General features: G+C 42.2%; 2 protein-coding genes and 2 pseudogenes across 3 annotated transcripts; 1 reads left to right on the forward strand and 3 right to left on the reverse strand.

Moving 5' to 3' along the window:
* Positions 1 to 18,661: 18,661 nt before the first annotated feature.
* On the reverse strand, positions 18,662 to 86,050 carry MRPS6 (mitochondrial ribosomal protein S6). 2 transcript variants are annotated; one of them, XM_043593668.1, is made up of 3 exons: positions 85,757 to 86,050; positions 34,537 to 34,676; positions 18,662 to 19,278 (listed from the first exon to the last, which is right to left on the reverse strand). In XM_043593668.1, the coding sequence occupies exons 1-3, from the start codon at positions 86,033 to 86,035 to the stop codon at positions 19,089 to 19,091; spliced, it is 609 nt and encodes a 202-aa protein (XP_043449603.1). In that variant the 5' UTR covers positions 86,036 to 86,050; the 3' UTR covers positions 18,662 to 19,088. The 2 variants fall into 2 exon arrangements, with proteins under 2 accessions (XP_043449603.1, XP_043449604.1); XM_043593669.1 differs by lacking the exon at positions 85,757 to 86,050 and adding an exon at positions 85,306 to 85,404.
* SLC5A3 (solute carrier family 5 member 3) lies at positions 55,591 to 85,412 on the reverse strand. Its single transcript, XM_043593666.1, is given in 3 exon segments — positions 55,591 to 62,234; positions 62,236 to 62,644; positions 85,306 to 85,412. Coding segments are annotated over 2 exon segments (2,157 nt in total). The 5' UTR covers positions 62,308 to 62,644; positions 85,306 to 85,412; the 3' UTR covers positions 55,591 to 60,149.
* A 9,829-nt stretch (positions 86,051 to 95,879) lies between the features above and the next one.
* On the reverse strand, positions 95,880 to 97,112 carry LOC122492256 (annotated as a pseudogene).
* Positions 97,113 to 100,689: 3,577 nt separating this feature from the next.
* LOC122492257 lies at positions 100,690 to 103,141 on the forward strand (annotated as a pseudogene).
* The last annotated feature ends 18,755 nt before the right edge of the window (positions 103,142 to 121,896 follow it).

Here is a 121,896-nt window from a genome sequence, read left to right on the forward strand (position 1 = left end):
TAATTCTCTGTCTAACTTTTTGAGGATGAACTGCCACACTGTTTTCCACAGCAGATGCACCATTTTACCTTCCCCCAAGCAGTGTATGAGGGTTCTGGTTTCTCCTTATCAGTAGGATGCTTTTTAAAGCAACTGATGGGCCACTGGACAACAGAAAATTGAGATATTCAGCACCCTCACGTCTTTCCTGGAGACCGTCACAAATTGGTAAAAACCTGCTTCCCTTTCATTTGTACAAATTGAGACAGAAGCAATAGGGTTTGATCAGTCTTTCTTCCCATTTGTGGGGATTTCAGTCATGGCAAACATCCTCCTCTCTGATTCCATTTTCTCTCCTAGAAACAAAGAGGCAGAAGCGTCTCATTAAAGTGCCTACTTGGTCCAACATGATAGAAAACAAGGTTAGAACACATACTGAAAAATGGTAAAAAATGTGGATTCAAACCAAAGAATTTAGAACACGTAAAAAAAAAAACAAAACCCTGCATGTGAAATACAACCATACCTTTTGTAAGCATATTCGAACAATTAAGGAACCTCCTTGGTGCCAAAGAGAGAGATTTTCCTTGTCCTTTTTCCTGGCCTAAGAAGGCAAAGACGAGAGTGATAGAGAAATGAGCCAAGGAGCCAAGGTGGCTGTAAACCGAAGGCTGTCCCAAATTACCTAGTTAAGTGATGTTTTCAAGTGGTTTCGATAGAAAGACCGAAGAACAAAATAAACAGCGTGCTCCAACTTCTCATCAGAAGCCCACACCATCGTGCTCTGCAGCATATTGCATTCATGGAATCACCAACCATGGACGAAATGGACTTGGGATGTGATGCATGGGGTTGGCCATACTTTGAATCTTATGCCCACATAGGTTGAATTGAAAGGGTTCATTCGGAGAGTTCTTTCGAGTGTAAAATGTAATTCTGTTGGTCACAGGCAAAAAAAAAATCACCGTGGTACAGAATGACTAATAGGATGCTACATCCTCTTTTCCACAATCGACTACAAAAGGTGGGTGGGAGGGGGGGAAACCAACGGAATATTCTTTTATGCATTGCTTCCCCTGTGCAATTCAAAGAACAAGGCAGTAGAGTAATAAAACTAAATCTGCCATAATGGAAAAAAACAATTCCACTACAAATAAGCTTTATTACTCCATCTGAGAAAGGAAACAGGGAGCTAGATTGTGTGTGACTCTTCCCTTTCAAAATCAAACCACAATCAAAAGCAAACAGGTTCAAAAACACGACAGAGAGAAAACTGGAATTTGCAGCTGAAAGACCCATGGAGTGGAACAGCCCCACACAATGAGTGCACAGAAGTGTGGTGTTGGTTTTGTTTGGGAGATGGCTACGTGGGGCTCTGACCTCATGAGTGGGGGCCCCAACACTCCCTAGTTTGGACCAGCACCCAGGGGTCAGCAGCGTGAGGTGGCATTTGAACCTCGAACCGGAGCAGAATAGCAGCCCCAGGGGAGGAGGTAGGGAGTAAGTTTAACAATCTGCAGACTGCTAGGAGCGCCTACAGTGGCTCAGTTGGTTGAGCGTCCGACTCTTGATTTCGACTCAGGTCATGATCTCACAGGTGGGGAGTTTGAGCCCCACATCGGGGTCAGCACTCGCAATGTGGAGCCTGCTTGGGATTCTCTCTCTCCCTCTGTGTGCTCCCCCGCCCCCCGCCCTGACCCTGGTGCTCTAATCCTCTCTCTCAAAAAAAATTAAATAAACTTAAAAAAAAGATGGAAGAGAATTTCTTATTTTTTACCTCGAGGACAAGAATATATCCAGAAGGAATAACCAGTAGGGTCTATTATACATTGTTCTTTTCCTTTTTATATTTTCTTCCCAGGATCCTGGCATCTTAAAAGCGTCATCACTTTTTTTAGTAGTCCTGAGTAAAGTGGCAAATTATGCCCAACAGAGAGTAGGGAGCTGAGCCAATATACAACACTGAGGCTTCTTTCGTGTACAGTCTAAACAGCTCATGAGTTCGAGCCCAGCATCAGGCTCTGTGCTGATAGCTCAGAGCCTGGAGCCTGCTTCGGATTCTGTGTCTTTCTCTCTCTGTCCCTCCCCCACTCGCACTCTGTCTCTCTCTCAAAAATCAATAAACATTAAAAAAATTTTCTTTTAAAAAAGAATCTGCAGACCGCTAACCAAGAGTGACATATAGCCCTGCAGGTCCAAAGGCTTCCAGGCTGTGTGTAGCTTTCTGTGGCGCGGGAAGATAGCCTCAGCTTTCCCCATCTGTGGACCCTCATGAGACAGAGGAGGCTGTTTTCTGAGAAAGGCTTGGAATGAGATGTCAACACCATAGAGGCTGGCATCTGAGGCTTACCTGTGTCTCTGTGTCTTGGGGCAGGACAGGCAGCAACCTCATATAGATGCCCATATGTCACCCAAATAATTTTAATGATTGGGTCTCTCATGGCCAACTTCTCCACTCGTGCCTCTCATCCCAGGAATGGTCTCAAATGTCGACTCCTTTGCTCATCAGACATCATCAGGCAAGGTAGCCCTGTTGCCACCACTAGTCTGTCACCACGAGGGAGGGGTTCAACATCCCCACACGTGGCTCCTTTGGTTCTCGGAAGCTGCTCTCTGCCTTAACTCCTGTACACCAGTGAGCTTTAGCCACCTTCTCCCACGATGGTGCCATAGCCTTGACTTCCCCCAAATCACTCTGCCTCTGAAATTTTGCTCTTCAATGTGACATGTACACCCATCAGGATCCTAATCGTTCTATCACTCAGAATCCCTTCCTTTCCATTCTGGTAGCGTGGGCTTCACCCACAACCAACCCCAAAGGAAAACAAAGCAAACAACCAACCAAAAAACAAAAAAAAACCAACACCTCTGTTAGGTTTGAAAAAAATCCAATCACCTCTTGCTCATCAAGGGGCTAGCTTAATCATCAATTATTACATGAGAAGTAATGAATCTTCTTTCAAAGAATGATCATATAAACATCTATACAGATGAGAATCAATGTCATGCTCTTTAAAGCTATTGTCCTAATGTGACCTCATCTCCTTCCTGTCAAAGTATAATTTTCAAAAAGTTCAACTCATGACTTGCATACAAATATAAAATGAACATGTGTCCATAACATATTTAACTAACGAGCAAACCAGTAGGACAGGAATGATGGTTCAAAGAGCATTTGCAGAATCTACTGGCCTTAATTATTTTTAAAAAATTCTTTTATTTTTTGAGAGACAGAGCATGAGCAGGGGAGGGGCAGAGAGAGAGAGGGCAGAGGATCCAAGGCAAGCTCTGTGCTGACAGCAGTGAGCCCAATGTGGGTATCGAACTCACAAACTGTGACATCATGACCTGAGTGAAAGTCAGACGCTCAAACAACTGAGCCCCTCAGGTGTCCCAGAATCTACTAGCCTTTATACACAAAAGAGACTGTTAGAATCACTGCTTTGTTAGGTACAAAACTGGTTAATGCTCTACATGGTAATAAAACCATAACCTTTGTGGTTATTTTTTCTAAGCAACAGAAATCGACAAGTTAACATGTAACTTTACTGTGTCTGGACTTATCAACCAGTAAATAGTAAAGTCAAACACAGGTATATTCTCCTCGAGAATTAAATAATCCCTAGGTTAGCCTGTCAAACAGTGCCTCAGTCTGACATTGAGAGGACATGGCCCTTTGCCTTACGTCTAAAGTTTGGATCGCTTTTCTTAACAATCCCTAAAGAGAGAAAATTCTAAACGAGTTCTCTCAAAATCTCTATACTTATTCCCTCATGAACTTGAGAAAAGAAAGAAAAAAGAAAACCATAAGGGCATCGCTCACACTCCATTGCGCTCTTGATGACCAAAGAATGATTGTCACCTGGTAGAATTTCAGACAGCATGACTCAGCGGTAGGAATGGTATTTTGGCAGCCAGCCTTCCCATCACACAGATGGCCACCACCTCTCCCAAGACCAGTCCTGGCCAAGAATACAGACACTTCAAGTTCCATGATAGGTCATTCAGGAATGGGTTAGGTGAGTTTATACCTTCATCGAGACATCATAGGATTGGAACTTCAAGGAACCTTCTGGAAAGTCTCCCTGGATCTTCTAGGACAGATGGTGTTTCTTATATTCAGTCCTCCCAGGACTGAGCAAGCCCACTATCAGCCCATGCCAGGCTCTCATCAGCCTCCCTGGCAAGGATCTCTTCTTCAACCTCTCTTAATCAACTTAAGGCCATTTCTTCTTCTTCTATCCTCTGCGCAAATGGTTTGCAATTGATCAGTGTTTTCATCTAAAACCTCTTTCCTTAAGACAATTTTTAAACCATAATTTCTTTTAGGCTAAATAATCCGAAAGGCTATTTTCTTAATTCTATTATTAGTTGTGCTTGGCTGAGCCCTCATGGGTCTCTCCTAAGGCCAGGGAGAGCATTAACAAAGCCCCCAGGGATGATGACTTCACAAGCCAGGTCTGCTGTCTTCCGCACCACATGAGCTTTCTCCAAACAAAAGCCTGGCTTCCCTCACACACGTTTGCTATGATAATCCGTTAGGTCGTTTTGCTTGCTCTGTCCTCTCTTCCTTCCCGCCCCTCTTTTTCTCTTTTTCTTTTCTTGTCTTTTCTTTTCTTTCTTTCCTTCTTTCCCTCTTTCTTTCCTCCCTTCCTCCCTCCTTTCAATCTTTCCTTCCTTCTTTCTTTTCTTTTTTCTTCCTTTTTTCCAGTATAATGCTTTAGCTTTTAGGCTTTTTTTTTTTTAATTTTTATAACAGAAATACCATTAACATACGGTGTTATATTAGTTTCAGGTGTGCTCGGTCTCTTCGTTGTTATTAGAAATATTTGTACTATGTTCTTCACCACACGGTCATTGTTTAAAAAAATAAGCAACTATAGTCAACAAAAAAAGGAAAAATGATCCATCATCGCACTTCTCAGAGACAACTACTGCTCATATGTTGGTGCCTAACATTTTGGGGTTTTTTCCTGATATATACATTTTTAAGAAGCTATCAGACTGTATTGCAGTGTTCTTCAACTTTTTTTTTTTTTTTTGCCCAGTTACGATGTGGGGGTCCCACACTGCCTCCCTGCTCAGTGCTGCCTCTCACCCTCCGGCTGCTGGGTCACCGCCTTAGACTGTCACCATTGCTACAGCCGAATTCAACACAAAAGCAGCTCCTGGTCTCAGAAGCAGCCCAAGCAGCAGGTCAGATCAGTTAAGGAGACAAAATAAAATGAATCTATCAACGCTGATTCATTTAACCAGAGAGAAAGCAGCCCCATAGGTGGGAGAACACACTGGCAAGTCAGAAAGGCGAAGTGGAGATATTTACTCGAGCCCAAACCTCTCCTTTGTTCTGTCTTCTGCGTCTACTCAGGTTTACTCCAGGGACCTTTCCGGGCCTCCACAGTGGGTCTATCAGGCCTACAGAAAGGCCCTAAGGTGAGCACCAGCTAACATCACTGCAGCTGCAGGAGTGGTTTTCGTCCTCATCAAGCTTGCTTGGTGTCTACCCGGTCGGTCCCTTGCGATGCCCCTCATGCTTAGATGGTTCTCTTCCAAATTGGTGCCAACCTAATGACATTTCTGTGTTCAAGATTATGCCAACATCCAATCACTGATTTTCTAGTATATTTTATGAACTCCCATTGACACGACTAATCTGACTCATCTATATGTATTTTACTGTCTTTGTAGTTCTTGTTTTGATGCAAATCTGTTTATTTCCATATTAAGTTTATGTATCTAAAATGCCATTAGGCGCTGTTTAAATTTCATTTTACTCCCAATGATAGGTCATATTTTCTCATGCTATTGAGAAAATAAAAATCAATAAAAATCAATTTTTTATTGATTTTTAATGTAACATAGTAAATCCATACTCAATTTATTTCAATAGTCAACTATAGAACATTTCGGTAATTTTCAGCTTTTTGGTTTTATTAAAGAATAATTTGGTGAACATCCTGGTACCTTAGCTCTGTGTGCCATCGTGATTCAAGGTAAATGCCTACAAGTGGAACTTCTGGGCCATGGGATGCAGGCCTTTTTTTTTTTTTTTTTTTTTTTTTTTTTTTTTAATGGCTTTTGCTACCTCCTGGCAACTCAGCCTTGGTAGTTTGTCTTTTACACCTACAGGTATTTTTGCTGTACTTTCCCTTACTAATCTTCACCCAGTTTTTGACCAATCAATTCTCCACCTAGGATGTATGGCAGGGCTACTGGAGCCGGCTCTCTTAGAACCAGAGGTTTCACAGCCCAGGACACTTTAATTTCAGATACACCATTTCATCTTGGAAAATTCCTCTTCGTTCATCCAGCTGCAATGCGTCAGGCACCATTATAGGCAAAATAAAGTGCAGTGGTAAAAAATATAGCAGGGTAAGGAAGTGACAAAGCAGGGGTGTGGGCCTCACATACAATAAATGTTAGATGTGTGTCTGTTAAACACGAAGTTTCAAGGAAGCGTTCAGGTAGAGGGCACTGCCCGAACCAAAGGTGTGGGGAGCCACTGTCAGGGGAGGGGCTGGGGCGGGAGAGAAGATGGGAGGTAATTGGGTGACCAGATTGAGCCAGGTTCCATAGGCCATTAGGACTTTGGCCTTTACTCTGGGCAGAACAGGAGCCTTCACAGAGTTTCAGCAGAGGACTGATGTGCTCAAGCTGCTGGGCCAGACCAGAAGATGCCAAAAGCAAAGCAGGGAGCCTTGTGAAGAGACAGAGTGGGTTGCATAGTGTCCCCAAAACGCATGTCCCCCTAGGACCTCAGAATGTGACGTTGTTTGGAAACAGAGTCTTTGCAGATGTAATTAGTTAAGGATCTTGAGGTGAGGTGAAATCACCCTGGACTTAACATGGACTCTAAATTGAAACCCGATAATCTAAGGAGAGGAGAGGGGAGGGGAGGGGAGGGGAGGGGAGGGGAGGGGAGAGGAGAGGAGAGGAGAGGAGAGGAGAGGAAAGGAGAGGAGAGGAGAGAGAGAGAGACACGGAGAAGCCATGTGAAGGCAGAAGCAGAGATTGCAAAGGAAATGTCAGGACCTCCCTTCCCACCCTCACCCCCCCCCCCCCCAAAGCTGGAAGAGACAAGGATCTTGCTCGAGAGCCTTGGGAAGGAACACAGCCTCGCTGACACCTGTTTTAAGTCCCCGAGTTGGTGGTACTTTATTATGAGAGCCCGAGGAAACTAACCCAGGAGGTTCTTGTGGTCTAGATGATGTGGCTTGAACCCTGGTGGTGGCAGTGCAGGAGGTGAGCATCAGTTGGATTCCAGGTACATTTTGAAGGTGAGAAAACAGGACCTGCTGAGGGGACAGGATGGGGGGTGTGAAGGGAAGTGAGTGAGGAGTCCAGGATGATTCTAAGATTTTGGGCTCCAGACAGTAGAAGGCGAGAAAGACTCAGAAGATTGTGCTTGGGCGGGGGGAGGGGTGAGAAGGAGGAGCTCAGTGTTGATGTGTGAAGTCTGAGGGGTACCCATCAGGCTTTCAGGGAAGATGGCGTCTAGGCCACTGGAGATACCTGGTGGTGCCCAGGACAGAAATCCACGCTAGAGACAAAAACGAGGGGTCTTAAGTTGTATGTATATGCAAAACCAGAAGAGTGGATGTGAGAGTAGACAAGAGGAGGGGCAGTCTGGAGTGCCCCAACACTAGGAGGCAGGGAAGTGAAAAGGAAGCAGCCCAGGAGCCCACAATAGACACTGGCAGGAAGAGCAGAGCCGTGATGCCCTAGAAACTGAGTGAAGGTGGCATTTTCAGCAACTGCGGCTGGGCTGGCAGGAGAGTGACATGAGAACCAAGCAGGCAGTGGGCTTGGGGACTTTGACCCAAGTGATGTGAGCCTGACAGGAGCTAGCCAAGGAGGCGAGGAGAAAAGTACCTCAACACAATAGGTGCTCTTCTTTCATTTCTTTCATGAATGTGGGCAGTACCCTCCAGGAGGGAAGGTGGGATGCGGCTACAGACACAAGGAGTACAGTAGGTGTGGTCTGAGCATTTGTGGAACTTTTCTGATTGCCTTAATTTTTTCAGCAAAATAGGGAGCAGATCATCCATCAGCTGAGAGGGAAATGGGGGCAAAAAGGTACTAGAAGATGGAGGGGAAGGGAAGGAAGGAAAGATTTGCCTGGGAAGGATGGGAGTCAAGGGACTGGGGAAGCACCGCTGTGCCAGCAAGCACCCAAGGCCCACACGTGGTCTCTTGAAGAGACCAGTCAGCAGAAACGTGTTCTCCTGGAGAAACACATGCAGGACAATGAAATTGGACCCCTACCTCACACCATTCACAAAAATTAACTTGAAATGGATCAAAGACTTAAACACAAAACCTGATACCATCAAACTCCTTGAAAAAAATATAGGGAAGAAACATCAATATTGATCTTGGCAATAAATTTTGGGGACATGATGCCCAAAGCGCAAACAACAAAAGAAAAAAAAATCAACAAATGGACTACATCAAATTCAAAAGCTTTGGCACAGAAAAAGAAACAATTAAAAAAAAAAGACAATCACAGGATAGGAGACAATTTTTGCAAACCATTTATCAGATAAGGGGTCAATATCCAGAATATATAAAGAACTCAGTCAACTCAGTAACACAAAAAATAAACAACTTGATTAAAAAATGGGCAGAAGAACTAAATAGACATTTCTCCAAAGACATTAAAATGGCCAAGAGGTACAAGAAAAGATGCTCAACATTGCTAACCAGCAGAGAAATGCAAATCAAAACCACAATGAGCGCTCAACTCACACCTGTTAGAATGGTTATCATCAAGAAGACAAGAGACAACAGGTGCTGCTGAGGATATGGTGAAAAGGAAATCCTTATACATCTTCCATCTTTATTGATGGAAACTGGCCCAACCACTAAGGAAAACTACACGGACGTTTCTCAAAAAAATAAAAACAGATCTACCATACAATCCAGCAATTCCAAGGGCAATCCCAATTTCAGTTGGGGCAACAAGAGGAAGGAACCATTTTAGAAGAGATTGAGGGGATTGGAGAGGTGGCTGATGCCTGTGAGTTCCAGAGGCACAGGAAACAGGTTTCAGGATTAGAGAGGGAGATGGGTCAAAAGATGGACTGACTGAGAAAAATGGGGATTGGGTTGCCAAGGGTGAGGGATGACCTGGATGGAAATGTTGGCCTTCTCGTGGTGACTCTCATAAACAAGAATAAAGGGCATCGCTATATTGGTCCAGAAGTTCTCAAGGGAGACAGCAGAGCCAGACTCTATGTGTGTGTGCATGTGCGTGTGTGTGTGTGCGTGCACACGCACACATTGAGAGGATGTCGAGTGGGGTGGGGAGGCAAAAATGAAAGGGGGCGTTGCCAGAAACACATGGAATCTGGGGCCCCCTCTTCACTCCTGCCAGTGGCAGGGCAAGACCAAGGTGGTGGTCTTAGACCCTCTTGAACTACACTTGTATAGAAAGCTTTGCTAATTCTGTTTTCTTAGGTCAGAAAAATGACAACTCAGGAAGGAAATTAGCAGAGAATATAAAAAGACAACTAACAGAAAAACACCAAAATGACCATTACCACAAAAATAAGCTCATGCCTATTAATAATAGAGAAAATGTACGTTTAAAAAAGAGACAGCTCTTGACGCTCATTAGACTGGCGAAGTCTGGGGACTTTTTTTTTTTTCTTTTTAATATACGCCCATGTATTGGGAGGTGTCTGAAAACAGGAACTCTCAAAACTTGCCATTGGGTGTGTAAGTTGGCCTGATGACTTTGAGAGAAATTTGTCAATAACTAGTAAAAGCGAAAATGAAAATGCCTGATGAGCCAGCAATTCGGTGTCTAGTGAAATACACACATGCTCCAGGAGTCATCCCCAGGAAGTGAACGGCAGCATTGCTTGAAACACTGTAAACTTGGACGTGCCCATTAAGACGTGGCCAAAGTGTGATGCAGTCACACACAGAACCCTTTAGGACAGTGGAGATCAATGAACGAACTAGATCTACAAAACAGATCTCAAAATGATAGTGTTGAATGAAAAAAAAAAAAGCACATTGCTGAAGCCTCCACCACGAATCCATTTAGCTCATTCAAAATCCACAAAGCAGTGGGGTGCCTGGGTGGCTCAGTTGGTTAAGTGCTGGAGTCTTAGGATCATGAGTTCAAGTCCCATGTTGGCCTCTGCGCTGGGGGTGAAGGACACTTAAAAAAAAAAAACAATCCACAAAGCAGTATTATAAATTGTAACCCAATGTATATGGAGTGGGACATACATATAAATAAGATAAATAATGCGCACTGACTTTGACGTGATGGTAACCTCCTGGAAGAACAGGCGAGATAAAAAAAGGACTTCAACTAGGTCTAACATTTTATGTCTTTAAAAGACCTGAAATAGGGGTGCCTGGGTGGCGCGGTCGGTTAAGCGTCCGACTTCAGCCAGGTCACGATCTCGTGGCCCGTGGGTTCGAGCCCCGAGTCAGGCTCTGGGCTGATGGCTCAGAGCCTGGAGCCTGTTTCCGATTCTCTGTCTCCCTCTCTCTCTGCCCCTCCCCCGTTCATGCTCTGTCTCTCTCTGTCCCAAAAATAAAAAAACGTTGAAAAAAAAAATTAAAAGACCTGAAATACAGCAAAAATACAGTATCAGTCTAATCTAAGTGGTAAGTGCCTCAAGTTTGTTACGGTATCTTCTGTGTACTTTTATGTATGTTTGAATTTTTTTTTAAAGGAGAATGTTTCTAGTTTATCAATACACATACGAGTTTGAAGAAAGAAAGCAGAGTACGAACAGTACTGTAGGTGAGGGCAGTCTTTGTAATGCCATCACATTTGACCAGAATAGAGATTTAACCCAACCATTTCATTATGATGAGGAGGGATGAGAGTAATGACCAGACAGAAATTTCCTCAATATTTGACTGAATCACATTAAATATCTTATGCCATATTTAGATGCTGTATTTAGATCTGGTAAGAAGTATATGGAAGAGGAATAAGCTTCCAAAGCATTGTTTATAACTATTAACTATAAAATCAACGCCTTTAAAATTCCTTGTGATTTTGCCTTGTGACCAAAGTTTTGCTCTTGTTTTCAAGGTCATTAAAATGCATTTGACTTGGAGGATGCTACGAAAAGCGTCGCAATACCCTGGGAGCCTTGCAGGGGGTGGGGGTGGGGGGTTGCTACACTACTTATCTAATTACCCCTTTCCAGGGCCTTAATTAAAGCCCACAGAATCTGCCTGCTTCTATGGCTAGGATTTACATGGAGCACCGTGTCCAGGCTCTTCTCTTCCGGTCTGGCTCTTTCTGGCCACGTCACCAAACGCTTCTGCCAAGGTACGTCTTAAGAGAAGGGGCCTGGCTTGTGTAGACAGAGAGCTAGCTCTCTAGTGGACGGTACTCTAGATAACGAAAGTAAGTGTGGATGAGAGGAGGCAGGACGGCAGAAGACAACCAGACGTGCAATCTTAAGAACAACGGTGGGAATAAAAATCACCCTAACGCAGACAAAAATCAGAGAATTATAGAAATCTGTCAAAGAAGTCCTCAGCAGAAAAACAAATTACACACACCAGAGTCAAGGAGGAGCTGATTCTTGTTATTTGAGACAGTATGTCCTATAAAGTTGGGGCTGCAAATACTCGTTTGGAGAATACTAACCCAATGCTCCTAGGAGAGGTTCCTGTGAGCCTCTGACTGTGTTTATGTCAACCTGTCAATATACAGTCTTGGTGATATATGTTTCTTTTTAAAGACACCTTATTTAATTTATACTGATTCATTAACATTGAACGAGGCCAACAACCCAGTAACTCGTGCCTCGGGGAAGCCAATCTAACACATGTATTTTCTCTGTAAGGCACAGCACAGCCTTCTCTGCTTAGGAACACCGGACGGCACTTCAGCACTATGCTTGGGGCCATTTTAAACAGTAAGATCACCAACAAAAAGCACACTGATGCAAACAACACTGATGCAAACTGAATAGATCACAACAAAGACACTTGTTCACAGTAGGAGAGCTGAAACAAGGCAGAAGGTCACTTTGTACAACCTCATCTGGAAAAGGACTCGACAGGAGGCTCAAATTTTTGCCTCCCCATCTGTGAATGACTGTGAAAATACTGTATTGATTTGGGGGAGGGGGTACAAATAAACGTTTGCAAGTAGGCAAATTGACAAATACAGATTCTTCAAATAATGAGAACTGACAGTTAACAGGGTTTGACATCTATAAAAAAAAAAAAGCAGTATCTAGTCCTCCACAAAGAGGTACTCACATTTTGGGATTCATTTGGACAACGAACTTTATAGTCAAGTCATTAGCTCAATAGGAGCTTTATGGAAACAATGGTCTCCTACTGACTTGGAATGGCGAGATCAGGTCCGTTTTGCATATTCCTTACTTCTGGCATTGTCCACCGAACAATGCATCCTTGTCTTTTCCACTCACGATGGAAGCATCTCAGGCAAACCTTCTCTGGGAAATGGGATGAAATCCCATTTCCTTCCCCAGAGGACGCACAGCTTAGCTTGCTCTGGGGGAAAAGATGCAGATACAACACACAGACACCAATTCCACAGTACCAGACAACACTTGCAGCAACCCAAATGTTCTCGAACATTGTGGAGACTCCATCTGGTTTCAGGAATCTTTTGTTAATTGCCCCACCGGGCTTGGGGGATCTGGGACTGCGCAGGGTCATCTAGGTCTTGCTGCTGTCACTACAGACTTAGGGGTTGATTTTTAGGGTCGTGGTGTGCCGCTCCAAAAACAAGACTTTGCCACCGCCCAGAAACTTCTTGGCCACCACACTGTTTTCCTCCTGTGGAATAAGAGTGCCTTGTGCCTGTGTTTGGTTTTAAGTCCATGTGCCTTAAAGCTGTGTTCTCAAAGCAAAAAGTATGTTGGCAATTTGAGCCCAGCAAATGCTCGTGCTGGCCTCTGGGGCTCCCTTTGCTGTTTTCTTGTGGTCGGGTACAGAGCCTATTCTGTTTCGAGTAATAGCCCCACAGAACCCACTGGCAAGGCATGAAAACAACAGCTATGCTTATCAGAAGATGAAGAGAAGTGGGCAAAGAAGCCCCCGAGAAATTATTTTAAGCCCTCCCCCTCTCCCTACCAGGTTCCCGAATCACTAATGGAATAACCCTTCAGCAAACCAGGCAGTGGGACCTGATCCAGGGCCTTGCAGACTTGGAAGGCTCTTTAAGACCGGCTGGTTCACTGGCCACACTTTTTCAAAGACTCTGAAGCCTGAGGCTGAGGGAAGACAAGAAAGTGTGTGAGATCCTGTGGCTGGAGGGTGGCAACGCAGGGCCATTGAGGAGGTCTCTGACCCAAAGTTCTATGCTCCTAACACTTTTTTCAAGGTGACCAAGAATCCCACAAATTGCTCTGGGATCTTCCCACCGTCAACACGATCCTGGCCTGCCAGGAGACAGGGCAGGTCCTGGCAGGTGGCATTCCAGGTCAAGCTCAGGTGCAGTCATCTATCACCGAGCCCTCTGAACAACAAATGGCAACAGCCCAGACCACAAAAGGAGAGGATGCTGTATACTCTCACAGTGCTCCCACACACAACATTTCAGGGCACACCCAGTTCAGCTGGGGGTCACTGGGCAAGCACACGGTCCAGTGCACTGTCCACCTGCTGGTGGACATCTGACAACCTCGCCCCAACCCCCTTCGTACTTCTCCATGATGAGTTTATATAATAGTTTCTTTCTTACAAATATGTGGGTAGGGTAGAGCATTGGTCAATTAGGACGCACATTTTATAGGAAATTAGTATGCATACTGCGCGTTCCTGGCTCTTCAAAATGATCCTTTCAGTTCAAGAAAACTTCAATCACGAAATGCCTTCTCACCAGCAGTCAGGGACTTGGACCCTCCCTGAATTCCCAACCTGTCGTGTGCCAGACCATACCTGCCTGGCCCCCAGGTGTACTGAAAACACTATAGTTTTGCCACCTCCCATCTGCTACCCCCCCCCCCCCCCATGCTCCACACTAGTCCCTATGCCTGCTGAAACACGATCTCTGCTGGAAACCGCACCCTCCTCCCCAGCTCCAAGTGCTAATGAATCCAGTTCTGTGTTTTCCATTGCACTTAGTTTAAATCTTAATTACCATTTTTATTATGGCCTGTTTTCAGATAGCGGAGTATTTCCACCTCCCCTGTCTATGACTTTGAGGTCAGGGTCATTGCCCACTCATCTTTGTATCCTGCCCAGGGCACCACCTGCCATGTGTGCGATTCATACACATACCCCTGGAGTATGGAGGGGAAAAAAAGAAAAGAAAAGAAAAGAAAAACTACGGGAAATTACAGAGAAAAAAAATGTGCAGAAAGGAGGCCTGGTCTCCAGGGCATGCTAACGTTTTTATTCTGTCATTCTCATGACTTCTCTTCGAAGACCTGAGATAAAAACACTCCCAAGAAGTCCCAGATCCACCCTCTCCCCTCTTAAAATGATAAAGCCTGGGTCCTTGGTCTAGGTGTGGGGTAGGAAGGGACCAGGGCATCAAATCCTGGAACCAGCCCCCCGGAGCATGGCTGATTCAGCAAGGATTGCTGGTGTCCACCTCCAGAAGGATGCAGTGAGCCAAAATTGGACTTTCAAATCCCAATCCAAATCCTCCCGTTGCCGCCTTGGACGAGTCACTTATTTTCTCTGAGCTTTGGGTGCCCCATCTGTAGAATGTTAAGGGAGCATAAAAGATTACTGTTAACATGAGCACTTGCTGAAAGTGTCCCTCAGATGTGCTGTCATGCATCCCCTGGCTGTGTGGGGTAGACCATGACTCTTCTGGACTCGACTACAAGGAGGGAAGCACAGCTCATGCTTTCAATCCTCCTAATCCTTCAAACAAATATTTCATCTCAATCAAGAAAAATGTTACCTTTCAGCAAAAATCTAAGGGGCTCACCTGTGCTTAACGGTCCTTCCTTGACATTCCATAGCACAGGACCTAGTCATCCGACTCAAGATGCCTGCTGAATACCTCCATCACTTACAAACGTCTCCAGGAAGCAGTTTCTGAGACACATCTGAAACTAGCTTCTTGGGCCCACAGCCTCCATCGCACTCTCTACCTGTCTCCTGAGCCCAACCCATGTGAAAAAGTACTTCCAGAAGCTTGTTCCTGTCCAAAGTGAACCACAAGTATAGTCAAGGTAACAAAACTGAGGAAGATGCATCATTTCAAGAAGTGAGCCCAAAGGGAACGCTCTGGAATCACTGCTTCAACCTTCAGCCCTGGCCTCCTGTGCTTCTGAGGCTCAGTGCATTTTGGCAGACTCCAGTCCTCCAAATTTATCCCTGTGGGTCCCCCAGATCTGATGGGATTCTTTGTCAGGGACCTCTCTTCCCCTCCACAGGGGCCGCTCTGCTCTCTAGCTCAGGGTCCCAGGGCGGCTGCATGCACAGGGCTGGCTCACCCCCCAGACCTCAGCCTGTCACTTCTGCAGCCCTCCCCATGCTGGGCGCCACACTCACTTTCCTGCCTTCTCTGCTAGGAGCCCATGAGGACAGGGGCTGTCTTTTGACTGCTTTACTTCCAGAACCCTGCTCCTAATCACCCCCTGAAGGAGCACACCACCGCCAACCTAGGCAGGAGGACCAGACACTCTTGGCTCTGATGGCAAACACGCAGCCTGGAAAGGACCCCCACACAGGCCCTGCTCAGACACCAGGTATTTTGCAAGGGGACAAGGGCCCCTTAGTGGCTGACGGTCTAGCTATGAATCAGCAGCTCAGAGAGGAGAGACTGTGCCTTCATTCTGGAGCTTCCAAGGAGGGCAAGTGGCACACTGCATGGCTGCCCTACTTAGCCAGCCTCCTTCCTCTCTCTAAACTGTGCTACAGGATTCTGAACACTGGCATGACCTGGAATGCTCAAGAACGTCAATCAACTTCCCAGGGACTAGCAAGCGCAGGAAAACAATGTGCCAGCACCACTCTCAGGCCATGAGGACCACTACTACTCATCTGAGCAGTCATCATTCGCCCCAGACATCCAGGTGCCTAGTTTAACCGGAGAGAATAAAGACAAGTTCGCTGTGACTGAAGGGAAAAGACTGGATGGCCTCAGGGTCCCCAGTTCAAGATTCCAGCTGTCAGTTGGTAGTTGTAGGGTCAAGGTCAAATCGCTCTGAGCCTGTTTCCTCATCCAAACACCAGGGATGACAATGCTTCCTTGTAACGCTGCCGAAAGGACTAAGATGAGGTTCTAGAGAAGACGTGTGTGGCCCCAAATATGGCACGCAGTGTGCACATACTGAACTTTAGGAGAAGCGAAAAGGCGTCAGACGGCACCTGAGCGAAAGTACACACACTTGCAAGCCATTCGGAAGAAGAGTTAGTGCTCTCACGCGCCCTGGCTGAAAGCCCAAACTTTCAGGAAATTCCTAATGAAACAGGAAGTAGCATATTTTCCCAGATAACCTCCACTTTATCCCTTTTATTTCCAGGCTACAGTTTTTAATGACCCTCTTTGCCGAACTACTGCTCTTCAAAGAGACTTATTTTACAGTGGGGAAGTTGAAGCTCGGTGCTGTCTGAGCTCTTAAGGAAAAGGGTGAAATCTCGCCATCTGCAACAACCTGGATGGGCCTAGAGGGTATTATGCTAAGTGAAGTAACTCACACAGGGAAAGACCATCACTGAACGATTTCACTTCTTTGCGGACTCCAAAGAATAAAACAAACAAAACAGAAACAGACTCATAAATACAGAGCGCTGCTGGTTGCCAGAAGGGAGGAAGGGTGGGAGGGGGGTGGGCAAAATAGGGGAAGGGGATGAAGAAGTACAGCCTTCCAGTTATACAATCAGTCATGGGGATGTCATTTACAGCATGGGGAATACAGTCAACAATACAGTAATAACTCCATATGGTGACAGAGTAACCAGGCCTCTCTGAGCAATCATTTTGTACATCTGTAATGTATAAAAATACCAAAACACTACGTTGGCTACCTGAAACTAATATAATACTGTAGTGGGTCAATTATACATCAACTGAAGACAAAGAAAGAATTAAGCAAAGGGACAAGGCAGAGACGGGCAGCGTTACAGAGGGAGGAAGCCCGGGCTTAGTTAGCAGCTGGGCTCCTCCTGATTCTTGGGGACACCGGGCTTGCACATCTGTGTCTCCGTCTCGTGATTTAAAAGAGGCAGAGGCCTAATCTCTGGGCCCCTTCCTGCTTTAACATGATCTGACTGTACAAGCTACAACGACCAGAGATTGTACTCAGGAGCTGGCGCTCCCCCCAACAATTAACGCACAGAAGCTCTGTCACTACGGACACCCTGTGCAGGGCACCCCTTTGGGAAGGTGGACAGGCTGGTTAATTTCTCCCGGTTCACGGGATCTGAGGAGACCGAGGAGGAGACGCCAGTGACCGTTCCGGGAAGAAGCCGCCTCCTCACCCGCCACAGAAGCCACCCGGCTGCCAGAGACACCGGGTCCTCCGCTTGCTAGGCCTCGGACAGAGCCCGCAGATGGACTTTCCTTAAAGGAGAATTTGTTTCTTGCTAAAGGCTGGTGGCACTTACTGATTCTAAGACTGCAGTGTGACTTAAGGCTCACAGAACAGATGATCTGGAACTGACCAGGGATGAAATTTTAGTTTCTAGATGGGTTTTCTGGCGGGCTGAGGGAATCAGAGTTGGAGGCAAACGAGCATGCCAGCTGCGTTCTCTTCTGTTAGCTCCTGATGCTCTTCAAACTCGCCTCGGTGCGACGCCACCAGCTGCAAAGCCAGGCTGCCCGAGGCCGGCTTCCGCTCCCCAAAGCTCGGCGAGGCAGAGCACACCCCGTCTCTGGGCAGGCGTCATAGCAACGTTGCCTGCCACGTAAAATACAGAACACCCAGGTAAATCTGAATTTCAAACAAACGGCACATCGCTTTTTGCTCTAAGTATGTTCCATGCAACATTGGGGCATGCTTACGAGGAAAAAAAGATTCGTTGTTTATCTGCAATTCCAATTTAACTGGACACCCTGCATTTCTATTTGCTAAATATGGTAACCTTAATTGCACTCAGTTCAAGCAAAGACCGGTTGGTTCTTAGTCTCAAAAGCGTAACAACATCCTACAACCAGCCTCTCCCCTGCCAAAACAAAAAAACGCTCAATACAAAACTTGTCTTTTTATTTCAAGATGTGGTTTTAAAAAGCAGGTCCGTTAAGTATCAAATAAAAAACAGAAAAAAAGAGATGTAGCTCCTTGGAAGTCTCCCTAAGTTAAGAGCTCAGAGTGCCACTGGCCACAGGCACTGGTGCCAGCCAGCTCTTTGGGCAACCCCACCGGCTTCCAACTGGTCAGGGTAGGGGGAGAGGAGAGGAGGCAGGTGTGGGCGGGGGCGGGGGCGGGGGGAGGGTAGAAGAATGAGAGGAAGCAGCGCGAGAGCTCAAGCCACAGCACTTCACGTCCCCCTACAGACAGCAACACCCACCTATGGTCAAGTTAACTGTGAGATAAAAGAAAAAGTCACTGATTTTATAGAATGCCCGGTAGTGGAGGGACACACACATCCCTGCCCCACCCTCGCCCCTGACTTCTCCCAGTCTCTGCCCTTGGGCTGGTAACCAGGTTACCCTCCCACGCACCGCGGGCATTCCGGGCTTCTGGGCGGACGGCGCTCAGGGCCTCCGGCGGTTCACTGTGCTGGGGCAGGTGAAGAGACAAAAGACCTCCCCGAGTTTTTCTGAAATTATGTTTATTATTCTGGTCAAAAGTTACTCATATAAATGCAGTGGTCTTAAATTTTTATTTTGCATGGCTGACTAGCCTGAATAACGAGCTTGCAGTCTGAGGCAGTTTTCAGAAGCTTTGCTCTTCAAAATGGTGTTAGCGTTGTTGTAGGGCAAAGTCCTCACCAACAAAAAAATCACACGAATGAAATGAAGTCAAGAACAACGTGCTGGTACCACAGATTACAGAGTGGCTCTAAGCCGAGCCCTTCCCCAACCTCTTAGGGCAAGGGAGATCAAGAGCTAAAAAATACCTTCGAAAAATCAAATGGCACCTGTAACACACTCTTATAGAAGGGTCAAGTCTGTAAATTATTAATCCATGGTACTCAAAAGTGATAGAATTAAATATAAAGCTATAATCTGGTAAATCTTCTCACTTCCTCTTCTTCGTGGAATATAGTTTTTCTTCAAGTGGGACTGGGACAATCCCTTCACAAGCTTTTACTTCCTGGGTCAGAGGGTGTTTTACAACATTCGGTCTAATCACATCAATGTCTCGAGACAAATGTTCCATTATGCTTTCCACAGCGGTTGTTGGTGCATAAAAATCCACCAAGAAATACCTGCAATAAAATAAAAATGTGTGAATTCCTGCATTCTGAAATATAACACTTCCACTATTTTGGACAATGTTTTCTACTCCTGCCCAGATAAAGATCAACTACACAAAAACACATACACACCTTTGTCAAAATAGAAAGTACCAGCTGACCAGCTAAACAGAAGTGTTTGCCCACCCCCCACCCTTCCTATGGCTCTTCTCATTAACACTCTCAGGAAAATCCGAATCCAAACTCTGTGGTAGCAAAAAGTGCCGTGACTTTACATAGAGAGGGAAATAGAGACAATATGGTAAAATGATGGGTTTAAGAACAGAATTTACTATTTAACAAGGCTGGATTTTGCAAACTATTTTTGAGAAAACATCTTATTAGGGAAGGCCTTATAGTTTTCCAAAGGGTTACACAAGTAACTCAGTGCACCAGGGAGAGTGCAGACCACCAGCCACACTTCACAAATAAGGAAAAACATTCTGAAAGGCCTGGGACTTGTCTAAGACTACCCTCCATGTTCAAGAGCTGACAAAGACCAGAAAGAAAATTCTGTGAATCCTGAGTAAGAGAAAGAATTTAACGTTCCTCCACTCACAGCAGAATAACGCAGAAGGGCATCTCCTACAGCTCACTGGCTTCACCACATCAACGACTGGATCGGCTCAACTGGTTGATGTCACAAAAGCAGCAGCAGCCCTTCCTTCTCCCTGCCCACGCCCTCCGCTCAGTTCTAAAAGTTTAAGCCTCCCTTGTACCGTTTGGTTTGAACCACAGTGCTGCAAAAGGCCAGTTTTCAGTGCAGTCATTCAGAATTCTGCAGTGTTCCATCTGGCTAAGGCGACCTTTGACATCACTTACTTTGTTCCAGCCCACTCTCCTCCCCAAACATATTCCCATCCTAGGTCTTCATTCTCACTGTTCCTTCTGCCAGAAATGTTCTTCGCTCGAGTTCCCCATAGCTCACCCCTCACCTCAGTCATGTCTCTGTCCAAATGTCACCTTGTAGAGAGGACCTCTTTGATCACTTCTCCTAATGCAACATCCTCCTTGCTCCACGTACCAAGCCTCATTACTCTCTCTTACTCTCTATTTTTTCCCACAGAGCTTATCACCACCAATACAGCATATAGTTGTTTACTGTCTATCTCACTCCACCAAAACGTAGTTGCCGTAAGAAGGACTTTGTTAATCTCTCCCCAGCACCCTGAACAGAGACTAACACACAACAGGTCCACAGTAAATATCTGACAGCGGTAGTGTCATGTTAGCATGAAAGGTGGATTTCTCACGGAAAGCAGGAGAGACCAAACTGAAAATGGACAAATTCAACAAGGAAGGAAGTTACAGGAAAAAGGATGACGTTTTGTGTCATTCCATACAAAGAGGGTTCAAACTCACAAAACAACTTGCCAGGTGATCGTTCACCCTTAGCCAAGCCTAGTGGGAAAGTTTTTCAAGTAAATAATTATTCAAAGTGGAATGGAAGAAAAACATATACTATGCAAAAACACTAATCAAAAGAAAGCTCCAGTGGGTACAATAATATTAAAGTAGATCTCAGAGCAAAGAAAATGACGAGGGATAGAAAAAGATAGTATGTAACAATCAGTTCACCAAGAAGACACAGCAATCCTAAATGTGTATGTATCAAACAACAGAATTTCCTCATACAGGACGAAAACTAACAGAACTGACAAGAGAAATCCACAACTATAGTTGGTGACTTTTAATATTCCTCTCAGTAATCAATAAAACTAGTATACAGAAAACCAGCAAGGATATACAAAAATGAGCACCACTATCAACCAACTAGGTCTGATCTTTATAGACCCTCCAAACAAAAAGAGCAGAATACACATTGTTCTCAACTGCTAACAGCACATTTACCAAGGTCAACCATATTCTGGGCCATAAAACAAGTCTCAATAAATCTAAAGGGACTTGAATCACACAGAAAAAACTCGGGAAACTCTCCAAATACTTGAAAACTAAACATACATCTAAATAGCCTACAGGTCAAATAAGAAGTCAAAAGGAAATGTGAATTGAATGAAGATGAAAGCAACATATCAGAATGCCACTAAAGCAGGAAATTTATAGCACTAAACACTTATGCAAGAAAAGAGGAAAAGCCTCAAAATTTCTACCTTAAAAAAAAACAGAAAAAGAAGAGCAAATTAAGCACAAACTAAGACAAAAAAAAAAAAAAAAGAGAAGAGAAGAGAAGAGAGAAGAAAAGAAAATGAAGGAAGGAAGGAAGGAAGGAAGGAAGGAAGGAAGGAAGGAAGAAAAAATAAAGATCAGAGCAGAAATCTCTGAAGCAGAAAACAGAAAAACAAGAAAACATCAACAAAACCAAATAAATACTAGTTCACCGAGATCAGTAAAATTGATACATCTCTAGTCAGACTGATCAGTAGAAAAAATAAAGAGACAAATTACTAATATTCAGGAATGGGAGAGGTGAAATGATAACAGGATGTGACAGACTATTATTATAAACAAATTTTGCAATAAATTTGACAACTTAGATGAAATTCCTTGAAAAAATACAAACTACCAAAACTCACTCCAAAAGAAATAGATAACCTGGATAGTCCTATATCTATTAAAGAAATTAAATTTGTAGTTATAAGCGTTTCCACAAAGAAAACCAAAGACCCACATGGTTTCACCAATGAATTCCACCAAACGTCTGAGGGGGAAATTTTGTGCCAGTTTTGGCACAAAACTGGTCCAGAAAATAAGAAAACACTTCTCAATGTGTTCTATGAAGCCAGCATTACCCTTATGGCAAAACAAGGCAAAGACATTACAAGAAAAGAAAAAACTGATCAATATCTCTCATGAACATAAATGAAAAAAAATTTTAGCAAACTGACTACTAAAATATATGAAAAGAATAATATATCATGATCAGGCAGAGTTTATCACAGAAAGCAAGACTGGTTTAACATTTTAAATCAATGTAAATCCTATTAGCAAACTAAAAAAGAAAAATCACATGATCATTCCATATTATTGCAAAAAAAAAAAGCGGCAGCATTTAACAAAATTTCATATCCATTTCTTTTTAAAAAATTTTTTTTCAACGTTTATTCATTTCTGCGACAGAGAGAGACAGAGCATGAACGGGGGAGGGGCAGAGAGAGAGGGAGACACAGAATCAGAAACAGGCTCCAGGCTCTGAGCCATCAGCCCAGAGCCCGACGCGGGGCTCGAACTCCCGGACCGCGAGATCGTGACCTGGCTGAAGTCGGACGCCCAACCGACTGCACCACCCAGGCGCCCCATATCCATTTCTGATAAACCCTCCGCAAAGTAAGACTACAAAGGAACTTCTTCAACCTTACAAAAGGCATCTCTGCAAAACCTAGAACTAACTAACATCATATCAACTGGTGAAAGTCTGAATCTTTTTTCCTGAGACTGGGAATAAACAAGGGTGTCTGTTCTCACCATTTCTATTCAATATTTTACTAGAGACTCTTGCCAGTGCAACAAGGCAAGAAAAAAAAGAAAAGGTATCCAGATTGATAAGTAGTAAACTTGTCTATATTTACACATGAAATGACTGTGTATACAAGAGAATCTAAAGAAATTTATAAAAAAGATACTAGAATATGTGAGTTTAGCAAGGTTGCAAGATACAAGATCAGTATACAAAAGTCAACTAAATTTCTATGTATTAGCAACAAATAATAACACCTTGAAATGAAATATGAAGTACTTAAGGATAAATCTGACAAAAGGTATGCAAGACCTCTACACCAAAAACCATAAAACATTACTGAAAGAAATTAAAGAAAACCCACCTAAATGGAGGTTTATGTAGATGTCAATTCTCTAAAACTGATGAATAAATTCAAAAGGATCCCAATCAAAATCCCTAAAAGACACTTTTATTAGATATTGATGAACTGATTTTAAGGTACACAGAGAAATTCAAAGGATCTAGAACAGCCAAAACAACTCTGATAAAGAATAAAGTTGAAGAACTAACACTGATTTCAAGACTCATTATAAAACTATGGTAATCAAGGCACTATGGTATTTGTATAAAGATACACAAACAGATCAGTAGAACAGAGTCCAGAAACAGATCCATATACGCACAGCTGATTTTTGACCAAAGGCAATTCAGTAAAGTGTCTTTTCAACAAATGGTGGCCAACAATTCTATATATGTATGCAAAAAAGGAACTTCGATCCATACTTGTATCATATACAAAAATTAACTCAAATGGGACACGGATCTGAAATATAAAACACAAAACTATAAAACTGGAAGAAAACACAAGAGAAAACCTCTGTGGCCTTGAGTTAAGCAAAGATTCTTTAGACATGACACTAAAAGCAAAATCCATAAAGAAAAATGTGATAAACTAGACTTCATCAAAATAAAAAATTGCTCTTTCAAAGATACTGCTAATAAAAAAGACAAGTGACAGGCTGGGATTTGCAAATCCCATGTCTGATAAAGGACTTGCTTCTAGAATATAAAGAACTCTCAAAATTTAATTAAAAAAATTTTTTTTAATGGGGCATAAAATGTGAATGGCCTTTTCACCAAAGATATATTCTGGCAAAAAAGCACATGAGAAAGATGCTTAATAGGACTAGTCATTAGAGAAATGCAAATTAAAGCCACAAAGAGATACCTACTATATAAGCTAAAATTAAGAAGACTGAACAATACCAAGTGTTGGTGAGGAAAGACAGGAACTGGCATTCTCACACACTGCTGGTGGGATTGCAAAATGATACAACTTTTTTGACATTTTCTTAAAAGTTAAACATACACACTTGGCATTATGATCAAGCCATTCTACTCCCAGGTATTTATCCAAGAAAATTAAAACATTAGTCCTTACAACAATTTGTACAGGAGTGCTCACAGCAGCAACACTTACAATCCCAAACTGGAAACAGAAAATATCCAACAACATGTAAACCAATAAACAAACTATGGTATACGATGGACTAGTACTCAGCTATAAAAAGGAATAAGCTATTGATACACACTATTGATGAATCTCAGAATAATTTGGCTGATTGAAAGAAACTATGGTTAAAAAAAAAGGCGGGGGGGGGGTACATGCTGTCTGATCGTATCTAAGTAAGATTCTAGAAAATAGAAACTAATCTATAGTGAAAGAAAGCAGACCAATGGTTGTCATAGATGGGAAACAAGTGGAGGGAAGGATCACAAGATGCAGGAGGGAACTTCTGGGGTGACCAGTCTGCTTATTGTCTTGCTTGTAGTGATTTCATGGGTATATATACATATGTCAAACATATATTGTGGGTACATATACATATGATACATATGTGAATACATTATGTAATATGTATTAATAAAAGCATGTAGTTTACTGTGTTGTCAATTATATCTCTGTAAGGCTGTTGACTTAATCATGGTACATAGAAAGCTGAAAGGGCAGGACTTGGTGAATGATTTGATATGGGTGGCAGCGATGAGGGAGCAATTACAGATAATGAAGCCGCCCAGAATTTCTCAAGAAATGAAACAGGAGCGCCTGGGTGGCTCAGTAAGTCGAGCATCTGATTTTGGCTCAGGTCATGATCTCACGTTCATGGTTTTGAGGCCCCCCACCCCCCACCCCATTGGGCTCTGTGCTGACAGCTCACATCCTGGAACCTGCTTTGGATTCTGTGTCTCCCTCTCTCTCTGCCCTTCCCTTGCTTGCGCTCTGTCTCTCAAAACATAAAATAAAACGTTAAAAAAAAATCAAAAAAGAAAAAAAAAAAAGAAATGAAATAAAAATGGTGTAAAGTCCTCTATCATCAGGCAAACTTCTAGGAAGTGACTTTTACCTCTGCTCACTGATGATATTACCATTTGTACTTACCATGAAAATCACACACCAACCTGGCCAAATTCTCCAAGGTGTAATTCCACTGGTTTATTTCTGCACCACATGGAAGGCACGAGGTTTGCAAATCATGAAACTTAAGAACTGCTCATTTGTTCGATATTTAATTATTGATTACTTACCTTGAGTAAGGCTCTAATATAGAACCTAAAAAGTTACTGTGATCAGTCATAAATTACCTTCTCTTTGCCAATCCCCAGCCCTTTATCCAACTCCCCCAAGCCCCAGTAACTATGGTGGCCGGGTGGGCAGGGCAGGGAACTCTCTCACTCAACACTGCCCCAGCATTTCTTTCTTCCTATTTCATTCATTTGTTCTTTCATTCTGTATTCATCAAAATGTCCCTCCAAACTACCACAGACAACTTAGGACCTCACCCTCTGTTTGCCAACATTCCCACCATACTTAATTCTACAGTTCCTTCCTCTTCCCTTGCTTTTCATCTAGTTTCCCTAGACTAGTCTTCCTCTTTTGCTTTATTACACTTAAAGCCCCGTGCTGAAAGCCTGACGCAGTGTGCTGGTGAAATGCCACATATCACACATAGGGTAATATGGAAGAACGTGCTAAAGCAAGGGCTGGACATGCTCTGGGCACTCAATAACCCAGGCAATCACTACTGGCAGCCCTTGAAGTATTCCAAGTGCCCACTACCTCCAGAAGGTCCACAGACATCTCCTGCTCTAGAGTCAAGCCTGGCTTTCTTTACAGTCCAGTATTCGAGTTATTCAAATACCGCATCTGGGCTTCAGCAACCAATGTTTTCTTCCATTTTCCATTCAAGTGTACCAGAGGCATTTTTGTGGGCTAGCCTCAGTGTCTACTAAACATGTTTCTAAAAGAAAGCGGGTGTACAGTTGCCAACGACCAACTCAACTGCCCACAGCTCAACTCTCGTGCAGTCTTCCTGAACAACATTCTCCATACACTCGCACTCACCAAATAATCCTAAGACATCCAAAGCTTCTGGATACCATTTTGTGATAAGGATAAAAATACCCAAGGATAGAAGGAAGCTAGATGCCAGATATTATCAGAAACCTCCTATTCCAGAAATTAAAAGGAAAGGGTCTTACATAGAACTTTATAATTTTCAAAGTGCTTTCACATCTTTCAGATAGCTTCTGAGTAAGAGGATAAGCAGGAAGTAGAAGCTCCACCTCACGTGGCCCATTCAGAAAACGCAAGAGGAAGTTCCTCTGGGTGTTATTCTGGTCCAGGAGCCCTCTCTTAGCAACACTACTGCTTTAGCAGTTTTCAGAGTGGGCCTCCTAGAGATGGCCTCCTTTGAGTTTCAGAATGATTAAGTCACTAGTTCAAGGTCACTCAGCTACTGAGTGGCCACAGCCAGGTTTCTAACAGAGCAGATCTTTTGACTCCAGGATACAAGAAGCCACACACTGCTCTGGGACCAGTGGGTTACAGAATCACAGAACGTAAGTGCTGGAGGGGACCATGAAGACAATGCAGTTCAACCCCTTCATGTCACTTATGAGGGAACTGGGGAACTGATCTGCTCCAGGTCACAGGGTAAAAAGCAAGTTCCAGACTTCAGGTCCCATAGTTCCTCACTCTATCAACCACCTCTCTTGGTTCCTGCAGCCAGAATTCTGGAGGTTTCTCAAGGATAAGGAGAAGTGCTAGAAAAGCCTGGAAGTCCTAAGACTGGGCTGCAACTTGGCTTCTGGAAGATCGCTGTTACTATAAAAACGCTTACAGCCTTTACCTTTTACCTACTCTGCCTTCCCCCTACCAGTCCTGACACTCCTCTAGCAACCAAACCTAAACAAGAGAACTGGCCAAAATGCAAATGCGTTTGTGCCCACCACCACAGCTGTGACAGTCATTTCATGCTCATCACCCTGCTGGTCTGTGCCTAGGGTTCGTGTGGGCAAAGACTGCTTCTACTCCCATGCTCCTTATTACACTGTGGAAATTTCCACAAAAATGAAACACCACCAAAACGGAAAAGAGGGGAAGTGGCTCAGAGAGGGGCAGATGTTACTGTGTTCACCAGTCCTGGGTGAAAGCTGAACCTCCCTACCTCCCCTGCTCCCTCCTAGGGCATTAAGTGGTCTCACCCCACCATGAGGGAACCAGGCATAAGTCCAGGACAAACTCAATCTCCATCTACCTCAGTGGCCCAAGCCCACGGGTCAATGGTCCGTTATGGCTTCCCCACACAGAAAAGACTATGACCAATTCCTGGTTGTTGCCAGTATATATTCTTTGTTCATGTGAGTGGACAAACTGAACTGGTCAGTGAACATCTGCTGTGGGCACACCTCAGAGGGAGGCTAAAAAGGAGGAACATAATGGCCTGGACCACCCAGAACATGTAGTCCAGGCAGGGAGAGAGGTCACAGGGCTACTGGGCTGGCAGAAACCTGGGCTCCCACTATTTACACCGGTCTGCCAGTTCTGGAGGAGACTGTGGCGATGATGAGGTGGTCGTGGACATCCGCCTCCTGGCGGCTGGGCTTTTCTTACTACAGAAGGATGACCCGAGGAATGACAGGGGCAGGAGAGAGTACCAAGCGCAGCCCTGCATTTCCAGTTTTGCACACAAACAAAGTGAAGCCTAGAAACAGCCTACTTAGAATAGGGGGTTGGGCAGCTCCTGATGCCTGCAAGGATCCCTTTCCTGTGACCACACAGGTCCGTAACAGAACTGAAAAAGTGGGAGTTAGGCTAAAAAAAAAAAAATGACCTTGAACTCCCCTGATACCCACTCCTTACATCCCAAAGGCTACCCGGGAGAAACCATTCTGAAACCCAGATAAGTTGCTGTTCAAGGCAAGGGAGCCAAAAGAGGAATGTCTCAGTGTCTCCAGAGGAATCCGAGAGGCCCTGCCCTCCCCTGCAGCCTGGCCCTCGGGGAGGGGAGGATCAAGAGGATTCAGTCACCACAATTAAATACCAATTTTTCCTTCTTCCCCTAACCAAGCAAGCCAGAACCAAAATACAAGACCAAAGTCACGACACATGTGGACTCTCTCTTACCGCCATCCTCACGATTTGAGCTTGAAAAGAGCAGAGAAGTAGGACTACAACTGCCACTGCCTAGACATCCCCCAAAGCTGGCATTCCAAGAAGGAAAAATAGTTCTTCAGTTAGCCCTCCATTCCCCAAACAATGTTTAAGTCAGCGAATGGACAGATCATTTTGGAGAACCCAGCTTAGTGATCTAAAGTCTAATTACATTATACACTCCCAGCACCTTCAACCCTGTGCTGCTCGGTGGCACCGGCGAGCTGGTTCTGCGCACCAGGCGGCCAGGGCTGATGGAAGCATCGCCACTGCCTGAAACACGAAGCCCAGCAGTGTTTACACTTAAGTGGGGGTTTTCCCACGTGTGGTTCTAATGAATCACTTCACCTACAAGGCAGAAATCAGCTTTACTCAGGCATCTCTCTTTCCTACAGAAAAGCACTGACCTTCTAGGCAGCACCAACTCTGCAGAAGCACAAGTGAAGTGGTGACTGACACCAGGCGAGGAGAGAAAGGACAGAAAGAGGTTCAATACACAAATGCAATTCTCACTGCAGGTTCCAGTGTTCAAAAGCTGGAGGGAACTATTTCATGGCTAGAACCTGCCCCCATATTCAAGGTGGTAATTCACCTTCCTCGGTATTTCTTAAGACACTCTCAACACTACAAATCCCTCCACTACTGTGACTGAAAACCCCAGGGATCTGAGAAGATGCAGAGAAATGGGTTCCCCAGGACAGACTGAGCCCGATAATGGAAAACGATGCCACTAGGAACACTCCAACCACAGCAGCGTCTTCATGGGGCGCGGAGGGGAGGCAGCAGCGGCATCTCTTCTCACTATCCTTTCCCCCCTCCTCTCTGGGGTCCTACCCCTTGTCTCCCTCAGTCACCTTGTGCCCAAGCTGTCACCAGCCCCCTCCCTGCCCCAGGTTGTTGAGGGAAGATAGGCTTCTTCTGGCAACGCTCCTACGTTTAAAGGTCGTATTTGTTTTTTATTTCACTTTTGTTTTAACCCTGTTATTTACAAGTTTACCGTAAAAGCACAAGCTTGAATTTGAGTTATGTTCTTTGTCTCTGTTTCTCTCAGACACAGTCACACACTCACAGCCTCCCCTTCCCCCTGGCAGACAAGTGGAAATTTCCACCGAAGCGCTGAGTGGCTCACGGTGGGTGGGGGGTGGAGAAGGGGGATGGGAGGGATTTGAAACCATGGAGCATCTTCGAGCCTTTTTGAGAATAGGAAACAGATCATCTGAATGCCAGTTTCTAGACTGTATCAGCTAAACCTTGCTGGCTTCAGGCTTCGCTGAGACAGTGAATTCTTCACCTTAAAACCAAGGAACACTCTGCGTGGAAAAGCCCTATTTCCTTTTATAGCTGTTGGGTCTCATACATTTTTAAAACCACTAAACCTACAGCAGAATCCTTACAAATCTTGGGGCGCTGCCACTAAAAAAGAAACCTCCAAGGCCACAGCAGCCCTGCCTTGAAACCCAGTTGTGGAGCACCTTCACACAAGAATGGGGTCAGGATGCTGGCCTGGACTTAATGCTGGCAGGAAAGCACGAGAACATGGAAATGTTAGCTAACAGGAAAACTACAGAGAAGAATCAATCTCCTCTAGAGAGGGTGCCAGCTCTCTTGGAGTAAGCTGCAGACACATTTGGGGAGCGAGTCAGTAAAATTCCACTGATTCACCATAGTGCCGGTTATTTTTATCATTCTGCTTACCCGTAAATAGAAGGGCATCTTATATGTAGGCCAGCAGACCTTATAAGCACTTATTCACATTTTAATGCAAATGAGAATGGAGAAAGAAGGGAAGAAACAGGCAAGAAAAATCTCCTTCACTACTTCAGAGTGTCTTTACACACGCCTTCTGGAATAAGTCCTATCTCAACGCAGTAAAATCAGACCTGGTAGAAATGGTCAGAGCCAACCGGGGGCACCCTCTTAAAAACAAGCACACTGAAATATGGACCACAGTCTCTTCTACAGTTCTCTCTCCTCCACCAGAAAGCCTGCTCCGTCTCCGTCCAGCCCCATCTAGTGGAAAGAGAGCCTTCAACTAGTATGTGCAGTCCTGGAGTCTGACACTGGAGTGGTTCTGGCCGAGAGTGACAGACACCAGGACTCAGAAAATGCCTGTCCTTTTTAGCAAGGGTCTAAAGGAACATCTACTCCCACCGCTCCCCTCTGCATATGTGACATCGTCCCCATTTAGACTCTGAGGAATGCAGTTAAGAATCTTTTACAACACCCACCTTCCCTTTCTGAGTTGATGAAGGTACCAAGGTGAACATCTGAAGGTACAAAGCAGAGAAAATCTAGCAGCCCCCGGGAGACCAAAGCAAATCCAGAGCTGAGAATAAATCTCAAGACTTGTAAGACCTGCCACCCCCCATGCCTTCCACAACTCTGAGTCCTGCTCCAATTGTTTCTAGACACTGCCTGGACACAACAGGTGGTGAGGCCAGAAGCCTCTATCTATCTGGAAAGCTGGTCCAGAAGACCCAAACTTCCCAACCACCCCAACCTGGCCCAAAGAGCAACAGAGCATCTGGCTAGCTCCTTCCTTGTCTAAGTCACGTCACCTGGGGGACAACTTAACTAGTAGGTGGAATCCATACATCCATACGTCTGTACATCTGTACTTTCTTTCTGGCATACACTGGTATAATAATGAACACCAGGCACTGTCTCCTTCTCTGGGGAGACTCCCCAGATAACCCTGAGGCAGCGGTATCTCCCCTACCTACGCACTCTTCTACCCACACATCCTTCTTTTGGGCCGAGGTGGCACGTGTGTAGCAGTGGTATACAGCAGTCTGTAGCCAGTGCCTAGGTCAGCAATATGCTGGCAAGTCCCGAACTAGACTGACAACTCTTTGTGACCAGGAACCACAACAACCACAAGAACCATCCTAAGACCTAGGAATACCACCAGCACATATATTTCCTCCCATAAAATGCAAAAGCAACAAACACAAAATACCAACAGCACCACAATGTGATGTGGATTCTTGGAGGGCATCTAGGCTCACTCATTAGCCTGCTAAAAAACTAGCTCTCACATACCAACCTCAGGATTCAAATCAGTGCCTCACCAAAAATTGATATGTGCCATGGCCTCCAGGGTTGTTCAAAGAGTTAAAAGCTTTTGAATGCTAGGGGCGCCTGGATGGTTCAGTCAGTGAAGCATCCTACTCTTGATTTCAGCTCAGGTCATGATCTCACAGTTCATGGGTTCGAGCCCCTCTTCCGGCTCTGTGCTGACGGCTCGGAGCCTGCTTGGGATTCTCTGTCTCCCCCTCTCTCTGCCCCTCCCCCACTCATGCCTGCTTTCTCTCTCAACAATAAATAAAGTTAAAAAAAAACAAAAACAAAAACTGGGGCACCTGGGTGGCTCAGTCAGTCGAGCATCCGACTTTGGCTCAGGTTATGATCTCATGGTTCGTGAATGCAGACCCCGCGTCAGGCTCTGTGCTGACGGCACAGAGCCTGGAGCCTGCTTCAGATTCTGTGTCTCCCTCTCTGTCTGTCCTTTCCCCCTGCTCATGCTCTGTCTCTCTCTCAAAAATAAACATTAAAGGGGCGCCTGGGTGGCGCAGTCGGTTAAGCGTCCGACTTCAGCCAGGTCACGATCTCGCGGTCCGGGAGTTCGAGCCCCGCGTCGGGCTCTGGGCTGATGGCTCAGAGCCTGGAGCCTGTTTCCGATTCTGTGTCTCCCTCTCTCTCTGCCCCTCGTCCGTTCATGCTCTGTCTCTCTCTGTCCCAAAAATAAAATTAAAAAAAAAAACAAAAAACGTTGAAAAAAAAATAAACATTAAAAAAAATGTTTTAAAAAAACATTATTAAAAAAAAAAACTTTTGAATGCTGAATTCGTAACAAACAAGTCCACTGTTTCTTCTTAATCACCTCAAAAAAGTGAGCCTTCCCAGCACCTGGTACCTAATCCTGACACATAATCCACTAAATACATGTTTGTAACACTTTATGTGGCTACGTGCAGTGCACACACAGAACTTAGCAGATGAACGAAATGCCTGGTACAAACATCACTAGGGGTGGTGACCCTAGGGGAGGACCGGCTGAAGTCAACAGGACATCAGACCACCCTCAAGCTCCACGCTGCCCACATCTGACACACCACTCGATTTAAATCTTTATCCAGGTAACTCCAAAATATATTAGCCCCTCATCTCCTCTCTTACCAAAAATCACTGTGAAGGGTATTAATGAGTGTTACAAAATAAAAGATAATGGTCAAATAAAGGTGACAAATGAAGGGATCTAACTGAAGGGCCTCTCACCATCAGTACACTGATGTATGCTACACAGCTCTAGAAGGGATCAGACCACATCTAAATGCTCTCTCTCTCTCGCTCTCTCTCTCTCTCTCTCTCTCACACACACACACACACACACACAATTTTTTGGTGGAGCATATCTAGTATTTCAGAGACCACACTTTGGGAAACATCACCTTAAACAAACACATACCAGACATTGATTAATCCCAGAAAAACAAGCTTAAAACATGAACCTCCCCAACTGGGAGGTTCTGTGTCTACATAGAGCACACACATACATTACACTTTAAGAATGCTGCTCCTCCTTCGCTGAGGAGTCTGGAAGTACAAGAACCAAAAATAAAACTGCTAAATGTAAATGAACCAAGAGATGCCACAGAGTCCTTGGTGGGGCACGTGCACCTCGTCAGGAATCCGGAACATAGGGCTAGACATCGTCAGCAGTTCTGGCTTAGTTCCAGGGAAGTTCTTCCAGGGTCTGAACTTATTCCGTCCACAAAAGAGGAACAGCAGCACCCAACCCCAGCACGGCACACAGAAGGCGGATCTCAAAGTGTGGTCCTCGGACAGAGGCGTCAGCGCCACCCAAGTACTTGCGAGAAGTGCAAAATCTACAATGCTGGTCACACCAACCCTCAACAAAGTCAAATCCGCTACTTGGGAAAGGGGCAGAAGAAAACAATCCTAGCGTCCATCCCCGAGAGCACCTGAATGAGGGAACGGGCTTCTGTCCCCGCTCAGTGCCTTCCATCAGAGAACCTGACTAGTCATTCTTAGCTCAATTTTATATGTTCCTCTCTAAGCAAAAGGCAAAATGATTCACGGCCTTGCTGTTAAAATGAAGCCCCTTTGTGGTTAAAAAAAAATGTTACATACACAATCTCCATCCCTCACTGTTATGATTGTGGGAGAGGAAAATCGCCACTGTGCATTTCATGTTGCCTAGCAACACCTCAGGCGCTCTTCAGAGGTGTTCTCGAGAAGCCGAACACTAGCACAAAACAAGGTGAAGCGATCCAAAGATGAAATCCGCAGGACGTGCTACACCCTGGCAGCAGGTTTAAAGGTGGCAGGAAAGCCTCAGCGTGCAGCGTGACTGCACGCAGGCCTCTCCCGTGCACGGCGCTTGCGCGGGCCCACCAGCTCTACGTGGATAACACTCCGTGCTGTCCACAGAGACATCCAGAGATGGCATCACTCGATCCCCACGACAACGTGGATGGGAGAACGACCACCTGAGTTCAAGTATCCAAGGAAGCAAGAACCAGAGAAGCTAAAGACTCGCTCAAGGCCACACGGCTGGCAAGTATCAGAGGGAGAATCAAGTCTTCAACTCCCGCACTTTTCCACGACAATGAAAACCGATTCCCATCTTCTCTATCACTACTTTTGGGAAACTCAACAATATGAGAAAATTAATTCCTCATCCGCACCAGAAATCACAAGTGTAAAAATAACACCATCAGGGCTCAGAGAGGCTTCGAACCAACTCACCAAGCAAACTGGTATCAAAGAATTTCTACAAGGATAGTTATTACTACAGAGTCAGACCTTTGACATGTTTGAGGAAGCTGCTATGAGAAAAAATTTCGTAACAGAAAATTGTGATTATTGTCTGGAGTACATAAACAACCATTTCTCTATTGTGGGTTAGGCACTGGTCAGAAGGAGTACCCTTCTGCTTCTTACCCGCAAGCCACATATTTACAAAGGATGCACTGAGTGTGTGCCCAGCACATTGCTCACTGAGGTGTTTTAAAGGCAAAACTTAAGAAATGTTAACAGAAAACCGTGCTTAGGTTGACAAGAAAAGTTTCCCATAATCAAAAGCTTATATACCTGTTGCTCCCAGCATGACTTGCTTTTGTACTCTGATTATGGTTTATTACGGGCCAGCTTTACCCCAGCCCCATTTGACACACAACATGGCTGGAGTGTGGACCCGCACACCACCTGGCACAAAGGCGATCTACGGAGAAATTATAATAATTTCTAAGATGAACTAACCAGTATTCTTTACAGCCTATCAAAGACATTTTTCAAGATGCATGTAGACACTTACCCTCCTCTACTGTGCCGCTGACTGTGGGCAGAAATCTTATAAGGCAGTGCTCGGTCACCCAGATTTTCCAAGCTCCTCACTACCGCCCCTCTGTCCATCAGGGCTTCTATTGTACGTTTCAAAGCAGCAGCGGTCTCTGGCTGTTTTTTTGTTTTCATTTTTAAAGAAAAGAAAAAAAACATATCAGAATCAATAGAAGAAGTAGAATGATAAAGTCTGGTCAGTTCCAATCATAACAGCTCTACTGGCAGGGAAAAAAGCAACAGAAATTGTCTTGCTAACATAAAATTTAAAGAGAGAGACATTTAGTGTAAGGATAGGAGATAGCTCACAGATAACGAAGGAAAAGCTGAAGAACCAGGCCTCGGAGAGTTCGGGAACCAGAGCAGCTCCAGGGATCTGGGAGGCAGGAACTAATAAATGGCTTCTTCAGAGCACCTTGGCCAGGATGAATCCACGCCAATCATGATCAGTCCTCGTATCCCATGACTGAAAATCTAAATTCCAGGGGAAGAGCGTCCCATCCTCTTGGCAGGACACTCTGATTGGCCGTCCCACCAGAACCATAGCCAGGGGGAAAAGGGTCGTCCCCAAAGAAAAACAGGCAGATTATAACCAAAAGGGGGGAAAAGGATGATTAAGAGCCAATCTCTGCTCTCGTGGAGCTTACAATCTAATAAAGGGATTAACACAAAAAACCCAGGTAAGAAGACACGAGGGCAGAACACAGGACGTGACACAGGGGCTGGAGAGCTCCTGAAAGAAGGCACATTCAGTTGTGAGAACGACTGCATTAAAGAAAAGCTCATTTGCGAGGAGCCCCGAAAAATGACAACGGGAGATGCAAAGAACAAATGAAACCGGTGCTGAGTGAAGGAGCAAAGGCAAAGAAGTCCGAGCGCACTGAGGAAATAACTAGGAGTTCCACTGGATGAAGACCAGGACCCGGGAGGGCTGGGAGGTGACAGGCTGGATACAAGCATACAAATACTAAACACCTGTTAGAAAAACAAAATTCAAACAATGTAAAATCTCACCACCCAGAGATTAAAAAAAACTTTAAACATTCTGGTGAATTTCTTTCCAGATCTCTCTCTTTACATATGTATACACAAAAGAATTCTGGAAGCAAAGATACTCTACAGGGTAAACCTGAGATGTAGCTAATGTAATGTGGAGAATGAGGCAGAGATGTGGCAAAAGAGGGGTGCCAAAATACGGTGGCTGGGAAAACGGTACTGTTGCTAACACCTAACGGAAAATCTGGAGGAGCTGGTTGGGGACAAGAAAAGATGGATTCGGTTTAAGACATGCTGAGTTTGAGATGCCTACAGCTCCTCAAAGTTGACCTCTCAAAATGTTAACTTAAGCTCAAAACAACAGGGAGGGTTAGAATTACCCATTTAATAATCATCCGCACAGGAGGGCTGTCTGAAGCCCTAGGAATAGCGGAGACGAGGAGAGAGGGTGGGGGAGGGGGCAAAGAGATCAACCAACAGAACCTTGGGGAACACAACCATCTGGGGGCTGACCAGGGAACTTGAAGTCAGAAAAGCAAACGGAAAAGGTAGTCAGACAATATGAGGAAAATCAGGCCCACCTGGTCAGAGAAACTAAAAGCAAAGAGGCAGACTCCAGAACAAGAGGGTAGAGGACGCAAATGAAGGCAAGGCCAGCATGTGCCGGCTGCACGGTCACACTGCGGGATGGGGCTAGAAGCTGGATGGCAAGTTTCCGCGGTACAGGTGTGACAGCAAGGAAGAGAGAGAAACAGAGCCAGGGCCTGAGGGGCATCAAGTCTGAGCAGAGTGTCTTAGGGGGCAGAACACATGAGCAAGTTAGTAAAGGGGAACGAAGCAAGTGGAGAGGATGGAACGTACGCTGTTTTCAACGACAACGGTGGCAGTGGCAGTGGCCAGTATGATTGTGTAATTGCTGCAAGCCCAGCACTGGCCTGGTACGTACTACATACTGTTACGCAGTTCATGTTCACCGAATAAAAAAGACAAAAGGTTTACAGATTTGGAAACGGGGCCTCTGAGGGATGCCAGGACTCTGAGATGCCATGGCCGCGAGTAAGTGGATGAGCCTGATGCAAGGGAAGGAACGCCGGCGAAGTAAAATCGGGGGGCGGGCAGAGGGTGGCCGAGGACACCTCGGCAAGGAAAAGGGACACTTCTCCTCAAAGGCATTAACTGAAGGGATGAAGGTAAAGGGATCGCGAAGTGCAGGAATGAACTTCAGAAAAGGCTACCTTCCAGTGGCTCATTTCAGATCAAATGAAAAGAATATAATGCAGAATCATTTTAAGTGAGCACTTTAGGAACCAAAGAAAATCCACCATTCCTATCAATTTTCCTTTCGGACGAATTCTGTTAAAATGCTGTGAATGCGCTAAGTATTAGTTTAAGGTTTACCAACAAAATTTTTACTTTCATTTCACATTGTAGCCCACTGGGGTTTTTTTTTTAATTCCTGCTGAAAATTATATTTATGTATTTAACTTTTTGATAAAACAGAAATTTCCTGCAAACAATAAAAATAGGAGCCCAAATTCCTTCACAGGAACACTAGGTAGGTGAAAAATCTATGGCAATCTCTCCTTATGATTGTACACAAACATATTTTTATACAGTTCTAATCAACACGTAGACTAAATTCTTCTCACATTTCATGAGTTCACAGACATTTCCGTATTTCTGCAGAAGCCTCATTACTAACAGCAGGGTAATAATTCATTTCATTAACAATGCCATTTCTTGACCTGGTATTGCACCAATTAACTTATGATAATTGGCAGACAAACAGTCCTTCCAAATAAAGAAATGGGTAAGGTTAAAAAAAAAAAAAAAATTGATGGATTGCAGTCTTCTGATTAGCTACCCAAATCATAAATTTTAATTTCAGTTTTGCCTGATTAAAAAAGAATATATCTCAATAACTCTTGTCTTGTTTAAATTCCAACTGCAATGTTTACAGTATGAAACATGGAGCACCCTCCTCTGAAATAAAAAAATTTTCTTCTATCCAAAAATAGAGTAAAGCTACTTAAAAAGAATGTAACTCAGGAAAATATCAAAACCTATTTTGTTTGACTTAGGTATGTCAAGTCAAATTGTAAACTGCTGGAATAGCCACATTCACTTCATGGTAATTTCATAGGTAATTTCAAAAGTTTTAAAAGAAAGATGAAGAAGCAAAAATAATTCTGGTTTATTAGGGGAGCTCCACTCGTCCCATATCCCTTACCTCATCACTCTATATATAGCAGGGGTCAAGCAAACGAGGGCCTGTGAGCCATCTGCCTCAGTACCTGTTCCTGCAAATAAAGTTTTATTGGAACAGAGCAGCTCATACATTTAAATAGTGTCCATGCTGCTTTTATGCTAAAGGCAGATCTCTAATTACATCTGAGACTGCATGGCCTGCAAAGCTTAAATTATTTACTCCCTGGCCCACCTCTGCTCTACACTGTAATGCATTGACAGATGCCAGCAAGGCCTCAATCCACTAACCCTAAGATGCGCCACAAATGAAAACCATGAGCCTGGCCCAGAGGTATGCAGACAGAGAATTCCCCATGGGATGGGTAATCAGGTAGACAGACGTGGCACCAACCTAACTGAACAACATTAGCCTGGCCGTTCAAATCACCCCACAGGATTCACAGAAGTGACTCTACAATATTCACCATTCCAACCTCCAAGCTCCTAACTTCCTAATCAACCCAGAGTGCCAACTGCAGCTTTCCTCATCTGGTGAAACCTACAGCTCTATTAAAATAAAATTCTTAGGTTTCAAAAGAAACCCAAAGTTCTCCTTAATCCAATCCAGCACAATTTTCAATCTGTAAGAACATATGGTCTACAGGAAGTAAATGATCTTAGTGTCATAATTCTCATTCACAAGGTCTCTGAACCACTGAATTTCAACTATTCTAAGAAAGGTTGTGTGTGCTTCTCATGGGCTTCTCCCACCCCATCTGAAAGCAACTCCTTAAAACTCTCCTTCAATCCACCATATGGCAATGAAACACAATTTTGGCAAGGCACAGACTGAGGGGCTAAAAACATTCAGTTGAAAAAAACTATGGAAAAGAAACAATGAATGAATGTGAATGGGAACTAGGAAAACTGGATTCCGGTCCCAGCTCATTCACAAATGAGTTACAACCCTGGGTGAATTGTTAAAATCTGCCCATTTTTAAACTTGTGCCTCAGTTTTCTCCTGTGCAAAATCAACGGTTCCCAACAAATTTTCTGCCTCTACAACCTTTGCACAAGCAACTTTTATATTTTAATTCTCAAAATATCCTAGGGGCATACAAAAAAAAGTCTCCCCCTCTTTTCTTCTGTGCTCATCCTGATGTCCTCATCATCCAAAAGTGCCCCCTGCCTTACTCTGTGTCGTTCCCGTTTATCTCTATACAGCACTTGTGGCAATCCGTAAATATTCTTTCATCTCTAGAATGTAAGTTGCAAGAGAGCAAGGACCGTAGTCCATCATGGACTCAGCTGTATTCCCAAAGTCTAAACCAGTCCACATATCAGGGAGCAGGCACTAGAAATAGTGTTTAAATAAGTAAATTAATGTATCAATTCTACCTCCCTTACTTGCTTTCTCCCTTTTTTTCTTGAGGAACCCCAAGCTTCCTCCAATCTATACTACAATTTGAAGCCACTTTTCAATGTAGCTCACCATCGGTTAGTAATTGCAATATTGAAGCAAAATGACAATAGTGTTTTTCTATTTATTTCATGTAATGCCAAAATGTTAATACTAATATTGTAGTCTTAAAGAATCCAGAACTCATCTAATGGAAGTGAAACTAAATAGTCATGTATTTCAGAGACCAAGTTCAAATATATATACAAATATAAATTAAACTTGGATTGCTCTAATTATTTGCTGAAAAGATAAAGTACTAAAAAAATTTACACTAAACAATCCTTTAAAAAATTCACACTGTGGGGGCGCCTGGTGGCTCAGTTGGTTAAGCTTCTTACTTCAGCTCAGGTCACGATCTCACAGCTCATGAGTTTGAGGCCCACATCAGGCTCTGTGCGGACAGCTCGGAGCCTGGAGCCTGCTTCGGATTCCGTGACTCCCTCTCTCTGTCCCTCCCCTGCTCGCACGCTGTCTCTCTCTCAAAAATAAACAAACATTTTAAAAAAGTAAAAAAATAAATTAATTTTAAAAAATCACACTAGACAAAATTACCAAATTTGGTCTCATTATTATTAATTACTAAAACTACCGGTATTCAGGCTACAAAAGACGACTCAGGGAAAATCTAACAGCGAACTTCATATATTTGCAGGGCTACTCTGAAAAAACATAGGTATGTCATATTTTGATCACTGAGGTTTAGCACTTGTGGTGATCTATAAAAATCTCTGAAATCAGAGGGTAAAAATTCTAGAGAAAGAGAGCCTCAACGTGTAAACAACACATTTCTGAAATTACAGCTGTATAAAAGTGGAATGGGCTGGCATGACCCTCTCATCACTAGAAGTGCACAGGTAGAGGATGACCACTGAATCAATCTTTGCATTAGGTGGGAAGCTGGTCTTGCTAACCTCTAAAGCCGCAGCCAAGATTAAATTCCAATACTATTGTGGCACCACTCATCATCCTGAAGGACACTGTGAAGTGAAAGTGGGTTTTTAAAAAAACTACAACTGGGGGGCACCAGTGGGTGGCTTAGTCAGTTAAGTGTCCAGCTTCGGCTCAGGTCATGATCTCGCCGTTCGTGGGTTTGAGCCCCGCATCAGGCTCTGTGCTGACAGCTTGGAGCCTGGAACCTACTTCAGATGCCGTGTCTCCCTCTCTTTGCCCCTCCCCTGCTCATGCTCTGTCTCTCTGTCTCTCTCAAAAATAAAGAAACATTAAAAAAAACTATAACTGCATGGTGGTGAAGAATACAATGACTACTAGTCAGGTTTGGTGCTGTTGCCTGGATTTATATTAAGGCAACAGCTTTTACCCACTACTGCTTCTACTGCTTTTGTAACGATTCCCTGAGAGGGTCCCTAGGAAGCCCAGGCTCCTTAGGCTACATTTTGAAAACCCCAGTTCTAGAGATTCTAACGGTCGAAGTTTCTACAATACAGATGAGAGCAAACAAATGGGAAAAATAAAAGGAAGGACATCTCTACTTGCCCACAAAATAAAATCTCCATTCAGTAAGGTGACTTAAGCTAAGAATTCATGGGAGTACTCTACCACCACCATTGGTCAATACCAACATTTTATCTAATTAAACATATGTTCGTCCTAGTAAGAGTAGCTTGTGAACAAAATTATCTTGTCAATTAGACTCTCTGCCAACCATTAAGTTTTTGAAGCCAGTGGCCCTCAGATGCACTCAGCTATCGCTACAACAGCCTCACAGTCCACCAGGAAATAAAAATCACACAGAATACACAACATCTAACGGCGTGCAGCACCCACGTACCCCTCACCTTTCTCACATAACAAAGAGGTGTGCAACTCCCAGGAGCAGGTAGGATTTAAGGAAGGCGGAGCCAGGCCAGAAAACTGTCAACACCTGTGAAAATGCAAGAGTGAAAGCCTTTCTCGTTCTCTGCCACATCTTAATTCTGGAATTTATGTCCTTAAAAAAAATTCCCTTGAAACCTGCATTTTCAGAGAGAATGTCCCTGGAAATTCTGCATGGAGATTCTCACAGCAATTTGAAAAAAGAAAATCTGTGAGCACCTTTCAACAGTAGAACAGGATTTAAAGGAGGTTTCTGTCACTAGCAGACCTCAGAAGAACAGAATGGACAACCATCTAGAACAAAATGTGTAAAGTGCCAGCACTGCCTAACAACATCTACAAAGCCCAACTCTGAAAATGATTCCATGGGAACTGTTTCATGAAATATTTTTATGATCAGAGAACCCCTGTTACCCCACAATCTGAATCAAGAGTTGCAGTCTTTAAAGATTAAAAATTATTAAGCACAGAAGCAATTTTAAAAATCAGCCTAAGATTCAGTAAAGAGAAGTACAGAAAACTAAAAAAATAAAACTTCATAAATACATGCCCAAACGTGATTACATAGTATGTACACTGTATAACTTGTGGGTAAGTGACCAGCATAGTAACTTTCAAAGGCTTTTCAAAGGTCAAAGACAGAAAATGCTTCTAGAAGTAGAACTGCACTGCTCTACTACTTTGCCTACGAATCTTATTTAAAAGACCATTTGTAACAAATATGGACGAGCTACTGAAGAAAGACTTAACAGGCTTTCAAAAGTGGGGGAGAGGACAGGAGACAGTAAGAGAACCAGCATCTATAAAGTGTACTAGGAAAATAACAAATAATTAGAATTCAGTGAAACCCTTTTGGTAAGCAACTATCATGCGCTCTGCAAAAAGAAAAGTACCTCAAATATTAAAAACAATTTTAGATTAAAAACTGTACATTCACAGTTCAGACATATCAAGTGATCATTTAACAAAGTTACGAGCCCTAAGAGCTGCTAAAATGTATAACAAGTGAAAAGAACCCATGAATACGAGATTTAATTTACACGATCATCTTTACGAGAAACAGTTGTAAGAGGAGACCACCTAGAAATCTTTATTGGGGAACAACTTTAAAATAATTTTAATGACACAAATCAATTATAAAAGAGGAAGCATATTCCTGACATCTGGAAAAGGAAAGAAAACTGAACAAGCATACCAAATTCTGTGAGTTCAGAAATACAGGTTGAGATTGCCATTGGGGGAGATTAAGTATAGTCAGCTAGTGACCATTTCTTAAGGCTCCACCTAATATTAATCTGGAAACATTCCTCTCAAAGGCCTCTTCAAGCCAAGCATTTCTAGGTTGCTTACTGTGAAATCCACCTCCAAAAGGGTAGCCACGAGGATGTGAAACACAAAGTCCCAGCCCTTTCAAAGTTTGTGATACAGACATGAAGACAGACACATGTAAGTAAACTAATTAAAACAGAAGTTAAACCTAAACAAGACTGAATCAAAAAGCATCAATGTGACAAGAACTCCAAAGGAGCTGCTACTTCTGACTGCTGGGTTAGAGACAGCGGACTGCAACTGGTCCAGGGCAGCCGAACACCTCTCCTAGAGGTGGAGAGAGGGTCCGTTAGGGTGCTCTCAGAGCAGGTCTGGACTAACAGCAGGAAAGAAGGACAGAAAGAGTCAGATGGCATTTATTTTTGGATAGAATCAACATGGGCACTGTGTTTGGCACACGCAGAAGCCATCACTTTTGTCCATTCTAAGCAATTTTTTGCTTAGCACATTAAGAGTTCTGTTCAAACACTCACTTATACTGCTGGTAAAAATGTAAACTTTCTGGAGGGCAAATGGCAATCTAGATTAGTCTCAAATGTGTATACCTTCAATACTACAGCCACTTCTAAGAATTCACTCTGAGAAAACTGCCATACCCATGCACAAGGACTTAGCTCGGAAAAACTTCACCATAAAGTTATTAGGATGGTGCATAAATAGAAATGTAGTTGTCCATCACAGACCACTGGTTCAATAAATTATTTTCACTGAATAGTAACACAGCCATTTAAAAAAAGGACGTTGATCCTTACGTAAGACACAAAAATATTTTAACAAAACTAAAAATCAGCCGGTAGGGTCAATCCATATTTCTTTCTAAAAGAAAAAAGTACTTATGTACACATACATTGGAAGAAAGTCTGGATGAATACACAACAAAATGTTACTACTTTTCCCTAGGTAGTAAGATGACAGGAATATTCTGTTGTGTTTTCTTTTCATGTTGCTTTATTACCTGACTTTTTACAGTGAGCAATAAAAAGTTGTTTTAGAAACAAACTGCTTTTGGGGAAAATTCAGTTTTGTTTTGATTTAAAGAGGATTTCTTCCCCTAAGTCTATGCCAGAGACTTGCTTGCTATCTTACTATGGATGCCATAATTTGCAAATTTTGTACTGAAGTCCTAAACCTAAGCCTCAAACATTTAGAACTCATTCACAGACTCCACATCCATATACATTTTTAATACTAATCAGAGCGGTATTGATAGATTAGCTTTCAGTGGTTACTGAGAGAGTCTTGCAAGCTGTACTTCTAAAATCATGAGCTATGCTGACATTGGCTGCTCAGATTCTTGACAATCAGAGAAAAACCAGAAATCTAGAAGTCAGGAGCCTAGAGATCACTGGTCCTAAAATCAGAGCCGACTAAGGACATGTGACAGGACAAGACCAAGTCTGGCCCTGAGAACACAGTGGTCAATGATATCAAGGTAATGAGTGGTGGGTTAAGCATCCTACTCTTAGTTTCGACTCATGTCACGATCTCATGGTTCATGGGATTAAGACCCAAATAAGGCTCTGCGCTAACAGTGTGGAGCCTACTTAGGATTCTCTCTCCCTCTCTCTCTCTCTCTCTCTCTGTCCTTCCCACCATGTGCATACATGCTCTCGCTCTCTCTCAAAATAAACATTAAAAAGAAGAAGAAGAAGAAGAAGAAGAAGAAGAAGAAGAAGAAGAAGAAATCAAGGTGATGAGAAAAGAGGAACTTGACCATATTCTATGGCCATGCACCAGGACTGAGATTCTTGAGACCTGGGAAATCAAACATAAAAATTTATTCTTTGGGGCATGTGATAAAAATAAAAAGAACCCAGGGAAGAATGGAAGAAAAAAAAAATCAGAGGAGCAAGAGTCCAATAACTGCTGAGTCCAGCACAGATTAATGTGTGCCAATAACAAACTGAAAATAATAAAGCAGTCACACTTCATAGCATGGCTGAGTTTGCAAATGTAAAGGTAGTTAGTAGGATGATCAGTAACTTCAGCTGCAAGGTTGGCAAGACTGCCTCTAAATCATAAACTGGACTTACTAAGGGACCCTGCAGCTAGCCCACAGTGAGTCACCAATACCAGCTTTGGTGTCAAAAGATTATAAATGAATGAATTTCAAGACCTCACAGAACAAGAAGAAAGTCATGATTACATGAGATCCAACTCTGTATGAATTTATGACTTGTCAGTTACTTACGGGCCCAGGTTAACAGTAAATCTGTGTAGTTCGACTATAATGCAGTTTTGTTCCTTAATTAATCCACTTGTTTCCCAGGTCTCAAGTCAAAGAATAGCAATCAAATAGATGCCATTTCAGGCCAAATTTGGAGGTTCAATTGTATACAACCAGCAGTTCCTTTCATGATTTGGGTATATCAAAAGAAAAGGGCAGAATCACCAAGGCATCCTCTAGAGCACAGTGGAATCATCTGAGGAACTTTGTTGTTTTGGGTTTTTTTTTTTTTTTTTTTTTTTTTTTTTTTTTTTGTGAGAGAGAGAACGAGCGACAGAGGGAGAGGGGCAGAGAAGAGAATTATCTCAAGCAGGCTCCACACCCAGCACGGAGCCCGATGCGGGGCTCAATCCCATGACCCTGGGATCACGACCTGAGCCAAAATCAAGAGTCAGATGCTCAATCAACTGAGTCATCCAGGCACCCCTAACCTAGGAACTTTAAAAAATGAGACGCTTATGTGTCACCTCAGATATTTTGATTCAATTGGCCTAGGAATTTAAGAATCCTAGGCACTAGCATTTTTGAAACTCTCCAGGTACAGACAAAGCTGAGAACCACATTCTACTATGAAGTTGGCTGGCTTCTCATCAGCCAAAAAATGAGTGGTTCCGGCCGAACTGTAGTTTATCAAGGATTTTCAGCAATGATCTCCTACAAGTCTAATTTAATAAACATAAAAGCTCCACTTCTTTTTTCACAATAACAGAGCTCTCCCTGACATGAAATAGAGAAATAACAACCCCAATAGGTGACTACTTGTGGTTAATAGTACTTCAACAGCTGGAAACAATGCCAAAATTAAGATGTCCATCTTTGCTATTCTGAGGACATTCTGAAATCCACACCCTTTTACTGGGAGATTTCCACTTCTATCTTCCCCATCCCCACTCCAGATGCCTGTACAGATGAATAAAAGATGGGAAAGAGGAAGACTGGCAGGAATCCTGGTTACTATGGCAGCAAGTAAATGAAATGCCAAAGCTCATGAAACGGATAGTGAGAGCAGGAATCAGGTATACATCACTGAGCTACCGGTCTTGTGGACTGCTCTCCTTCACGCACAATTCAGTTCCCTGCCTTCATCTTACAGTTCGGCCTCTGCAGGGAGTAGGAGGACAGCACTGGAATGACAGGGAGACCAAGGGAGGTAAGAACCCGCAGAAGATTTAGTGACTGGAGACAACAGGGTTATTAAAGAAAGAATCCTATTTTATATCCTGTGAATCTTCTAAACATCAGTGTATGAGTTTAGCAAAAAATGTGTTCGTCGACTGGGTTAAGAGAAGTATTTTTTTTAAATATGCACTGATGGAGAAACTTGGGCCTTGGCAAGAGTCAGATCTGCATTACCCTACAGACCAACTGTGTCCACCAACCAGGCCACTGCAGGGGTGCTTAACTTAGGAGGTGAGAGGAAGGCATTTGAGGGATTGCACTACTCTGAAGAGCAGGAGGAGCAGGGTATAAAGGCACAGTGGAATTAAAGGAATAAAAACATCCTTCCAGATTCAGTTACTTCCTAGAAGTGTGCTTCTCCTCTGCGATCCTACACGGACCGCTCCCATTCCACCCACATCTTGCAAGTACAATTACGTCGAGTACCATCCCCTTCCTTAACTAAGCTTCTTCAAGGTTGCATCTATTCATCTTTACTACATGCTGGAGATGCAACGCAACTGGCACACAGAATGTGTTTGCTAAGCATTTGATGAATGCATAAGTCAAAGAATAAATGGAAAAATGAAGGGATGGAAGTTGCTAACTGCACTTTAATTCACTGAAGAGAAAGAAAATGCTAAGCCAAGTCAGAAAATTCAAGGAGAAATAAGATATTCAACTGCAAAGAGGAAAACAGCACCATTTGTTTTCAAAAGACAGATATGCATAATAAAGCTAAAGCACATCCTGTTAGTCAAAAACAGATGCACAGTCAAGGAAGAAGGAATAAACAGGTAAGAGACTGATACAAAACAAAGACACAGCCAGACTCATAAAGGTGCTTCCAGACTTCTAAGGATTCTTGGCACATAATCAAGAATCATGGCCATTCTACTCCTAGAGTGTACAGGAAATATTACGCATCCAACTTCAGGACTCTGAAAAGCTAGGACAACTTCTGGAAACCAAGTCAGCAGGTCGTGCTGTCTCTACATACCAAGTAGAGACAATAGCATTGTACAGTGTCTTCCAGAGGGTGTGACAATGAAATTTCCTATCACAACCGGAAGGACAGTGAAACCAAGGGAATGGTAGTCTTCACTGTCGTGTTTACTTCCCACCCCTACAGTCTAATGTCAGTAGTGTGTACCCTGGAGACTGTATTTGCGGATTTAAACATATAAAAAGGGACGTCAAAGTGCCTCAAAGTTGTCTGGAAAAAAAAAAAAAAAGACAGGTAAAGACTCTCTTGCACACCCAAGAGAATGAAAAAGATAAAGCTGGATTTTGAGACTTAAGAGTACCTTTATCTTGAATATTTGTCTTCAAATACTCAAAGGGAAAAAAGGTAACACTTCAGAGGCAGAACTTGAGCTTGCAAATTAAAGAGGCAGACTGGAGGTAAGAAACCCCTTTAAAATCAGAACTTCCCGTAATTGAAGTGCACCTTCTGGGAGAGCCGCTGACAAAGTTCTAGTTCTTGCGGGTGGTGGTTACACGGGTGTTTGCTTCGCAGGTACAGTGGATCCTCATTACGTGCGGAATCCATACGTGCCAATTCGTCTACTAGTGAAAACCTATTTGTGCCGCCCAGGTGGACACTCCCACCAACTTCTGCAGTCATCTGCAGACACGCGCATGTGGACACTGGTGGAAAATGTGCCACCTGACATGCACATTCCCGGCTGAGGCCCAACAACCGAGGCTCTGCCTTCTTGCTTCAGGTCTCCCATGGTAATAAGCAGGTGTCTTTTCTGCAGTCCACGTAGTGCCATGTTTTCCTGCATTCTGGTGCTTTTTGTCAATGCTATTTAAAATGGTCCCCTGAGTGTAGTGACATGCTGTCCTAAATGTTCCTCGGTGTAAGAAGGATGCGATGTGCCTTACAGGAAAAATGCATTAGGTAAACCTTCATTCGTGGCATGGGTTAGGATGCTGTTGGCTTTGAGCTCAATGATTATGAATCAAATGTATTAAATATAATGTCTTTATCAGAAACACACATAAAATGAGGTTATGTATCGGTCAGTTAATTAAAATGTGACCAGCCAGAGGCTCACAGGAACCCAACCCTGCATCTCCTCAAGGGGCAATGACTTGTATTCACGAATTCAGCGTTAGAGGCCACTTTACAGAAAGTAACTGCCACAGATAACAAGTAGCAACCATACTCACTGTGCTGTATACCAGTTAATTTTCATGGGACGGAGTATGTATGTTAAACTCCACACACAAAATGTGTTTTCGTAGGTGGGCTTCGTGCATCGTACAGAAGAATCAGACACACAATTCCTAAGGCCCCTTTTGAAATGTGAACCATCATTAGCTCCGCGCTTTCAGAGACCAACAGAATTTTAAAACTCCAACTGTGCTTCTGGTTGTCAACATGTTCTTTTTGGGAAGGACCGAAATGGGCTATAGACTCAGAAATGTCAACTTTCAAATACTAAGCAAAGAGCAGATACCAAAACTTCCCAGTAAGTTGGAAGTTGCAACACAAGCATCTAATTATGCTCCTTCTGAAAAACCTACTAGAACTACAGTAAAGAGCTTTTTAGTGTGTGTGTGTGTGTGTGTGTGTTTTAAGGTACAACTCTGAAAGAATGAGGAAGACGAGACGGAAACATAGCAATTCAATCTGGAGAAGAAAGAAAATATATGAAAGAAAGCAGCAATGGGGAAAACCAAGAATCAACCGTACTTAACAACTGGCAACACGGTGTATGCCTGTGAAAGTGGGGGTGAAGTAAGAGGCTAAAATAAAGTCTGTCAAAAGCGTAAGGAGAAACTGGATCCTTAGATGCGTGTCTGGAGGTTTATTCTCTGGAGTGGACAAAACAGAGAGAAACCTCTGGACTACGAGACACACGCACAGCTCTAAGTGGGGGCACCACACCAAAAAGAGACTGAGGAAAAAAATGCATACTGAATGATGGGACCCCTGGGCTCTTTCCCCACTTAGCTCCCAGAATAATGGCCCAAAGCCTTTCATCCTTCAGTCAAAAACTCTTAAGACTATTCTTTGGGCAATCTGACCTGTTCAAAAGATACCACAGGAGTCATGCAACAAACAGCCAGGCCACGAAGGCCAGACAATGAAGCAGACAAGCTCCACCCACGCATTCAGAAGTCCGTTCTGTTAAACCAAAGACTGCATACATTTGAGAAAAGCCTTTAACATGAGAGCTCAACACAGAAAAAACTGAAGTAAACAAACACTGCAGGAAGAGAAAACACTATCTTCAGAGATGAAAAGATACAGCAACCATGAAACAAGAGACTAGAAAAAAGGAAGATTCGGGGAACAAAGCAGCACTGATAAAGTAAATATCTGAGAAATTTTTTCAACAGAAGGGTTGGAAGATAAAGTTAGAAACACCCTTAGAAAGAGCAAAAAGACAAAGACAATTAAGAAAATTAAAAAACAAGAGACTGTATGAAACTGGACCAGTCCACACGATCCAAAGAGTTGAACAAAATTCAAAGTTGAAAAAACTCCTTTTTTCCAAAAAGGAGAAAACAGAGAGTAATCATCCTAGAAATAAAAGACACTCGGTTGCCAAACTGAAAAGAGCCCACCGAGGGCCAGCACAATGGAAGAAAAACTTTCAAGGCATGTAATGATGAAATTTCAGAACACTGAGACTAGAAGCTAGGGAAAAAAAAAAAAGTCTTATGCTTACAAAAACTGAAGAAAAATACTTCCCAATCTACAATTCCATATTCAGCAAAACTCTTAAAAACATCTATACACCTGCAAAAACTTTAATTCTAAAGAGCTGTAAGATTGAAAAATGAGTTAATGTGTCAATATTATCTGATTTCTTGCAGCTGGAAAAGGGAGTAATGGGGAAAGCTACGAGAACCTTCTAGCGCTGGTGTAGAATTAGGAGGCATCAGATGTATATGAATACCCTACTTCTGTATACTGAAAAGGGCCCAGAAGAAAGGCCATGTTCACCCCTGTAAAGAATGGGCACACCCAGACCCTGATTTCTAAATTCCATTCCCTAACTAAATGCCTGGTCCCAATGGGGAAAGGAAAGTACAAGATAAGCCTGCAACCCCTTGCTGTGTTGGGAAATCAGGAAGCACTGAAAAAATGATACAAATGGGCATCAAGGACACAGAAACTAGCCTGAAGAGAGTATCAATGGCTAAATCTGGAAACATTTGAGCAAAATGATGACAGTAATGGAGTATAACCCACTAAATGAGTTCATACAAATAAATGGGAAGAGGAGGAAGCTCTTCATTTGAGTATAGCAAACAACAAAAAAATTACCAAAAAAAAATCACTGTTTTGCATCATCATTGTAGTAACTTTGCTCAGGCAAAAATTACCTATGGACACTGAATTCAGGGGTTCGAGCTTGATGAGGAGTAAGTTATTTACGTAATCTCTTATTATTTTCCCACAAAGTATTTATTGGCTAAAGGAAAAACAGTAAGTTGACGGTGGAGAAACCTGACAGACACCGTCTTAACCAAGCATCAAAGTTAATGTCAACATTAAGGGAACAACATCACGTACCTCCCAACATGAAGCTTTGAGGACATTATCATTGCTTCACTTATGTCATACTCCTGCCAAAAATGCATAGTGTGAATCTAACCATGAGGAAATGAGGGGCATTCACAAATGGCCTCTAAATTTCAAAACTATCAATACCATGGAAGACAAAGGAAAACTGAGGAATTACTAGTTAAAGGAGAGAGACATAAAAGCTAAACACAACGGACTGGCTTCTAAACTTAAAAAAAAAAAAAAAGCTACAAAAGGACATTATTGGAACAGCAACATTTGAATAAAGACGTCAGATTAAAATACTGCATCACTGTCATGTTCCAGATATTGATAATTACATTCTGATTAGATGACTGTCCTGGTCTCAAATATACTACAACTACTGAAGGAGTAGAGGGGAATGTCTGCAACTTAACACTCAAATGGTTCAGAAAAGTGTGTATGCTAAAAGAATGACAAAGCAAATGTGGCAAAAATGTGTACTACTGGTGAATCTGGATGAAAATGATCCCGGAGTTCTTCACACTGTTCTCACAACTTTCCTGTGATCTGAAGTTATTTCAAAATAGAAGTGGTAAACTAAGAGAATTTTTATTTACTCGGTGATTGCCATGTCACTCAATTCTGAATCAACATCTGTAAGCCCTGGTTTACACTGGTAAAGAACAGCATTAACTGGCAGGGAAAACCTGTGGTGAGCCAAGAGAAAAGGCACTGAGGTACAACCTCTTCAACTCTAGACACAGAACCTCGTCAAGTTTTGAGGGCAGATGTGTTCATACTGAAAATACTCAGTCACAGAAATGTAAATTTTTCCTTTTATTCAAAGTTGGTACAGAAGTGCTAATAACATTTCCATAAAATAATTACTATACTTCAGTTACAGGACAAGATACCACAGAAAGGAATATACTTTTCAAGAAATGTAGTTCATCTGAAGTTTCCAAATACTTTTGAAGGCTAATGCAGCAGCTGGCAAAATAACACACAGTACACAAAGAACAGTGTATTTTACAGAGTCAGTAATGAAAACTGACAGCTCTTTAGCAGATTTGCTTCATTGTTTTTCCATTTTTTCAACAATAACACTTTTAAAAACACATTAAACCAAGATCATACATGTCTACAATTTTAAAAATCAGATTGTATACAGTAGGTTAGAATAATAGTCAAGTTAGACTTGTCATGTATGGTTAACAATCCTAAATCTACAATTTCAATGGTATTCCTTTCAATACAGAAATAACCTGGTTTATACCAAATTCTACTTTCTGCTCGCAACTAAAACATTGTACAATGTGAAGATGGACCCCGATCAAACCTGAAGACAAAACAAAACAAACAAAAAAACCTGTGGACAACAAACGGTCACTGGAAATCAGTTTACAATTCAAAAAACTCACCAATGACTCAACAGCTTCATTTATAATCACATTTGGTCTACAATGCATAACTGACGAAATGGTACATTTACACAATACACACCCCCAGTGCACAGACTGGTCTCTTACAGAAAATAGGAACAGAGTATAATAGGGAGGACACTGGGAAAAACAGCTTTCAATGTAGACATCTTTTTAAAATGCAATACTTACATATCAAAAGTACTAGATAAAAGCAGCAGTACTCTGCTGACATTTGGCTTAAAAATAAAGAAATGAATGAAGCAATTTCACAGGATATTAGAAAAGGAATCGGTTTTCTTCTTGAAGAAGACTACTAACTTTTGCACAGCAACTATTTTTGATATCCACCTTATCAAAAAAAAATAATAAGTACTGAGAAGCATAACATAGTTCATACATGATTGCCAACACAGGTCTGGGCAACAGAAAATGGGATGTCCAAGCAAAGAATGGGTAGATCCCTGCTCCATTTCTCAACTCTGCTGGCAATCTATAAACCAAAGCAGTACCGGTGGGGAAAGGCAGGGAACAGATGCCGTATCATCATCTGACACTAACGTAACATGTCATTATTAACAAAAATAAAGCTTTTGCATTTTAACAACGCCACAGAAAAGTCCATGAGCAAAAGACTTGTTGATCTGTTTTTGCCACTCAAAAGTTAGAGATCTCAAAGTGAAATTAGAAAATTCTAATTATACATATTTACACTGCTAGGACTACTTTCACCTAGACGAATAATTAAAGCAACTTTCCATGGAATTTTAAATGAAAGAAATTCTGCCAAAGGAATCTTCAAAAGCATGAAGTTCTTGCAAATGATTTTAAATTTAAAAACATTTAAAGGTACAGACGCATACTATATAGGATTAACAGATTATAACTGTTTTGCCTTATCACACATCGCTAAGCCAAAGATACTCCTCAAGCCTCTTTTTTTTCCTGTATTTCTGGCACCCCTCTGCCCTCACCACACACACCCCCACCCCAAGCCTGAGGTTTTACATTCTAATACTGAGGGAACACACCTGACTGCTTTTTGCTGGAGGGGGAATGAATCTCTCCCTTCAGGCGCTCTGGTTAACCCCTCTAAAACATGTGATACCAGTCTACACCAGCTTTAATCTTCATTCCATGTATTATCCGAGTTGACCAAGTCTTTCCCTAAGAAGATAAATACACAAAATAGAGGAGAGCGGGAACAAAGGTAGTCACTTGTCTCCCATTCTGAGAGTTACAGCTTTTGACATATGGGCAAAATTCAAGACAGGGATTATTGATGCATTCTGGATAGACTGGGACTATGCAGGTAAAGAAAACAAGGGCAAAACCGAGTGCAAGAAAAACACATTTTCTTCTGCTGCACCCACAGATTTCACCTCATCTGGTCATGAAGCGGGGGGAATGGTACAGGTAAAAGAATCCTTTAGACTCTTACAACCACTGTGAAAAGCAAAGTAGCTCGTTTGGCAGAGCTGTCTCAGACTTAGTTTGATGCTCAGAATACTTGGACCAAATTCCGCTCTATTAAAATGAAGTGCAGTAAAGCACGCGAAAAAATAAAGATAAGTTTACCTCTTACAAACCTACACAAAGATGAAAGACAAGTATTTGCCCTGTCAAAATGTGAAATTTCTCCATGTTTTCAGGAACCTACTGATGGCAGGTAAAACTTCCTCAAGACTTAAGATAAAAAACCAACTCAAATGGGTCTACAACTTAAAGCAGAAGTTTATCAAACTGTCCCACCCACCAAAAGCTTAAAAGTCTGTCCCAGTTAGTTCCAGATTATAGGAAAGAACCCATAAACCCCATTTTCACTTGTAACCCCAAGTATAATTGCAACATTCTTGACATTGGCCTTCTCTCCCTCTACCACAGCAGTACAAACTTATTCAGATTATTACATTTGAATCCCTTCTCATTTAGGACCACAATTTAGATGACCTCATTGTCTAGGGCTTTCAAAACGGTGGTCCTCCATAACTCCCAAGACAGACGCCTGGTGGGCTTTATGACTGGCACTTGCGGGACACTGAGAAACACTGTGAGTCTTGTGCTTTCTGCGTGTGGAGATACACACCTGCGTGAACAGGATTTGTGCTTTCTACGGACCTCTACTTTAAGCTCTTTATCTAACATGGAATGTGAAACTGTTGCCACATGTATGTTCTCAGATATGCCTATTAAACCTACACTGGAAACACAATAGTTAAAATACACTCACAGAATAAGTAACTTTATAGTTTTAATGAAGGATACAAAACAAATACAGATGAATAAATAACATTTAAACTGCAACAGGAATTAGAGCTAGTTGGTTTCCTTGAACCTAAACAAACGCTGCATATAAAGTATGTAAATATAAATGCATTTTTTGTATTTCCTTGACTAGTTATAACAAAATTTAAAAAGAGGAATTGTAACAAATAAATATATTCTATCAAGAAAGGGAAATGTGTAAACTAGCAGAGTCAATATTGGCAACCAGAAGGCACTAATCAAAACAGAAATTTCAGAAGCTGATTATATTATGAAATACCCTATATACTGGCCTTTGCCAATTTGGGATTTCAATAATAGCAATAAGCTTAATTTCAGTTTCCAACTATTATTACCAAAAAGCGAGTTATTAAGGAAAATTCCACTTACAGAAGTCTAGGCTACAATTAAATACTGAAAAATTATCCAGACTAGTTTGTCCAAAGGCGATAAACAAAGTAAACACTCCTTCCTCCAGCAGCACTGGGGTACAAGGTGAATTTACCAAGATAAATAGAAGTCTCCAATAAGGTTGTGGTTATCTACTGTCAACTTGTGCTGTTACGGAAATCACTGAAATATGTATTTCCCCTATCGATAGAGTTCACGGACTGTAAACTATTTTTAACTGGGGGTAGGGGTAGGAAAGGATTGGAGGGGCTTTAGGATCATGGGCAACAATTATCATCTAGTGCTTTTCTGCGAGTAAAGCCATTGCTCCTACACTAAGAAAAATCTGAGACCGCTGTGCTTTTTGTCTTGACTTGCTCTTCATTTGCTTATTTGTTCTAGCATCCCTCTCTTCACACATAGTATGAATCCAGGTAACCAAACCACACTGAAAAATTATTACATAAAGTAAGGTTATTTGGTTTAAACCAACAGCTTCCAATTATGGTCCTCCCCTTAAAAGTAAAGTACATGAAATGAGTAACGATACAAATACATCAAATCTTTCTCGTCTATTTCTGAATAAAAGGCAATATATCAATGGTTAAGGCTGTTAGTTACCAGAGAAACAAGAGTGCTTAAGCCAAAGTCCTATCTTTTCTAAAGGATTTGAGATGGAAACAGAAACATAAATTATATCCATTCTCATAACATTCCTTTAAAGGTGAATCAGTAGTTGAAAGCCTTATTCCCGGCATTGGAGAGAGAAGTTTAAATAAAAACATTTATATGACTATGTGAATGATGGTGTGGGACTCAGCACTGGCAAAGCCTATTATATAGTTTGAACCTTAGCTAAATCCAATTCTAGGAGTCAGAGTAGCTGAATACCAAGTCTTCCAACAGAGGAGAGAGTCTGATAAAAAGGATACCAAATGAAGAGAAGTGACCTTAATGGAGGAAAAGGGGTTTGCCGCCCTGAGTTAATAAGCTAACCGAATGTAGTAATCAAAAGATCACTTCTTATATAATCCAGCTTCACACCTTACTAGTACAAAAGGGTTTCTCTATATGCCAACTGACTAGTTCCAACTTTTCACCTTTAAAGTACTGAAAGAACAAGGCTTTTTGGCATCAAAACAAACTCCATTCCTCTCTGCATTGTGATACCACCATTTCAAAGGGATCGGTATGAAGTTTAACTATTGTTGTCTCCCTAATTTTTGAAGAAAAGAGTTTTCAGAATAAAATACTGATGGATTATTAGGGCATTTATTAGTGAACCCTAGTGAACATTAGCCTGAGAAGATCATTCTGGAGAATTAACAGTTTAAGCTTATAGAAATTTCGTGTATTTAAACACGACTATACTTAATGAATCATTATTTGGATCCAAGTATTCAAAACTGGGGCAAAGCAGCACTTTTGCACATCACAGCAATAAACCTGAAAGTGAATTAAGCTGATAAGAGATCAAAACAGGAATCTGAGAAATGTTAAAAGAAAGAATAGGTGAAAAATTAAAGCATGTGAGGGAAGACAAAGGGAAAGACCAGTCTCTCTGAATGGTAGGTGAGTATACACACAAATAGGAGTATACCCTATTTGTAAAGTCTGTTCAAGCTAACATCAGAATGACTTATGCAATGTAACATTTTGCTAATGAGAAATCTTATGAATACAAGCCTAAAAGCATTTTTTTCTACTAAAGCGTCACTATCAAATATCAGTCATTTAACCTCAAATAGGCTTAAAAACTCCTACTTCACAATATTTAACATCAAACCAGGGTTTTTAACAGGCTGGATCTTATTCGTTGATATACGAATCTATATGAGGAAAGGCTTAAATAAGCTGATAGCCAAGATGCTTCAAGTTCTGGAATTCACTGAATAGAATTCTACGTCTGCACATTTTAACCTAATGTTTGTCTGTTACCTAATTTGTTAAGTTTGTGTTTTTATCACCCAGGTATTTCTTCTCAGCATCTCATTTATAGTTTTTCTGACTTCTTAGAACAATTGTCCTGGCATGTCTCCGTGGTCACATAATGTAACAGGAATGGTCTATGTACATCTCTCAATCTAAACCTGGGGAATGGTAAGGTGTAACTACTCCATACCCACATGGTCCTTTCCAGCCATCATACCTCAGATGAAAATGACAGAGCAGAGTAAAAAGTATAAGCAAAGTAAGTAAGCCAAATACTGCCAAGTGGGAACATTGACGGGTCTAATAATACGGCCAGTCTTCAGGACGGTAAAGAATGAGAATAGCCCACGGGCTACACTAAATGATATTCGAAGACAGAGGAGAAGATCCACTCACCCTGTAAGTATAGGGAAGAAAACAGCGGACTGAGAAACGGAGACACTTATAGACTCTAAGCGCCCTGGACAAGACTTCAGTCCCCCACTCCCAATTAGCCTCAGGTTACAGAACTGAGTGACAACCTCCCAATCAATTCTTAAAATGTGAAGTTTCACATATGATAGGTCTCTGCTAATTACCTGACATGCTAAGAACTATGACCCTGGCCAGCCTCTTTGTACAAAAAGACAATGGATCCTTTGAGCCAAGGGAAACGGAAGCCTTGGGAGAGCAGATCTGCTGAATTTAGGCTAAAGGACACAGTACCACCACTATTGCTTGATGCTTCTCTAACCTAAAGATGTGAGTGATAACCTCACCAGGAAAAGAATGGCTGCAGAAAAAGCTCGGCTCAGCTATTTCTAAAGCCACATACTATCTCGGGGCAAAAGGATATAGTTATTTTTGGAGCCAATAATTATTCTGCATGCCCGAATAATAAGCTCTTCTCATTAGATCTTAAGACTGAGATTGTGTGGAAAGACAAAAATCTAAGAACTGGGGATACCATTAAGAACAGATAAGACAATATTTGTCTCTACTTTTTGAAGACCAGTGTTCTCACTTTTCATTTGGACTCTTAGGTAACTATTCTAGTCAATATCACTCTTACTCAATTCTGAACCTTAGCTTGAGCCAATATAAAAATATATACATATGTCTACAGAGCAAATGTCATCATTTAGGACCCATTTAGTGTAAAGTATGAACATTTTGCTAGCTTAAAACAGACCATGTATCATTCCATGAACAATCATTCTAATGAAATCTAGACTGAACAATGGTCCCCTGAATGAAGTTGCAATCGGCAATCCACATACTTATTCAAGCACATTATCTATTACTGGAAAGCAATACGAAGGGCAAGCTTCAGGGACTTCAGTCTCAACACAGTGATGTTTATACTGACAAGAATAAACATCCTAATGGATATGCTAATAGTCATTCCTTATTTACAGACATTAGTACTCTAAACTTGACCTACTGCTATATACACACAAATAGACACAAGATGATGTATTTCACGTATCGTACTAAGACAGCAGCAAAGAGAAAATAGGGGGATCCTAATACTCCAAACTATTAGGACTCAACATTAAACAAAGAGGAAAAAACCTACATAAACACCACCTATTAATTTATGCCGTAAAAAGAAGGGTTAAGAAGGCTGCCCAGCCAATGTGTCAATCCTCTTTGTGGAGAGTTACACAGCAATGTGTTCAAAGAAAATTTTTAATCCCTATGACTTAAAAGCCAATTTGAAAAATCTAAGGTCCTATTATTTTCCCAAATACCAAAAAGGTTGTCTCAAAGGAAAATAGTTCCTTTGAGAAAAGGACTAACCATGAGTCCAGCTTTGGATACATGGTTCTCTGTTCTCCCCAACAGACTTTTTGTAACCTTAGATATGTCACAGCCACAGCCTCCTCCATACAAGAAAAGGATGGTCCCTATTGATTTGGCCCCCAACTTCTAAATCTTAAGAATGAAATTGGGAAAAAAAATTCTACAAGGCACTCTAAGCTCTCAGAAATCATGCTATTCATACATAAATTACTTTTTCATCTACAGACTCAGTCCATCAGAAAGCCTCCTGGAGATGGGAAGACATTATGCTACCTGATAATTTCTAAAATCAACTTTGGACTAATCAAGTCCATCATAATGAAACTAGTTTACAGAATACAAAAAATTGAAAGTTATTAGGACTGAGTTTTGATTCAAAATCTACAAAAGTATCTAAAAAAGTAATACTTTTCCCTAAAGAATACAAGCTTAATAAAATCATGCAATTTAAAAAGTATCAGAGATTACAGGAAAGTCAAAGAAAGTAGATACACAATTAGTTTCCTTCATATGTCACAAAGGAAAAAGGACCATGTTGAGCACACAGACACGTAACTACATGATCTATAGAGCTTTCCTCCAACATCTTTTGTACCCTGCCCTCACGAAGGGGAATCAGACTGTGAAAAAGATTCCCATCCATGAAGGTTACAACGGAGTGCCATGCCATGTGAAGATCGAGGGTCCTATAATTTACACAAGTCCTACAATATCCTCCACAAGACATACTATTAAGCCCAGAAGTTCTTATTCTTGACACCTCTTTAACATGCTGTTCCACAGAAAGACAATACTGACAATCTACCAATGGCAAAGCATGCACTCTGACTTTTCTGTTACTGATGCCCAGTTTGCATTGAAACCTCCTCATGCTCTAGGTCAATATAACTTTTTAAACAAAAATGTAGAGGCTGTGTACAGATGGCGAGTCTTTCGAAAAAAAGTAAATCGGGGGGCGGGGGGAACTTCTCGAGGACACAGTATGATCTCAGAATTAAATTTTCCCTCCAAAAGCTCAACTTCAATATATCATGGGGCAGGCAACCCAGCACAAAGGCAGTGACAATTTTCTTTTTTTTTTTCAAATTTCTGGACATATCTTCTGACTGAATCCACTTGGAAAGATATGTGGCTAATAAAAAATGTTACCAAATGACAAGAACAAAGAACAAAGCTAGAGAATTAGTGGAGTACGAGTAGTCACCTGTTTAGCATAAGCTGACCAAACACTGCTTGAGGACTGCTAATTCCCAAACTGTATAAACAACCTGAACTTGGTCAATAAATCTGGGGATCATCAGCAATGTTTACTTCATTTTCTCCCCTAATCATCTGACAATACAGTCATGACATAAATGTATCAAGATAGACTTGACGGTCATTTGAGTATGGTTCACTTAAACTTCAGTCAAAGCAGGAAAAAAAGAAAAAAAAAAAGGAACTGGAACAACTTTTGCTCAACATTCCATATATTGGTGGTACAAGAACAGCTACAGGAAAACATTCTTCTTCCTTTCTTTTGGCATTCAGAATCCATAGGCTCATGCTAGCAAAATGAGCCTGGTAAATGAACTAACTTGTCCTGACACAAGTACCCCACAAGAACATGAGTTAGGTTTTCAGTACACAACTGATTATACAATGTCTACAAATTCAGTTTTAAATGGTAGTAGGGATTACAAAGACAGAAAAAACTTTGAAATGAGCAAGTCTTCTACTTCAGGTTAAGAAGGCCTACCAAGATTTGGCAGTGCAGACAGTATACCTTATTTGTAATAGCATATATTCTGCTCTACATGTTCTATGAGAATAATTGGTCTCTCCTTACTTTGGTATGGAAAATTTTAAACCACATTTGCACAATTCAGTCTGTTAAACAAGTTTTACTTCATTTAGGTTGAAAATTTGCTTTCATCCATCTCTGGGAAAATAAAGTCTTGCAAATAGATGATTTTCTGCTAAGTAAAATTTGGCTAAAACCTACAGCGTAAACAATGCCTGAGAGATGCAACAGTTACATGTTTTCTTTTTTTTTTTTCTTTCCAAAGACCAGTATTTTCTTAAGTTAGTGTCTCATCATATCCTTAAAAGTTCATAAGGAAAAATAAACAAACATGAAAATTCCAAGTGAACACACAGCAAAAAGTCCAATATTTAGTATTAGTTTAACTTGTGGAGGCTCTTCCAACATTTGTAAACAAACAGCCTCCTCCTCCATCAGGTCTCTGAGACTCCTCTTGCTGAGGCTCTTACTTTTAAAGCCACAGAACCAATCTATGAACTTCCAGTACCGGCCTCCATCCTCTGTTTCTTTCTTTCTCTCTTTCTCACCCATGAGAGCTGCTTGCCCATTGGAATAAGCATCTACTGGTGTTTCTGCCTCTGAATGACCTAATGAAGCCACTGGATTGCCTTCTTCTCTGCAGGTCACCAAAAGATTAACATCTTCAGGCTGAAGGCCCTTGATGCTATCTTCGGATTTCCCATTGGGAATGATGTGGTTGATGGCCTCACTATTCTCATTGCATCTCAGAATGCTCTTCTCTTGCATTTTGTATGGTTCATCTTTCGGGGAGCAGCTCTCCTTCACCACCAAGCTCTTCTTAGACCAAAAGGTGGTGGTACGAATCTGTTCCTTTGTGGGAGGTGGTGTGAGAAGGCTAACAATGACAGTAATAAGTCCTGTGACCCAAAACAATGCTGTGGCCACATACATGTAATGGATGTCTTTGATGAAGCCTGGCCTGTTATCAGGTTGGTCACATTCTGGGGCACGGTACGCAAAGGCCAGTGTCAAACGGACTGCTCCAAGAACAAAGCCAGCCATTCCACCATAGAAAGCCCCTTGTTCATTGCAGCGCTTCCAGAAAATTGCCAGAAGGAATAGGGCCGCAACTGGGGGTGTCAGGTAATCTGCTACCTCCTGAATGTAAAGGTACATCTGGCCTCCTTGCATCTCCACGATGATTGGCACCCATGCAATGCTGATCACCACCATAAAAGCCACAAATATCCTCCCCACAATCATTAGTTCTCGGGAGCTTGCGCTCCTGCGGATGAGTTTATACACATCGAGGGTGAATATGGTACTGGCACTGTTAAAGATAGAGTCCAAGTCGCTCATCAAAGCCGCAATCATCACTGCCATCATTAAGCCCCGGAGGCCCACAGGAACCAGCTTCATCACCAGGCGTGGGTAAGCAATATTAGAGCACCCAGCTCTGCTTCCACATACTTGCATGCAGTGCTCTGGGTTGATGCAAGCTATATCATCAGCAAACAGTATCCTGGAAATCATTCCTGGGACAACTATGATAAACATTGGCAGAAGCTTCAAAAAGCCAGCCATAAGAGTAGAGCCTTTGGCATGAGCAATGTTTTTAGCTGCTAAGACTCTCTGCACGATGACTTGGTCAGCACACCAGTACCATACTGAAGCTGGGGTCTGCCCAAGAACGAATCCAGGCCAAGGAACATCTTCATCTGTCGGATTCCGTAACATTTTCAGTGCATCTTTCTTAGGGTGGACATTACAAGAATTTGTGTTGGAAAGGTTGTATGTCAACAAGATGGAAGTAACATTGGGCGAGGCCAACATGTACCTTCTCTTAACTTCCTCAAACCCGCCAATCTCCATCATGCTAATAATCATAAGTGTGAGTGCCCCAACGATCATAAGCAGAGCCTGTAGAGTGTCTGTGTAGATCACTGCAACAAGGCCTCCGGTGACAGTCAGCAAAGCAGTCATGCCAATGAGCAGGATGACAGACACATAGAGGTTCCAACCCAAAGACTCCTGGATAAAGAGGGCACCCGAATACAGATCCACTGAGAGCTTGGTGAAGATATAAAGAATCAGAGACAAGGCTGCGAAATAGACCTGAATCCTATGGCCACCAAATCGCTTGGACAAGTATTCAGGCATGGTGTATACCCCTGACCGGATGTAAATCGGGATGAAAACCCATCCCAGAAGTTGCAAAAGCAGTAAGGCATTGAATTCCCATGCGCCCACTGCAAATCCACTTGCAGCTCCAGATCCTGCCAGCCCAATGAAGTGCTCACTCCCAATATTGCTCACAAACAGAGAGGCACCAATTGCTACCCAGGTCATAGAGCGCCCCGCCAGGAAGTATCCACTCACGGTGCTTCTATTAGATTTCCACATGGCAAAAAAAACCAATGCACATGACCAGGATAAAATACAGGGCCACTATGGCAATGTCTGCTGTCTCCAGTACAGCCCTCATTTTGGTAACTTTGTGAATAAGTGTCCAACGACAGGAAGTGTCCAACTTTTTATTTACTCATTAGTAACCCCAGCCAAGTCTGTAAACCATACGTGAACTGGACTACACAGAGCAACACAGCAGGTCAAAGTCTTTGTCCTTTGGTTTGCTGTCTTGATGGTGGTGGTTGTGATAAACTTTGAAGGAGACAGTTTAAATTTTCCTCCGCTTCTTAATTGGGATTGAGAACTTAGCTCGTACTCTTAATCCACTCTCCACAAGACCATCAGCATTTACTCAGGTGCTGGAGGAGAAATTCTGAGTTGCAGCTAAGTTAGTGAAGCCTACTGTACCAACCCTGCAAGGCAGCAAAGACAAAAGACAAAGATTGAATTAGAGGAGGGTCTCACCAAGTGATGAGGAAACTTTCAGTCTAGCAAAACGGCGCAACAAGACATTCTTTATAAAAAGAAAAACTTTTAAAATATACTTCAGTTCCAGAGGAAAGAACTATACTAGCACATCTGATACTTAAAAGTCATGAGAATATTTATCATTTTGAACTAAGAACAAAAATTCATCAACCTGATAACTAAGTGGCCTAACTTCTCTAGCAACTAAGAACTGCCTACCATGACATTGCCTTTTCTTGTCTTACTGTGATCGTCTCAGACTGGAAGAGACACCAAGATCTTAATTAAAGCACCTTAAAGGAGCAAGGGAGAAAAACACTAATTATTCATAAGGGCACCAGAATAAATCTTCAAATGCTATAAATCCTGAACAATGCACTTCTTATAGCCAGTTACGGTCCAGGATGGAACAGGCAGGTAGAGTTTACTGGATGTTATCATCTACCCCCAAATTAAGGATCACTTAGTCTATGCAAATTTATTATAATAAAATTTTCCTAAATCCCCACAAATGTCTATCTGTGGTAGTTATACAGCAATGTAGAAACTGTGAGAGGACTCCTGCCCTAAAGGAAAACAAAACATTCCACGCAAAAAAATTAGGAACATACAACTTAAAAACCCTAAAATTTTATTATTTTTGCTAGCTAAAAGGAGGACATCAGAAGATTTTTGAAAAATGTTCAAAAAGGTAATTTCCTTGCCTTCTTTTTCATCAGGCATTATTTCCAAGAGAATCTGAGAGGATAAAGGCACACAGACATAAGGTTTGATTTTGTTCAGTACTTTTTTTCCTTTTAATAATGCTTTCTTGTTAAAGGGTATAGAAAGCTAGGAGAGTAGAGAGGGGAAGAAAAAATTTCTGAAAGTCCAAAAAATAAAGTATTATTTTATCTTCCAAACCTCAATAAAACAAACATTTATCAACCATTAGATAATATATTATCTTCAATTAAGTCAATCAGATAACTTTTCAGTCCTGGATTAAGAAAAAAAAAATCACTCTGGAAAACAGACATTTAAATCCACCTAAAATCAAGTTCATGACTCTGACGGTTTTTCTCCTGGAAAAAGAGACAAATTCTAAATCTACAAAGTTAATTATAACTGTAGCTGAAAGATCAATATAAAGAACAATTTGTTATTCAACCTAATGCCTTCCACACATCAACTTCTAATGTGATTTCTCCTTTTGTGATAAAGCAACCGCAAAGTGAAATGTTTTCCTATACTCAACAAAGTAGGTTGCTTTTTGATGAATCTAGGCAACTTCCTTTAAAGATCAATAGTAAACTTAAACCCTATTAATGATACTAAAGCCACTTCTTTCCAAAACTATTCAAAACAGACCACAATATTAAAAACTTTTTTTTCCTTTTAATGTTTATTTTTGTGAGAGAGAGAGCGCGCATGCGCGCATGGGCAGGGGGAGGAGCAGAGAGAGAGGGAGACACAGAATCCAAAGCAGGCTCCAGGCTCTGAGCTGTCAGCACAGAGCCCAACGTGGGGCTCGAACTCATGAACCGTGAGATCATGACCCGAGCTGAAGTCGGACACCTAACTGACTGAGCCACCCAGGCGCCCCTTTAAAAACTTTTAAAAACACACCTCTCACTGGCAAGGAAAGGAGCTGGCATCAATGCCTAAACAGAAATGTCCTACCAAGTTAGGTTATTAGGCCTTACTCATAATGCTGCCTAGACAGACATGTCTTACTTAAACCCATCTTTATGCCTTTTTAAGCGTGAAGCACTATAATAATTATACTTAGAAAACTGATTAAAATCCTTCCTCCTCAAAGCCAGTGTCAATAATGACTGAATAAAACTCCCACATACAAAAGCATAAAATACACTAACAGTTAGGATTTGTATCACTTCATACTTGCCAAATCTTGAAGCTGGTCATTAGTTCTGTGACCTCCAAAACTTTCTAAAGGAACCCTTGGACATTATGTAAGAAGAATGACCTAAATTTTTTGTAAAATATAATCAGATGACTAATAAGCATTAACTATTTAAAAGAGCACCTTTAGGGGCGCCTCGGTGGCTCAGTCGGTTAAGCGTCTGACTCTTGATTTTGGCTCAGGTCATGATCCCAAGGTCAATAAGATTCTCTCCACACACACACCACCCCGCCACCTCCCTCCACCCCTCTCTCATGCTCACGCAGGCTCTCTCTCTAAAAGGGCGGGGGGCACCTTTAAGGTTTCAGTATAAGGGGCAGGTCCTTAATTACAAAGAAAATAGTTGCTGGTAGCTATGAAATCCTGCCTTCAACAAAGCTCTCCCCACCATTCAACTACTAAGCCGCCTGTTTCAACTTACACAGAAAAGCCTAACTCACAAATCAGAACAGCCCTTTCAGGTGTTGCTCTTCTCAGTGGCGGTAGCTGACCAACCAACCATGTTGTTTCCCCCAAGAAGGGACAAACAAAACATCCAGGGGTTTTGCTGGGAGGGGAGGGGAGAGTACATCCTGTAGCAGCCCCTACCAGTAGCTTATTTGCTCAGAGAACCAAGTGCTCAGAAACAGAACAATCACTAAATCACTAGTAAGCACTGCTAATATCAGTATCCTTGTTCTTCTTGTCAAATACAATCTATGCAAGTCAGATATCCGAACCACATTCTGCTCCCTGATGAATGAAATGTTCACCCTGGTCTAACCCCTAACTTCTCTACAACAGCAAGTAAGCTACAGAAAAGATGTTCTGCCCACAGGAGAGGTAGCAGAGAATGGCCAAACCCTAGCTCAACTCTGTCTGCCTATGCCTCCTCAGACCATTCAAAGGCCATTGCCAACAAGTCCCCATCTCACTGGATACCATGCCAGTCTGTGGGCAGGCTTAAGATTTTTCCAATTTAAACAAAAAACATCCAGAGACCAGTACCCGGTAGACTGGAAAAGGAAAAACAAACAAAACCAAAAATAGGTCAACTTAGTTTGTAGAACGATATAAAATACTATAATGCAATGCAGCTAAATTTTACAGTCCAGTCATGAATACAGATGGTCACAGCCTTGAACTTCACTCTGTTAGGAAATAAACTGTGCATTCCTTAAAAATGGTTCCAAATAGAATATACAATATAAGTTCTTCGTATTTTTCTCTTTCCTTTGAAGTAAATATTTCTGTGACAAAAACACAATGAACACTAACCAGAATTCCTTTATTTTCAGAAAAAATATACATGCAGAAATTTTTTCATCGGCCAAAAAGAAGCTTTTTATGTTTTTATATTATTAGAACAAAGCTGCTACTTGGTTCAGGTAAATCCCATCGAGTGAGACAAGTAATAAAAGAGGTACATGAATGATAAATATATGGGTTGGTTCCCTGGTAGTAAATTTTTAAGGAAACAAGTATTTCTATCATAGGAGTATTATTTGTAGAATGTATAAAGTGGTCCCCTAGTGGTGATGGGCAGTATAATGAATTTAGCCAAATCTCAAAACACAAGGGGAGTCAGTGTAAAACAGAGCAGAAGCCCCCACAGAGGAAAGAGCTTCTTTCTCAGAAAGTGTTTTGGTGATAGTTTTGCACAAAATTAGAATACAATTTTGGTACTGTTTAGATGAATTAAATTACAACCGAAGAATTAATCTAAATACAGAAGCATACCTAAATATTTGCTGTGTTTGAACTAAAAAGGGAAAACAGGTAACACCAAATTAAATCAAATCAGCTATTAACCTCCCATTAGGTAACAGAATAAAAATATAATTATTATAATAAGCAAATCCAACATCTCTTTCCTAGTATCTAGGGTGACCAGGTAATTTATCTTCCAAACTAGGAAATTATTCTGGGACAATCTATAAAATCCAGGACATAGAGTCACTCTAGAAATAAAGTCACCAACAGAGAACAAGAAAAACAATTCCTAAAGCTATCAGGGCTCCACATCATAACAAATTCAATGAAGCAAAGGGACTAACAAAGGGTAGAATACAGTGACAATAAAAGTGACCAAACAACAATCATTTTAGCTTTGGAGTCACTTTAAAAACCACACAAAGGACCACCTGAACAGGCCAGTCCAGCACTACTAATAGTACTCTTGCCGGGTCTTGCTTACATTCTGATCCAAGGAAAAATGCTCACTGTAACAGCTAGTAATTTCAGGGTTATAGAACACAGACACTTCTGAAAACTAACATGTATATAAGCGGCGTAATCAAGAAAGCAGACAAACTGAAGGGCTGGAGCCCAAGCTGTTTCTTCCTAAATGCAGGATGGAGGCAAGTAATCTCTATCAGCCTCAAGTGTCTCCTCTGTAAAATCAAATCACCAACTAGCTCCTAATGATTTGATAAGGAATAATTAACACAGAAAGAACAGAATATTGACGCTACAACAAACAGGCACTCAGTAAGTGTCTCTTTACCTTCTATAACTTGTGTGGACTAAAAATGGTATCAACTCCTTTTAAATTGTCAACTATAATACAGGCATATTAGGTTCTTCACAAAAGTTATTTACAAAGAAAAGAACTAGGTAAAGTAATATATTAAATATGCAGTTCTCCCACAAATATTTCAAAGAGGCTCTCAACCATATCATGAATAATTAGTTCCTATTTACGTCACTTCAAGTAAAACACAAACTAAATTTATACAAAATTCTTAGGGACTTTTCATAACTCATTCTCACTTTTGTCACCTTGACTCAAGGTTCAGTAAAGCAAACTCCACTAGCACAGTAGACTAATGGTGCGTGGTACAGAGTATGTGAGTACTCATACAGGACCTTCTTCAACCCACACTTATTCTAAAAACGTAGAAATGAGTATTGGTAGCAGTTTATCAGTGACACTTGAAAAGCGAAAGAAGTGTTCCTAATACAACTGATATGAATTCCAGCCAATTTCAAATTACAAGTGGAGCTAAAGATAACACTACATGTAATCATATGATAGAACAGTCCCTAAAACATGTCAGGAGTTTGCCCTTAAAATCTCTCCGCAAAACATTTCTATTATACCTACAACCTTACCTATTCAAATTTTTAAAAGTACATAAGAAATGCATGAAATTCTGAATTCAAATGGCATTTCAAGTGTATTCTAGGGATTTCTAGTCCCAGTGTATCATCACAGGGGTGGAAGGAGAGGCAGAGTGGGCAGGGATCTGAGCCCCACTCGAGCAACCCCCTACCGATGGGAACAGCTCCACTTTTAGCCAAGTATGGGGGAGAGAAGGGGTTTAGGAGGACGGTTTCCCATGTAAGTAAACCATTTCTTCAAATAAAATCTTATTCACCTAAGAAAAACCATAAACTACCAGATTTATCATTTTATCCATATACACACATTCCCCAAGATACACTCATTGTAACCTGGTTCTATCAGTACAGAAGTCTGGCTCACAATGTTTTGTACTGTTGTTGTTGTCGTTGTTGGTTTAAAAGTCTCAAGAGAATGAAAACCTTTCGGGAATGGGGACAACTTTCAAATTACCACCAATCTCAACGTTTATGTGGGTGATACCACATCACGTATATGGAACAAACTCCAATAATCTTCTTGAGAGAAATGAGAATACGAAGTAAGACAGCAGCAGCGCCTATGTTTGCTTGTAAGAGGTGACGGTCAAAGACAAGTGAGTGATAAATGACACTAACTGACCTAAGTCCTAACACCTTATATAGACACTGTACCCAGAGTGCTGTGTGCATGACTGTGCTCCTTACAACAATCACGGGACGAGTAGTTATTAATGACCGTTTCACAGATGAGAAACCTGAATCCAAAAAGTAGCATAACTTGCCCCACTTATTATCAGTTATTATTTGTATTTACATCAAGATCTGCACTCACATTCATTTGTCTAAATAGTTTCCGCCCTTGTCATCACTAGGCAATACCAACTTTAATGACAAGAACATTTCTTTACTCATAGGAAGAAACATAAACCGTATCAATTAATAAAAGATCATTCCATATCAACCATGTTTAAAAATCTGTGCTTGCAGAGAAAATACCTGAGATGTATATATGTACATACAACAAATGTTTACAAAATGGACAACAACAACACAGGATAAAAATTCAACTGAAGTATTTATGTACGATCACATATAAATGGATACATGTAAGGAGAAACTGAGGTAAGTAAACAATTAGAGCAGATGGAGTCAGCTGTAAGACCAGGGCTCATCCTCCTTCTCACCATCCAAAGCCAAGGCTTCTGCCTTCATTCTCTCTGCACTGTTAATCAGTCCTTTCACCAGAGAATAAAAAATTAAATCTAGTCCCGTCTCCACCTGACTTTGTTACCGTGGGCTCTATCAATCTACTACCCAAGCCAGGCGTCCTTCACCTGCCAAATCCTCCATCCTTAAGACATTAGGTTAAAAGAACTGGCAATACCTGATCGTCCCTCGGACGAAAGAGTTCTCGTAGTAAAATCTGTGGGGCACAGTTCTGACTGAAGTTTGGAGACCACCTATCCTTGTCTGGGAGTGTGAATAACTTGGCTCATATCCCTTAGACCCGTCTTCCTGTCAGTCCTCCCCATCTCAAGGAATGGGAACCCATCCTCACTACTGCCCCAAGTCCTATGATGTCAGTAACAGTCATCCTTGACTGACTGCTGCTGCACGGTCTCTCTCAAGCCACACACAATCAGTCCACTGGTCTGTTGGGTCTACCTCAAAAAATGTATCTAAAATCAATCCACTTACAATTTCAAATGCTAGAACTCTGATCCGATTCACCATTTAATCTCGTCTAGTTAACGAAATGCCCTCACCTCTTCACCTACCTCCAAATTTTGGCCCTTGGCCCACCGCACGGTATCAACAAACACAGGAAGCAGTCACCCCTTTATTCACAATGCACCAAACACACCTATGGGCCCTGACATTTGCTGTTCCCTCTGCAGGGTACACTCAGCACTCCCAGATTTTCACAAAACTTGCTTTTTTCTCATTCACATCTTTGCTCAAAAGTAACTGCCCTAGCCATCTCAGTCTCTCATCCTGCTTTATTTATTTTTAAAAGTAATTTCTAGACCCACCGTGGGGCTTGAACTCACGACCCTCAGACCAAGAGTCTGATGCTCTACTGACTAAGCTAGCCAGGCACCCTATCCTGCTTTATTTCTTTCCACAGCACTCGATACCTTCTAACGTACTGTAAACTTGTTTATGTTTGCTGTCTCCTCACTACCAGAATGTAAACTCCATCAGGGTAGAGATTCTTGTCTGTGCTGTTCAGTGATGCAATCTATGTCTAGAACAGTCTGGCACACAGCAGGCAGGCCAAGTGTTTGTTAAGTAAAAGAATCAAATATTAATGATCAAGTACCCAACCGAGATACCCGATACTTTCAATATCCTACACAATCATCAATGGTGGGTCTTTTCAGGCAATAAATGATGGCAGATTATTAAAAGGCCAAAAGGGAGTATAGCATTTCCTCCCATAACAAAAACATCAGCTATCACAAAGTTTGGAAGGTGTGTGGAATGACCAGGCACATCCAACTAGGCAAGAAGCCTTTTGCTCAGATAAAAATCTCAATTGGGGGGAAAATCTCAATGGGCCATGAGGTAGTAAAAATCTGTGTCCGGAGACACGATCTCATCCTACCTGCCCACCGTAAGAGTGGTCTACATACTTCACTGTGCTCACTCCACTTCAGAACGTGCTCCAGGTATTAGCAACATCCACCTCGTCGTGCGCAGCGATAGCCAAGTGCTTCTTGTACTGCAGTCATTTCCAAGCAAAAGGCACGTCAGTGTGGGCAAGCAGCACCTTCCTTTAGCCCACTCGATACAAGCCCAAGCCTCTCGCTAACGTCAGCTTGTGAAGACTCTCCCTTCTCCGCCCCTTCATTACACCTGACGGTTTAAATGTTTCCAAAGAACTGAGAGTTACTTTGTTAACTACACTTACCAACACTAGTGCCAGGCACCATTTCTACACTACATGTACCAGCTCATCCAATCTTCACAAAAACCCCAAGAGGAAGGCATGATAATTATCCTCAATCTACAGATGAGAAAATTGAGGACGTATCATGAAGGAAGTCCAAGAACATCCTCAGCGAAACGAAGATGAAGAATGTATCCTTTTATAACGTTCCCTAGGATGATACACATTAACAGGAATAAACACAAGTCAGAAAAAAACCTCACTGATACAAAAGGAAAAATGCAATTAGACAGTCACCCTTTATAGTCCCTAATGAATCAAAGTCTAACCTTATCTCTAATCATGAGAAAGCAACTATATAAATCCTACGCAATGGTTACAATGGATGCTAGAATCCTTAGGTGAAAGGTTGATGGGGAACTTTAAACTGGATGGATGAGGCTGACAGTATCAAGAATCAATCTTCTCTAAAAGGCAGACATATAATGCCACACCCAGAATACTTATGTCCTCTTGCAAAACGAAACAATCAAATTTCTACCTGCCAGTTTACCGAAAATGCCCGGAATAGATGAACACATAAAACACCAGGAAATTATCAAATTCAGGAAAGAAGGGTGGAGAATCTGTTAGAGTAAAAGACTCAACAGGCCATCTGGTAAATGTAGCCTGTGGACCTTGTTTGGACTCAGATTCAAGCAAACCAACTGGGGAAAAACATTTGAGACAATTCGGAGAATTTGAACATGGAGCTGTTATGGAATTCACTTGATGTCATAAAAGCACTGTGGTTGGCTTTTGTTTTTCTTTAAAGCCCTTAACTTTTGGATGCATACGAAACACTTACAGGTGAAATCTCGTATCTGTACTTTGCTTTAACGTAGTCCAGCAACAAATGATTCAGAATCATCAACAGATGCTAACCCCAGTGGAAGACTGAAGAGAATACTCAGTCTCAAGTTTGTCACCCTAGAGGTCACAGACTACAAAAGGAAGATACATTTACATTAGGGCAATCTAATGGCTATCACCTACACCAACTGAATGCTTAACATCAATAGTGAGACAAACTGACATGCCTCTTGATACAATACACTGACATCCCTCTTTAATAATTATGCCAACAACGTTTAACCTATCTCTAGTCATGAGAAAACCAACTAGACAAATCCAAATTGAGGGATTCTGAAGACCAGTGGGCCTGGACTCTTCAAAGTGCTACTGCCATTAACGACAAGGACCAGAGAATTGTTCTAGATCAAGGAGACTAAACAACTAAATCCTTGATTGATTCTCGATTAAATACTGGATTAAAAAGTTAAAAGATATTAATGGAATAAATGTGAACGTGTATTGAACATTTTATAATACAGCAGCAATGTCAGAATTGTGCAATGGTTATGTTGTAGTTAGGAAGTAAAGCCCTTATTCCTTAAGAAAAAAAAAGGGCCACGTCAAGATGTCTGCATCTCTCCAACAGTGCAGATTAAAACAAAAACAAAACAAAACGGCAAATATGGCAAATTCTAACAACCAGTGATCTAGGTGAAAAGCCTGCAGGTGTTAACTGAACTGGTCTTTTTTTTTTTTTAATGTTTATTCATTGGGGGGTGGGGGGCAGTGGGGAGCAGAGAAAGAATCCCAAGCACGTTCCGCCCTGTCAGTGCAGAGCCCAAAGCAGGGCTCAATCTCACAAACCGTGAGATCAACCTGAGCCAAAATCGAGTCAAGACGCTTAACTGACTGAGCCACCCAAGCATCCCTGGTCTTGTAACTCTTCCGAAGATTTAAAATTTTAAGATAAAGTTAAAATAAGATAAAATACTTCCGAAAACAAAACCAAAGGGGCAGAGTGTAGATGAAGCAAGATTGGTAAGCGCTGATTGGTTGCTGAAGCTGGGTGATGGGCATAGTATGGAGATTCACTACACTATGTCCTTTTATGTGTGCTCAATTCTGGATCTTAATTTTCACTTCTATAAAATGGGGAAAAAGATGTACCTTAAGGCAACGTCTAGATTGCTAAATGAAAAGGCCCTGTGGACAAAAAATAAGCAATAAACAATTGTTATGCACTGTCAATTCTTTCAGGAAAGGTTTGAAGGCAACTGACAAAACAAAAGCCTGCTGAACTGAATGCAAAGCTAACACAGAACTCCGACATATCTGCACTTGTTCATCTCTTCTGCCCCCAGTTACCGGCAGCAGTGTACTTAAGACTCCTCACTTAAGTTTCCGCCTTGCCTGAGCACTCTAACAAAAATGCAATTTGCCACATTTGTCTCTCATCACGCTTTCTCTAGCATCTGCTGGTTTGTCTCCCTTACTAGAACGTAAGCTCCAAGAACGCTGGAACTTTGTCTTCCAGTTTACCACTATATTCCCCCAAAACATGGTACTGCCAGTCCTCTCTGCAGGCACTCAAAATAGATGTGAACTACTTCTTTCAATCTAAAGGGACTTTAACTGTACCACCATGATGTTGTAAACTCCTTTTACAGATACAGTGATGAAAAGCAGAGCTTGCTTCTAGGTTGAGACTGCTCGTGAGATGCTGGCCCAGCCACTCACTGAGCTGTGTGACCCTGGGCACCTTTCTGCTTCAGGTTTTTCACCTGGAAAATGGAGATCACACCACCTCGCCCTTAAGATGGCCGAGTACTGAAGGAGAAAATACACACACACACACCCTGCTTGAACTACCCACTAAGGACTAGGAGTATCAAACAGAAGGTTCAGAAGGAGAACATCCACCATGTCAACTCTGTGGTTCACCTTCATGTTTTCTGCGCTCATCCAACTTGATGTCTTATATTCCTGGAAAAAAGATTCCTAGAAGGAACACATGCCAAAATTTTCTTTTTCCATGTAACAAGGGCCAGAAAATATAAACACAAGCCTTCTTGTAGACCAGATTCTAATTCTCCCAGGAGGCCAAGGCATAAATAGAAGATCCTGAAACTGGGATGTTTCCTCAAGCAGAGACACATTTGGTTGGAAAACTTTTAAACTTTCTAATTTTCTTCAAAGGTTGGGGAATAGAAGATTTTCAAGAAGTAAAAAGTAAGACCACAAAACAGGATAACTTTACTTCTATTTGGAAGGATTGGTAGAAATCATGGCTCAAATTGAATGTAAAAAGTGAACATAAAACTGGGGTATGGTGTTACAGACTACGAATGCAGCTAGATTTTCCCCTTGTATTTCAAAGATAGGAAAGGAGACTGGTCTAAAAAATCCGGAAAAATAGGATCACAACTGCTTTCCATGAATGTCAGAAATTTGAAGATGCTTAAGTTACAGCTTCCAATTATTTCAGCCTAATCAGATAAAATATTTAATTTAAAAAACTTTATCAGGAGGACTTTTTCTTCACCTTGGTTTTCTTAAACTGACCTGGCAAGCACTCCTGGCCCTTAGCCCATACGAGAATGGTTCCTGAGACCGACACTGCTACTACAGCTACTACGGACTTAAGCTCATCCTAATGGAAATGTGGTGTCTAAGGTTTTCAAAACCGCAATTACTGTGTATGAGAAAGCAACTGTGTGAAGTATGCTAACAAAACAGAAGGCAAATAGCATACCAGCAAAAGAATGAGAATCAAAACAACGTATCACTGGATCATGCATTTACTTAACAGGTTCAACCGATTTTTTTAAAAGTACATCTTTTCTATATGTAACATACACCTGGCATAGACCCTACTCTCAAATTTAGCCTTTCATTCACCAACACTCACCTTCACACTGAATCAAAACCAGAACTGAACGGTATTTTATATTCATAATGTACCCATCTAACTAAAGCAAAGGCTACACATGGGTTCCAAGTCAAGGACCTTCTCAGGACCTGAAATCCAAGTGCAGCTAAGGTCTTGATCACCGCCCTGAGAATGTTCCCACACTGGACTACTCCACAGCAGTCTGGCTATATGATAGCTGCACTTGGATTTCTTGACGAAAACTCCAGCATTTTAACAGTAAGGGTGGGTGTCAACAAAGAACATTTAAAAACTGAAGTCCAAATGAAGACAACACCAGCACTTCTGGATTCTGGGGCAGAAGCAACCGAAGCCAGTTTTCAAGCACTGAGGGCTCCAGGTTGAGGAGGTTCAGATTAAGGTTTTGTTAAATCCGCACTCTTCACTTGCAATTGTTTTTAAGCTCTCACCCACACCAACCACTCCTGAAATGTCCCCCAAAGTGGGTAGGGATTGCCTTAACCAGGACACTGCAATCATGGTAAAAATGAATTGGGGGGGGGGGGGAGGGGAAGGGGAGAAGCAGGACTAGAAAGGCAGGAAAGAACCTGAGATGGACCTGAGATTTTTAATTTGCTATTATGTATATGAAGTGAGAGTGGGGAAGTAACAAAGACAAAAAATGTCAGTCAAGATAATAACTTGGCTTCCAATCTACAGAAACATGAAGCCTGGTCAAAAATAAAAATACTAGCTGGGGCTCCTGGGTGGCTCAGTTGGTTGGGTGTCCGACTTCGGCTCAGGTCATGATCTCACAGTTCATGGGTTCAAGCCCCGCACTGGGCTCTGTGTGGACAGCTCAAAGCCTGGAGCCTGTTTCGGATTCTATGTCTCCCTCTCTCTCTGCCCCTCCCCTGTTCATGCTCTGTCTCTGTCTCAAGAATAAATACACATTAAAAAAATAAAAATACTAGGGGCGCCTGGGTAGCTCAGTCAGTTCAGCATCCGACTTCAGCTGAGGTGGTGACCTCACGGTTCTTGAGTTCCAGCCCCACGTCAGGCTCTGTGCTGACAGCTCAGAGCGTGGACCCTGCTTTGGATTCTGTGTCTCCCTCTCTCTCTCTGCCCCTCACCCACTTATGCTTGCCCACTCGCGCTCTCTGCTCCCTCAAAAATAAAAAAAAAATTTTTTAATACAATAAAAAAACGCTATATCATCCCCTTGTTTTAAACTGTGAATGGAAGAGCACCTACATTTTTTCAGGGCAATATTATATTCCAAGGCTCATGGGTCATATAAGCTAATGCAAACTTCAAAAAATTCCATTTTCTCGAAAAGCTGTCTGCTCAAAATAGTACTGCAAACCCCAAACAGCTTAGTACAATAGGTATAAACCAAACTGCACTAATGCATGCTTAAAATACAAAATACAAAAAAAAAGTGTAGTACTAAAAATACTAATTTCTGACAATTTACATTAAGTCATACTGCAGTTCTTGTGCAAGTCTCTGAAGTCTATACGTACACTTTAGCCTAAATGGGCATACCTAACACAGTAGCCCCAACTAGAAACCAATACTACTTTTAAGAATTAAACATGTTTGCCATTTATAGTAATTAACTGTTAGTCCTATCGTAAACCAATGACCAGTTAAAAAGTGAGTTTATCAACACGTGAGCAGCAATTTCTGAAACCTAAATTCTAAAAGAAGTCTAAAGACCATCAGGGACACCTTTAAAAAAATGTCTAAAGCCAATGATCTCAATCATAAATTCTAAGATGGTAGCATATCTGACCAACAGATAGATTTCATTTGGTTCATCGTGTTTAAATATTTTTGAGTTAATTGCCAACATCTTAAACATCAAATTTTCTATAAAATCTGGATTTCTGGCTGCGAACACTAGGGCAGAAAAGGACAAGCTGGCAAAAGCAGACCCACGTTCCCAGGCAACAGACTTGGTTAATAAGCACCGTCCCTACCAGGACACACAATCTCCTCCACCCAGCAGCCCTTCCATTTTGCCACAGGCCCTCCCAACCCTTTGCAGTCTTGAGTTGAGACACTCCGAACTAGGACAAAATATAATCTAAACCGAGGACGACAGTTCATACTTACCCGGTTTTAAAACACAATAGTTAAAAGAATCCAACACACATCCTGGCTATTCCTCAGGCAACTTTGTTAAGTAGCTTTTATTAACTCACGAATACATTTACATTCACATTGCCGGCTCCCAAACAGAATGAAAAGGACTTAAGTTACCAGCATTGCTACTCCTCTTGGTCACAGTCTGGTTTCTTCCGTTATAGACTCACATATACACATTTCTCAAGTGTGCTTCAAATGGTGCCCAGTACCTCATACCATCCCCAATCCCATTATGCAACTTCAGCAAAATAAAATAATCAGGTACAAAGTCACAAATTAAGTCTGAAATGAAGTTGGATTTAAAAGATTGACAGTTAAGTAAACATCAAAAAAAATGCACATTCTCTTGTAGAAGATCTTATCTTGGACTCGTTAGATCACGAGTATTCCTGGCTTACAAAACAATTACTAAAAAAAATAAATAAAAGCGTATTAATAAAATAAATATATACATTCCAGCAACATGTGCTGTAAAATAGTTTCAATTCTTTCATAAAAGTAAAATCTGTACCAACAGGAATGGAACAAATCTCTTAAAATCACCAATTAAAATGAAATATTTAGTTTTATAATACAATGCTGCATCAGAAATGAAAAATAGAATACTAACTGAAAATACCATGGAGTGTGAGAAATCAACTGGGCTATCATCTATCTGCTCCATCTGTTTTTCGTACCGAAGAGTTCACCCTTACAGCTTTAGCAATTTGGTCACATTAGCAATCGAATACTCACTGAATAAATCAAAATACTGTTTCCCCCTACACTTGCCTCAAGTCACCTTAATAATTAAGAGCGTATCCAAAGGAATTCTTCTGTTTAGATTTTCCCTATTTGTCACTTTTCCCAACTTCTCACCTAAAATACTAAGTCTTACTAAGCACTAGTTATAATAAAGTTGGATGGGAATGATAACACAAAGACCAGATGCAAATAGTGTAGCTCTTTATGAGGAGTCCCAGTGCACAGTGCCTGGCAAAAGCCAGCAGTTGTTAATATAAACGATGGACCTCAGTCTGACAGATTGTTCTAAGCTGGTGGAGTTCGTGGGAACCCTCATACTCACACGCTACATCTCCTAGAATCAAAAGCTTGCCCTTGCTTAATTAGTATGCAAGCTATTATGCAGTATGACTCATGTTATAAATTCAAATACTTACTGAGCGACTACCATATTCCAGGTCTGACTAACTGTCAGATTCTGATAAAACAACTTACATATAAAAAAATTTACCTTTTGGAGTCTTCTCATCAATAAAGCGGCCAAAATGAAAAACTACATAATAAAAGTTCAATAACTTGCCTGATATCACAAAGCTACTTCAGTGACATACTGAACACCTATTACCTCCAAGGTCATGTTACCACTTTATCTTCAGACTCTCCAACTTAGAGATTACTCCCATTTTACAGCGAGGAAATGAAGATCCAGAAAGGTTAAGATCCCTAGGAGATAGGTGCCAGGAACCAAAACCAGGTCGATCTGTCTCTAGCTCTTTCTAGTATCCCCGTGCCAGTTCTTTGTTTACTTCGACATAATACAACCAGTATCTTCATTGAGGGTCTTATGTTCTTCTCATCATTTAGAAAACAAAAATCAGAACACTTACTGAAGCAGAAGCTTTCATATCCCAATCATATCCAAACGTAACAGGTTAAAAAAAAAAGGGGGGGGGATTAACGCTAAAGCAGGAAGTCAAAATATCATACATACGTACCTTAAACATTTTATTTAAGTTTAACACATAAATGTACATTCATTTGCCAATCTTAATATGGGGTCAAAGCACTTGGAGAATGGGATCGATGAGGAGGAGCGCCTTGCTGATTGAAGTTCCTTCTGCTTGATCTAAACCACACCTATTAATGCATCATCTACAATTTCCATTTGCAGTTTCATTAAAGTGGAAAGCACACAGAATCCTTTGGGACTAATGTTCTTCCTCCCAAACTTTTAGTTACTACGGCCATATCTAATTCTACAGCCATTATTTTAGGAACTCACCTTTATCAAGTCTTTCCAAAGAATCCAACTTGGTTTTCAGGGAAAAAAAAAGTTTTGCACTCATTTTATCAGTTTACATGATATTTAATTATTATAAAAACAAGATTACCTGCCATCAAATAGTCTGGAAAACGAACACCACTTCTGGTAGGCATATATCTTGCCCAGTGCAAGCCAAGTGCACTGACTTGAAAGCAATTCACTAACACAAGAGGTCAGCATGCTATCACCCAAAACTGTTTCAGAGATGAGAGTAGGAATCCCATAAGGTAGCTAAGTGAACACAGACATGTGCAGGGCAGAGGAGCGGAGAGGATAGAAATGAAACAGGCTGGACTCTCAAGAATTTGTAATCTAGCAAAGAAGATAAACATTCACCAATTAACTACAATATGCAGTAGAAAGTGATCCGTGTGATAAGACACAGGAAAACACCATGCAAATCCAAAGGAAAAATTACAGTCTATACTCCCCCAACAGTGCAGGCCCTCAATATTTTTTTAATGTACTAACGGAGTGAAAATGAATTTGAGGCAAGTTTTCATGTATATCATGGGTAATATGGAAAGGGAGGGCATTCCAAGAAAAGCAGGATGACACAGGCACCAAAGAAAATGAAATGTAATGGTATTTATGGAGATCTACAACAGGTCTGTGTACTTAATATATGGAAAGGGGAATGAAAGAAATTGATATGAAGTCTAAAAACAAAAAAGTTGGGCATTCTATCACAGGTGGCCTTAGATGCCAGACTTCATTCTGAATGTCTCTGAAAAAGAGAGGTGTGCTGGAATTTGGCAAGTGTTGACACAATCAACTATTACAGAAAGACAATGAAGTAGTCAGAAAGCCACCACTATACAATGCTTTGTATTATCTCCTAGTTAAAAATGAATCTCAACTGAATCTGAATTTGACTGTCTTACAGCATCTCAAGAACTATTTTTGTACTCCAAGAAACATATTTACTACAGGCATTAATTATCCTCCCCTCAGCAGTGTGTTAGAGACCAGCTAAGAAACTGCAAGAATCAAGATAGAAATATTAGTGGTTCAACCTGAGCAGAGAAGACACTACATGGGATTGGGACTGCAGGAATATAAGGAGTTGCATTTGCTCAGCCACAGGTGACAGAAGACAGAGAAGCCACAGAGTAAGTTAGACCAGTTTTTAGGGTAGGCGACTCAAGTCTGAACCATATTGAGTTTGCAGTGCCAAGGGGACATCCAGGAGGCTATATAACCAGCACACAGAAGAGCACAAAACGCCAGGGTTCTGGGCTTGTTACCAAAAAAAGGCAAATCATCCATATGAAAGTAAAAGGTATAAATATGAGGAGGAAAATGGAAGGCATTGATGCAGAAATGTCAGAAAACAGCACCGTAAAGCTAATACTGAACCTAGGAAATTTTGTTTGTATACTCTAAACCAAGGGTCAGCAAACTTCTGTAAAGGGTGAGAACAAATATAAAAAAATAAACAGGGTTATGTTCCAATACACCTACATTTATGGACACTGAAATTTGAATTTCATAAAATTTTCACATCATAAGTTATCCTTCTTTTGATTTTTTTCCCCAACTACTTAAAAATGTAAAATTCTTTCCACGCTCACAAACCATACAATACAGGCGGCAGCTAAACTGGCCTGTGAGCCACAGTTTGCGGACTCCCTGCTGTAGCATAGAACAAAGATAAGAGAATTGGATTAACTGTCCTTTTCCAAACTCCTAAGGGCAGTTTTTCCTTTAAATATATTAATACCTTACCAGACATTCCTTAAATTTGGTTGATTTCCTTAAATTTGGTTCCACTAAGAGAGAACATGTGTTGACATCCCTGTTGGGTAAGAACATTGCCTTTCACTAAGAAGAAGTATTCTTTATAAGGAACAGAAAAATTATGCTTGTACTACAAATACAGCAAAGGCAACTGAATGAAAATTATTACCTTAGAATTTGTCCCTCATTGCTTTCAAACTCTTTGTTTCCTTTAAAGTGATTTTGTGATCTAAAGGTGAGAAGATTCAATAGCAGTCTGCACATACATTCCCAGATTTTTAAAAACCTATAAACATGAGTAACGAATGTGCGGGTCATGAGTAACAATTAAGAAAATAAAAATTAGTGCAGAAATGTCAACTTCCGACAAGCAGTCTTAACAAATACAAACCACATCTGGTGAGGAAGGATTCCTTACCCCCAAGCCACTCCTTGTACCTTAGCTGTAGCTCAGGGGCAGGAACAGGACTCCTTCTTCAATCACTTGCTGCGGCAATGAGCTGTAACCCAAGAAAACTTTAATACCAAATGAGAGTATAACATTGCCCACAAGGCTCAAGTCTTTCATTACTGGAGAACTATTTTCAGTTGTCTGGTTTCAAGCAGACAAAACACAAAGGGTGATTATTAAAGATACAAGCTAAGCTGTTCAAGGAGGGCCCAAAAGAAAAAGACTAACTTCTCCAGCTGACAGCTAGAACAAAGAGGTTTCCTTTTGAATTTTTGTCTGCCACCACCTGAGAGCAGAAATGTCACTATTTCCTCATCATCAAATGTTGCCAACAAGCCAAGCTGCAATGACCTAGGTTTGGCCAGTCCCACACTTGAATTCATTATCATTAGCACTTTATGTCTCCAAAAGGGATCTCAAATGCAAACATTCTGTAGATATTACTTTCAGAGGATTCTATGGTGGAAACAACTCTAGAACAAACACGAAACTGTTGCCAGTTTTTCTCATCAAAAAGGCTTTAGTAAAGAAAAATAGAAGACTCTTCACCGCACAATCAGAAAGCCTACTGCTTTCTATAGGAATTACAGAAATTGTAGAAATATTCAAGGATTGGAATATCACTACACTTCTATTTCTAAACTTGTAAAACCCAGGTTGTAAGTTAAACTCAGATTACAACATAAAACTCTTCGCAAAGAACTATTTCAATGACTGATTTTAAAATTTAAAATATAATCTGCTTTCCAATGAAATTTAAAATGAGAGTATTAAACATAAAATGACCAGTGAAATCTGTTTTAATGGAAAAGAACTCAAGATTTCCAAAGTAGCTCTCTGCTATTTTATTCCTATTAGAAAAGTATATACGAGATAAACAAACACTATTTTGTTGTACACATGTGCATTCATTTAGCAATTAAACTAGTTATTATTTAAACCACTAATCTTTAATTCTTCATGTAAAAATTCCTGAGTAGCCATGGGAAAACTTCAGGAAAAGATATTTGCTCAGGGTTTTCACAACTTTAAACATGCCAACTCTGAGAAACATACTAACACATGACAATTAAAATGTTCCTAAACTTAAAAAAAAAAAAACTTCCTAAGCAAAGCAACCACAGAATATAAATGTTCTGCATAGATTTTTTCATCTCAAAATTCTTCAAAGTAAAAATTTTATACAATTTACACAGCTTTTCCTAGGCTTTTCTTACACAGCACGTGGCTTTATCATTCACATATTGGCAGCTGGCTTCCGCCTAACTGAAATTAAATACCAATCTTTAAAATCTAATTTCAAGGTGAAATGAAAGGACATCAGCCATTTTCTCAAACTCGCCAGAGAAAGGTCCTCAGGAGTCAGTGTCAGACCTCACCCGAAATGCATCACCCCTCCTCTCTCTACTTGAGTGTTCCCACTGCACGAGGACAAGGTGGAGGTGAAGAACGAACTCTCCATCTCACAGGTAGGTAGTTTCTCAGTCGTCAGAAAACTCCGATGCTACCTGATAGAGGTATATCAAGATTCCAATCTTTTTATTCTGGAAACCCTTCTATAAATATAATCTAAGAATGATCTAAGCAACGAACCATCTTTTCAAATGGCTTTAGTCATCACCTTTAAAGGCCTGGTTTCACAACATCCATTACTTTACCATTTCTAATTTCAGAATTTAGCCACACTTTCACCTACTTTTCATGCTAAATTAAAAGTCGGGGAGAAACAAAAATATGACCACTTTTTTTTATATACACACATTAAAACAAACTTCAAGCTAAATGGCACCTGCCAAGTAAATTTGGTCTTGGAAGGACTGGTAACTGACTACATTCATGAATGTATAAACTGGGAAATGCAACAAAAACAGACTCCTTTAACTTCCAGTTGCAAACTGAGAAAGAACACAGCACTGGACATTCTAAGGGACTGATCAACACAAAATTGTATAGCTGAATAAGGACTCGTGCTGTATGCTACACCCTGAAATCTGTCAACGGAAACTCCCACAAGTGACTGTACTACAGTGCACTGGGTCTCCGCTCCACGAGATGCTGAGCCTCAACACGGTATCGTGTGTTTTAATTTTAAAAGTTCTTGTTTGCTCATTTTTAAGGAGCCCAGCTAGGAGTCAAAAGAAATAAAATAGGGGAGGGGAGAGTAACATACTCCAAAGAGACTAGGAATGCTCTTCAGGCTTCCAGAGTACCACAAAAAAGAAACAAAGAGGAAGACCTCTCTGGGAATCCAAAAAACAAAACGCTGGAAAAAACACAGTCTCAACTTCCATGTCTCCTGTTAAGAACTGTCAACATAAACCCATTTCCTCAATTCCAAGACACACATAAATGGTTGGTTGTGGGAGACCGGGGCGGGGGGGGGGGGGGGGGGGGGGGGGGATAAACCATCACCATTAGAGGGGGTTTCAGAATCTAAAAATATGAAAAACATGCAACTTGGAATTGAGAAGTTACAAGAGGCTTCCTGCAGCAGAAACAAACTGCCACAGACTGGAACGGAGGTTTCCCAGGCCTGCCAAAGGTGTTCAAGCTCACAAATGGCATTTTGCATTACATACCTAACGTTCACTTTCTCATTCATTTTCCCAAGCATCGATGCTATTTTAGAATCCAATTCCTAAACTGAAAACAAAACTGTTCAAAACCAGAAGTCTGTTTGTTACACATTCACAACCTCCTCCAAAACTAGTTTTATGGGGGGGGGGGGGGAAGGTGTTTTTGCTGTTGTTTAATCTTACTTTTATTCAGGTCAAGGAATTCAATACAACTTCACCACTGTTACAATGTCCTATCAGAGGCCACGGAGGCCTCCTCCTCCAGGGAGGAGCTCACCTTGATTATCTGCTAGTGGGTCGCCCCACCCCCTTGAATGTCAAAGAAACTATTGAATTATTTTCCCCAAACTAGCACTAAAGTAAAAAATGTTTGCGCCACATACAGGAGCATACAAAAAACAGAACACAAAAAAATACATAGAACATGGCAAAGGCAAAACGTTTAATCTACTTGGAGCCATGTGAACTACCCAATGTACTTGGCAGCTATGCTAAAGACAAAGTGCAGCGTTTTCATCTCAAAGGTTTATGGAATGAACAAACATTAGGTCTATACTCGGACTCTTTAGCGATCACCTGTTTGGTCCCAAAACGAGGTAAAATAAATGTCAATAAAACACGTTTCCCAAGCTCTATGGTATCGCCTCAGAAGCACAGATTAAAGGGCAGGGCCTAACCAATTTCTACATAATTAAAAACGTTTCCTTTTAAAAAATGTGCTTTTTGTCATCCCTCGTTCCTCGTCTCTTTAGGCATAATGTCTCAGCATGGAGACAGAAGACCCGGGGTCGGGGGGAGATACTCCAGAGGTTCAACAACACAATCCTATCTTCTTCCAAATTCTGATAGAACGAAGTTGGGGACACAACGGCATGCCTGACCAGACTCTCCGGACCTGATCAAGAGGCACTGGTGTCCTCTCCCACTTTATAGTGTGCCAAGACTGTAACAACTTCCTACCGCTCCCTGACTGCCAGTTTTTCTACAGAGGTTGGACCATGATCCCAGCCTTAAATAAGCTGAACCAAACTTCATTGAATAGCTACTCCTCAAAATTGACCCAGAGCGTGATTATCTAGCTGTAGACAGCTCTGCTTCCCAAGTTCAGACGTGGTACAGGTTTTATTATTTTTTTTTTTTTTATTATACCTGGGCTTGGGGGTGGGGGTGGGGGGCACACACCACACTCTACGTTACCGAATTCACGGGAAGAATGGGGATTTCGGCGAAGGCCGGTGGAGTACCTGACCCAGCACAGAGGACGAAGAGCTGCCTTCCGGCCGCGGGGCCCTGTCCTCGGCCACACCATCACTTGCAATGAACGGGCTGCAGGTTCGCTTAGCATCCCTCCAGACCTGAAATTCCCTACCTCAAGAGCAATCAAAAGCAGGGGGAGAAAAAATTTCTTCCGGAAGGCGCAAAAAAGGCCACAACTTGGATGAATGAAACCGGGCTAAGGGCACCCGGAGCAGGATTTTCGCTGAAGTCAGAAAAAGAAAAGTCAAAGATTTGTTTAACGTGAGACCGGTTACAAACGCCCGTGGTCCAGATAACTGCACAAACACGCTGTGGAGGACGTTTTATTGAGCGCGGACGGCTCCGGGGCGGCCGGCGGGCGCTAGTGTGGAGGCGGGCGGCGGAGCGGGCGGCGGCGGCGGCGGCGGCGGCGGCGGGACCGGCGACGAGGCAGCTTCGCGACGACGGGAGCGGGGCCGGACGCTCGCGCGTGTCCTCCCGCGGACCTTCCAGGGACTCCCGCGGCCGCCCCGCCCCCCGCCCGCCCCGCCGGCCGGCCGCGTGCGAGGCACACCCTCCCGCGGCCGCGCTCCCGCGCGGGCACACCCCCGCCTCCCGCGCGCACGGGGCCTCGCCGCGCCGGCCGGCCCACGCGCGCCCCCTCAGCGCGGACGCCCGCCGCCCGCAGCCCGCCCGCGGCCCCGGCCTCCCCCCGGCCGCGCGGGGAGGGCGGGGGGCGACGGCCTAGCGGCTGGGGGTGGGGGAGGCGCCCGCGCGGGAAGGCGGGCTCTGGGGAGGGGGGGGAAGGTCACTTACCCGCTGCATGGCTTTCAGGATCAAAGCCAGCTCGTAGCGGGGCATGCCCGAACGCTCCGCGCGCGGCTCCGGACCGAGCCGGTTCACGGGACGCAGGAGGGGAGGGAACCGCGGGGGCCTGACGGACTGCTGGGCCGGAAGGCTCCCGGGCGGCGAAAGCACGCTCCGGCCGCGCGAGCCCGGGCTTTAAGGCTCTGGCAGCTGCGCAGACGGCCCGCCACGCCCCCTCGGCGCGCCCCGCCCCCCCTCGCACGCCCGCCCCGCCCCCTCCTTAAGGCGGCCGCGCCGCGCCCCCTCGACAGTCTCTTTCCCCCCCAGGCTCGCCATCCCCGCCGGGACACCCCCGGCCCCGTAGCCCCCGCGTGGGGGCGGCTCCGCGAGCCCAGCCAGGAGGGGCCAGTACGGGCCGCACTCCGCCTCCGACCCTGCCGCCGCCGTTCCAGCTACCTACGGTTCTCGAACCAGCTGGAACTTTCCATGCCTTCCGTCTCATCCTGGGCGGCGGGCGAGCGTGCGCCCTCGTGTGCGCGTGCGCTAAACAGTGCGGTCTCGTCCGTGCGCGCGCCCCTCTCCCGCGACTTCTCGGCGCGGGGGACCTTTTAGGCGTCCACGCTGCTCCGGGCGGGGTCGCGGCTGGACCTGGGCTCTCCCCGCCTCTGGTTGCGCAGGGGAGTTCCAGAACGTTCCGGCCAAGGACTACGGTTCTGCGCGCAGGGAATGCTTGGTGCATGCACCCTGCCCCTCGCGCCCCCTGCCCACACCCGACCTCACGCGGCTGCAGGCGCGGATTCCCGGGTCCCTTCCCCTGCGAGGTGGGCGCAAGGCGCAGACCGTGAGCCGCTGCGCGCGGGGTCGGGTCAGGCCCATTCCTCGCCGGCAGCCTGACCTTGGCAGGCTGCTGCGGAAAGGGGATGTGAAGGGCACCTACTTCCCAGGACCGCGATGCCTTTGAGTGAGCTGATGCACGTAAACCGCTGACAACGATGCCTGCACAGACAAAGTGAGGCGCGACACAGGCATCTGTTGTTGTGTGAGCCCGGTCTGACCCACGTGTTGTTGCCAAGGGCAGACTAATACTTTGGCTCAAACCGATATTCTTTAAATGTTTGCTCAGTGTTCATTTAGAGGACCAGCTGAGAACTTGGAAAGCCGTTTAGTAACCGTCTGGGAGCCTGAGCGTGCTCTGGAGGGAGGAGAGTCTCGTGGTGCATTCCCTTTACCCCCAAAACAGGCACGCAGGGCTCACCTTTCCCTCCAACCATTGGCTGTACTTTCCCTGGCAGGCATTGTATAAAGTGCGTTTTCTCCAGCGCCACTCCTTAGAGACTGAGCGTGCGGCCATTGTCACCCCTGCCCATGCTTGTCCCATTAAAAGGGCCTGTAGGTGAAATGTTTGCCTTCAAAGTGCTTTAATGATACGAGGTAAAACTTACTGAGCACTTACTGTGTGTCAGGCACCACGCTAAGGTTTTTACATGCCTCTCCAAAAATTCTTGCTTTATGAGGCACGTACTATTATTAACTCCCACTTTAGGGATTCAAAGATACAGGCACGCAAAGGTTATGTAACTAGGCCCAGGTCAAACAGTAATAGAGAAAATTTGGATCCACATAGGAAGGCTGAGCCCATACTTAGTCCAGCCTCTGCCTGTCTCCTACCACACAGACTAAGGTGTTAATAATAATATTATTTACCAGGTATTCCCATGTAAACTTAGAGTCCCTTTGTCACTTTATCCAGAGACCTTAGTATTTCCCGTAGCTTACCTCCCAGCTCCCACCAAAGATAAAGATGATTTGAACACGCCTACTCTGTGATATTTGGGTTTTAACATTTTCTATTCTTGCGCTTCTCCACAATCTGTATTCTTCCAAAGAAAAACTACACAGGCATTAATACAAATTACCTGGTTAGCGCTGACTAATTTCACTGTTGGTTAAAAAAAAAAAAAAAAAAAGAATATTATAAATAAATTACAGAAGAAAGCAAAGAATTTTTGAACCTCTAGAAGTGAGATACAGGTGTTCCAAGATGGTCCCTACTTCAGGTGTCCCTCCTGTTATCAGCCACATATCCCATTTTGGGAATGAGAAAACACAGACCCCAAAGTAATATGCCAAGCCAAAGGCCAGGGCACTACCACCAGTTGACTTCAACTTTCAGTATTTCCTCTTGGAAGCTCCATAGTTTTTCCTAGCTAATACCCAGGGATGAGTGAGGAGGGTCAATTGGCATAAGGAAATTAGCCTGATTACATAATGCCTCAACACAGCATCCCCAGCCTTCCCGATCTGGTGGCTGCCCACAGGCTCACTCCATTTCTTCTGAGAAGAAGAGGAAAGGCAAGCTGCCCTGATTTGCCCCCTTCAACTTCTTCTTTTTTAAAGCACAGCACCAGAATGCTCATGGGTTCATTATAAAATGATAAAATCCCAAGGAAAGCTGATGCAAATTTAGTGTCTTCCTGTTATAAGTACAAATTTAAATTCACCAAAAGATTCTTTGAGTTTTGTACTATGTATGTAAGGCAGCATTTAGAGTTATAAAATATCACTGTAGTAGTTAATGTATTAAAATTACTCTGGTACTTAGGAATAAGCTTAACCAAAAAGACAAAAAATCTGTACGCTAAAACTATAAAACACTGATGAAAGAAATTGAAGCAGTCACAGATGAAAAGATATCCATGTTCATGGATTAGAAGAAGTAATGTTAAAAAGCCCAGACTACCCAAAGTGATTTACAGATTTAGTGCAATCCCTAGCAAAGCCCAATGACAATTTTTAGAGAAATGGGGAAAAAATTTTAAATTCATATGGAACCACAAGAGAATAGTGAAAGCAAATCTGAACAAGAAGAACAAAGGTGGAAGGCATCATACATCCTAATTTCAAACTATGTTACAAAGCTATAGTAATTAAAACAGTAGGGTACTGGCATAAAAACAGACATATAGACCAAACAATAGAGAACCCAGAAATAAACACACATGTATGGTCAACCAATGGTCATCTGATTTTGACAAGGACCTAAGAATACACAATGGAAAAAAGACAGTCTTTTTATTTTATTTTATTTTTAAGTTTATTTATCTTGAGACAGAGAGCATGAGAGGGGGACAGGCAGAGAGAGAGAGAGAGAATGAGAGAATCCCAAGCAGGCTCCACACTGTCAGCACAGAGCCCAACACGAGACTCGATCCCATGAACCCGTGAGATCATGACCTGAGCTGTAATCCGAAGTCGGACACTTAACTGACTGAGCCATCCAGGCGCCCCAAGACAGTCTTTTTAATATATGGCTTTGGGAAAATTGGATATCTACATGCAAAAGAATGAAATCAGACCCTTATCTTACACCACACTCAAAAATCAACTCAAGATAGACTAAAGTCTTAAATATGAGACCTGCAACCATAAAACTCCTTGAAAAAAACTTCTTGATGTTGGCCCTGGTAATGATATTTTGCATGACACCAAGAGCACGGGCAACACATGCAAAATAGACAAATGGGACTACATGATATTGTAAAGCTTCTGCACAGCGAAGGAAATAATCAACAGAATGATAAGGCAACCTACAGATTGGGAGAAAATATTTGCAAACTATATGTCTGATAAGGGGTTAATATCCAAAACATATAAGGAGCTCATACAAGTCAATAACAAAAACAGCAACAAACAAAAATAATTACCTGGTTTAAAAATGGACGAAGAAAGGAGGACCACCAGGTATGTGAAAATGTGCTCAATATCACTAATCATCTGGGAAATGCAGATCAAAACTACAATGACCTAGCACCTCACACCTGTTAGAATGGTGTCAGGAGTTATCAGGTGTTGGCGAGGATGTGGAAAAAAGGAAACCCTTCTACGTTGTTGGTGGGGATATAAATTGGTGCAGCCACTATGGAAAACAGTATGGAGACTCCTCAAGAAATCAAAGACAGAACTCCCATATGATCCATCAATCCCTCTTCTGGTTTTGTATATAAAGGAATGGAGAGCCGCCTGGGTGGCTCAGTCGGATAAATGTCCAACTTTGGCTCAGGTCATGATCTCACAGTCCAGTCCGTGGATTCGAGCCCTGCGTTGGGCTCTGTGCTGACAGCTCAGAGCCTGGAACCTGCTTCAAATTCTGTCTCCCTCTCTCTCTGTCCCTCCCCCCATTTGCGCTCTCTGTCTCTCTTTCAAAAATAAATAAACATTAAAAAAATTTTTTTAATAAATAAAGGAATTGAAATCAGACCTTGAAGAGATACCTGTACTCCTATGTTCATAGCAGCATTATTCGCATTAACTGAGCCATCAAAGTAACCTAAATGTCTGTGAGCAGATAAAGAAAATGGGGTACAATGGAATAGTAGTCAGACTTAAAAAAGAAGGAAATCTTGCCACTTGAGATAACGCGGGTGAAACTGAAGCACAAATACGGACCCAAAAAGGCAAATGCTACGTATCACTTACATGAGGCATCTGAAATAGTCGAACTCGTAGAAGCAGAGGTTCTCATAGCCAGGAGCTGGGAGAAAGGGGCAATGAGGTGAGTGAAATTAGTGAAAGAATCCAAAACTTCAGTTATACAAGAAAAAAATTATTCCGCCACATAGCGTCTCCCAAACATTTTATATGGTATGGATTTAAGGTTTGGTTAACCAGACATCTTGATTCATCTTCAAGTAAGGCTTTATGAGAGACAATAGAAAAGAAGAAATAAGGACAGAAGTTGAAATCCAACCCTATTTCTACAAGGTAACTTCAGCATATGCCCTGGGGCAGTTTAATCATTTTTTTTTTTTACCTTCTTATTTTATATTACTGTATAATAAGGCTTTACCTTGAGCTCACACAAGGTCGTTAATTCTCAAAGATATGTCAAAGACAGGCCTCCTTCACCTAAAGACAACTCTCAAAAAGTGAAGAAATGTGCATGTGTTCAATTAATGGAGAAAATGATCCCACAGTCATATTTTAAGCTGTCAGTCATCACTCTCCTCAGCCTATCATCTTCTCCCTGAGGAAAGGACGCCGCCATTTCTCTGCCTGACGGCTCAGCGTCTTTGTTCCTCAGCTGATGGCCCAGACCCAAGCCACATTTCAAACTTATTTTGTGTTTAATGTCTTACTAGTGAACTCACGTTTCTTTAAAAAGAAACAAATGTTTATTTTTGAGAGACAGAAAGCAAACAAGGAGGGGGAGGAGCAGAGAGAGGGAGACACAGGATCCAAAGCAGGCTCCAGGTTCTGAGCTGTCAGCACAGAGCCCCATGCGGGGCTCGAACTCACAAGGCACAAGATCATGACCTGAACCCAAGTGGGTCGCCCAACAGACTGAGCCACCCAGGCGCTCCTGAACTCTGGTAGTTCCAAACCCCCTTGCACACACCGTCACCCACCCTTGTAGACTGTTATAGGGTCATCTCCCACATGACATTGGCAGAGTGCCCTCCGGCGTGAAACACTTTGCGCAACGTACATATGTTGTTAGGTCAGGCATTTTTGGAGCTCTTTTGATCCACTAATTTCCTAATCATTTTTCTAATTTTGATCAAGAAAGTTTTTAGGTGGGGGAGATGGCTCAGATTTGGGCTCCACTTTATAAGAAAAAAAAAGTGAAGCAAAGGTTGCCTCAATGGAATGTCTCCTCACTTTCTCCTCTGCCTCCCCTCCCTTGCAAAAAAAAAAAAAAAGTGAGATCTTTTTTAGGAAAAAATACTATATTTTTGAACTTTAAAAAAACAAAACCCTTGCTGCATCTTCACTTAGGGAAGAGCTTAGTTTTTCTTCTGACGTTGTTACAACGTCTTCAACAGCCGACGTTGGGGGACGTTAATGTTAAATGTCAATAATGTCGGAGGTGTGAAACAGCTCTATGTTCTTGCTCCGCAAGTGCAAAATCCGGAACGCACCTGGAAGGAGTTTAGATTCAGTAAAAGGAACAAAGGCTGTGAGCTGAAGACGTGCAGGGAGACGAGGAAGCATCTGAAGGGGTCTTCAGGGGACGAGGCTTCCCCAGGGGAGGTGCTGTATAAAGCGAGCGGGAGCACCCAGCAAAATAAACTAGGGGGCCGTCGCTCAGGGTGGGGCCCAAGACATGTGCAAGCCAGGCCTGCTCAGCAAAGAGCAGTTTTAAGGCTGGGCATGAACAGGCAGAAGGTAATCAGACCCTAACGGATTCAAAGGGGCAAGTGCAGGGGCTGTGTCAAGCTCAGAGGGCGTGGCACAGGCCGAAGAGGGGATGGGGGCTGGCAGAAGTTGAGGGAAGGGGTGTGAGGGGATAGAATCTGTAGGAGTTGGTGACTGATTGGATACTTGCCCGGCAGCTGGTGAGGCAACAATGGATCCCAGGTTTCTCTTCAATAGACATTCTGGACTGACTTTCCTTGGTTCTGGTCCCGCCTACATGTGGTATTTCCTCAGCTCCTAATTCATGAAACTTCTATGACAATTCAACGTATTAGCATTTTTTTCTCAGGGTGTCTTAGCTTCATAAATCTTCACAGCGAGATTATAATCTTCTGAAAAACTGACAGGGTATCTTTCATTGCTCTAAATAGTCTCCCTATTCAGGGCTTTAACCCAAAGAAAGAAAGCGATAGTCCTAAAGCCTGTGAGGATCCACCACCTGAATGATCTGGCCACCCAAGGAATGTTGAAAATTGGGTGTCATGACACCGCTAGTCAACACTTCCTGGTAAGAAGATCAATATACAAGTATCATCTCAAAGTCCAGCCCTCTGTGAGGATCATCTCGTCTGTGTTGCTAGGGTTCTGTTGATTCGTGTGGGGGCGAATGCCCTAATTATAAGAAGAAAGGCTTGCACAGATTTGATAAAAGGAGCAAAGCCCATCGGCATTAAATTATATCCAAGAGTTATTAACGCAGCCCTCCCATTGACTCAGGGTCAAAACAGAATTGTGTCCTTGATCTGATCCGAACTTCTTTGGACTTTCCTTTTACTGAGGCAGATGACAGGCGGGTATGAGCATGTGGGAGGCAGAGGGGATTCCAAAAGACAATATATTTGGGAAGGAAATGATCTTTTGCAATGGAGACATTGTCTGGGAGGAAGTCAAACCCCTCAAAAGCAGCTATCAGGAAGATTTCATACTTTAGAGCCTACCAAGTCAGGATGTAATATTTTAGTATTAGATAATCTCTATTTTTTTTTCAAATTGCCCATATTAAAAAAAAAACAAACTTAATGGCAACAATAACAGCAGCTATCTATGCTGCCAAAAGGAAAAAAAATCCTACGCGCAATTAAAATTACAAGGTAGTTGGGAGCTATCCGATGATACCTCCTACAATAAATCATCTTGAACTTTCAGCCTAGGGTTACCAAGACCTGAAGAGAATACGCAGGAAATATCTTGGGAATTTAGCTCCCAACTTGAATAAAGAAGTCCACAACTTAATACTAAATACATAATTACTAAGAAAATATTAAACAACCATGTTAACCCAGTGCTCCTCTATAATATAGCAAATGGAACAAGTCGTTTTAGTAATTAAAGAATCATTACATATAGTGCTATCATTAAATGATTCCTGAAAGGGAATTCCTAAGGGGTTAGCTTTTGCAGTGATCAGTTATTTACAAATTCTTTTTTTTTTTTCTTTCTTCCTCTGCCCCCAAAATGTTCAGCATCTAAATGAGAGGGCCTTTGGGACCAAGGATGACACTTTATCTTCAATCCATAATATGCCTGGTTGACAGTAGAGAGCAGCCAGATAGGAGAATCTCCTCCTATTGTTAATGATTCGGTGATTAAGAAACGGCAAAGGCTCTACATGCAGAAAAGAGGGCCTTTGGTCTGACAGGAAGATCACCTTCAGGCCTGGGAATTGGTGCTATTAAATTTGACTCCAGCTGGAGGCCAACAGCTGCAAGCCCTGGACAAGTGCCACAGGCAACACTCTAGAACCAGGAACCCTTTCTTTGCCCACCTCACTGCCACCCATCTGGGTACTGTGAGGTATATCCCCACACTGAGGCCGTAGGATCTTTCTGAAAACGTACATCTGATCCAGTTTCTCCGCAGCTTAAATACTTCAGTGGCTTTTCCTTTGCACTGAAGGTAAAGTCCAAACTCTCAACAGGGAGCTGGTTACAAGGCCCTTCCTTCTGCAGTAGCCCCCCCACCCCCCCACCCCGACCTACACACGCCTACCTCCATCCCTCTCGCCACTCCTCAGTGTCACTCCTTGGTGTTCGCAACCCCTGAGCCCTGTGCACACTTCCCCTTCTGTCCTTTGTCTTCTGCCTGGAACACACTCCAGGCCCTTCCCCAAGTTACGGAGTGTAGTTGTGGCTCATTTATTTTCATCGCTGAAGCTACTCTATTGTCCAGCTAAACCGCTGTGTATCCGTTGGGATGGCAGACATGGTTGTTTCCTTCGTGGGTGGCTTTAACCAATAATAACGCTGGGAACATCTTGTCCGCATAGACGGGTGCATATAGGTACATGTGCAGAGTGGAATGCTACTCTAAACTTGAAAGTCTGGATCAGGTGCCCCTCATCTGTGTTCTTTTTAGCACCTATGCTTACTCCATCATCACATGAACCACACCGTGTTACGGCATGCACAGGACAGAAGCGAAAAGATACAGCTGAGATCCCCAGCTGCTGTCCCTCTGGATCCATTGCTCTATTAGTTCTGAGGCCACATGTCCCTCCGGCTGCTCCCAGGTTCCTTTCTCTTATACACAGTACTCCTCTGATAGGTGACTTGGGCTCAAAGACTTCGCAGTGACCTGAACAAACCCTTCTTGGAATTGTACGACAGTCCTCTCCCCTCTGGCCTTCCCCCTTTCCTGCACAGATGTCAGACCTGCAATGTCTTCCCCCAGCCTTCTCTGCTTCCCTCCCTTTGTCCTTCACAGGCATTTCCTCCAAGAAATCTCTTACCTGTCTAATCCTGTCTTGGTGTCTGCTTCTTAGAGAGCCCGATCTAACAGCGTGTCTATCTCTTCATTACCCTGTGGCCTTAACAATTAATACGTAAATTCTCAAAAAAGAAACTCTTGTGCCCGCAGTGCCAACCGGAGGGACTGATATGTGATAGATGCTGAGTAAATATTGGAGAATAAGTGAATATAAATAAATAAATAAATGCCTACTCCATATGAACATGTTTCTGGCATCATCTTGAAGGCAGAAGAAAACTGCTTGGCCCAACTCTAGTATCTTCCTTCTTTCTTTCTTTCTTTCTTTCTTTCTTTCTTTCTTTCTTTCTTTCTTTCTTTCTTTCTTTCTCTCTTTCTTCCTTCCTACCCTCCTTGAGAGAGACAGAGAGAGCGAGCATGAGCGGGGGCGGGGGGCAGAGAGAGAGGGAGAGAGAAATCCCAAGCAGGCTCCGCACTGTCAGCACAGAGCCCGATGATGCAGGGCTTAAACTCACAAACCAAGAGTCAAAAGCTTAAGACAGCCACCCAGGCACCCCACCTCCCTTCTTTCCGTGGGCCTACTCACAGACTGTGCTTTCTACTTAAAAGGTGCTGCCAGTGTGCAATGACAGACAAAGGAACTAAGATCTCACTTTCTCTCCATGAGGGAAGGGCAAAGTCTCCCATTAGGTCATTGGCTTGGGAACATCTCTTTGGCACCTCATTCCATATTTCAGAAGCTTCTGATCACAACCCCAACCAACCAGACTTGTGTCACTGCCACGTGGCAAAGAGAAGGGGCCTATGGTAAGTGGCCTTTAGGATGGTCTCCTATGATCTCTGCCTACTGGTATTACACTTTATATAATTCCCTGTCCTTGACTGTGATCCACATTTAAAAACCCTGAGGAATTGTATACAGCGGAAGTGATAGGATCTGCCTTCTGAGTTTACATTATAAAAAGACTGGAGCTTCCATGGGTTGAGAGTCAGAAGACCTAAGTGTAACCTTTCTCTTTACAGGGCCCTGGCCAAGTTATTTTCTTTTTTAAACTCTTTTTTTAAGTTTACTTATTTTGAGAGAAAGAGAGCATGCTCACACGCTCACAAGTGGGGGAGGGGCAGAGAGAGAATCCCAAACAGACTCAGCACTGTCCATGCGGAGTCTGATGCAGGCAGGGCTCGAACCCCACAAACCCTGGGAGCGTGATCTGAGCTGAAATCAAGAGTTGGGTGCTTAACCTACTGAGCTACCCAGGCACCCCCTGGCCAAGTCATTTTCATCTCTTTATGTCTTAGGTTCTTTATCCGTTGAATGGATTAAGTAATACCTAACTAATTATGATTAGTTTATGTGGGAAATTATATAAAAGCCAACTTTTATATAAGTTGACTTTTATATATATATAAATATATATATGTAATATATGTATGTAATATATATATGTAATATATGTAATATATATATTTATATATATGTAATATACATATACATATGCATATACATATATGTATATATATGTAATATATATATTTATATATATATTTATATATATATGTAATATATGTAATATATGTAATATATGTAATATATATATTTATATATATATAAACTTCCATGGGTGAGTACTGTTATCATCCTCATTTCTTTTTTTTTCTATTCATACATTAGACATTTATCCATACATTACAATTTTATTTTTGTGGAAAAAGTTGTTTAACAATCACTGAATTTCTAGGCCAGGTTCAGGTACCTGAAGAGCCTTTATAACTAATTTATATTGTCTAGATCCAAGGTATGCTGCAAACACGGTCTGGAGCAAAATGGGAAATAACATCTTTCTAAAGGCAGGCTGAGAAGTTCTAGTCCAGCCAGTTAAGATGTTTCCTTTTTCTGGTAGCAAGGCTGACTCATAACTGGCCACCATTCACAGGTATAGCCAAGAAAACAGGGTATAGACCACCAAAAACAAGACCAACCAGTCCACCCTGTGTTATGGTACAGGTTTCACAATTCAAATCACCTGTATTCAAAGGTAGATTTACAAAACCTTTGTAAGGTGCATGCGCAGTCAAAAATGGGATCACTGCCATTGGTAAGCCAGCAGCTGTACGAGCCTGTATCACATTGAAGATGCGTCAAAAAAGACTATTTGCTATTAGACCATAGAGAGCAGCATTAAGTGCAATATATACTGATCCATGTTCAAATAGATTCCTTTCTGCTTCTGGGAGGTGGTTAATTTTTCTGGTTATGATACTGAAAATTAAGTCTTCCTTGACAGTATCATCTGGTTCATGACATTTCAGCTTGAGCCCTGTGCTCTGCTCACAACCCTCCTTGGCACGCTGGGGTTCACGCCAACCTTTGCTCGACTAGCCTGAACGCAGCCATCTTTTCATACAACTCAGCAGTAAAAAGAAGAGAGCTAGTCACACGTTCAGCAACCTGGACGAACCTCAGTTAGGCCAAATGAAAGAAGCCAGACCCCTCCCCCGCAAAAGAACCCATACCAAGTGATTCCTTTTAGATAACATTCTAGAAAATTCAAACTACAGTGGCACAAAACAAATCAGTGGCTGCTTGAGGCAGAAGTGAAGAAGAGGGATTATAAAGGTGAATGAGGAAATGTTTAGGGATGATGGATATTTTTATTGTCTTGATTAGAGCAATATTATCGTGCATGTATACCTAGGTCAAAACTTACCAAATTATATACTTCAAATATGTGTGATTTATTATGTATCAATTAAACCTCAAAAAACCTACAAAAATCTAAATCATTCACATCATTATTATACTCAGGAAAGCCATTCTAGATCATTGTTCTGATATATCTCTACTCTCTTCTTACCCTGCTTCCCCTTCCCCAAATTCCTGAATAAGAGGTGAAGACCACACTCACCTCTGGCATTCCCGTCAATTAAGAAAAAAAAAAAAAAATAGGTCCATATGGAAAGAATTTTAAGTTTTACAGGACATGCAAAGAAGGGTAAGAAATACTCCATGTCTTTAAGAAATTGTAATCTACGCAGAGAGAGAAGCTATAAGTATGTTTAAAGCTAAATTGTCTAACGGGGTTTAAGTGTCAATTCTAAGAAATAGAAAACATCTAAAAGGGGAGTGATAGGGGCGCCTGGGTGGCGCAGTCGGTTGGGCGTCCGACTTCAGCCAGGTCACGATCTCGCGGTCCGGGAGTTCGAGCCCCGCGTCGGGCTCTGGGCTGATGGCTCAGAGCCTGAAGCCTGTTTCCGATTCTGTGTCTCCCTCTCTCTCTGCCCCTCCCCCGTTCATGCTCTGTCTCTCTCTGTCCCAAAAATAAATAAACGTTGAAAAAATAAATAAATAAAATAAAATAAAATAAAATAAAAATAAAAGGGGAGTGATTAACTGCCTAATGAAGAGTCGAGGCAAAAATTTCCAAAGACACATGACTTCGGGCTGGGATGGCTTGGGAATGTTTCATGTAGGATGTGGGATTTGAGCTGGAATGTGAAGAATGGATAACATTTGGATAGATGGGAGGAGAAAAGAGAATAAACACAAGATGCTTTGGTGGGGTCAGAAAATGGTGACATTGAGTGAATAAGTCTGACAGGAGGAAAGGTGTCACAGGACTTAGCTCTACAAAAGTGAGACCAGAGTTGGAGGGTCTTGAGTACCAGGTAGAGAGTCTAAACTCTCAGCCTATATTTCATCTTAACAACAAGAAGGAAGAGAGCTTTTCGTTGTCAGAATCATTCAGCAAAGAGCGTATGAGCATATATGAGGAAGGTGGAAAGGAGATAACTTGTCTGAATGGACTAGTCCCTCCCAATCCTGAGACACTGGTCACAGATTCATCGGCTTTGAAAGCGTCCAAGAGGTAGCACTGGATATTTGTTCGATCATATCTGGGTTCCTCTTGGAGGTGGTGCCTAACTTCCATGCCAGGGTCAACAGGGACAGATTTTCCCCTATTCCACCAAGTTCAGCCAGCAAATGGAAAGTGATCCATGTACAACCATCAGACTCTCTCTCATGATTTTGAGTCCTGAGTAAATGACTCAGTGACATGAGGAACAGTTAGAGGTCACTCGTCATGCTCACCAGACCCTTCCTTCTCAATGGCTGTGGTTATACTTCTTGCTAACCAGCACTCCAAAGTTCTCTTGGTTCCTAACCAGTTCTCTAGTCTCTGGTCAATTCTGAGATTCCCCCAAATATTATTCCTATAAATTTCACTTTTGCCTAAGACTGTAGAGTCTGTTTATGTTACTTGAAGCCAACAACTGGGTCAACGTAGAACTCTTTACATCTTAGCACTTCAGGCCCTGCATAAACCTGTTGGCCTTAGTTCACCCCCTTAGGTCCATACAGAACAAGTCTGTCCCCTCTTTCACATGAATTCTTCTTATGTCCGAAGACAGCTCTCTGGCCTATCCTGAACCTTTCTTTCCCTGGGCTGTATGCCCTGTGTTCCATTGGGCACGCATCAACTCACATGGGCTGGATTGCTTCACCAGCCTGAACAGTTTTTCCAAGGGTGCTCAGCTGTTCACATTCAGACCTTGGTGACTTGATAAACATTTGTTGAATGATGGCTACAATTCCTCTTGTAGGAAACAGTCATTCGTTTTTGGTTTTCCATGCAAAGGCTATGTTATAGTTGGGGTATTGGTTCAACGACTGAAATAAATATAAAAGTAACATTGACTTATATAAGATGGTTTATTACACGGAAAGATCTAAATTTAAGTAGGGCTGGGGATCCAGGCTTTTTCCAGCTTGTTACTATCCATTTATACCCATTTATATTCATTTATAACACATGGCTTCATCTTGCGGTCTAGCATGGCCATTCCTGCATCTAGCACCATGTTCACATTCCAGAAACAGGAAAGAAAGGGAGAAGAAAAGTCTTGCGGCATTCCTTTTAAGGAATGTTCCAGAAGCCATCACCTCTACTTATCTTCCATGAGTTGGAACTTAATCCTAGAGCTTTGCCTTGCCTTCTTTTTAAAAAAAATTTTTTTTAAACATTTTATTTATTTTTGAGACAGGGAGAGACAGAGCATGAACAGGGGAGGGTCAGAGAGAGGGAGACACAGAGTCTGAAACGGGCTCCAGGCTCTGAGCTGTCAGCACAGAGCCCGACGCGGGGCTCGAACTCACGGACCGTGAGATCATGACCTGAGCCGAAGTCGGCCGCCCAACCGACTGAACCACCCAGGCACCCCTGCCTTGCCTTCTAAGAAGGGCTGGGAAATGTAGGTTTAGCTGAAAGAGGATGGTAAACTAGCAGTTTCTACCATAGACCATACAATGCAATTTAGATATCTTCCAATAAAACACTCCCAAGTATAAGGAGATGCTACACAAGTCACAAGTAGCTTATTGGCTGTAACTTTCTTATATTCAATGTTGGGTATTTTGCAAGTGGCTATCAGGCTAGAGTTATGCTAAGAATTGAGCTTTAGGTAAATTGGATTCATGGATTTACCAGCACACATGCCTTGGACTAGTCCGTGTACTTATAACACAAAGGTCAGGTCTACACTGTAAAGTTCCTCCAACTGAGACAATCAAACAGCTATTTCTTTTGAAAACAAAACCCACAAATTTGCTTCACACAATGAGTTTAATATGTGTTCACACAGATAGTATTCTTTTGCTTACAAGTAATACAAACTGACTGTAGTTTGTTTAGAAGGGAGGGATGAATTATTATAAGCGCACCAGATGTATCACAGTACTCAAGGCAATGCGCAGCTGACTGGGCCTCTGGAACAGACTATAATTAAAATGCTCTCCATCTTTTATTTCCGTCCTTCTGCCCAGAAGCTTTATTCTTCTTTGTCTTAAAAGACCCCTTTTCTCCACTCTCCAGTCTGCACAGTAGACAATGGCTATTCCTAGCTTCTTGGTCTACATGTAATCCCTCAACCCACCCAGAGATATCTGAGGCTGTCCTTCAATTGCCATGTTTATTAGCCTTGGTTGGGTTAGTGGTCCACCTTGGGCCAATCAGCCAGGTCTAAAGAGTAGGCCAAGAGGCTCCTAAGTAGCTCAGTGAGTTAGGCATCCGGCTCTTGAATTAGGCTCAGGTCATGATGCCTGGGTTGTGGGATCAAGCCCTGCCTGGGGCCCTGCACTGAGAATGGAACCTGCTTGTAATTCTCTCTCTCTCTCTCTCTCTCTCTCGCTCTCTCTCTCTCTCTCTCTCTCTCTGCCCCTCTCCCCTGCTCTCTCTAAAATAAATATTTTTTTTAATTTTTTTAAAAAAGAATAGGTCAAATCTTATCTTTATGACAGCCAGCAGCTACCTCTGAGCCCTGTAGGTTTAGAGAGTTACAGGCAGGGAAAAGTAGTTTCCAGCGAAGGGAAGGCTAGACAGGCATCTCAACAGGCATATCCTCCACCCATTCATACGTGGAGGATTGTCATGAGCGAAATGAAGTTTAAAAATGTAGCTATGAGGTCGGTGACACTCAAGTTAGCAGCATGATGCAATGCGGCTGGGGAAGAAACTATGTCGGCCTCAAGACTGTTTTGGTTGTAACCGAAACCCATCCAAAGGCTCTTAAGCATATCACTCGAGATATTTAATACCTGAAGAAGGCTTTGATGTACGGAGGGTCACCTCTAGTTACTTGTTTTAACTATTACTCAAGTTGTCAAAGGTGTATTATTTTTTAAAATACTTTATTTTTTAGAGTAGTTTCAGGTTCACAGCAAAATTAAGCAGAAGGTAGTGAGGTTGCCCATAAACCCTCCTACCCCCACATTTGCATGGCCTCCCCCATTATCAAAGTCCCACACCAGAGTAGTACGTTTGTTACCGTTGATGAACCCACATTGACACATCATCACCCCAAGTCCGTAGTTTTCATGGATATAGTTCACTCCTGGGGTTGTATATTCTGTGGGTTTGGACATATGTATAATGACAGTTATTACCTGTTACAGTATCGTACAGAGTATTTTCACTTCCCTAAACATCTTTTGTTCTCTACTTATTCATCCTTCTGTCCTCGCTAAGTTTTGGCAATCACTGGTCTTTTAACTACCTTCATGATTGTGCCTTTTCCAGAATGTAATATAAGTGGAATAATACAGGATGTAGCCTTTGTAGTTACAACCCGAAAAGCACAATCCATGAAAGAAAGAACAACCTGATTTAAAAATAGGCCAAAATCTTTTTCGCAAGAACACAGGTGTCGTGAAAACCACCACTAAACCTGAACCAAAGTGGGAAAGGAAAAGACTCATATCAACGTCATTGTCATTGGACACGTGGATTTAAGGCTGCCACTGCCAGTCATCTGATCTACAAATGTGGTGGGACTGACAAAAGAACTCTCGAAAAGTTTGAGATGGAGCCTGCTGAGATGGGAAAGGGCTCCTTCACGTATGCCTGGGTCTTGGAGAAACTGAAAGCTGAACATGAACGTGGTATCACCGTTCACAGCTCCCTGTGGAAATTCGAGACCAGCAAGTATTATGTGTGCATCACTGGTGTCTCAGCACACAGAGACTTTATAAAATACATGTATAAAAAATGTGATTATAGGCACATCTCAGGCTGACTGTGCTGTCCTGATTGTTGCTGCTGGTGTTGGTGAATTTGAAGCAGGTGTCTCCAAGAAAGGGCAAACCTGTGAGTATGCCCTTCTGGCTTACACATAGGTGTGAAACAACTAATTGTTGATGTTAGCGAAGTGGATTCCGCTGAGCCACCCTATAGCCAGAAGAGATACGAGGAAATCATTAAGGAAGTCAGCACCTACATTAATATAACTGGCGGGGGCGCCCGGGCGGCTCAGTCGGTTGAGCGTCCGACTTCTGCTCAGGTCACGATCTCACAGTTTGTGGGTTCAAGCCCCGCGTCGGGCTCTGTGCTGACAGCTTGCTCAGAGCCTGCAGCCTGCTTCAGATTCTGTGTCTCCTTCTCTCTCTCTGTCCTTCCCCGATCCATGCTCTGTCTCTCAAAAATAAATAGATGTTAAAAAAAAATTTTTTTTAATTGGCTACAAACCCAACACAGTAGCATTTGTGTCAGCTTCTGGTTGGAATGGTGACAATGTGCTGGAGTCATGTGCTAACATGCCTTGGTTCAAGGGATGGTAAGTCACCCGTAAAGATGACACTGCCAGTGGAACCACACTGCTTGAAGTTCTGGACTGCATTCTGCCATCAATTCATCTGACAAGCCCTTGCATCTGCCTCTCTAGGATATATACAAAATTGGTGGTATTGGTACTGTCCATGTGGGCCAAGTGGAAACTGGTGCTCTTAAACCCGGCATGGTGGTCACCTTGGATCCAGTCAATATTACAACTGAAGTAAAGCCTGTTGAAATGTACCACGAAGCTTTGAGTGAGGCTCTTCCTGGGAACATTGTGGGTTTCAACGCCCAGAACGTATCTGCCAGAGATGTTTGTCATGGCAATGTAGCTGGAGTCAGTAAAAATGACCCACCAATGGAAGCAGCTGTCTTCACGGCTCAGGTGATTATCCTGAACCATCCAGGCCAAATCATTTCTAGATACGCACCTGTGCTGGATGGTCACACGGCTCACGTTGCCTACAAGTTTGCTGTGCTGAAGGAGAAGATTGATCGTTGTTCTGGAAAAAGGCTGGAAGATGGCTCCATGTCCTTGAAATCTGGTGATGCTGGCATCGTTGATATGGTTGCTGGCAAGCCTAGTGTGTTGGGAGCTTCTCTGGTTAGCCTCTTTGGGGCCATTTTGCTGTTCCTGACAGGAGACAGACGGTTGCTGTGGGTGTCATCAAAGCAGTGGACAAGAAGGCAGCTGGAACTGGCAAGGTCACCACGTCTGCCCAGAAAGCTCAGAGGCCTGAATGAATATCATTCTCAATACCTGCCACCCCAGTCTTAATCAGTGGTGAAAGAATGGTCTCAGAACCCTTTATGTCAATTAGCCATTTAATTTTATTTATTTTTTTTTAATTTTTTTCAACGTTTTTTATTTATTTTTGGGACAGAGAGAGACAGAGCATGAACGGGGGAGGAGCAGAGAGAGAGGGAGACACAGAATCGGAAACAGGCTCCAGGCTCCGAGCCATCAGCCCAGAGCCCGATGCGGGGCTCGAACTCACGGACCGCGAGATCGTGACCTGGCTGAAGTCAGACGCTTAACCGACTGCGCCACCCAGGCGCCCCATCCATTTAATTTTAATAGTAAAAGACTGGTTAATGATAACAATGCATCGTAAAACCTTCAGAAGGAAAGGAAAATGTTCTGCGGACCATTTGTTTTGTGTGTAAATGTGGCAGTTTTCAGTTATTAGTTTTTTTTTTTTTAATGAGTACTTTTTAATGGAAACAACTTGATCAAAAATCTGTCACTGAATTTCAAGACCCATTAAACCAAAGGTTTAATGAGAAAACTGTATCTTCTTTTGGTCAACACTGTAACTTCATGTAGTACTATTCAGGTAAAAGATTATGAGTTGCCCATAACCTATTTCTGGTGTTATCTTATGTCAAAACTCAGAATTTGGGTTAACATTTTTTTCTGGATGGGAATTTTTTTCACCTTGTCTGAGGGAGAGAAGTCATCTATTTAAGAACATAGTAAAAAGCTATGGGGAAAGGGGATCTGTTGGTGCAACATATCATAGCTTAGAACAGATAAGCAAAGAGTAACAGTATAAGATAGCTTATAAAAAGGTTAAATTCTGTAATACTAAAATCAGTGTGTCTCATATAATTTGTATTCTATCAATATTGGGTAAACTTGGTGATACCAAAAAAAAAAAAGGGGGGGGTGGGTGAGGGTAAAGATTTTAACAGATACCTCACCAAAGAAGATATACACATGGCAAATAAGCATATGAAAAGATTTTCCACATCATACATCATCAGGGAAATGCAAATTGAAACAACAATGAAGTAATGCTACACATTTATTAGAATGGTCAAAATCCAGAACACTGACAGCACACAATGCTGGTGAGGATTTAGAACAACCGGAACTCTCATTTAGTGCTATAGGAATGCAAAATGGTACAGTCATTTTGAAGGACAGTTTGGCAATTTCTTACACAACTCAACATACTTGTACTGTATGATCCAGCAATCATGCTCTTTGGTATTTACCCAAAGGAGTTAAAGACTTATGTCCACACACATATACCTGCATGTGGATGTTCGTAGCAGTTTTACTCATAATGGCCAAACCTTGGGCACAACCAAGATGTTCTTCAGCAGGTGAGTGGATAAAGAAAGTATAGTATATCCAAAGACTGGAATATTATTCAGCAATGAAAAGAAATGAGCTATCAAGGCATGAAAAGACATGAAAGAAATTTGAATGCATATTACTAAGTAAAAGAGGCCAATCAGAAAAGTTGTAACATTTTAAAACCTAGGTTCTTCCAAAGGCTTTATGTTTAATTCACAACTCCTACCCTTATTTATGTCTAGTAATTTTTATATAGAAATAATATTAATCACTTTCATTTTTTCTCTGGTTAATGTTGAATTAACTAAATTTAAGTAGTAAGTTGTCCTAAGTAATTAACCCTATTTATAAGCTTATGATTTAATTCTCTGAAACATTTTAAGTGCATTTAAAATTAAAATATAAGGTTTTCTAAAACACTTCAAACATCTGATGTGGCAAACTTATAAAACTAACAAGCACAATTTTTCTAGGCCTTTAAGTAATTATTAAAATTTCATAAACCTAGTGAATGGAGTTTCTTAAGATTCACGGTGGATGACTATCAAATGTTTTCTAGTATTAATGCTCCCCTCTTTGCCTTTAGTTAAAACCTCTGAGCTTTAGCTGGACATATGTCCACCCAACAATAGACTACATTTTGCAGACAGCCGTGGCCATGTGACTAAGTTTGGACCAATGGGATGCAAGTAGATATGATATATGCTACAACTAGATCATCTCCCTTAAGACACTTGCTGTGGACCCACCTCTTTCCCACTTCCCTGGGATGTGGTGGTGAGCAAACATCAACCATGCTGATGAAGATAACACAGGCAATGGCAGAGCCAAAGGAGAAAAGGAATCCATTCCCCAGACCTCACACAGCAAAGCTGCTTGGCTTACAGCTTTGGACCCCTTACTACTTGACTGTTACATGAGAGTGAACAAACTTCTATCATCTCTGAGCAATTGTACTTTGGGGTTAGATTGTTCCCCAATAATACAACATTCAAAGACTTCCTATAAACTCAATTAGTTATAATTTCTTAAATGTTTCAAATTCAAATTGCAAGTCCAAAAGCTCAGTTTTCTCATATGTTAGATTTTCTTCAATGTTTCAAGTTCTTTAAGTAACACATAGATTATAATGATGATTAAACACTTGTTTCTGCTGTTACCACGAAAGGGATGCCATATTTCATGGGATCTAAGATGTCTTCGATTTGTAATAATGTCACCATTTATAATTGATGCCACAGATTGCAGAATGCATTCCAAATTCCAAGATGTTAAAACAGAAAATGTAGCAATACTCTGGTTCTAATTCAGCTCACCATCTATACTGATCTGTGCATTTTCTTCAGGTTACAAATTCACTTACCCAACCAAGAGAAGAAGATTTGCTGCCGTAGGCCATCTGAATCTAGTAGTGGAAGATTCAGGATTTTGAAGTAGTTACGGATTCAAGTTCTTGGTAGAGAAGTGAAGGCAGGACCTGGATGTGGGTGCTTGGTACGTCCAGAATGACTCTACCTGAGAAGTGTATATACCAGTTGGGATACTGGAGTTTGACTTTGTCCTGTCAAAAGGAAGCTCAGTGCCCACACCTTTAACCCAGAATCTAATTTCATAACACGGTCTTCTGTGTTTTCTGGGTGGCTTTCAAGTTTCTCCTTCAACCTATTTTAATTGCATCTTCTTTCAACTTCTTATCACTTGATTTGAGTAGACATACCCCATACAGACTCACACCCATACATACACATGGCAGATTGCAGCTGTAAGATTAGGGTTATTTGAATGCTTTCTGCAATACTCTATATTTTATAATTTTGCCTATCTCATTGACCACCATTTTGTAATCGTGGCAGTGAACAGGCAAAAACAGGGATTTATTGCAGGATTCCAGACTATATCCTAGATTCTGGGATAGGATCTGGGGCTCCTGAGGAGCCAGATGTGACATTTTTGGTTTCTCTGGGACTACATGTATCTGTCTCTGCTCTGCTCATGAACCATCTGACCCTGCCTCCCCCTTCTCCCCACCCCATCTTGTCTCTCTGGACACAAGTGCTCTCTGGTTCTCCGTGCCCACTTGGAAGATGGCTAGCCCATAGCCAGAATGTCCTGAGGACAAACATGCTGAGTTCAAGTGACCAACAACACTGACACTCATCTTTCATATGAAACCCATCTTGAATCCACAACAGTGTAGCCATGAAATGCAAACACTTAGTCCTCAGGAAAGAGCCATCCTCGGAAGCTGCAGACAGGGCAGGTCTCACCAAATATGGCTGCTTGGGGAGAGTAGAGTTTGGTGGCTAAGGATATGGAGCCCAAGCCAGACTGCCTGGATCCAAACCCAGGTCCTGCTGCTTCATGGCTGTGTGACCTTGACCAAGTAACTGAATGCTCAGAGCCTTAGTTTCCCCATCTGTAACATAATCATACCTGAGGCATAGGGTTGTGGCAAGGGTTTCATGATGTATGTGGAAAACATGGGGAAATCTGCCACGTGGGAAGTATTCAATAACTAGTTTGCCATGTATTCTGATGGCAGAGACAGGAAACAGAAGCAGATTGTGTGAATGTGCTCTCCACCTCAGGTGCTGGAATCTTTGCATTTATGTCTTTGCTTGTTTATTTGTTTATCTAAATCAACTGCTTTGGCTCCCATCTACCAAACCTAACAAGCTATTCCATCTCAGTCATGACTTGCTTCGGGAATGCTCATTCTCCATCCAGACCAAAGAGATGCATCCAGAGGTAGAGGATTGCATCCCCCCAGGCCAACATGAGTGTGAGTTCATTGATTCACTCACTGTGGAGTGGTCATTATATGTGCTGAGGACTGGGGATGCAATGGTGACCAAAAGCACCATGGTGACCTTTCTGCCTCTGGAAGAACAACTTCAAAAGTGTAATTGGCAAGGCTTGGTGATCGGATGGATGTGGAGGGTGAGCGTGAGGAGGGGGTCAACAGCATGCCTGGGCTTTTGTTTTATGTCATTGGATAGATACTGATGACATTTAGGGAGACAGCGTGAGAAGGAAGTCACAATTCTTGTTTGGGGCAAAAGCCAGGATGTTTGGAGTGAGAGTGGGGCACTGAGAATCAGGCTGCCAAGCCCCAGCCCAGCCCCACACTCAGCAGCACTGCAACATCAGGCGAGTCCCTTAACCTCTCTATCGGTTTTCACGTCTGAAAACGAGGAAAGTAATAGCTTTAGGTCACAGGGCTGTTGTGAAGATAAAACATATTTATACAGGCGTATCTCATTTTATTGTGCTTCACTTTATTGTGCTCTGCACATATTGCGTTTCTTACAAATTGAAGGTTTGTGGCAACCTGGCATCGAGCGAGTCTGTTGGCACCATTTTTCCAACGGCAATTGCTCACTTCCTGTCTCTGTGTCACATTTTGGTAATTTCACCATATTTCCAACTTTCTCATGGTATTTGTTACAGTGATGGGCTCGCTGATTACATCTTGCTGAAACCTAAGATGATGGTTAGCATTTTCTAAATGAAAGTATTTTTAAGGAAGGTACATACATCGTTTTTTTTAAGACACAATGCTATTGCTTACTTAAGAGACCCCAGTGTAGTATAAACATAACTTTTGTGTGCGCTGGAAAACCAAAAAATCCATTGACTTGCTTTATTGCAATATTCACTTTATTTTGATGGTCTGGAACCGAAACCACGATATCTACAAGGTGTGCCTGTACACATAAAGTTCTGCAACTGTGCCCGGCTCTCTAAGTGTCACCTTCGGCACATGATGGGTTTGAGGTGCCTTTGAACCATCAGCAGAATGCAAGCTCCCGAGAGCAGGGATGTGGTCAAATTGCTCTTGGATCCTGGCCCCTGGTATAGCGGCTGACACATAGAGAGTACCCAACAAATATTTGTTAGCAGGACAAGGTAAGGATTTTGTCTAGAGGGTGGAATGCGAATATCAACCTATGAGTCCCTGTATGGGTAGGAGCTGAAGTCTTTGGCTAGGTTGAGTCCCTAGGGAGGGAGAATAGAGGGAAAAGGGTCTGAGCTGGAGGGCTTGAGGAGCCTTAGACCTGGGGCCAGGGGGTCCATTTGGGACATGGGCGTCTCCCATTTCTGCCCCCACACCCCTTGCCTTTTCAGCCTCATTCTCCCCAGGGATCCCGAAACATAAACATTCTAGGGAGTATTTGAAGACAGCTTGAACCTTAGGATAAGGATGCTGGCCTTTCCATCCTAGTGTGGAGTGGGAAAACGTGGCATTTTCTACTCCTGGATCCACAGCTGGGCAGAACAATAATATTGCAACACCATTGGAGTTTTTCTTCCTACGAATCTATCCTGTGGAGAGTCAGCTATAACCCATGCCGGCTGTCCTGTTCCTGCAGCCGAAGTCCCGTATGCCACCCCCCACCCCCTCCCTTTCCTCCCTCTGCTCTTGTTGGAAGACCTCGCAGGTGCCAGAGACTGGCCCCTGAACTCTTTCAGGATGGTCACCCTGTCATGGCTCATATGCCTCCCTGGGCCAGCTGTCTGGCAATTTCCCCCTGTCTTTGATGGTGTTATTTCCCCACGGCCTGCAAGTTCACTCTTGGCATGCCAGGGTGGGGCACTCAGCCAGAGGGGCCCGCAGGAGGCTGAGCGCCTACACTTGTGAGCCCACCTCAACGCCTTCATGACCAGTGTCAAGGGCAGGCTGTGGAAATGAGCAGGGAGAGGGTCTGATTCCCAGTGGAGGGCCTGCCAGAAAGCCCCAACCTGCTTCCGTGAACTTCCCCAGCTCAGCAGATAGAGCCCAGGCCACAGAGGACAGAGAGGGGCAGAGGGAGGACCAGGGCAGTCTTGTCCTTGAAAACCTGAGGAAACAAGGTTGCTGTCAAATTAGGTTTCAGGGTTTTAAAAAGCTATTTTTATTATATGCATTTTCCCATTGTAAGATCAATAAAATCTCATTACAGAAAATTTGGGAAACAGGAACAAAAATTCCCCAAATCCCACAGTGCAAACCCAGCCACTGTTGACATTTTAGAGGTTTGTTTCTAAACTTCCTATGTGTGTGTTTTTATTTACATAGTTTTAATCATGCTGTATATATATTTCTGTGTTCTATTTTCTTCTTGGTATGTAATCGTTAGCATTTCCATGTTCTTTTTATTTATTTATTTTTTTTGCATTTTATTTATTTTTGATAGACAGAGAGACAGAGCACAAATGGGGGAGCGTCAGACTCTGAGCTGTCAGCACAGAACCCAGCGTGGGGCTCGAACCCACAAACTGCGAGGTCATGACCTGAGCCGAAGTCGGACGCTTAACCAACTGAGTGACCCAGGCGCCCCTCATTTCCATGTTCTTAACTGACCTTTGTAACTAGTATTAAACACTGTTACATTATATTCTACCCAAGGAAATGCTGTTGTCCACTCAATCATCCCCTTTTGGACATTCTGGTTCACACTTTTTCGCTCTTCGTTCTTATAGCTAATTCCAAGATGAAATCCTTCTGCGTCGGATTTTTCTGCAGTTAGGAATGCTTCCTTTGGTTGGCATCCCAAAGTAGGACGCCTTGAATCATTTATGGCTCCTTAGGTCTATTGCCACTGTTTTTTCCAAAGGGCGTGCCGGCAGTGTGGAGCAGATTAGAATCAGAAGCAGGGGAAACTGAGGTCCAAAGAGCAAGGACCCTCTGCTCTCAGTACCCCAGAAACTGCAACGTGGCTTCCCCAGGGCTCGGGCGAGAGGTCAGAGGTTCTAGGAAGAGGACCTGGGGATGACTGGAAACGCCTGATTTATGTGAAAATCTGTGCCAAAGAATGTGAGTAATAAGTCGATGTGTAATTGCCCGTGTGCGGATGTCGTGTTCCCAGGCCTCCCCAGAGCTGCACCGCCCTGAGCAGCTGATTGCTCGAGTGCTATATAGCAGTGAATTACAGGAGAAGGACAGGTGAAGGCCACAATCCTAGGGGTGTAACATTTAAAGGAGAAGCTCTAATCACCTGGCAGGTGGCATGGAAAGTTACTGAAGGACAGAATGCACCCCACCCCGATGGCTCCTGGAAGCCACCTCGCCCCCACCTCACTTAGAGCATCATATAAAAAGAGAGTTCCAGCACCTGCTCCCTGCTTGGTTCCAGGCTGTCTGCCTCAGCCCATTCCCCCCACCTCAAGCCATCCTGGATTGTATCCTTTCGATGTACAGTCTTACTGGACATTCTTTCATGTTTCAATTATGTCCAGTGGCAAGGTCCTTGTATGTTTGAATTTGGTTCCTTCAAACCATAATTCTGGTTCCAGCACCACCTGCTAGCATCTAGCAGGCTTTGGGGCACCTCTCCGCTTCTTCCTTTCCCATGCCATCAGGACGACCGCACCTCCCTCCCTGAGCTCTCTCCTTGTGCGGTTGGGTTCCACGGCCCAGACCCCGCTGGCATCTGTATCTTCCCCCGGCCCAGACCTTTCTGCTGGGCTCCAGGCCCACATTCCAGTCTGGAATTCCAAATGCAGTTCAGATGCAGGAGTCCAGGTGAACCCAGCATCTCCCCCTTTGGGTTGCACCTGCCCCAGCCCCTCGTCCTGTGAGTGGTACCACGAAACAGCCAGGTCTTAGGCCAGAAAGGCAACCCTCCCAGGCGTGCCCTTACTTCTTCCCTCCCATCCAATCAGTCGCCAAGTAGTTTTCAAATCCACCCCTTCCTTCTGACCCACCTCCCTCCGGGGTCCTCCAAGTGACTCCTGGGATCACTCCTCACTGACCCAAGTCTTCCTTCTTTCACTCTGTGGCTCCCAGAGTGCTCCTTCTCAAATGTCCATCTAATCAGGTCACTTCTCTATTTCAAAGTCTAACTGGCTCCTGGAGCAAGGGATGCTACAAGGTAACATTCCAGATCCTTTGATTCATTTACTCATTCGGCAGATACTTACTGAGGTCCTACTATCTGACGGGCACCGTGCCGGCAGTAGGTATGCATTGAGAAAGAGAACAAACATAGCGATATAATATTCAGTGAAATTCAAGGTCACCTGTGAATGGCTCTTCCATACATATCCAGTTTAATCTCTCAATGCATCCCTGCCTTTTACCATGTAGTCCTATCCATGACCTTGCACGCCCCTGCCTTTGATGAGTTGCTTCCCAGACTTGTATAGGCTTCTCCGTTTCTTTGGATAAATGTGTTCTTCCTAACTCACTTGTGCTCTCAGCTCCTCGAAAGCTTTCCCTAACACCCCACCCCAACTCCTCCGGATTGATCTGCCCTTTCTCTATGCCCCAGCACCTGTGTTTACCTCTGTGATTGTATTTACTATGCAGTGTGGTGACATAATTTACTGGCCTGTATTCTCTTTCCCACACACACACACACACACACACACACACACACACCTGCTCCTTAAGATAAGAATATTTTTTATCACCCAGGCTCAGCAATGTGTGGTACATAGTCAGCATTTGGCAAATATACCATATAAAAGTAACACATCATTCTTGTTGTTGAGTTAGTATCATATTTAATATGATATATAAATTTATATAATTCATAATAAATACAGGTAACCATCTTGGTCACTTTGGATGCAACATTGAATAAGCTATTGAGAGAGTAGCATTAAGTACATCTATTCAGTGCCCATCGAACTAGTTTTTGCTTGGTGCCTACTATGTGCCAGACATCATGTTAACACTAGAGATACGGCAGTGAAAAAGTTAGACAAAACCCCTCTCCTCATGGAGCTTGTATTCTAGTGGGAGCTTCCTTCTAGTGGGGAAGGAAGGAAGGAGCTAATTCTTGAGACTTAGAAGAACAGTGGAAGTAGGAAAAAATGTCTAGAAAATATTCCATATGAAGCCGTTCTAGACCACCTCCGTCAAGATCTTGAGTGGCTTGACTCAAAATTCTCAGCTTGGTCCTCTCTCCATCCTTCCCTCCTTCCCATCCTTCCTTCCTTCCTTCCTTCCTCCCATCCTCCCTTTTTCCCTTCCTCCCTCCCTCCCTTCTTCTTGGTTTGTTTTAGTTATACAAAATCATACCTATAGCTTCTCCCAACAGCACTCAACCCTCTCCCTATAGGCAACCACCATTTTTAGGTATGGATACTTCTGAAATTATTTCTTATGTGTATGTATATATGACCATATATCTAAAAGTATATGGTACTGTCTTGTTTTGATATGAATGTACTATATTGTGTGTATCATCCTGAAACCTGCAAATTGTTTAGTTTTCTCAGAGGTAATAATATGTCTTCAAAAACTCCCCACTGTCACTATGTAAAAATCTATTTTGTTTTTTAAAACTGTTACTTGGCATCTCAACATGCCATAATTTACCTGTATCTTGGTGTATTTAATCATTCTTTTTTGTATTTAGTTACTTGGTTCTATAATGACTCACTGTCCAATAGAGCAAATCCTTCAGTGTTAGTATTCTTCTTATGAGTGCTTTGCTAAGAGAATAAATGTTGTTAAAATGTCCATATCATCCAAAACAACCTACAGATTTCATTCAATCCCTATAAAAATATCAAAAGCATTTATCACAGAATTAGAACAAACAATTCCAAAATTTGTATGGAACCACAAAAGACCCGAATAGCCAAAACAATCTTGAAAAGGCAAAACAAAAGTGGAGATATATCACAATTCCAGATTTCAATTTATATTACAAAGCTGTGGTAATCAAAACAATATGGTACTGGTACAAAAATAGACACATAGATCAATGGAATAGGATAGGAAATCCAGAAATAAACCCACAATTATATGGTCAATTAATCTTTGACAAAGGAGGCAAGAATACACAATGTGAAAAAGACAGTCTCTTCAACAAATGGTGCTGGGAAAACTGGGCAGCAACACGCAAAAGAATGAAAATGGACCACTTTCTTACACCATACACAAACTCAAAATAGATTAAGGACCTAAATGTGAGATCTGAAACAATAAAAATCCTAGAAGACAGCACAGGCAGTAACGTCTCTGACATTGGCTGTAACAACAGTTTTCTAGACGTCTCTTGAGGCAAGGAAAACAAAAAAGCAAAAATAAACTATTGGGACTACAAAATAAAGAGCTCTGCAAGGCAAGGAAATGGTCAACAAAACTAAAGACAACCCACTGAATGGGAGAAGATACTTGCAAATGACACATCTGATAAAGGGTTAGTATCCAAAATACATACAGAACTTATACAACTCCACACCAAAAAAAAAAAAAAAAAAAATCAATAGAAAATTGGCAGAAGACATGAATAGATATTTCTCCAAAGAAGAGATCCAGATGGCCAACAGACACACAAAAAGATGCTCAACATCACTCATCGTTAGGGAAAAATGCAAATCAAAACCACAATGAGATATTACTTCACACCTGTCAGAACGGCTAAAATCAAAAACATAAGAAACGACAGGTGTTAGCGAGGACGTGGAGAAAGGGGAACCCTAGTGCACTGTTGGTGGAAATGTAAACTTGTGCAGCCACCGTGGAAGACAGTATGGTGGTTCCTCAAAAAATTAAAAATATGATCCAGTAATTGCACTACTGGGTATTTACCCAAAGAATTTGAAAACACAAATTCAAAAGGATATATGCAACCCGATGTTTATTGCAGCATTATTTACCATAACCAAATTATGGAAGTTGACCAAGTGCCCACTGGTGGATGAATGGATAAAGAAGATGTGGTAAATATACACAATGGACTATTATATAGCCATAAAAAATGTTACCATTTGCAACAACATAGATGGGTCTAAAGAGTGTAACGATAAGCAAAATAAGCTAGTCAGAGAAAGACAAACGTTACATGATTTCACTCATATGTGGAATGTAAGAAACAAAATAAACGAACATAAGAAACAAAAGAGACAAACCAAGAAACAGACTTTTTTTTAACTTTTGTTTTTTAAAAAATGTGTGTTTATTTATTTTGAGAGAGAGAGAGGCACCGAGAGAGGGAGAGAGAGAGAATCCCAAGCAGCCTCTGTGCTGTCAGCACAGAGCCTGACATGGGGCTCATTCTCAAACTGTGAGACCATGACCTGAGCTGAAGTCAAGAGTTGGACACTTAACCAGCTGAACCACCCAGGCGCCCCAAGAAACTGACTCTTTTTTTTTTTTTAATTTTTTTTTTCAACGTTTATTTATTTTTGGGACAGAGAGAGACAGAGCATGAACGGGGGAGGGGCGGAGAGAGAGGGAGACACAGAATCGGAAACAGGCTCCAGGCTCCGAGCCATCAGCCCAGAGCCCGACGCGGGGCTCGAACTCCCGGACCGCGAGATCGTGACCTGGCTGAAGTCGGACGCTTAACCGACTGCGCCACCCAGGCGCCCCATGATAAGTGTATTTTAAAAGGATAATAAAGGGGACCCTGGGTGGCGCAGTCGGTTAAGCATCCGACTCCAGCTCAGGTTATGATCTCACGGTTCGTGAGCTTGAGCCCCACATCGGGCTCTGTACTGACAGCTTAGAGCTTGGAGCCTGCTTCGGATTCTGTGTCTCCCTCTCTCTCTCTGCCCCTCCCCCACTCATGCTCTGTCTATCAAAAAAATGAATAAACATTAAAAATAATAATAATAAAACAATAAAAGGATGATGAAATGTCTCAAAAGATTTTTCTTCATCTCTGGGATAATCACAGCTTTATTGGTTCTTGTGGTAGCTTCTATTGATTTTCAAATGTTATTCTTGGAGCTGATTTAATTCCATCATGAAATTATCCTCTACTTAATGCTGAATTTGGTTGGCCGGTGTTTGTTTGGGACTTTTGCTTGTGGATTCTGTAGTAAGATTGACCTGAATTTTCCTTCCTTTTCAAGTTTTGGCATCAAGGTTATGCTTTCCTCATATAATGACTGTTAGATTATTTTTTCTTCTTCTAGTTTCTGAGACCATTTGTGTAAGATTGGTGTTATTCTCTAAATGTTTGTGCGGGGCGCCTGGGTGGCTCAGTCGGTTAAGCGGCCGACTTCGGCTCAGGTCACGATCTCAAGGTCCGTGAGTTCGAGCCCCGCGTCGGGCTCTGTGCTGACAGCTCAGAGCCTGGAACCTGTTTCAGATTCTGTGTCTCCCTCTCTCTCTGACCCTCCCCCGTTCATGCTCTGTCTCTCTCTGCCTCAAAAATAAATAAACGTTAAGAAAAAAATTTAAAAAAAAATAAATGTTTGTGCGAATTCACCTTTGAAGACTTCAGCGACGAGAGTTTTCCTTGAGAGGAGGTTTTAAATAATAATTAAATTTCTCTAATAGCTATTCAGGTAATATGTTTTTCTCGAGTCTATTTTGATATGTGGAAATTTTCTAGGAACTTCCTGCTTCCTGTTTTACACACAGTCTTTTCAAACTCCCCTCTTATGAAAAACCTCTTATCTTTTTGAGGCCGATGGGATCTGCAGCGAAGTTCCTCTTTTAATGTTTGCCTCTTTGGTCTACTTTAATGTAGATAATACTATATTATATGCTATATACTATAATCTATATATATATACACTATCTATATATACCATATACTATAATCAAGCCTGGATCTGTACTGTCACACAAACACCATTCCTCCGTTGTTCCTCTCATCTGGAAAGCCAGACTTCACTTCCCTGCCTTTTCAAATGATGCTCATCCATTAAGACTCCACCCAAGTTTCACGTAGAATTTGATGACTATCTCATCCTGCACTCATTTCTTTCTCCTCAGGACATCGATATATTTTTATCTCTAATCTCTATTTTTATCTCCAATTCGGTCCTAATCATACACTTTTTCTGTTTTATTGTGTTGTGCCCTCTAATCAAACTGTCTGTTCAGAAGGTAAGAACAAAGACATTTTCAAATTTCCCATAGCAGTCAGATGGTGATAATTACACAGAAGGGCTCCGTTAAAGAAGAATACAGACTGAGAGACTCATCCTATGGTCCTAGAAACGCAATACTACAGAAATAGCACAAAAAATAATACAGAAATACTGCCAAAAAATCACAATCTCACAGTCTCACTGCGTGATCGATAAAACAGTAGAATAACATACTAAGGATAGGAAAAATAAAAGCACAACTAAAACTGTTCATATGCCAACTCTTCAGTAGGAAAAGAGCATCACCCTTTTACACCAGCCTCCACTGTCTCTATTCGCACAAAACGGTAAAGTCTGAACTTAATAAGCTTACGTGTGAAAGTTAAACAATGAAGTTACAATGTATTTTTTTAAATGTCAAGAAGCAAGTAAGCAAAATAAAACTAGAATGGGGAAGAAAACTACTTCTAACTGGAACTTAAAAAAGCCCTGTTTATTACACACTCTGATTAATCTTATCCAGATATGATACAATGTGGATTAAATGGAAAGACAGCTTTGGGCGTCACTACACAATTCCACAGTGCATTAGTCTAGTACGATGGGACAGGTAAAGCCATTTGGAGAATCATCAGAGAAGGAAAACCACGAAGACATTGGGAAAACTACAAAAACTTGAGGGAACTTTGTAAGAGATTTTAGTCTGTTCTTAAGCTGTTCAGGCTGCCATAACAAAAGTACCGTAGATTGAGTGCAACAGGAATTATTTCTCACAACTCTTGGGAAGTTCAAGATCAGGGTGCCCACAGATTCAGTGCCTAAGGAAGGCACTCTCCCTGGTTCACAAAAAGCTGACTTCTTGCCCGATTGTCACATGGTAAAAAGGCCAAGGAAGTTCTCTGGGGTCTCTCTTCCAAGAACGTTAATCCCATTCACCGGAGCTCCACCCTCGTGATCTAAAAGGCCCCACCTGCAATACAATCACCTGGGGGGATTAGGTTTCAACATATGAATTGTGGGGTGACATGCACGTTTAGTCTATAGCATTCCTTGATACTTGTGAAGAATTGCGATCCATGAGGCAAACTACTATAAAAATAGAGAAGATATTTGGAAGTTAAAAAAGAAACGTACATCAGAATAACCTTACTGGGGGTGCTGAATAGCAAAAACAAACTCAGTGTTTGCACCACTAAAAAAAAATGAAAACCAGGAAATGGACATTTTAAGACTAGGATATGAAATATGGGTAGAAATCTAAGAGAGTCAGCCACTTAAATGGGTTCCAGTGGGCAATAATTCACTTGGGAGGAGAACCATAATCCATTAAATAGTTTTTAAAACCCCTCCCCTAAAGAAAGAGTTGGATTTTTATATCAAAGGAACCCACCAAACACATGTAGCAGGAATATTAAAGAAAACAGTCAACTAACCCTGAGATTTATTTTCCCCATATTTTCCCCATTTATTTCCCCCCATATTTCCCCATATTTTCCCCATTATTTCCCTAATTTTCCCCATATTTCCCCATATTTTCCCCATTATTTTCCCCATATTTATTCCCCAAATAATAAAGAAGAATGTATTTCCCCATATATTTAACGTATAAAACATGATGATTTGATATGTGTACACATCGTGAAGTGATGACCTCAATCAAGCTAATTAACACATCCATCCACTACCTCACACAGTTAACTTTTCCTGTTCACCCGTTTTTGGTGCTTACAACCGAAATTGTGTACCCCTTGGCCAACATCTCCCATTTTCCCCACCTCCCAGCTCCTGTCAACCACCATTCTAGTCTCTCTGCGAATTCAACTTCTAAAAAATTCCACCTGTAAGTGAGATCATACAGTATTTGTCTTTCCGTGTCTGGCTTATTTCACTTAGCATAGCATTCTCCAGTTCCGTCTCTGTTGTCACAAAGCTGAAGATAAAAATCCTACACCCTTCCAAACAAAAACAGAAGACTACTGATGGAAGACTCACGTTGAAATTCTCATCTGCAGTTTTCAAAGGCTGGAAGAGAGAAACCACACTGACGGAATGCAGAGGGAATTCTAGAACTCCGTTCCCAGCCAAACTAGGATTCTTGTATGATCAGAAAGAGAAGACAGGTTTGGACATACAAAGATTCAAATTACATGTCACCCCATAATCTTTCTGATTATATCTTATTTAATTTTCCCACGATAACCGTGGGTATGACTTCTTATTAGCTCCATTATATAGATGAAGAAAACAAGACATACAAATAGTTTGCCCAAGGTTGTGCAGCCTTTTGGCAAAGCTGACCTTTGGACCCGTGAGACTGACTACACGGCCACCGCTCTTACTCATCTTTTTTACTTTGATGATAAACGATAAAACCATCTATTAAGTTATTCTAGGTGCTAAAGATATAGGTGCGAATAAAACAAAGGACCTATCCTTATCATACCTGCACTCTTGTGAGCACAAAGTCAACACACATCCATGTGCTATGAAGAAAAACAATGTAGAATAGAAAGGTGGTCAGAGATGGCATCTCTGAGGAGACACCGGATCAAAGACCAAATGAGGTGAGGAAGGCTGCCGTGAGGATGTGGAGGGGAAGTGTTCCAAGCACCGAAAAGGCAGATGTAGTCTTGGAAAACTCAAGAAACAATAGGAGGCAGGTGTGGCTGGAGTCAAGTGAACGTAAGGAGAATAGTGGGACGTGGAAGGGCGGAGGTACCAAGAAACCAGATATCCTAAGGTCTGTATACAATGGAAAGGACTTTGGATTATATTCTAATGTGATGATAAACAATAGGGGGGAAAAAATCACTCTTTCTTTGGTTTGGAGGCAAGATTGTAGAAAGGCAAAGGGAAAGAATCAGGACAGTTAAGAATCTACTGTGATAACCCAGGAGAGATGTGATGTTGCTTTGGACCAGAATGATATTAGTAGAGGAACTGGAGATTTGCTTTGAAGATAGAACCAACAGAACTTCCTAGGAGATTGAATGTGAGGAGTATGAGAGAAAGCGGATGTTCCAGTTTGATCTGGGCATGTTTGACCTGAGTAAGAGGGTTAATAGGGTGCCATTCACAGAGGTGGAGAATACCTGAGGAAGACCAAATCTGGGGAGAGAACAAAGAGTTTTGTTTCGGACATGTTAGTTTTTGACATCCCTACTGGACATCCAAGGGGGGAGATGTCAAATTGGCGAGTGGAGGTTAGAGGTCAAGATTGGAGGTACAAATGTGAGAATTATCTGTGAAAGATGGTGTATAAAGACATGGGACCAGATGAGATCACCCAAAGTATGCGGTAAGTGAAGACAGAAGAGGTCTGAGGACTCCATGTCGGCATACTCCACTATGTAGAAGCCAGGAAAAAGAGGAGAATCAAGCAAAAGAGAATGAGAGGGAGTCTTCTAGAGATAAGAGAATACTGGGAGTATGTGGTGTCATAGAAGCCACAGAAGGAGAGTAGCTTAAAGAAACCAATGCAGGGGCACCTGGGTGGCTCAGTCGGTTAAGCATCCGACTTTGGCTCAGGTCACATCTCATGGTTTGTGGGTTCCAGCCCCACATCGGGCTCTGTGCTGACAGCTTGGAGCCTGCTTCAGATTCTGTGTCTCCCTCTCTCTCACTGCCCCTCCCCCACTCACACTCTGTCTCTGTCAAAAAATAAATAAATGTTATGCCATTCGCAGCAACGTAGATGGAACTGGAAAGTATTATGCTGAATGAAATAAGTCAGTCAGAGAAAGATAGCATACGTTTTCCCTCCTGTGGATTTTGAGAAACTTAACAGAAGACCATGGGGGAGGGGAAGGGGAAAAAATAGTTACAAATAGAGAGGGGGGAGGCTAATCATAAGAGACTCTTAAATAAAGAGAACAAACTGAGGGTGGATTGGGGGTGGGGGAGAGGGAAAAATGGGTGATGGGCATTGAGGAGGGCACTTGTTGGGATGAGCCCTGGGTGTTGTATATAAGCGATCGACTATGGGAATCTACCCCAAAAACCAAGAGCACACTTTACACACTGCATGTTAGCCAATTTGACAATAAATTATATTAAAATAAATAAACAATAAAGAAATAAATAAATGTTAAAAAAAGAAACCAATGCAAAAAATAATTATAGTGTTCTTATGTCATTTAATTTAAAATTTTGTGAAGGAGATTTAAAATAATGTTACAAAACGTTGGAGGAAAACAATGTTTAAAAAAAAAAAATCCCTAAACAGTCTGAGGGGCGCTTCGAGGTAGTAGTTAAGAGCTTGGGAAAAATGAGACGACGCATATAAAACAAATATGGTACTTGGCACTTAGCACTCAGCACTCAACAAGCAATAATTATATGATTTCCATTATCGTCATCAACAACAAAATCTAGGATGTACAGAGTTGAGTAGGGAGAGCAAGAGTGAAGCAAATTTCTCAGGTTGTGGAGATAATAGAAAGGAAGAGGAGTTATAAATGCTATTTAATTCTTGATTGATAAATGTAGGTTAAAATACATTTGTTGAAAATGTAAGACTATCTAATAGAATGAATTTTTTTCTTGCATCTCTTTTTTAAAAATTACTTTTCTTTTTTAGATTGAGACATAATTTACAAAGCAGCATAAAATTCACCTTTTTAAAGTGTTCATTATATTCTAGCATATTCATAATGTTGAGCAACAATTTCCACAAAAAGAACCTTCGTTTCCATTAACAATCATGCCCCATTTCTCCCTCCCCCAACCCGAGCCCCCGGCAACCACAATTGTGCTTTCTATCTCTACAGATTTGCCTGCTCTGGACATTTCATACTAATGGAATCAAACAATTTGTGGCCTTTGATACCTGACCTCTTTCATTTAGCATGATGTTGTTAAGGTTTATCCATGTGGTACCTCAAATCACTACTTCACTCCATTTAACGGGTGAGTAATAGTCCATTATATGGATATACCACATTTTGTTTCTCAGCTCATCAATTGATAGAATTTGTGCTGTTTTCACTTTTCCGGAAACTATGAATAACGCTGCTATGAACATTCACGTACAAGTTTTTGTGTGAACATATGTTATCATTTCTTGGGTATGTACCTGGGAGAGAAATCTCTGGGTCATATGGAAACGCTGTGTTTAACTTTTTGAGAAACTGTCAAACTTTTTTCCAGAGCAACTGCACGATTTATTTTACATTCCTATCAGTAATGTATGAGGGGTCAGTTTTTCCACATCCCTGTCAACACCTATTACTATCTGTCTCTGATTATAGCCATCCTAGTGAGTGTAAGGTATTTCATTGTGGCTTTGATTTGCATTTCCCTAGTGACTAATGGTATTGAGCATATTTTCATGTGCTTGTTACCCATTTGCATATCTTCATTGGGGAAATGTCTGTTTAATTCTTTGCCCATTTTTAAATTGGGTTGTCCTTTTATTGATGAATTACGATAGTTCTTTATATATTCTGTATACCATATCTTTATCAAATAAATTACCTACAAACATTTTCTCCTCTTCTGTGGCTCTTTTCACTTTCCTGACAGGGTATAAATGGTCCGCAACTTACAATGGTTTGATTTATGAGTTTTGGGCTTTACAACGGTATGAAAGTGATATGCGTCCAATAGAAACCATAACCTCAGATTTCTAATTTTAATCTTTTCCTGGACTAGAAATATGCAGTAGGATAGTCTTTCATACCTATGTTTTCTTCTAAGAGCTTTATAGTTTTAGCTCTTACATTTAGGTCTTTGATCCATTTT

Source organism: Prionailurus bengalensis, chromosome C2, assembly GCF_016509475.1.
Source record: "Prionailurus bengalensis isolate Pbe53 chromosome C2, Fcat_Pben_1.1_paternal_pri, whole genome shotgun sequence".
Taxonomy (NCBI): Eukaryota; Metazoa; Chordata; class Mammalia; order Carnivora; family Felidae; genus Prionailurus; species Prionailurus bengalensis.

What these genes read in the sequence shown, in the direction of transcription:
- MRPS6 (XM_043593668.1), bottom strand. Translation starts at nt 86,035, where the DNA reads ATGCACCAAGCATTCCCTGCGCGCAGAACCGTAGTCCTTGGCCGGAAC. An exon ending in TTCCAGCTGGTTCGAGAACC is followed by an intron (nt 34,677 to 85,756) that starts GTAGGTAGCTGG and finishes ACAAAAAAACAG; the next exon opens with CCAGAGACCGCTGCTGCTTT. An exon ending in CAGCGGCACAGTAGAGGAGG is followed by an intron (nt 19,279 to 34,536) that starts GTAAGTGTCTAC and finishes ATTTTATTGCAG; the next exon opens with GTATTTCTTGGTGGATTTTT.